Genomic DNA, 132,056 nt, shown 5'->3' on the forward strand with positions numbered 1-132,056 from the left:
CCTCTCCCTCCAGTGTGTTCGCTGGGAAAGCAGACCAGTTAGGTCAAGTCTATGCTTTTAACTTGGTGACAGGCTTTTTTTTTGCCGTTCCCTCCCATGTGAAGTGATCCACAACCACTATTACGCACTCAGTTTGCATCCACTGCATTGTCCAGTGTAATGTTGCCTCATCTTTTTCAGAATGAGCGTAAGCATTCCACTCAGACATCTCATGGCGCATTGCTCAGCTCCTGGTCTGCATGCGTTCAGCGATGTTGAGTGCTGTGCCCCGGTGGGATGCCTTCCTACCAGGCGGCCATGGAATCATGGCTCCACCACTATAATTCCCAGCATTCCTCTTGTTTGAGCCCATCATCTGGGTCGCGGGAGCCACAAGAAAATATTTTGCTTGTGGACGCAAGGCACTTTAAGGCAAAACATCTCAGGAGGTTGACCCACCACAAACTGAAGCGCAGACCAGCTCTTAGGTTCCTTCCCTGGTGGGCAGGCAGAAGGTATCGGGAATGCAGACCAGGTCGCGAGAGCCGGCTGTTTTCATGCAGCACGCCCCATTGGCATTCTGAACAAGACGGCCTGCTCATCCTTCCCTTCTCTTCCCCTCTGAGAATGAGATCGCTGCACCACACCGTGCTCCGGAGTCAGCTGCGCACTGTCTCGGCATCCTGTTGAGAAGCAGCCTGGCCGGCACATGAAAGGGAAACACGTCCTGGAAAGGAGGTGAGGAATTGCTCCCAGGAAGGGGGAATTTGCCCAGTGAGTCAGTCGTGTGTGCTTCCTTCCCAAAAGAAATCTCATCACGGAGAAGTGTCAGCTGAAGCTTTGCTGCACGGCTATTGGGACTGTGTCTATAGCAGTGCAGCTCTGGCCCCACCAGGGAGCCCAGATCCTTGGTGTAAAGGAAACGGTATGTCCCACAGCGCAGTCAGGAAGGGAGCCTTCTTTCATGGGCAGGCCTCGGGGCTGGAAGTCTGGAGAGCTGGGTTTTGTTCCTGGCTGTGCCACCGACCTGCTGTGTCTCTTGGACATTTCCCGTCCCTGTGTATTTAGACGGTAAGCTCTTCGGAACAGGGCCTGTCTCTCCCTGTGTGTCTGTGCAGTGCCCAGCCCAACAGGGCCCTGATCTCAGCTGGGGCCCCTCGGTGCAATCGTAATGCTACTAATGTATCATAGGACAGTGCACGGCGGATGGTAGACAAGCTCAATGTCTGTCTGACCTTTCTAGAGCAGCCACTCGAGCCGGGCCGCTATCAATGGCTGCACATGGGGCAGGTGGGTGGGGCCAGGGAAGCGGTCCAGCATTGAAAACAGATCTGCAGCCCTCCCTGCAGTTTTGACCTGTTAACTAGTGATAGGCTAAACCTTAGGAGGGTTGGAAAGCGCCTAAAACCCCGGCTTGTTCAGCTAACCCCGGTCCCCCGGGAGATCCTGCCGCTCTGTTTCAGCCTGGCTCTGCCTTAGCTCAGCAAACCCTCCGTTAGCCTAGCTTTACGTTAATAACCACTGGGTCAGTAACATTGGCACCACTTACCTAGATGTGGGGTGACTCTGTTACTCTGGGGCACCTTGGCCAGGGCCAGGTCTGTCCTAAGAACTCTGCTGGCGTAGCTGCGTCCGTCCCAGGGGGGTGATTTCTGGTGACGTTTCCATGGGGCCCCATGGCAGATGGCAGGAGGGGGAAAGGATCCATTCAGCTAGATGGGAACAAGGTTTGGCCGCTTCCGTATCTGAACAGCGGAAGCTGCCCTCTCCCCTTCCCAACCCCAACAGCCATTCAGTTAGGCGAGAGCCAGGAGTGCCGGCTGCACTGACGCTGGATGCTGTGAGCTAGGCTGCCAGTGCAGGGGAACCTGACAGCAATTCCCCCAGGGTGTCCTGCTGGGCTTGGCCCTCCAGGTTGGGCCAACAGACCCGCTGGAGGCACAAAGCCGTCTATACCGAGGTGCCCGTCTAAAGCCAGCCCCAGCCTGCGCTGAAAGCCGAGCGGCTGGTACCCGCCCCATCAGCCTTGCCGCCTTTCCACATGCGGCTCCTGCAGCGAGCCCCCAGTGGGGCTCTGGGAAGGGAGCAGCGGGTCCCCCCGCTGCCAGGCAGAGCAGTCGCAGGGTCCCTGAGAGGCAATCTGGCTCACTTCCTGTCCTAAACTGAACGGGGGCTAGTGACCAGGAAGTGGCTGTCCCCCAGTGCAGGGTGGTTCCCTGTCTACGTGCAGGCCGCGAAGCACTCCTGGGGATGAAAGGGACACTGGAGCTGCGTGTGGTTATTAGCAAGGCACCTGTCCAGCTCTGGCAGCCAGCGTGTGCCAGGCGTTGCTGCTTCCCAGAGAACCTGGAGCAGGACCACCACAGCATCAGCACAGAAGAAGTGCAAATAAAGTGCAGGGGGTGGCCTGAAATACACCTCGGTGTGCGAGAGAGGAATGAGCTGCGAGCTGTCTCCTACCGCGTCGCTCGGGCTGCTCTGGCCCAGAGCTGGGACAGTGCAGGCAGGACATCCTCTTGGGAGGAGCATCTGTGTGCCTTGCCCCAGAGAAAAATGCCGGAGCCTGCAGTAAGTCCTGGACAAATGGCAGGGGTGAGCCTGATAGCAGAGATGAAATGGGCATTGCACGACTGTGTCCCTACAGTCTGGGGTAGTGGTTTCATACTTAATGTGAAATGTGCCTGGCGACTTTCTGTCTGGGAGCAACCTCTTTCCGCAATCTGGTATATTTAAGGTGTTCCTTTTCTCCTGTAAATACCAGAGATGGCATCTCAGCTATGTCCCCAGAGGCTTGGCTGTGCTCCCAACGAGCCAGTGCCAGAGGAGCTCTTCCAAAGTGGCATGAGACACTAAATCCTCATTAGCAGATTAAACACGGACGCTTTGCAGCAAAGCCCCATTCAAACTCATCCCTGAATTCTCTGCTGGTGCAACTCCCCCGGCTTCCATGGAGAGAACTCAACCGGCCAACTCCACCCATCCATCCTCTCTCTGCCGGAAGGGGCCATGATAGAGGCATACCAGGGGCTTCTCTTGTGCGGGGTGCCCAGGAGAAAGGATGCTCATTGGGTGGCAGCTTTCTCATTCTGATCCCTCTCCCATCCCCGTACAGAGGGCCACAAGGAGAGGAGCTGGGCAGGGCTTTTTCAGCAAAGCATTTCCTCATCAGAAAATGCTGATTTTTTGAAGCCAAAACTTTGCACGGCAGGGACCGGTTTCAATGGCATTTGGACTGGGAAGGTATCTGAGGACCAGGGTCGTGTTTCTCATCCCACCCCCACGTAGCCCAAGGGGTAGGAAACTCTTCAGGGATGTGGGAGACCCAGCGTCAACTCGTAGCTGGCATTTGTCATCAGCTGATCTCAAAGCACTTTACAAAGTATCATGGTCTCCACTGGGCAGATGGGGAAACTGAGGCACAGGGACTTGGGGGAAGTGACTTGCCCAAGCTCACCCAGAAGGGCCGTGGCAGAGATAGGTCTCCTGTGTCCTAGTTCAGTGCTCTAACTGGGCCACAGTGCCCTTGGTTGCTAAAGTTAGGCTGCTTGTGTTTGAAGCTCCTGGCTGGGGGTTTAGTTGCCAGTGAGAACTGGGCCATCCTCCAGTGTTAATCAAAATCTAGCCTGGCCAGACGTGGTAGCGAGTTTGGCACATTTGAAATCTCAACCTGCTGGTGCGATTTCTGCTTCCAGTTCCCCTGGCACCATGATGTGTCCCGGAGAGTCGGTCTGTGTGCTGCCAGTGTCTGTCCTGCCCCACACGGGACCATCTGAAACCAGAAGGGAGGTGTTATTGCACTGGATGGTTCGTTTTTCACATGCAGCTTCCATTGGACCTGAGATTGTTCTTTAGTCCCTGCCTTTAAAGTGTTGCTGCACGCTGTTAAACAGTGGATGGGCTTCACCCCAGAGGAGGCTGCATTTCCATGGAAGGCAAAATGACCATGAGAGCTCTAGCTAGAATGGGAAGTGCATCCTTGGAGCTGCTGGGGGTGGGACACCTTGCCTGTTGCCCACTAGGAGATGACCCCTCTCCCTGGTCTCTTCCCCCTTTGGGTTTCCTGCAAGAGAAAGAGATTAGTCCTCATCTTTGCTTTTGGCCAGGGCATGCTTGTTAAGGAAGGTAAAAAGTGACCGAGTGACTTTTTGGTGTACCCACTCAGCAGGGATCTAGCATGGCTTCAGAGAGGACCCAGGACTGGAACCATCACCAGCAGCATATTGGCTTCCCTAAAAAATGAAAGCGGTAAGTCTCTCTGTTTCATGAGGACTTTCCGAGGAAGCTGCAAACCTGGCAAATCTTCCCTCAAAATGTTTTTCCCACAGTAAATTGCACTTTCTGCAAAATTGTACCCAAAAATTTTGATTTTGATTTTTTTTCCCCACTGGGGAAAATCTAAAGAAAATATTTTGGAGTGGTCAATTTGACGTTGATCTGTTTCTTCCTGAGCTGCTGTGGGTCCTTATGGGAGCTGTAGTTCTTGTATCTCATGCCTTCATTCTCCTCTGGGGGCCTGGCTGGACTATATCTCCCATGAGGCACTGTGGCAGCTCAGTGGGCATCAATTATTGCCAAAATATGCCGATCGGAAGTGCAGACAAACATTTCAAACTGAGCTTTTTCTTTGGAGCTTTCCATTGTGCAGAATTTTTTGATATTGCAATTTTTCATCCTGATTCAGGACAAAACAAACGTTAAAGTATAGGAATTTCCTTTAGCCCAGGATTTCTGGCCAGCTGTGATAACGCAGTGATGTACAAATGCCAGCGCTGTTTTGAAGCTGGCCCGGTATTTACAGCTGTTCCTTTCAGCTGTGCTGCTAGGGAGATATAGGCCCTGATTCAAGAGAGTATTTAAGCATGTGCTTAAAAGCAAACATTTGCTTGTCTTTATGTAAAATCAATGGTATTTAAGCATTTACCTAATACTGGGTCGCCAACCTGAAGCTTTCAAAAATCCTAAACCAGGCCCCAAAATAGCATGAGATTAGTTTTAAAAGATCTTGAGATTTTAAAAAAGTAATCCCTTTTAGGTCACATTTCCCAGCTTTTCTCTGCAACCGTGAGGGCTAGAAATACACTTTAAAAAATTAAATTCTTAAAGTTAAATTAAAAATAAATACATTTTAAAAATTCTGAAATTCTTGCCTTATCACAGGACTCCTGAAGTTGGAGCCTAAATATACAGCGAGGCTTGGCAATACCGAACCTGTGTGTCCACACTTTTCTGAATCAGGGCCTTACTTTCTGGATAATATTCCTGATACTTATTTCCCCAGTCAGACGGGCACTTATGTCTCACTTTAACTCCATTCAGTGATAGGTTATTGGCAGGACAAATTATAGAAGTGTTGCGCCAGTATGAGGAAAGAGACTGTCTCTGGATAACTGTATGCACAAGTAGACTGGCCTCTGGGGAAACAGGCTTCTTGGGAGTTACGTCTCTGCCTGCTGGGTGCAGTGGCTTGAGTGCCTTCAGCTCTGCCGGGCTGATCTGCTTCTGGGGCTGCTGCGCTATTTCATAAAGTGCCGGAGCTTGGGGCAGAAATCTGTCCTGGTGGCCATCACGGCATGTTGCTCCACTGAATGAGCCGGTTGTGTCTTGGGAGGCGGCATGTAAGTTTCCCCGGAGAGTCACAGGAAGAGGCTGACGTTCCCATGTGCTTTTCTGCAGGGGCCCTTTTTTCCCCCCGTAACCAAAGCCAGAGAAGCTGTGGAAGGCCCGGAACATGACCTCCACCCCCGACTACGATCACCTGGACATTCAGCAGCAGTACAGCCGGATCAATGCACGCTGGGAGGCCTCGGACGATGAGCTGGATAATGACAACAGCTCCGCTCGGCTCTACGAGAGGTCCCGGATCAAAGCTCTGGCAGGTACGGCGCTTCGCTCCTTTAGGGCGCCCTTCTCTTGAGGTCGCAGCACCTCCCGGATGGAGCCCTTCTGGGTCTCTGGTTTGCCTTACCTTCGGAGGCCCCAGTTCAGGAAAACGCTTGAGCCCGTGCTTCATTTTGAGCTGTCCAGTTGTCTTAAAACTGAGCAGCACATGCTTTGCTGGTGAGAGGATGCTTTGCTGAATCTGGCCCCAAAGAACACAAGCGGACTGGGGCAGGGCAGGGTGCAGTACAACACAGACCTCCCAAGCACCACGCAGGGGACCCTGGGAGAAACAGGGTTTCATTTGGGTAGATGAACTTTGCTGGGAGCCGGGGGAGTCCTTCCCTAGTGAAGTACATGACACCCCTGGGCTTGGCCCAGCCAGTGTGAACTAAACTCTGCCCTAGGGGTGATGATAATTTACCGGGGAGGCACTTCTGTCTCTCTGTCAGTGTGCCAAGCAGCACACACGCACCCTTGGGAAAATAAGGATCAAACAATCTACCTGGGGCTCAGACACATCCCCAAACGGGCACAAAACTGTCTGGAGAAGATCCCAGCTCGGGACTCGAACAGGCACCAGCCAAGCCAAAACCCTGCAAGGTTCTTCTGTCCTTTCTAGGCCCTCCCCCTCCTCTCCTCTGTGGGCAAAGCACTGCCACCTAGGTCCCCCTCCCAATATTATCCCCCACCACACAGCCTCTTTTTGCCTCTTCCTCACAGCGGCCTCTGCCCTCCAGCCATTTAACCCCTCCCAGACTTGGCAGGAAATGGGAGTTGTGGGTAAAGCTGGTGAGAAATGCGGGTTTTTTTTCTTTTTTCCCCCTCTGCTGCAAATTTCAAGCTTTCGTCAGAAACCCCCAAATTTTGGGCCAAAACCATTTTGGTTTTAGTGCTTCTAGTTTTTTGACAAATGCTGGCCATTTTCTGCAGGGATCGGATGCTTTTCTTAAAAAGTTCAGTCAAGAATCCAGTCATCTGTTGAAAACCGCTGTCAGTGGAAAAACAGTGACCACTCTTTGTTGTGATCTTCAGCTTTCTCTGGACACCTTGGCTGAGCTGCCCAGGGCTCCTGCATTGGGCAAACAATGCCGTGACTTGCAGGGGGGTCATTAATAGTGAACCTAGCTCTTATCTAGGGCTTCTCACCAGTAGTTCTCAAAGCATTTTACCAAGGAGGTTGGGATCATAATCCTTGCTTCTCAGGTGGGGAAACTGAGGCACAGAGCAGACAAGTGACTTGCCCAAGGTCACCCAGCAGGCCAGTAACAGAGCCAAGAATAGATCCCAGACCCACTGCTCTGTCCCCTAGGCCACGCTCTCCCCTCTCATTAAAGCCTCAGCATTTGCCAGAGTGCTGTGATTACAGCACAGTAACACAGTGTCTCCAGCCTGGAGATTTGAGTGGTGCTCATGGCACATTTACAACCAGCGCTCCTGGGGGAATTCTGGGCCAAAAAATTAAAAATTCCGCACAAAATATTTCAAAATTCTGCATCTTTTATTTGTCAAAACAACACAGTATAATCACGCCAGCTTCAATTATTTTGGTAACTTATTTCAAAATCCCTGTCAGCAACTATGTCTGTAGCAATACAGACAATGAAAAAGATTCAGGAAGTGTCTTTTGACAAATAGATTCCATACGAGGCATATTGATACAGAACTTTGGTGAATCATTCATTTAAACTACAAAACAGAAGCATATTTTCCTGCCCCCCTCAGGAAGCAGCACAAAGGCTTGGGGGAGTCGGGGGTAAAGGAGGATCTGAGGGAGGGGGAAGTAAGTGCTGGCCAGGACCTGGGTTGTTGGGTGTGGGTGGGAAAAGTATGGAACGGGTTTTTTTTGGGAGGGGAGGGGATAGTTAGGGAATTGGGGAGCCTCTCCCATGCAGACCCTGGCTGATCCTGGCCACCCCCCACTTCACGTGAAAGATGTGGCTGAGAGCCGAGGTGTCTCCCTCTGGAGATGGATTATATAAAGTGAGTCAGAAGCCGCCTGGCACCTGTATCCAGCTGCAGTTCACACGCGGCAAATGATCAGCGCACTGGTTTCCTGGCCCAGCCCGGAGGGAGCCTGACAACCCAGAAGCCCTGATGGTGGCTGATGAGAATCACTTCCTGAATGCTTCTCCCAGCTCCAGGCTCCCCCTACCCTTCGCACCAATTCATGAGGGAAATTCCTTAAACAAATTAATTATCATTTCTTTAATTTCATTCCTCCAATGTCTCAGACTCCCCCGTAACTACGCAGCCACCTTCCAAGCATGGCGTTGCAGGGCCCTGCCTCAATTTCCCCATTGGCTGTGGGGAGAGCTCCACATCACAGTCATGATCATTGAACTGGACCCCTGGAGGGGAATGTTTTCTAGTTAGCCCTCACACACACGGGCCCTCCAGGACCCAATCCCAGTTCAGTGTCTCTTTCCCTGAGTCAGGAGCCCCTAATCTCAGGCCAGGTCCAACTGTCTCTGTATTGCCTGCAGCAGTTAGCTCAGCCCAGCTGCAGCTCTCCAGCCCGGCACGCCCAGTAGGACCAGTACTGACTGGAACTGGAGCTCCTTGTAAGTGCCACCCCCTCTCCCTCCTGCAGTCAGGTGTGGTGGGGCAGGACTAACTGGCAGGACTGGCTGACTCTAGTCCCCATGGCCCTTAAAGGGGCAGGCCACACCGGCACAACCCTGGCGTGTCGCGCTTTCCCAGGAAACTCCATGCGTTTCATGCAGCAGAGCCGCCCTCTATGTGTGTGGCGGCCAGGCCAGGCGGTCAGGACCCTGCCAGCATTTTCGTTTTAATGTGTGGGGCCAAGTGGAGAAGAGGGGAAAAGAACCCCTCTCCCTGAGCAGCATTTTCTTGCCAGGGAAGAATGGAGTGAGCACGCCAGCGACGGTTGCCCACGTGTCTTTCAGTCTGTTAGTGCAGCTGCCAGTGGAGCGGAGGCTTGGTCCCCAGAGCCGCCTCAGGGCCCTGCACTAATCAAAATGGTAATGGAAGGAAATGCAGGCATCCTCACTGTGCTGATATTCCTTCCTCCCCAGTCCCAGCTTTGTGCTGCAACCCATCACTGTCACTAAGTGGCTGCCTGGAGGAGCTTTGAGTCTATCGAAGCCGGAAAGAGCGCTGCCAGCTGCATAAGGCGAAATGCGCTTCCCCCCGGGCAGCCAGAAAGTGCTCCCCGTGACCTGCACACCCAGAGCTGGGCGCAGTGCAAATGCAGAGGGGTGCATGGAGAGGAAAGGGGATAGAGACACAGGTACACAGTAGCTGTGGGATCAGGCTGGCTAAGTTGCAGCCTCAGTGGAGCATCAGAGAAACCATACCCAGCGCAAGAAAGCGCGGTGCAGTGCCCCTGGATGGGCTGTGGAAGGGCGGGGCATATTCTTCTTAACAGTGTTTATTAGTACTAATAATAACTTGTACTGGACTGCCACCCGCAGCCCACAGGCAGGATTGCAGCCTCATTGCACTGGGCACTCTACAAACACTGGGGCTGGTGGGAATTTTTCCAGTGAGAAACCCTTTTTTGATGGAAAGCTGTGTTTTTGACGAAAGATTTTTTTTTTTGAAAAAATGTTCTGCTTTCTAAGGTGAGCATCAATTTTTCATAAAAGAACCTGAATGCCCCCAAACTGAGATATTTCCATTCAGAAATGTTGCCATGGTGCCTCATAGGAGTTGTAGTTTGGGTGCTGCATGTCCCCATTCTCCTCTGTAGGCTGGGCTTCCACCTGGCCTACATCTCCCATGATGCACCATTGCCAGGGACTCTGATGATGCATTGCTTTCCTTCTCCAAGAGCGGGGACCATGGTGCATCCTGGGAGATGTAGTCTGAGGAGGTAGCTTGGCCTACAGAAGAGAATGGGCAGAGGAGGCACTCGAACAACTGTTCCCAGGAGGCAGCATGGCTGCATTTCCAAATTGAAATGTTTTGGTTTTCAGCCAACATTTTTTGGTATTTGAATTCCTACAGAAAAATCATATTTCCTGGGTAAGATTAAGGGGTGACTTGATAACTGCCTGTAAGTGACTAAATGAGGAACAAAGGAACAGGGCTCTTCAATCTACCAGACAAAGGTCTCACAAGATCCAATGGCTGGACATTGAAGCTAGACGAATTCAGACTGAAAATAAGGTGCAAATGTTTAACAATGAGAGTAATACCAAGGGTCGCAGTGGATTCTCCATCATTGGCAATTTTTAAACCAAGACTGGATGATTTGCTATTTTGGGGCAGGTCTCTGGCTTGTGTTACACAGGAGGTCAGACTAGATGATCACAATGGGCCCTTCTGGCCCTTGGAATCTGTGAATCTATGGAGTGTCTTGTACCATGGCCCTGGTTCAGGGAAGCATTGAAGCATGAGTGCCATGCATTGGATTTGAGCATGTTCTTCAAACTTGTTACCCAAATAACAAATATCACAGTATCTTTTTAGGGGATAAGGCAACAAGCCACGTTTATTGTGAATACAGAAATTTGGCAAATAGTATCAATAGAAAAAAAAGTATCAGCACTGTAATAACATCAATATTGTTCTTTACTTTAAATAGTATTAATAATGTAACCACTAGGAAAGCAGTATTAACACTGTATCAATACTACAATTATAGAGACATGTTTCAATTGATACGTTCATTTACACTCACACACACTGACAGGCATACACAGACAGGGAGAAAAACAAACATACGTAGGGGTCTTACAGATGTTATAGTTACCAGCCTCTTGTTGCTCGTGATAGTCACTGGCTAGATGACTAGAGCATGAGGATGAGGAGCAAGGTTCTGCCGATGCGCATCGGTACTCCTGGCTGGTGTGGTGATGTAGACCCGAACCTCCAGCCTTCATCTTCTTGTCCCATTTTATAGAGAAAAGACACCATGTAAGTCTATGGGTTTTGCACTGTCATGCTGCAACTGCATTTTTGGTGTGATTCTTAATCACCCACATTCTTGATCAGATTCTGTTCTTTGAAGTGGACTGGCTCCAAAGTTATCAGGGTGGACTCCTCTTCGGCCATTTGAATGGTAAAAGTTATTATCTTCGCTCCTTTCTTCTTGTCTGTTTCAATATCCCTTACTCAGACCAATTGTTCGATCACTCTCCCTGTTTACACCCACCTCAATTGCTCAGCCATTCACACTTCAATCACTCAGTGCCAACTCCTCGCTGAAGAATTCACATATTATTTTTAAAGCAGACATTATTTCATTTTGCCAGTATCTTTTACAATTAGGTAGGTATATTGAAAGTGGGTAAATAGTAAAATTAACAGATAAAATGGTCTTAAAACAGATAGACTTATAGAAAGTAAGTGAACATTTAAAAGGGTAAAACAATAAGAGTCAGTTGAGGTTTTAACTTTTGATTAAAGTTACAGTGTGTCAGGCTGAAGTGCCTTTTGGTAGGGGGTGGGGTGTTTGTGGCTCTGTTCTTTCATGTATTTTTCAAAAACAAAATTTTGGCCAACAAACTAAGTGCACTCCTATGTGCTCTCCTGAACGGGAGTGCATGCCTGACCCAGGGTCCAGGTGTGTGGTGCTTGTGGCAGTTGTTTCTCTGCTCCCTGTTCAGGGATGTTGCTGTGGGACTGTACAGCTGGAGTCTGGCCTTTCTCCCATTGCAGATGAGCGGGAAGCCGTGCAGAAAAAAACCTTCACCAAGTGGGTGAACTCACACCTCGCTCGTGTGACCTGCCGCATTTCCGATCTGTACATGGACCTCCGAGACGGGCAGATGCTGATCAAGCTCTTGGAAGTGCTTTCAGGAGAGTTCCTGGTGAGTTCCATTCCTCCTTCCCCTCTGTTGGGCCTGGGGCCCTGCTGAGTCTTTGCTCTGGTGTCGAAAGAGCTCCTGGAGCTAGCAGTCGGCAAAGCATCTGGGGCGTGTGTTGCTGATGAGAAGCTGCAGCTTTGAGTGGGTGCTGCTGAGACAGTGGTGAAATGTGACTGTCTCAGAGGGCGTGGCAGAGCTGGTCTTGAAACGCTTTTCTTTGCAGCAGAAAAGCAAAGGCAGAAATATTTTGATTCAGAAACACCACCGCAGTGCCACATGGGAGTTGTAGTCCAGGTGTCTCACGCTCCCGTTCTCCCCTATGGACCAGACTCTCTGGTGGGACTTCATCCCCCATGATGCACCTCTGTATTCCTTTTTGGGGTGGGTAGGCAGTGTATCATGGGAGTCCCTGCCTGTTGGAAGCTAGCCCAGGGCAGGAACATCCAGCAGCTCTGTCCATCAACGGCAGAGTGTTCCATGGCCTCCAGGAGACGGATGGGAGGATTCTCTGCTCAGGGTCCAGAAAAGCCACTCTCTAGCTGGCCCCTTGCTAACAACCTAAGCAGAGCAGCCATGGACTGACCAAGCAGGGGGTCTACACGTGCCAACATGCTCTGCTGCTGCCCAGCCTGTGCTAGCCTGCAGGTGCCCGCTGGGCTTGCTCACACTTGGGCGCCTGTCGCTGCCACCTCAAACTACTGGGTATTAAAACAAAGGACTCCAGAAAACACCCCTTCCTGGGCCGTGCGTTCCCCTGTGTAAGGAGCTGGTTGCCCAGCCCTGGCCTGGCCCAGCTGCAGCTTCCAGCTCCGGACTCGCTGCTTTAAACACGCTGGGCCGGAGTCTCTGTTGCAGCTGCAGAGGAAGGTGGTGGAGTGGCCCCTTGTGGTGCCCCACATACAGCTGTGGGCTAGTCTAGTCCCTGAAGGCGTCTCTGGACTGAGGCGAGGGGTGCTTTGCACCAGCAATGTGGCTGGGAGCATCGGCTCAGGCCAGGATCGGGACTACCATCCATAGGCAGAAGTCCCAATAGATCTGGGCTGAACCCTCTTTCTCTAAGTCTGAGGCACAGAGCAGCGGGGGGGGGAGGGGAGGCTCCAGGCGGCAGGGAAGGGGGTGAGTGAGACCAGCAGTGACGCGCGGGGGCTAGGCATTCTCCCAGCAGCCTGGGGAGGGCAAGATCTGATGGTAACAGGGCAGGAAGGGCGGCGCCAGCGTGTTTCCTCTGCCCCCAGGGTTAGTTTGTATTGTAGGCCCTGTATCGCAGTGGCATCTTTGCCCGCTCCTGCTGGCTGGGGGGCACCATTGTACCAGGCACTGAATCGACGTGCACCCTGGAGTGAGGTCCAGTCATTGTTTGATTGCATGAGGGCTGGGCTGGCAGGTGACTCCCCAGCAGCTCGGCATGTGCTAGCTGCAGGAGCGTGCGCCTTGGGTGACTGGCTCCTCTGTCGGCCCCCAGCCCAAACCCACTAAGGGGCGGATGCGTATCCACTGCCTGGAGAATGTGGACAAGGCACTGCAGTTCCTCAAGGAGAAGCATGTGCATCTGGAGAACATGGGCTCCCATGACATTGTGGATGGCAACCACCGGCTGGTGCTAGGCCTCATCTGGACCATCATCCTCCGCTTCCAGGTAGGCCTGGCTCTGAGCCCAGCCAGGCAGCTGAGCTGTGGGCACATGCTCGTCGATGGCCTTTGGCTGCCAGCCTGTGCTGTGTGTGGGGAGCCAAGAGCTTGGGGCACAGAATGAGGGGTGTTGGGTGCCCATTTGCTCTCTAGTGCCAGGTCCCCATTACAGAGAGGGAAGTGGCCTCTGCAGAGTTGCCTGTCCCTGCCCGTCCCATGTGGGTGGACAGGAGTGGCGGGGCATGGCAGCTGGGAGGGAAACAGGTCTTCCATCCTGTGACAACTTTTGAGATTTCAGGCATTTTTCCAATCCCAAACTGGGGCGAAAAGTCAAAATGTTGAAAATTTTCCCAAACCGAAAATCCAAAATAATGGACCTGAACCAAAAATGTTTGGTTTCCATTTCAACCATTTTCAGTTAAGCAGAAAGGGTTTCATGTGTTCTGATTAGCGTGGATTTCCAAACAAAACAACATTTTGAGCCAGAAATCTGAAATTGTCTCAAATGTTGAAACGGGACATTTCTGCTGTTTCCAGACTTGTTTTTCTTTAAAAAAAAATTTTTTTTGAGTCGAGAAATTCATCCCCATCCAGCCCTTCCCTGCAAGACATTTCAGTTTTGCTAAATAAGCATTTTTAAAAAAAAAAATTGTTTTGTTTTGTCAGGAAATTGCTTCCCAGGGCTGCCCCTGGACCAGCACAGCAGGGATGTGCCCTGCACCAGATATAGGGGCTGGTGCAGGGGGACAGCGGGAGACAGGCCATGACTCCGAGTCACTGTCTGCTTCCTGGGCTGCTCCTGGGCAGAGCCATGGTAGAACCCTTGAGGAGCAGGGACATGCCATGCAGAGGGGAGAGCTGGCTTCCCAGCCCAGGGGTGCTCGGGGCACAAAAATCTCCTGCCTCTGCTTCTTTGGAGCCAGGGCTCTCAGGGTTCCTTGCTGAATGTCAGGCTCCCAAAAGCAGCCCAGGGAGTCCCACGGGAGGCAGACCCAGTGGTAGGAAGTCTGGAGATCTAGGGCACCTGGCCGCTCCGTTTCGTTTCAGAAAAATCCAAACGTTTTGGTTCAGTTTTTCCACTTTTGGGCATTTCTGTCCTGCAGGAAATTTCTAAACTTCTCATTTTGGGTCTGATTTGGAAGGAAAATGTGGCTGAAGTGCTGGCCTTTCCTGACTATTGCAGATCCAAGGCGTTCCCGAGTAGCTGGGCATAGAACCAGGGGTTCTCAAACTGGGGGTTGGGACCCCTCAAGGGATCGCAAGGTTATTTGGGCGGGGGGTCGTGAGCTGTCAGCCCCCGCCTGTGCCGTGGCTGCGACTGTCAGCCCCATGCATGGCTGGCAGCCAGAGCCCTTCGGAGCTGGGTGGCTGGATAGCAGCGGCTGCTGACTGGGTGCTCTGAAGGCTGCGCCACCCCCAGCAGCAGTGCAGAAGTAAGGGTGGCATGGCATGGGGGGGTCCACACTGTGCCGGGGGCGGGTCATCACAGCCTGAAATACTTTCAAAGAGGGTCCCAGGAAAAAAAGTTTGAGACCCCCTGGCATAGACGAACCTAAGATGGCGAGATAACTTGTCCCCTGGGGGAAGCCCCTCCGCAGTGTCACTGGCCAGAGACTGGGTTTTATTCTGGAATGCTTTTTTCTGATCTCAGATCGAAGACATCATCGTGCAGACTCCGGGAGGCCGCGAGACGCGCTCTGCCAAGGAAGCGCTGCTGCTGTGGTGTCAGATGAAGACTGCGGGGTACGACCCAGCTAATGCTAGGAGCTCGTAACAGTCCCTTTTCCAGCATCGACAGAGAGGCAAATGTGGAGGGAGTCCAGACCGGCCACACGAGTCTGGCGTACGGTATCCAGCGTTTTCCAGCCCGGCAATGAATCAGAACAGCATCTTGAGTTCATATGATCTAATGTGCACACCAGTCCCATTTGCACCAGCAGGGGGGCATATGTGTCTCTAAGAAGTCGAGTGTCTTGCTGGACTGCTAGGTGCATCTGGTCTTCCAAGAAGGGCTACTAGGATGATCCGAGGAATGGAAAACCTGCCTTATGAGAGGAGACTCAAAGAGCTTGGCTTGTTTAGTCTAACCAAAAGAAGGTTGAGGGGAGATGTGATTGCTATGTATAAATACATCAGAGGAATAAATACCAGGGAGGGAGAGGAGTTATTGAAGTTCAGCGCCAGTGTGGACACAAGAACGAATGGATATAAACCGGCCATCAGGAAGTTTAGCCTTGAAATTAGACACAGGTTTCTAACCATCAGGGGAGTGAACTTCTGGAATAGCCTTCCAAGGGGAGCAGTGGGGGGAAAAAAACCTAGCTGGCTTCAAGACTGAGCTTGATAAGTTTATGGAGGGGCTGGTATGATGGGACAGCCTAGTTTGGCTATTGACTGATCTTTGACTACTAGCGGTAAATATGCCCAATGACCTGTGATGGGACATTAGATGTGGTGGGTTCTGAGTTACTACAGAGAATTCTTTCTTGGGTGGTGAGTCTTGCCCATGTGCTCAGGGTTTAGCTGATCGCTATATTTGGGGTTGGGAAGGAATTTTCCCCCAGGGCAGATTGGCAGAGGCCCTGGAGGGTTTTCGCCTTCCTCTGTAGTATGGGACACAGGGTCACTTGGTGGTGGATTCTCTGCACCTTGAAGTCTTTAAACCATGATTTGAAGACTTCAATAACTCAGTCATAGGTTAGGGGGTCTAATACAGGAGTGGGTGGGTGAGGTTCTGTGGCCTGCGTTGTGCAGGAGGTCAGACTAGATGATCATATTGGTCCCTTCCGACTTTAAAGTCTATGAGTCTAAGTTCCTGGCATTGTTAAAAGTACATGGTGTTTGTTTCTTGTGCTGAAAAACATGCACAAAAATGGTAAGGCTGAGATCTCCCAAGTGGCCTCCTCTGGGATTCTGGCTCCTTGTTCCCCTTTGGTTTCAGCAGGTTCCGCTGCATTCACATCCATGTATCAGAGAACGACCTGGCCCCTGCCTCCCAGAGCCAGCACCTCCAGACAGCCTAGTGGGCAGGCCAAATACCCGTCCAGAGCTGCCTTGCTAGGAACCCTGCCCAGCGCAGCGCTTGGGCCAGAGGGTGACGCCGCGTTTCTTCTTTGTCCCGCAGCTATCCCCACGTTAATGTGACCAACTTCACCTCCAGCTGGAAGGACGGCCTGGCGTTCAACGCCCTGATCCACAAGCACAGGTAAGAGCCGTGCGGGGAGCCGGCGCCCGCTGCAAATGTTACAGTGACAGAGCCAGCCTACCCATGGGACACTCTCCCCTATCACCACCCTAGCTAGCTGCGTGGCAGCACAGACACCTCTCCCCCTCCCACTAACCCCTAACCCCATCGTTACCACGGGCTCTGTGGCTAGGATGGCCCAGTGCCCTGGGACTTGGGAAACCTGGATTCCATTCCCTGCTCTGCCACAAATTGGCTGTGTGACCTTGAGCAAGTCACTTAGTCACCATGCCTCAGTTTCCCTTCTGTCCACTGGGGATAATAGCACTGCCCGGCTGCAGAGGAGACGTGTGTTAGTGACGGTGAGGTGCCCAGGTATCCCAGTGACAGGGGCTGCTAGGCTATCAGTTATAAAGTACCCTCGCCACGTGCCGTTTCATTCTGCGCCAGGGAGCGGAGCTCGCCTCGCGCAGATCTTAAAGTTCCTCTGAATTCTCAGGCCCGACTTGATCGACTTTAAGAACCTGGAGCATTCGAACGCCAGGCACAACTTGGAGCATGCGTTCAGCCTGGCAGAGCGGCAGCTGGGCATTACCCAGCTCCTTGACCCAGAAGGTAAGGGCTCCCCGGCTTCCCATTTATACCCCGCCCAAGGTTACTGCAACGCACTATGCATTGTCTCTCCCACAGCCCTAGTATGGGGCTGGAGCTACACAGCAGAGCTTAGTGCAAAATATTAAAGGCCACTTTAAAAGTGAAGCGGTGCCTTAGCTGTGTGTGCAAAGTGCGCTGTCCCCCATTTGCAATTTCCTATGACATAAGGGAAGAAGTGTGGCCTAGTGGTTAGAGCACAAGACTGGGCCTTTCGGTTCTATTCCTGTCTCCACCATTGGCCCACTGGGTGACCTGGGACAAGTCACGGCCCCACTGCACCTCAGTTTCCCCATTTGTAAAAAAATGGGGACAATGCTCCTGCCCGCCTTTGGCTGGCACTTTGGGATGTATAGATGACAAGTGCTAGATAGGAGCCAGGAGCCGTTATTCGTTTGTAATCTTCACGTGGAATGCTCTGCACAGGGTGCGTGAGTGCTTCTGTTAAAAGCGGCAGCCCGCTCGCACTCTGCCACGTTCCCGCTGGTGGGGAGAGTCGCGCGGGCCTTTTTAGAACAGCAAGTGTCGTGTGGAAAAAGGGCCTTTTTTTGAAAGCCCAGGACGTCATCACTGACGTCAGCGGGCTTTCCAAATCTGATTCTTTTGGGTGATATTTATAGGCAAATGATGACAGGTATTTCACAGTTTACCCAAAACCTGGGTTTCCGGTAAACGAGACCTTGCGACAAGGTTTTCAAGAGAGGTTTTGGTTTTAAAAATGGGGACCTTTCCGACTCAGTGCAGTGGAATTTTCAAAATCTTTTTTTAACTCGCTCAGCAGCTGCCATGGCGTGTGGGTGATTCCAGCCCAGAGGGAGGGTGTCGGGCTAAATGGGACGCACCGGCACACATTACCGGGGAGGACGGTTTAGGCTTAGGGTTCTGTACCAGTGCATCACAAGCTTATCATGATTTCAAGCCAGCATTTTTCTCCCAGAGTCCTTAACTGCCTTCTCTCCCACTTTGCTGTGCAGATGTCTTCACGGAGAACCCCGATGAGAAATCCATCATCACCTACGTGGTGGCATTTTACCACTATTTCTCCAAGATGAAGGTTCTGGCAGTGGAAGGAAAACGGGTTGGCAAGGTGCGCACGGAGTCATTGGCCCCTTGCCCGGTGCTTGTGCCTTCTCTGCCATGAGCTTCCATTTCTTCCTTTATGGCTTCATTGAGCAGGAAGCAATTATGCAAGTTCACAGGAATTAAAATAAAATATGTACAAGCCACAGAAACCAAGCAGACCCCACCAAAACATAGCCCTAGAGATCTGTACCACAGCACCTCCTCCGCAGGGATCTCCCTGGCCTCTCCCTTCATGTGCCTGCTCTGCTTTAGATCATGGTCAGTTCTTCAGTGTCGTCCTTAAGCTAAATCACCGGATCCCCAGCTGATGTGAATTGGTTCTACTTCCTTTGGAGTCAGTGGAGTTGCACCCATGCACATCAACTGCAGATCTAGTCCCAGACGTTAATACAAAGCAGTGTCTTCCAGCCAGCATGCCAAACCGTGACATGCCCAAGCTCTTGCATCTTCTCAGGATTGCACAACTAGGTACTTACAGGGCATGCATGAGCTGCCCCTTAACCTCCTCTTGGATTAGACAGCAGAGGGCTCTTTGATCGAGTGGACAAAAGCAGAATGCGATCCAGTGGCAGGATGCTGAATCTAGCTAAATCCAGGCAAGAAATAAAGTGCAAATTCTTAACAGGGAGCGGAGTTAACCAATGGACAAACAGACCCAGGGATGGGACGGGTTCTCCAGCACTGGGCATTTGTAAATCCAGACTGGATTGTCATTCTACAAGCCTGAGTTTGGGGCTGACCACCAGGATCATTGGAGGAGGCTCTTTGGCCTGGTCTGCAGAAGCTCAGAGTGGGTGGGCAGAATGGGCCCAGCTGACCTTTAAGTCCTGTGAATCTGTGAAACCAGCGTGTTCCTCTTTAAGGGCCACCCACCCTCTGCCAACAGCACTTTCCTTCCCCCTCGCCTCTTAGCTCCAAAGTCCCTAACTCAGTCCCTTCCACCAGCTTCTGAACCCGAGGGGGGAACCCAAGGTCAAGTCCCGGAGCTGCATGACTGAAAGGAGGGCCGTGAAGCTGCTGGCTCTCCCCCATCCCAAATGAATGCCCTGATCATTGGCTCTTCTGGGGTCTTTTTTTTCTGTACCATTGCTTTAGTGCTGACCTACCGTCAGCAACACCACTTAGGAGTGATTCAGAGAGGTAGCCGTGTCAGTTTGTTTTTAGCAAAACAGCGAGAGTTCTGTGGCACCTTAAAGACTAACAAATTTATTTGGGCATCAGCTTTCGTGGGCAGAAACACATGCAAGGGTGGGTGAGTTACATCACAGTGAGGATGAGGCGAGTGTTAACAAGGATAATACAATCAGGATGGATGAGGCTGTTCACAACAGTTGATGAGAAGGTGTGAATGTCAAGAGGGAACATTATTTTTTTTTGAAGTGGGCTAGCCACTCCCAGTCTCTAAAAGGGACGTGCTTCGTGACCGTGGCTTTTCGCGGAAAGGTCCGATGCATCCCGCTGCATCACCTCACCTCACTGGACACATGCACATGGAGGAGGGGAGCTGGGACGCCGTCAGTGGAAGCAGCTGGCCGTATTCATTGCTCTCTCCTTGTCTAAGGTGATGGACCACTTGATGGAGACAGAGAGGATGATTGAGAGGTACGGAGGGCTGGCCTCTGACCTGCTGACCTGGATCGAGCAAACCATCGCCGGTCTCAACAGCCGCAAGTTTGCCAACTCCCTGACCGGGGTGCAGCAGCAGCTGCAGTGTTTCAGTACCTACCGCACCGTGGAAAAGCCACCCAAGTAAGTGGCTCCTGGGTTAGGAAGCCAGCTCTGCTGAACGTGCCATTCCCGCTGTCTTTAAGGTGCTTTTTGTCCATTGAGCTCAGTGAGTTTCACGAAGGAGGTAGCATTATCTCCATGCTGCGGGTGGGGAAACTGAGGCACAGACTCACCCAAGGTTGCAGCACAGAGACTCAGACCAAGGCCTGCTTGGCTCCCACGCTGGTGTCCTGCCCACTAGACCACACTGCCTCTCTTAAGAATGATTCTTGAGTAAAACAAAGTCCGAAGCAGTGGTTCTCAATCTTTTGGGGCTCAGGACCCATTTGTAAATGTTTATGGCCTGTCACAACCCTGGAGGCCCTGGGGTGGTTTAGGTCGGATCCTGTCCCCCCGGGAGGTGTGGGTTCTGTCCGGCATTCACCACACAGTTGTGATTCCTGCAGCTCCTGTGCTGTGGGGCTGACTGGGCTTGACTCTGGGCATTTCAACCACTTCTCTGCACCTGGTCCAGTTTGAATGAATCTTTCTTGAGCCTGGATGACTAGAGCTGGTCAGACTATTCCAGATGAGGTCCTCCCCCCAGTGCCTTGTCCAGTCATGGTACATTAGCTATCCTCCTGTGGAAACACGTGTAAATTCACCCCATCACCACCCTGATTTTCTGCCACCTGGGTTGCCTTACCCTGAGCCCTGGTCAGCCCATCTGTTACTGATGCCGTAAGCGCCGTTGGGATCAAGATGACTCAGGCACCAGTTTGGAACGTGCTGTCCCTCGGTGATGGCGTGAAAGGGGCTGGCTCCGTCCGGCCCTCGTCCGTAATCTCTCCCTTTCACCGGGCAGGTTCCAGGAGAAGGGGAATCTCGAAGTTTTGCTCTTCACCATCCAGTCCCGGATGCGAGCCAACAATCAGAAAGCGTACACGCCTCACGAAGGGAGGCTGGTCTGTGACATCAACCGGGTAACCTGGCACTCCTGCTTCCCGGGTGGGGGGCGGCCATGGTCACTCTGGGACAGGCTGCACTGCAATCAGAGGGGTTCCCCAGTTCCTCCCCCAGCGCTGTGCGCACCTGACCGCACCCTTTTGCCCTGGGGCTGTACTCCACTTTGGATGCCAGTTTTGGTCTCCCGTGTCTGTGCCAGTTGCTGTCACATACCCCAGGGGAGGGGGCTGGGTGGCAGGGTTGCCAACCTTGCATTTTAGTTTTTACTGACATGAAGCTCGGAAGCTGATTTTTTTTTACTGACACGATAAACTTTTTAGTTTAGTAAAAATACTGTAAACAACACCATAATGTCCCACAAGTGTGTGCTCATGCATGATATTCTGTACACAGGAATTTGGAATTATGCAGCTGTTTTAGCTGTGGTTAATTGACCAATCATTGGGCATGTGCAATAATAGAAAACAGGAAATTGATAAAGTCATGATCAGTGTAGTTTTATGATACAAGAAGTGATTCTGAACGACGACAATCAATGTCCAAATACCATGTTTTATTGCTACCCAATTTTACGGACATTTTCATTTATTTACAGATTTAGTGACAGAGTTAAAATTGTACTTTTTTTTTTACAGACTATCAGTAAATTTATGGACGGTTGGCAACCCTGCCAGTGGGTGGAAAGGGGGCACATTTCAATACGGCTACAAAGGAGAGAAGATCTCTCCTGCTGGCCTGTTGCCAATGCAGCATGATGCCCGTGGGACTAAAGGGGGAGGCAGCCGGCAGGGTACCAGGTACTTGCTGGCGCCACAATGGGCCATCGGCTAGAGACTGCCATTAACCTTTTCCGGGCCTGCACCCTGGCTTAATATGCCCGCTGGAGCCTCATTCTTTCCTTTGATGCCTCCGACCAGGCCTGGGAATGGCTGGAGAAGGCGGAGCACGAGCGGGAGTTGGCCCTGAGAAATGAGCTCATTCGCCAGGAGAAACTGGAGCAGCTGGCCCGGCGCTTTGACCGCAAGGCGGCCATGCGGGAGACGTGGCTGAGCGAGAACCAGCGCCTGCTCGCACAGGTACGGGGAGCAGGCGGCCGGCAGCAGGGAGACAAAGCAGCCCAGGCCCTTGGCTGCGGGAAGCGGCGTTTTGCTGATTTGCACCAGGCGGAGGGTGCTGGGACCTGCAGTGACTGCCTGGCAGCAAGCAGACAGCTCCTGATGCCGTCTGTGCTTTACCCCACTTCTCTGCAAGCCCCCTCCTCCGCCCTTTATCCTGAGAGCATCCCGCAGCTGCACTAAGGGCTGGTTCCAGCTGCTGCTCCATGTGGAGGGTGGGGCCTGACCTGTGTCTGTGCATGTGTCACTCTGGTCACCTGTAGGATGACCAGATGTCCCGATTTTATAGGGACAGTCCTGATATTCAGAGCTTTTTCTTATATAGGCGCCTATTACCCTCCAGCCCCGGTCCCGATTTTTCACACTTGCTATCTGATCACCCTACTCCAAAGCGAATCGCAGGCGCTGTTACAGTGAGAGCTTAAGCTCTGTAACTGGGCTGGAACAGCTCATATCCTCAGTGGATCTGTCCCAGAGAGGGACTGGAAGTAGAGCCAGGCACAATTATTTTGTACAAAATCTTTGGGGGAGATTCAGCAAGGTGGAAATGTTTCCACCACTTCCTGGCGGTTTTGCCAAATTGTCAGCAACTTTTGTTTGTTTAAAATCTGAAAAAAAAAAAAAAAAAAAAAAAAATGGAAACTTTTGGGTTTTTCTGGTTCAAAACGCCCTTTCGTCTTCAAGTTGCCTTCCATTTTAGTTAAAAATCCATCAAAAATGTTTTAGAAAGAGTCAAAATTGAAATGAAACGTTTAGAAAACGTCATTTTAGGGGCAGCCTAAAACAATTCCCCTCTCTCCTCCCCCCGGCCAAGTTTTCAGAATTGCCGGCAAAGCGAAAAGTCCATTATCCAGCTGTCCAGGTGACACTCCTCCCTGGTGGGTTCCACGCAGACCCTTCTCCCCTTAGAGCACAGCAGCCTTGCTCTCTGTATTGCCCAATGCACACAGGCCATGTTGGGGCAAGGATGGGGCGTTTGGTGCTTCCTGCTGGATAGAACTGCTGGGCTGTTGCTCAGGGGATTTCCCTGCCCCCGGCTCACAGCCCCCAGTGGGGTTTGGAGACTCCAATCCCGTTAATGGCGTTGGGAAGCCCCCCCACACACTCTCATCCCGCTCTCTGCGGGACGGAGGTTGGGGGAGGTTGTGTCTGACCAGAGCTGCGTCTGCTCCGGGCAGGATAATTTTGGCTGCGACCTGCCGGCGGTGGAGGCAGCCAAGAAGAAGCACGAGGCCATCGAGACGGACACGGCGGCCTACGAGGAGCGGGTGCGGGCCATCGAGGAGGTGGCCCAGGAGCTGGAGGAGGAGAACTACCACGACATCAAGCGTGTCAAGGCCAGGAAGGACAACATCCTGCGGCTGTGGGGCTACCTGCTGGAGCTGCTCCGTGCCCGGCGCCAGCGGCTAGAGATGAGCCTGGCACTGCAGCAACTCTTCCAGGACATGCTGCACAGCATCAGCTGGATGGAAGAGCGGAAGGTGAGGCTGGGGAACTTCAAGAGCTGGGGTCTGCTCCCTGCGGGGCGTGTCCCTGTCATGCATCTTTTAGTCCTTGATTAGCCCCTAATGTTGTCTCTCTGGCAAACGGCAGCAGCTGTCAGAGCCATGGCAGGTTGGTTTCCCAATGGAGGAGAAATCACAGCTGTGGAGTCTGGGTTTTTTTTTAGTGCCCGTTGCTTATTTACCCTAGCTGTACACAAGTCCTGGAACAGAGGTGGCCACAAACAGCACACAGGCCAGTCCCCCCATCTAGGGTCTCAGCGCACACACCCAGTGCCAGGGTCCCAGGGAGAAGCCCTGTCCCAAGAACTGTCTCTAGGTAGAGAGAGGTCAAAGCAGAGAACAAACCCTTCTGCTGTTTGCAACAGCTCCCCGGCCGAAGACCGGGCATCCCAAAACTAACAACAATGCAGCGTTTCTTCAAAGCCCCTCCACTGCTTGCATGCTGAGAGAAGAACTTGTAAGACTGTGTAACATTGCCCCCTGCCTACTTCTGCAAGACCAGCGTAAGGCAGAGCCTGCACTTCTGTGCCAGGCCTCCCTTCTCCCTGCTGCAACACGTTTGTGGTCAGGGCTTTTGTCTTGCTCTGCAGCTTTTTGGTACAGACATTTAATTAATGAAGCTTCCAACCCCCTCGCACCTCATGAGCTATGGACAAGACTATTCCCCCCCCACAGGGGAAACTGAGGCACATGGGGCTTAAGTGCCTTCCCCAAGGGCACACAGCCAATCAGTGGAAGGACAGGGAGCAGAACTCGAGACTCTAGAGCAGGGATCTGGGAATCAAAACAGCCAAGCAGGCCCCATGGCGTGGGCCCAGCGTGCTGCAGGTGAGGGCCGCGGGGCAATAAACGTAGCTTGTCTTCCATGGTATCAGCTCCGGGGTAAATGGCTGGCCCTGCCGCAACGGGGCTGACTCTTGCCGCGTTCCGCGTAGGCGCGCCTCTCATCGCCTGAGGTCGGGAAGCACCTGCTGGAGGTGGAAGACCTGCTGCAGAAGCACAAGTTGATGGAAGCCGACATGGCCCTCCAGGCGGAGAAGGTGCGCGCCATGAGCACCGCGGCCCTCACGTTTGCCGACGGCGACGGTAGGTGGAAGCGGCGAGTGGTGCGTCTCATCCCAGGGCCAGCTGGGTGGGGTGAGGCGGGGAGAGCGCCCCTCGAAGGGGCCACGCTGCCTGCCCACCGTCAGGCTCTGACCTCTCCTCAGCCCTGCCCCACACCAGCCTTCCCGCCTCCTGCCGGCTCTGCTCTTCCCTGAAGGCCTCTGCTTTTGCCTGCATCTTTCTGGTGAGGAAGAGTAGGGCTGAGAATTGAAAGCCAGCGGTGTCCTTACTTCCCCAGGGCAGGCTAGCGCATTTAAAACTAGCCTGGCCAGAGGGTGCACAGCAAGAGGGAGATAGCCTAGAACTAAGGAGACCAGGTTCAGTTCCCAGCTGTGCCGCAGGCTGCGTGATTTTGGGCAAGTCACTTAGGGTGCAGTTACACTGTAGCTGGGAGGTGTGATTCCCAGATTGGGCAGCCGTCTGCTCACTGGTTCTGTGCGGGGCGGCTGTGGAAGCGCTGGGTGTGCAGGGGGCGGCCGTCGACGCGCTGGGTGTGCAGGGGGCAGCCGTCGACGCGCTGGGTGTGCAGGGGTGGCCGCTGGCACGCTGGCTCTGCAGGGGGTGGCTGCTGGCACACTAGCCTGGCTCAAGCTAGCGCCTAAAAATAGCAGTGTGTCTTTGGTGGCTTGGGCTGACCGCCTGGGTAGAATCCCACTCCACCCCCTGGCTATGTGCTCAGTGCATGTACATCTACCAGAGCTGGGAAAGACCCCTCCCAGCTGCCGCGCAGACCTAGCCTTAGTCTTCCTGGGCCACGCCTGTGACATGGGGATAACAATAATATCTTAAATCGAGAGTTCGGTTCCAGCCTGGTGGCGCAAGGGACAGGATAGCTGTTGAGAGCTAGAGAAGAGATATTTTATGCTTTAAAGCTGCCTGCCTTCTGTCGCCCCCCCACCCCCCACCGGCGCAGACTATCGGCCCTGCGACCCCAAGGTCATCCAGACCCGCGTCAACCACCTGGAGATGTGCCACCAGGAGCTGTTGGCGATGGCGGCTGAGAGGAAAGCCCACCTGGAGCAGTCCAAGCGCCTGTGGAAGTTCTTCTGGGAGCTGGACGAGGCGGAGAACTGGATCAAGGAGAAGGAGCAAATCTATTCCTCCTTGGATTACGGGAAAGACCTGACCAGCGTGGTCCTCCTGCAGCGGAAGCACAAGACCTTTGAGGACGAACTGCAGGGCCTGGGCACCCGCCTGCAGCAAACCCTCCAGGACGGGGAAGACATGGTTGCCCAGAAGCATTTTGGCTACCCCAAGATCCGAGGCAGGATGGAGGAGGTGAAGGCGCTGTGGGCGCAGCTCCAGGAGCTGGCATTGTTCCGCCGGAAGAACCTGCAGGATGCCGAGAGCTTCTTCCAGTTCCAGGTGGATGCGGATGAGCTGAAGGCCTGGCTGCAGGACGCCTGCCGCCTGGTGTCCAGCGACGAGGTGGGCCCCGACGAATCCTCCACCCAGGCCCTGGTCAAAAAGCACCAAGACCTAATGGACCAGGTGACGGACAACAAGAGAGCAATGGACCACCTGAGCCAGCAGGCCAAGAGCTTCCCGGCCGAGCTGCGGGGGGCCCCAGAGTACCAGAACCGGCTGCAGACCATCCAGGCACTCTACGCCGAGGTGGTGTCCCTGGCTGACCTGCGTCAGCAGAAGCTGCAGGATGCCCTGGACCTCTACTCTCTCTTCAGTGAGACGGATGCCTGCGAGCTCTGGATGAGCGAGAAAGAGAAGTGGCTGGAACAGATGGAGATCCCCGACACACTGGAGGACCTGGACGTAGTACAGCACAGGTACCTGGGCTCCCGCCATCCCCTCTCCTCACCCTCCTGACCCTAATCCCCGCCCTGCCCGAGCGAGACACATGTAGGGCCTGGGTGGTGCACAGCACAGGTGATCCGCTTCAGAGGCAGCCTCCCCGTGTTCCCACACCTCAGGCTTTGCCCCCTTCCTGCGAAGCCAGGCCCATGGGGAGTGCCCCCCCTGAAAGCTGGCTGTCCAGGATTTGGAAGTGTGTGTGGGGGAGAGTGGCTCCTAGCCCCCTTGGCTCCCTTCTCTCCTTGCTCGGTGTGCGATGGCTCCCGCCACATTCCTAGCGCACCCCAACTCCGCTCGCAAACACCATGTAGTCATCGTCAGCATCCTCTGCTGCTGCTCCATCCCCAGTCAGTGCTGGCGCAGGGCTCTGGGCGCTTTGCTTGGGGTGCATGCCAGCACCAGAGGGGAGGCAGGGGGCATGCCTTGTGCCCGGGTCCTGTGCCCACCTCAGCCAGGGAGGGGACCTTTGGTTGTGAGGTTCTGTGGTCCAGATCTGGAGGATAGGGTAGATTTCACCCCCATCAAGTTTGCAGATGACACTAAGCTAGGGGGAGTGGTAGATACCCTGGAAGGTAGGGATAGGATACAGAGTGACCTAGACAAATTGGAGGATTGGGCCAAAAGAAATCTGATGAGGTTCAACAAGGACAAGCGCAGAGTCCTCCACTTCAGACGGAAGAATCCCATGCAAAGCTACAGGCTGGGGACCGACAGGCTAGGCAGCAGTTCTGCAGAAAAGGACCTGGGGGTTACAGTGGACAAGAAGCTGGATATGAGTCAGCAGTGTGCTCTGGTTGCCAGGAAGGCTAATAGCATATTGGGCTGAATTAGTAGGAGCATTGCCAGCAGATCGAGGGAAGTGATTATTCCCCTCTATTTGGCACTGGTGAGGCTGCATTTGTAGTATTGTGTCCAGTTTTGGGGCCCCCACTACAAAAAGGATGTGGACAAGTTGGAGAGAGTCCAGCGGAGGGCAACAAAAATGATCAGGGGGTTGGAGCACAAGACTTACGAGGAGAGGCTGAGGGAACTAGGCTTGTTTAGTCTGCAGAAGAGAAGAATGAGGGGGGATTTGATAGCAGCCTTCAGTTAGCTGAAAGAGGGTTCCAGGGAGGATGGAGCTAGGCTGTTCTCAGTGGTAGTAGATGACAGAACAAGGAGCAATGGTCTCAAGTTGCATTTGGGGAGGTCTAGGTTGGATATTAGGAAAAAGTTTTTCATTAGGCTGGTGGTGAAGCACTGGAATGGGTTACCTAGGGAGGTGGTGGAATCTCCATCTGAAGAGGTTTTTAAGTTGCGGCTTGACAAAGCCCTGGCTGGGATGGTTTAGCTGAGGTTAGTCCTGCTGTAAGCAGGGGGTTGGACTAGATGACCTCCTGAGGTCCCTTCCAACCCTAATATTCTATGATTCTATGACCCTACCCTGCGAATTGCTGCGTGTGTGGTTGCAGGTTTGACATCCTGGAGCAGGAGATGAGCACGCTGGCCTCCCAGATCGATGGTGTCACCCGCACAGCGGCCGGCCTCATCGAGAGTGGGCATCCACGCAGCGGCCGCGTCAGGCAGTGCCAGGAGCATCTGAACACCAGGTACCGCCCCACAACTCTGCTGCCCAGAGCGCGGTACCACCAGCTGTGAGAGCTACGTGAGCAGTGTCCCTGGCCGGCCAGTCTGGGATGTCTCTGTCATCCAGACAGTGCTTTACAGGGATCCTCTCCCCAGGAGCTGCATGTTCAGCTTGTGCTCATGCTAAAACCACAGTGGGCGTCCCATCCCAATGCTGGCTGCATTAACCCTTTGCTAGGATCCCCAGAACCAAAAAAAAAAAAAATAGATTAGAATTGGAAAAGGTACAGAGAAGGGCAGCAAAAATGACTAGGGATATGGAACAGCTTCCATGTGAGGAGAGATTAAAAAGACTAGGGCTTTTGCTAAAGAAACAGCTAAGGGGGGGATCTATAAAATCATGAATGGTGCGGTGAAAGTGCATAGGGAAGTGTTATTTACCCCTTCACATAACACAAGAACCAGGGGTCACCCAATCAAATGAATAAGCAGCAGAATTAAAACAAACAAAAGGAAGTACTTCTTCACACAACGCACATTCAGCCTGTGGAACTCCTTGCCAGGGAATGTTGTGAAGGCCAGAAGTATAACTGGGTTCAAAAAAGAATGAGATAAGTTCATGGGGGTAGGTCCATCAATGGCTATTAGCCAAGATGGTCAGGGATGCAACCCCATGTTCTGGGTGTCCCTAGCCTTTGACTGCAAGACACTGGGACTGGACGACAGGGGATGGATCACTTGCTAATTGCCCTGGTCTGTTCGTTCCCTCTGAAGCACCTGGCATTGGCCACTGTCGGAAGAGAGGACACTGGGCTAGATGGACCATTGGTCTGACCCAGTATGCCTGTTCTAATGTACTTATGTGTTAACTTTATATGATGCTCTCAATGCCCAGCATCAGTGAGAGACAGTGCTAAGAGGCTGCTTTCCCGTGGCATTGCCAGAGTTTCTGATTTAAAATAATAATATCCCTTCCTGAGAATCCAAACATTTCCAGTGCCTGACAGAGCCGGCCCCAGGTGAGAGAGCAGTCAGGGAATGTTTTCAAAGCCCCGTTTGCAAAAGTGAACCTAGGAGCTTAAATCTCGCTGAAGTCATTGGGATTTAGGTATATCTATACTGCCGCGGCTGTGCCGGCACTGCAGGATTGATGCCACCGGATCGATTGAGCGTGCAGTGGAGACCCACTCAATCGATCCCAGAAGTGGTCTCTGGTCGACACCATAAATCCACCCCTGCGAAAAGTGTACGGCTGCCTCGACCGGAGGTGCATTTCCCGTCAGTGCAGTGCAGTGGGGACGCTGCGGTCAGGGAAAGTTAGTACGTCAATGGCAAATATGCAATCTACACTATGTAGCTCGCATATCTCCCTTTGATGGCCGCCGGCAGTGTAGACCAGGCCTCTGTCACCTTTGAAAATGGGATTCAGCTTCTGAAAGCTGACCTACGCTTCCTGAATTCTGACTGCCTAAGGGCCCACGATTCCTTGTCACCTGGTCAAACAGGGCCTGGATGCACAGCGTCCAGAGCCAGAAATGCATTAGATCATCTGCTCTGACCTCCTGCTCAGCCCAGGCTGGAGAATTTCATCCAGTCGCCCCTGCATTGACTCCAGTCTCTGGTGTTTGGCTCACCCATCTTCATGAAAGGCCTCCAGTCTGATACGAAGACATCAGAGATGGAGAACCCAACCCTCCCCTTGGGAGTTTGTTCCAGTGGGCAACCATCCTCCCTGTTGGACATCAGTGCCTTCTTTCTCACTTGAATCTGTCTGGCTTTAACTCCCAGCCATTGGTTCTTCTGTCCTTCTGCACTAGATGAAATACAGAATACTTTTGGTTTCACTCAGCAACGCCCGTGTTTACAACAGCTACGTGAGCTCAGACTTTGTGGCATTTTCCTGGGTGCTCACAAATTCTGAGCCGTGCAAATCGGTGAGGTCAGAACTAGGCCCGAGCACCGGCAAACCTGCTGTAGTGCAAACACCCCATCCTCAGGGGGCAGCTTCACCCACCAGGACCCGGCTAGTGCTAGCTCACATTGTGATTAGAGAGGCAACTCACTCATCCAGGATTAAACCGGACAGGCCACTTTTTGAGACGTTTGTCCCCTCTTTCGGTACTGGGACAAAACCGGCCCATGGTTTTGTCCAGTATCCGGCGGGAGATGCCGCTTTGTCCCCTCTGGCTCTTAGAAATGGCACCTCCCAGGTGGTGTGACCTCACACACACCATCTCGCCGGCAGGGGCGGGGCCACACCGTTCCCAGAGGTGCTGAAACGTCTGGCATCCTGGGAACACATGAGTGGCCACCCTTGGTCTCGCTATATGAACCATGTGCTTTGCAGTGGTTGAACATGGCGACGGACGCAGGCGAAGGGCCGCATGTGTAATAAATAACCCAGAGCTGATTTGGGGCGCCGTGATCCATCTGGATCTCACTGAGACCCTCTGCCATTTTCCTGCCAGTTAGTAGACAACCAACAGGCCAGAGTGTGGTGCCTCTGTTTTTGGGAGCCCAGACTGAGAAGGGACCGTAGGGATTTTACACAGGGCTGAGCTCTCTCCCCCTTCTGTAAATCAGCCCTTTTCGTGGTCCTGCATTCCAGCCCTCGGGATCACCAGGCACTGGCAAACACCCCAGTCCTGTTGCCTTTGATGTCTCTGCACGGCACCGTGGCTTGCTGAAGAGACAGTGCTGTTCTGTGCCATAAGGAGTTGACATCTCCTAGATCAGGCAAAGCGGACGTTTAGCCCAGCTCACTGAACAATGCCTGGTTCTGTGGAGGGTTCTGTGGGGAGGGGACATGGCCGTTTTCTGTCCTCCCCCTCCCTTCCACCGGGTCAGGACCCCAACTGCCTGAGAGTACGTGGGTGGCTTGGGGGCGGGTACCTCTGGAATCCGGGCCGTGTTTTCTTCCCAGCCAGCACTGCCCACTTTGGGGGCAACCCTGGCCCAGCAGAGTAGGGTTGTGGGTGCCTGGGGATGGTGCCATCCGTGTCAAGAATGCCAGCACAGACCCAGCACCAGTCAAGTTCCTCTGGGGTCTGGGATTGCAGACACTGACTGCTCCGGCCGGAGAGCATCCGGAACCCTTCTCTCCCTGTCTCTCTCTGGTCCTTGGTGCTCTCATACAGGGTGGGGCTCACTCTTGAACCAGAGGCTCTAGGATGCCTTGACAGAAGTCATCACGGAGGTGGGGCTTTTTGCCGTGTTCTCTGCAGGTGGCACGTCTTCCAGGAGAAGGTAGGGCAGCGGAGGGCAGCAGTGGAGCTGGCGCTGAGCCTGCACAATTACTGCGTGGACTGCGAAGAGACCCGCAAGTGGATCCTAGACAAAACCAAAGTGATCAGATCCACCCAGGAGATGAGCCGAGACCTGGCAGGCCTGATCGCCATCCAGAGGAAGCTGTACGGCATCGAGCGTGACCTGGCCACCATCCAGGCCAGGCTGGGGGAGCTCCAGCAGGAGGCCCAGCGGCTGGCCCAGGAACTCCCTGACCTGGCCTCTGACATCTACAGCCGGCTGGCAGTTGTCGACAGCCTCTGGCAGGACCTGCAGAGGACGCTGCAGAGTCAGGAGGCCTCTCTCGGGGAGGCCAGTAAGCTGCAGAAGTTTCTGCAGGACTTGGATGACTTCCAGGCCTGGCTTTTCAAGGCGCAGCAGGCCGTGGCGTTGGAAGAGGTGCCCAGCTCCCTGGCCGAGGTGGAGCAGTTCTGTCAGGAGCACTCCGCCATCAAGGAGGCCATGGACCGGCACGAGGGCGACTACCACAGCGTCAAGGAGACGGGGGAAAGGGTGACGCAGGGACAGACGGATCCGGAATACCTGCAGCTGCAGCAACGGCTGCAGGGCGTGGAGATGGGCTGGAGCGCTCTGTGGAAGATGTGGGACAGCCGGAGGAAGTTCCTCGCCCAGTGCCTGGGCTTCCAGGAGTTCCTCAAGGATGCCAAACAAGCGGACGCCGTCCTGAGCAATCAGGTAGGGAAGCCGCTGCGCTTGTCTGTGACGGTGATGATAATGTGCATCACCGTAGTGGGATCCCCGCCCCAGCGCGCTGGGAGCTGCCCGTCCTGCAGGGTTCACTGAATAGACAAAGGGGGAAAATGAGGCACAGAAAGGGGATGGTAGAGCCGGGAGTGGAACCCAAGTCCCCAGAGTCCCTAACCACTAGGCCATGCTGCTTTTGAATTACCCTTTGGGCTTCCTTGCGCTGGGCTACCAAGTGAGACCGTGTTTATAATGGTTCCCTCGTCTTCCATAGCCCACCGATCTCTGCAGAACAAACCCCACTTCCCCTCTGCTGCACCCCAAGGGAGCAACAGTCTCTGCATCAGCTGGTTTGCAGAGTTCGAGGCCAAAAGGACCCAGGAGATCATCTGCCCAGACCACCGATGGCCCAGCCCATTCAGTCACACCCCTGTGGAGCCCCACGAATTGCGTTTGGGCTAATCAGGATTCTGAGAAGCGTAGGCCCCTGCGAAGTGGGATGGCCCGGTGGTTAGGACGCTGGTCTGGGGCTTGGAGGCTCAGGTTCAATTCCTTGTTCTCTCACAGGTGGCCTGGGAAACGTCCTTTAGGCTTAGAGCTTTAAAGGTATTGTGCCCAGTGTCACAACGCTGAGCTGATTTAGGAGCCTAGGTCTCATCTTCCAAAGGGAATTAGGCACTTAAGAGTCTAAATTCAGTGCAGCGACACCTAAATACCTTTAAAAATCTGGGCCTCTCTGTGCCCCATTCCCAATAGCCCTAGGGCACAGGGGGGGGAGGGGTGCGGAGGATATACACATTAAAGACTGGGCGGGGCCAAGGTACAATGGTGATGTGGCACAGATGGAGACCCTAGATAGAATGCTGCGTCCCCTGTGACCGGATGTGATACAATCCTGTACTGATGCAAGAGCAGACAGCCCTTGATTTCACGGCCATTCCAATCACCTCCCCTGCAGAGATCCCAGCATGCCGTCAAGCAGTTGCGCTGTGATTCAGGCGTACTCTGCTCCACACAATGAGGTAACTCACTGAGCCTGCACCAGAGAGGATTTTGGCCCAGTGCCTCCTTCCCCAGCCCCCTTTGCCTGGCAGGAAATCTCTGTGGCAGAGGTTCCCATGCTTCTGGTCCGTTAGCATACATCAGGCAGGGCAAAGAACCCTGTGCCGTGCCCTGGAGAGTTATGTGTGGCTCAAGAGTCCCAGGAACACTCAACACATATGCTAGAGCTAGGAGTGTGCTGGAGATGGCACAGCACCCCTGGTGCTAAGCATGCTACTTTTATTCTTGGCAATTCAGTGGCCTTCCTGGAACACAGCTTGTCCTAGGTGTGGCTGGAGCAGTGTGTGTGGGGAGGGAGGAGGGGAAGAGGAGTGGTACAAGACCCTGCTAAATCACATACCCCCCCCGATCACCCTCCATTCCAGGAGTACACCCTGGCGCACATCGAGCCCTCGAACACCTTGGGAGCGTCGGAAGCCGCCCTCCGGAAATACGAGGATTTCCTGGCCACCATGGAAGCCAACAAGGAGAAAATATCGGGGCCGGTGGAGAGCGGAAAGAAGCTGGTGGCTGAGAGGAATATTTACTCCGACAAAGTGAATGAAAAGGTCCAGCTCATACAAGACAGGTAAATTCAACTGCATCCATCAGCCCCCTTCCCCACACTCAGCGAGTACAGTGAGGGGCACCCAATCCCACTGCTGGCAGACAGCTCTGTGGTTTTGATCTGGTAGCGGATGTCAAACAAGATAAGCTGCTGCAGCCGTGATCAGCATCGTTGGCCTCTCTCCTTTTCAGGTCCAGGACGAATGTGGCTAAATCGAAGGAAGCACTGGTTCTGCTGAAGGACAATCACCACCTGCAGAGCTTCCTGCAAAATTGCCAGGAGGTAAGCAGCTGGGCGAGCTGGCGCTGATGGCCAGGAAGGATGTTCTTCCATTCCATTACACCCCCTGCTTCCTTTGGGGGGGACAGTCGGAACTAGAGGTGGGCAGGAAAACTTTGAGGAAGCCTTTTTCCCCCTGTTTCAGTCCACATCGAAACGCTTCACAAAATCACGTTGCTTTTGCCAAAATTTTGTGTTGGAGAAAAAACAGGGCAGGGGAAGTTCCAAAATTGAGACATTTTTTTAGAAGGAAACGTTTCAATTTTGTTTAAATGACTTTTTGTTTTGAATTTTTGTTGTTGTGCATTAAAGTCTATGTTGCTGGAACCCTTCTGCCAGGTGGGATCAGCAGCAATACGGGCTGGGGTCAGTATTTAGGGATTCCTCTTTACATTATCAAGCAAAGGCATCTCTAGCCTCTAGCCAGAAATATGGGAAAGCTAACCACCACCTTGGGCACCTCTGAGAAGCAAGACTTCCCCGCTCACACGCACTGAGTCTGTGTAACAAAAGAAAACATTTTTTGAAGGAAAGGAAACACGGCAGTAATTTGGGAAAACATCGCGACACTGTGAAAAACATTCACTCCACAGCAGTGGTCCCCAAAATGTGGGGTGTGCCCCACAAAGGGGGCACGGAGGAACTTTCAGGGGGGAAGGAGGAGCGCAGTGGAGCTGGAGCTAACCCTCATGAGAGGGCGGGGAGGGAGCACCATGCTTCCAGCCCTGCTCCATCCACAGATCAGCTCTGCCCCCAGCCTCATTCCAGATTAGTGTCACACACTTCTATGCTTGCATTGTAATGCCTAGCAAAAGAATACGATAAATATTTTTCAGTACAGACACATTATTTATTTTTTAAACAAGTTCTTTCCACGCACTAGTGCGACATCCTCCAAGACTCTGTCAGTCATATTTGGCTGCGGGGCGACACAGTGAATTTCAGCCCAGAAAAAGCCCTTTCTATGCTGACTTGCATAGCACGAACAGCAATCACAATGTTAGCCAATTGATTATAGTTCAGGTCTCGTTATTTTTTGTTGCTCCTAGTAGCAAAGACTATTCCCACGTGTATTGAGATGAGGCTCATCGGTGAAAGAATCTGGGAAGGGACTAATATGCTTTTTGGCCTTGCTCTGATCAAAATTTGTCTCTTGCTTCTTGGACTTCTCACACGCTTTGAGGAGGAGCTCAAGATCGTCCTCTGTCTGTCAATCAGTCAGTTAATCATTTTGGACAGACTATAGTAATTCCCAGTTAGCCCACATTTAGTTAGATGAATTGTAGCTTTTTCCTTAGCCTCATCTGAGAGAAGCAATTTGTATTTGAGGTCCAGGTAAGTGCAGGATCAAAATGCATCGTTGTCCAACATTTTCTCACGGTTCTTCATTGAGGCCAACAGTGTTTCAGTAAAAGGTGAAGAGGATGCTTTTGTGTCAAGCTGGTATTTTAGCCAGGCTGTGTAAAAATCACCCAGAGTAAGTTGTTCTAACTGATGTGTCTTTGTTGTTCATTTATCAGGCATTAGTGCTGCTGTAATATTTTTTAACAGCATCCATTTCTCATCACTTATATAAAGGTCTTGGTATGAAGAAGCGGCCACCATATCATTGCAAAAATCCTTGAGCTCTAAGAGTCTTTCAAGCATATCACACATGGAATGCCATCTAGTTGGGCTATCTAGGACTGGCTTCTTTATATTAAGCTTTTTCTTAATCACCATAATTGTTGGGTTCCTAAGTCTTTTGCAGACCAAACGTTCTTTTCCAACTATATGGTTCACAGAGCATTCTTTCATAGCATCCTCAACAGCAAGTCGCAAGGTCAGAACTGAATAGGGAACTAACTCCCCGTAGAGTAACACCACTGCACTTGCCATGTTGAATTCTGCCTCTTCAATCATCTGAAGTTGGTCTTGCTGTGTAACATCTCCTGGAGTCCCTTTTCCTCCTCTTTTTCACTCTTATCATCAGTTTCATCTTCTTTTTCCTCTTCTTCCTGATCCTCAATCATACACTTGAGAGATTTGACCGTATTAGCTGCATCATCAGTGATAATGCGCCAGATCTGCTTCAGAGAAATTCCATAGCAGCTTCTGACTTCGAGTATCATTGCCTTCAGCTGTTCAGAAGTGTGACGCTCAGCTTCATAGCAAGAGTGCGGAGGATTTTTCCATCTGCACTATGCCGCATATTAACTCCTAATGCAGACCTGCCAAGATGAGCAGCACAGTCAACTTTCAAAAAAATAAGCTGGCCTTGACCTCCTGCTTAATTTTGTATCGTACTCGGCTTGCCAGGGCAGTAACTTAGTCTCAGCTATTTTCATCATTTATTGACAGTTTATTGCCAAAACTTTGATGAAGAGGGTTAAGGATTTTTCAGAAGCCAGAATCTTCCATCAACTTTAAAGGTCTGTCATTCACTGTTACTAATTTGAGGCAACCTTCAAGCACAGTAGATTCCTCAGTCTTCACTTTTATTGACTTGCTTGTCAACATGGAATCTAGAGAACATTGGTTTGAGGCCAGAATCTTTTCTTTTCTTTTCTTTTTGTCCGGCAGTTTAGGATTATCCTCATCGGTGTGTGATCTTGTCTCACTCGGGACTAGCTTCTCTTGAGTAAGGACAGGATACTCATCTGGGTGATGTCTTTGTAATAGCTTACCAGCAGCCAGTGGCAGAGGAGAGGTTTGAGGCAGGAGCTGACAGAGGCTAAGGGGCGGGTTTTCTGGCTGTTAGAGTGACTTAGAAGCAAGCCTAGGACAGGTTGCTGTGGGCTGCGTTGCGAACACTCTGTCCTGTGCTCTAAGCCCTCATGTGGGCCAAGCCTCTTGACACTGCAGGGAAGTCTGAGCAGCAAGACAGGCTCCCTGGGAGGGCATGGGGCTGCATACCTGTTAGTTCCTCCACGTCCCCCATTCCTCAGGCACACGCTCCAGCCAACGTGTCCCTGTGCATGCAGGGTCCGTGCCAACGTTGCTGATGGCTCTGCTGGTGTGGAGGAGGGGGCAGATGGAGATTTCAGGCTGGGATTTCCAGAGGAGCCCAGAGGTTGGGTGCCTGGATTCCACAGGCTCCTCAGAGAAGCCCAGCCTGCAGTGGCAGGGAGGGCACTGGGACTTGTGCTCCTTTTCCTGCCTTTTCAGCTCACTCTGTGGATCAACGAGAAGATGCTGACGGCTCAGGACACGTCCTATGACGAAGCCCGGAACCTACACAGCAAGTGGCAGAAGCACCAGGCCTTCATGGCTGAGCTGGCCTCCCACCGCGGGTGGCTGGAGGAGGTGGACAAGGTAGGCAACCTTCCGTGGGGGCTGGAGGGGAACCCTCCCACGCCTTGCCGCGCCTTGGGTACCTTGATGCTCAGCGCATGCCTGAAGGCCAGCGCTGGCCAGGCAGCTCCTGGGCTGAGGTAGGACCCCAGCTCCCATCCACATCAGCAGAGCCTTAAGCAGAGGCTTGACTTTAAGCATGTGCTAAAGAGCTGCCTGGGGGTTGGGCGAGGCTGGCGCAGGCGGCGGGACTGAGGCAGCAGTGGGGCAAGAGGGAGGGAGTGGGCCCTACCCTGCCCTCCGGCTGGGCCTTGCATTCATGGGATTTCATGACCACCCCACCCCAACCACCGCGGTACAGTCGACAGTCCCTGCTTTAACACGAGTGTCACAGGACATGGGAGGTGATTGTCATGCTCTGCGGGACGCTGGTGGGGTCTCAGGTGGACGCTGTGTCTGGTTTGGGGCATCACGCTTTAGGAAAGATGGGGACAAAGTGGAGAGAGTCCGGGGAAAGCAACAGAAAAGATCAGGGGTGTAGAAAACCTGGCCTACAAGGCATGGCTTTAAGGACTGGGCTTGTTTAGTCTAGAGAAGAGAAGGCAGAGGGGGGACCAGATAACAGTTACCCAATATGTAAAAGGTTGTCATAAGCAGGACGGTGAGTGGTTGGTCTTCATGTCCACGGATGGCAGGACAAGAAGGAATCAGCTTAGCTTGCAGCAAGGGGGATTTAGGTTGGAAGTTAGGAAAAACTTGGATCAGGGTCCCCGAGGAGGCTGTAGAATCCCCGTCGCTGGAGGTTTGTCAGAGCAGCTGGACAGATGCCTGTCAGGGGTGGGCTAGGTTTGCGTGGTCAGTGCCGGGGCTGGACTAGATGACCGCCCGGTCCCTTCCAGCCCGACATTGCTATGATTCTCTTTTCCCCCAACCTCTCTGCAGGAGGGGCAGCTGCTGGCCTGGGAGAAGCCCCAGTTCGGTGTGGTGGTCTCGCAGAGGCTGACGGAGCTGCACCGGCTCTGGGACGAGCTCCAGTCAACGACAGAGAAGAAGGCCCAGCAGCTCTTTGATGCCAACCGCTCGGACCTGTACGCGCAGAGCTTTGATGACCTGGACGGGTGGCTAGGAAAGACGGAGGCGCAGCTGCAATCGGACGAGCAGGCCACCGACCTGACAAGCGCCAACCGGCTGCTGAAGAAGCTGACGGTATGTGGTGAAAGCTGGTGGCAGCGTGTGGCTCCCGTGAGCACCGGGCGCTGCAGGGTTGTGGGGTGATCTGCCGCTGGGGGAGAGAGTGGGAGCGCATTTGAGACTGGCAGGGCTAGGGAAGGGATCGCTCCACAGTCATCCCTTCCCATCTCTTGCCCCTGTGGCGTGCAGGAGCTGGGGCTGCGGAGATAAAGCATTCGGCCTGTGGGGCAGGGCCCAAGCATAATTTTTTCGGGCCCAGTACAAACATGTATCACAGGCCCCCCCCCCCCCCCCCCCCCACACACACACACACACACACCACAATCTCTCATCCCATACATACAGTCTCATGAGCCATGAAAATTTTTTTCCTCATGGTAATGGGGGTTGCAGCCTGGGCCGGGCCCCCCAGGGCCTCCGGGCCCCGGTAAAATGTACCCTTCCCCCCCATGAGGGGGCCCTGCTGCCGAGCGGTGGGTTACAGTAAGGAAATAGGAAAAGAGGTACATGAGTAGGAAAAGGTGGGCTGTAGGGGAGAGGTCTGGCATTCTTTGAGCAGACCTCAACGTGTTTTATCCAATGGATTAGTCGGCGGCCATTGCCGGGGCCCCGTGGCCACCGTGCCGTCACCTGGCTGGCGGCCTCGAACCGCGAACCTTTGCTTTCAGAGACTCAACGAGCAAGTGAGCGGGCGGAAGGGAGAGATAGCAGAGCTGCTGTCCCAAGCCCCTCCTCCCGGAAGGGACGTGCAGGAGGCAGACAGCAAGCAGCAGAGCCTGGAGAGGAGATATCTGGATCTCCTGGGGTCTTTGGACGAGAGGAGGAAGGAGCTGGAGTCATCCGGAGCCAAGTACCAGCTCAACCGGGACCTGGCAGACGAAATGGTGAGCTCCCTGCAGAGCCACACGCACCATCGACGGCTCCCGATGCTCCTTGTCTTCCCATCAAGCTGTTCGCCCAAATGCCCCCAGCTCCTTGCGAGTGTCTGCTCCGATGCCCTGGGTGACACAGCAAGGTGCTGTCCGTCATTTATTATACATAGGTGTGTGTGTGACGGTAGTTCTTAGAAGCCCTGGCCATGGACCAGGCCCTCGGGGTGCTAGGCGCTGTACAGAGACAGAGCAAAAGGACAGTCCTTGCCTCACAGAGCTTCCGTTCTGTATCCTTTGGTTTGCTAGTGAACAGTACGAAGGAGGGTCCCAGACCAGCTCCTGGGAACAGCCCAAGTGCCAACGGGGGTTCAGTGGGCCTGGGGTGCCCGGGAGTCGCTGCTAGATCGAGCCCCTTTTGGGACAGAGTCAGGGGGTCACGGTGCAAGGGGCTGGCGCTGCAGCTGCCACTTGAGTGGAGCCTGTTGACTGGCCAGGCCGAGGGCGTGAGTGGGCAGGTTGCCACATGTGTCAGATTGCCAGTCCACTGTGCCCCATGCTATGCCACAGCCTCCCGCCGCCCGGCTTGCCCCTCGGCTGCCGCCTCTCCATTCTCCACTGCTTTCATCTTGCAGCTCTGGGTGCAGGAGAGGCTACCCCTGGCCACATCCACTGACCATGGCACCAACCTCCAGGCGGTGCAGCTTCTGATGAAGAAGAATCAGGTGAGTCTGTCCGTCCGTCGCTGGGTGCTCGTTCCAGCCTCGAGATCAAAGCCGGGCAACGAAAGGCTAAATGGGCACTTGGTAAATGGCACCAGCGTCCTGGCCTCTTTCCAGAGGCATCTGGGGTGCTGCAGGTACAGGACGCGGCCAGGAACTTGCCCCAGATGCATCCCCTAAGAGTCCGGTAATACTCACCTTGAAAAGCAACATAAACTGAGGCTTTCAGCCTAAGAGATTTGGACACTTGTTTTCCATTAAAACGAATGGCAGCTGGGCATCCAGACCCCTAGGCGGCATGGGAGGATCTCAGCTGCAGTGGAGCTGTGGAGGGCCACAAAACAATCCCAGAGCAGCCACGTGACGTGGCACGCTGTTGCATCCCCCTGGCCCGGTGCCACTGTATGGGGTTGTTACATCACGGAGCGACGTGGACACGTTGGGGTGGGAGGAGTTTCTCTCTCCTCTGCCCTGCTGCCCGTGCCGTGGGTCGCCAGCACAGGAGAGTCAGAGGGCACTGTACATCTCCTTCCTCCCCTGTGCGGGGGTACAGGCCGAGAGCCCACCACTTGTAAAGGCCCCTGAAGTCAGATGGTTATGGTGCCGATCCCATTGCTACAGACAATGGCCTCGGTGGAGCTAGAGGTCATCTGACTCACCTCTTCCCCTGCAGAGGTTGACCCCATCACGGGCCATATGCCAGCCACAGTACCAGCCTCCCTCTCCTGATCATTTACCCCTTCACACACCTAGGCCGGTATCATGCCCTCCCGCCCCTTTTATGGGCCTCTGTCTTTGTGGAGATTTTGATATTATTATTTATGAGATGTATTACCATCGTGCCTAGGACCAGGTCCCCACTGTGCTAGGTACTGTACAAACACAGAACAAAAAGATGAGAGTCAAACAAATATTTGTATCCAAATTTCCGGGTGCCTGGGTGCCAGCAGGACGGATTCATTGCCTGCACACCAGCCGGGCTGGAAAAAGCCTCTTTTGCCCCTGCCTTCAGGGTGGTTAGCTGGGAAGTCGCCCACGTGAATGCAGAACTTCTCAGGTATTTGGAGACCTTCGCGATGCCCGCCGGGGAGCCAGGGGTGTGTTTCTGGGCGGTAATGCCGGCTCTCTCCCCGCTAGACTCTGCAGAAAGAGATCGTGGGCCATTCCCCACGGGTGGAGGACGTCCTGCGCAGGGCAGAGCACACGGTGGCGGCCGCCGACGGGGACTGCAGGGCCGTGGAGGAGCAGCTGCATCTGCTGAAGGAGTCGTGGAGCGCTTTGCAAGAGGAGACAGGGAGAAGGCTGCGGCGGCTGCAGCAGGCGAACGAGGCGCAGCAGTATTACCTGGACGCCGGCGAGGCAGAGGCCTGGATCAGCGAGCAAGAGCTCTACATGGTGGCTGATGAGACGCCGCAGGTGAGAAAAGCCAGAGCTTAGCAATAAAACTGGCTTGCTGCAGCAGAGATACTTCATTTGCCGGGGTCCACGTAGAAAGCTGGCACCAGGCACGGTCCCGCCCCGGTCAGGGAGATGGGGTCTGGGTGATGGCCAGGGCTGGGTTTGGCCCCAGGTGTCTCTCAGGGTACATCTACACTGCAGTCAGGAGGAGTGGAGAGAACACATGTAGATGCACCTAGCTATAGCAAAGCCAGCAGCTCTCACAAGGGCACTGAGTCTTGTGTAAAAGGTGGAGGATTTACACGAGCTGGAAAGAAATCCGCATGCGGCAGCTATGTGAGTACGTACCACGGGCTCCCCGGCTAGGCTGGGCTGCCGCAGCCCCGCTGTTATTGTTCCCCTTGGGTTGCTTTCCGCTAGCTCTCGGGCTGCAATCGCAGGACAGACAGTCCCCATGAGCCTCTGTGGGGCAGCGGCTCCTGACCTTCCCAGCTGCGGGAAGGCCGTGTCATCGGTCATGCTGCTGCGGTGTTTATCCGTCTAACTGCCACGCAGTCCCCAGGCATTCCCCGACAAATGCTGGCACCAACCAGCAGCTCCCAGGTTGCACCGGTACCAGGAAGCTGCTGCTTCCTTCTGGAACTGAGTGTGCTCTGGCGCCAGAGGCTTCCATTGTGTTTGGCTGCAGAGACAAGGTGCTAACCTCTGCAAGGCTCCTTCTGGCCCCGGGCCCCGGCTGGCTGAGCCATGTCTGCGTTCCCCACAGCGTGCCTATGAATCTGCATGTGCATGTGCACCAGGGTTTACTCCTGCCTCCTGTGCGTAGCTTTCCGCTTTTCAGCAGCGGACACGTCTTGCTAGGGGTTGTAACCACAAGCAGCAGTGACACCTGTGCGGCCAGCTCCAATGCCTTCCGAGAAGCGAGGGCCCAGTTCCTGGCTTTGTCTCCCGCGTTCTGTCCCGGTGTGTGGCTGGCGCAGAGGAGCGCAGAATGGGAACCGGAAGGTTGACCCCCTCTGGCAGGCCCCCAGCGCTAACAGGAGCGGGACTGTCTGGTTGCAGGATGAAGAGAGCAGCATCGTGATGCTGAAGAGACATCTCCGCCAGCAGCGCACTGTGGAGGACTATGGCAGAAACATCAAGCAGCTGGCTGGCAGGGCACAGCAATTGCTCTCTGCAGGCCATCCGGAGGGGTGCGTATGATCCGGGCAGACACAGCATAGGGGAGCCCCTTCATACCAGAGCATCGACCCACCCAACTGGGGACACCGGGGGGAGGGGCGTCCTGCTGGCCAGCTCTCTCTAGCGACTTTGACTGCCGCTCCTTGGACCCATAAATGTGCCGGGACTAGCCCCTGCCCTGTGGGCTCTGCTGGGTGGGTTTAGGGTATGTCTGCTCTGCGCTGTAGCTGGGGGGTACCTTCCATCCAGCGCAGACACACATGCATTAGCCCCGTTTCAGATAGCAGTGTGGCGGGCGGCTAGTCACCTGTGTATGTACCTAGGGTCTCGGACGGGATAGCACGAGGGGCAGCTAGACCGTCCTGCTGCCCACGCTCCTGCAGCCAGGCCGATTTATTTAGCTCACTCTCTCGATCAAAGCTAGCATGGGCACACCTACCAGAGCTGGGAATGATACGGCCTCTACGTGGCAGTGTCCAGCTGCACAGGTGGACAGAGAGACAGACAGATGGCTGGTCTCCCGTTCCACTCAGAGATGCCCAAGCCAGGGTCTTTGGCTTCTGGCCTCTACTGTGTGGGCTAGGAGCAAATCCGTCCTCACTTTATATTAAGGTTCCATTTGTAAAGGGTGAATAGATGCTAGGGCCATGAATAGCGTGTGTGGCAGATGGCTATAAGCCAAAGGCAGAAGGTCTTATAGATGGGTATAAACCATGATTACGAACGGCCTACTGGATTCTGCAACCATCTGCGACAATGGCTGAACCATTCATTGAAACATCTCCACGTTGCTGACTAGCCTCCTAGGAACTGTTGATAAAGGGAACCTCCCTACGCCGAGTGACCCAGCAACTCCCCTTGGGAGCCGTGGGCCTTCCACTGCTAGAGAGGATGCAGAGGAACTAGCATGTACAGTAGCTCAGAAGCAGAGGTTTGGCCGGGATGTTGTGAGTTAATAAATGTTCTAGCAAGTTTCCCTTCAGTGATGCTGTTTGCTGGGATTGCCACATATTTTATTGTCGGCATTAGAGTAGCACATAGAGACCCCAGCTCAGATCAGGATCCTGTTGGGCCAGGCGCTGTCCAGACACATAGCGAGAGACTCCCTGTCTCAAAGATCTCACATTCTAAACAGACACTGGTTGGGACAGGAAATATAAACACTGACAGGGGAATGGACTTGCCCAAAGTCGCCCGGCAGGTCAGTGGCTGATCCAGAAATTTAACCCTCAAGAAATTCAATCTATTTAGTTTAACAAAGGGAAGGTTAAGGGGCGACTCGATCACAGTCAACACGTACTGACGTGGGGAACAAATATTTAATAATGGGCTCTTTGACCTAACAGAGACAGGCATAACGTGATCCAATGTCCGGAAGTTGAAGCTGGACTGGAAATAAGGTGTACAATTTTTAACAGTGAGGGTAATTAACCATTAGAACAAGGGTCGTGGTGGATTCTCTATCAAAATGCTTAGATTAAGACGGGATGTTGTTCTACCAGATCTGCTGTGGTTCAGCCAGGAATTAATACAGGGCAGCTCTCTGGCCTGTGTTATACGGGAGGTCAAACTAGAGGATCCCTTCTGGAGTTGGAATCTATGAACCCAGGTCTCCTGACTCTCCACCCCAATGCCCTGCCGCCTCAGCCACACTGGCTCTGACTGTCATGAATAGACCTGGCTCCTGAATACAGTTGGTCACAAATTTTCCAGCAGACAAGGTTTTCCCTCAGAAAATTATTATTAATTTGTACTGTGGTAGCACCTAGGAGCGCCTGTCGTGGCTCAGGCGCTGTGCAGTCACAGAAGGAAAAGAGAGAGCCAATGTGGCCCAGGGGGCACTACACTGCAAAGATTTGCTGGCATGGCTACGTCAGCTAAGAGAATGGAAAAAGTCTCATCCCCTCGCCAGCACAACTTCCAGTGTCGGTGCAGCTGTGCTGGGAGACGAGTACTTCTGTCCGCTTAGCTGATATCATCCAGAGCTGCTGGGAAGCTGTGCGGGCAGAACAGGTCCCGGCGGCTTATGCTGCGTCTCCACTAAGGGCTCTGCCGGCAGAGCCATCTCTGTCGTGTGGACAGAGCCGAAATGTTCTCTGCGAACGTGTCAATTTTTATGAAATTTCATTCTGAATAAGAATGGGGATCTCCCGTTTCGAGGCTATTGGAATGGGATGTCCCGATGGCTCGTTTTCTGTGGGATTAAGTTGTAAGTGTATTGTGTAAGAGACGTTCGTTTCAAAAAGTCGAAGTTGGGACAGCACTTTTTTTTTTAAAACATGTTGTTTTGTGGGAAATTTGGACATTGGTTTTGGTTTTGACTGGGAACACCAACATCTTCCAAACCATGGGGTTCCCACCTGCCGGGGCCCCTGACCTATCTGCTGTCTGTGCTTCCCAGGGAGCAGATCATCCGGCTCCAGGGGCAGGTGGATAAGCAGTATGCGGGGCTGAAGGACATGGCAGAGGATCGCCGACACAGACTGGAGAACATGTACCACCTGTTCCAGCTGAAGCGGGAGGTGGATGACCTGGAGCAGTGGATCGCAGAGCGTGATGTGGCTGCCTCCTCCCAGGAGATGGGGCAAGACTACGACCAAGTCACTGTGAGTCAGCATGCCGGCCAAGGGCTAGCAGGGCAGAGGGCACGGCTGAGGACACGGGGCCTCGCTGAGCGCTTGGCTGTCCTGGCCTGGGACACCGACTTGGCATTTGTGCGGCTGCAGTGTGTTGTGAGGCGGGGCCATTCTGCGACCCGGTGAGGTGCGGGGGCCTTTATGGAAACAGGACTGTATGATGGCCTGGCCATGCAGGCAAAGGGAGGAGAACTGCTCCCACTAGGTATGGGAGGGAGGTATGGAGGAGTGCTGTCATGGTGAGGTGGGGGGACAAGTGCACCCACAGTGGAGGGGTAGGGGGGTATGGTGAAATGGGGGACGGGGACGTATGGAGTAGCCTGCCCATGGTGAAGTGGGGGGTATGGAGGAGCATGCCCGCACTGAGGGCTTTTTCTCTGCCAGCTGCTGCGGGAGAAGTTCCGGGACTTTGCCCGGGAGACGGGCACCGTGGGGCAGGAGCGTGTGGACAATGTGAACCTGGTCATCGAGCAGCTGATTGACGCTGGCCACTCGGAGGCCGCCACCATGGCGGAGTGGAAGGACAGGGTGAACGAGAGCTGGGCCGACCTGCTGGAGCTCATTGACACGCGCGTGCAGCTGCTGACTGCCTCCCACGAGCTGTACAAGTATTTCTACGATGGCACCGAGATCCTGGCAGTCCTCCGGGAGAAGCAGCGGGAGCTGCCCGCCGAGCTGGGCCAGGACATCAACATGGCCGAGTCCTTCCACCGCATGCACACGGCCTTTGAGCACGACATCCACCTGCTGGAAGGGCAGGTAGGGCTCCCGCGCTCAGACCCATGCCTCCTCGAGCTTAGGGGGAAGCATTCGAGCGCCTGTGTCTGCTGCAATGCCCCGTGGGCTGCCTTATTGACAGCAGCTCCTTGGTTACGGTCGCCCCGTCATACCAGCACTGTGGCTCGCTGGAGAGCATTTTCTTTCCCTGGGGTGGGCAAACTGGGGGAAATGACTGGCATTGTGTGCCCTGATTTAGGTTTCACTAGGCAGTGCTCTGCTTTATGTGAGCGGGGGAATGGTCCCGCTATTGTGGGGAACTTTCCGGGCTCATCCACTACCCCGATGGAATCAGATAGCGAACGGACCTGAGTTTTCACTCCCACTCCCTTTACCCAGAGGCCTGCCCGACCCCGAGGGCTCCCCTCCCACTCTCCCATGTGGTGGGGTTCCTGTAACCCCGACAAGGCTGGGCCCAGAATTCCTGGGGGACTTGGCCACCAATCTTGTCGTGGTCATTTAGGGCAGGGGCTGGGGTGTCCCCACGCAGGGGTGCTCTCTCTGCACTGGGCACCTCCCTGACCCGCTGATCAGTGCGTATAGCTCAGAGCAAATGCAATGGATTAAACAGCAACCAATTAAAAAAATAAGAAAAAAATGGGAAAGGTTAAAGGAAAACACCTAAGGCCACCGCGTGGCACGGGGACCCCACACCCAGCGTCTCTGGGGCGTGAGGGACGTTCACAGTCTGCTCCTCACACACCCCAGGCCCTGGCTGCGCTGCAGGGATGCCACAGGTTGGACGCTTGCCCTGGCGGTGGCCGCACACCCCAGGCGCTAGGTGGCAGAACCCTTCTCCCCAGCACTGCCCCCCATCAGGATGACGATCCCCCTCCCAATCTGACCTGCGAGTCCTCTTAGCTGGTCCATCACTAGGAGCTCCAGGGGTACAGTCACATTAGTACAGGTCAAGGGGCTCGGAGGGGGGGAAACACACCCTTGGCTAGGGCACACCATTCGCACTGACGGATCCACGCTCCCCACTGTGGGCCAGTAGTAGTTTCCCCTCATCGCCTAATGGGGTCTCCTGTCTCCAAAATGCCCCCCATGGCCATGCCTGGCTTCCTAAACTTGCCGGCGTAGCTACATAAGGCGCTACTGACTGCCATTCTTCTTTGCCATCTCAGGGATGGCGTGTCACCCAGAACAGCCCCCGTGGTGTGATCTGAGTCATTCGCACTGTCTGGCCAGCCTCTTAGACTGGGGTTATCTGGCCTAAAATGTCCAGTCCAGCCTTCTTAGGTTGCCCATGATGGTTCATCTCCTAGATTCCTTCTCCTCAATCAGGCTGACCTGGAGTGTTGGCCTCTCGTCACTGGCCTGGGGGCTGTCCGTCTCCGGGTCCTGATTTCTCATTGGCCCTTTCCCTGTCCTTTGGTACTGGGAGGGGGCCAACCAAAAAACCCCACTCAGGGTGTGGCCACATCGATTCCCGCTCAATCGATCCAGAAGTCAACCGTGTTATTCCACCCCTGCAAAAAGAGTAATGCTGCGTCGACAGGAGGGCATTTCCCGTCGGCACAGCACAGTGGAGACGCTGCGGTAAGTAGAAGTTAGGAAGTTGCTGGGAGATACGCAAGCTATTCTATGTACCTTGTGTGTCTCCCGTTGACTGCCTCCGAAATTTGCCGGCAGTGTAGACCAAGCCTAAATTTCAGTAAGGGGCCAACCGTCCCCTGACACTTGCACACACAGGCCACTGGCTGCGGAACGTGGCTCGGAGGTGATTTGTGGATTATAGGGCCCATTCAAACCACCCAGTCTGAGCTCCTGTAAACAAGCCAGAGAGCCTCCCTGCAGCAATCCCTGCGTCCAGCCCAGAACCCCTGGCCGAGGCAAAGCAGAGCTTTGAGAGAGTCAATCCCGTCTGGATTTCCAGGCGCCATGTGACGGAGAACCTGCCCCATTCCGGGTGATCTGTTCCCTGCTAAACATCTGCGTCTCATTTCAAACTGGAATTTTGCTGACTTCAGCTCCCAGCCACTGGATCTCGCTAGGACGGTGTCAGTTAAATGGAAGAGCCTCCTGCTAACAGAAGTCTCCTCCCCAGCCTGGTAGGGCAGGACCGAGTCACCTCTGAGCCTTCTCCTGGATAAATTAGACAGATTGAGTTCCTTCAGTCTCTCACTGCAAGGCAGGTTTCCTCACCTCACCTCACCCCCATAGCTCTTTTCTGAGCCCTTCCCCATTTTTCAACATCCTTTGAGCAGGGCAGGCAGCAGAATTGGGCGCTGTTTCCAGGAATGGTGCCACTCATGCCATATACAGATGCAATATCACCTGCCTGCTCCTACTCATACATGATCATGTTCTTCCTCCTAGCTACAGCATCACACTGGCAGCTCACGTTCAGTTGCTTATTCAGCATGATCCCTAAGTCCTTTTTGGAGGCCCTGCTTTCCCAGATTCAGCCCCCCATTCTGTAGGTGGGGGCTGCAGGCCTTGTTCCTAGATACAGGACCTTGCATTTGGCCGTATTAAAATACATGTCGTTTGCTTGTGCTTAGCACACCAAGTGACCTTGGTCACTCCGTGACTGTGACCTATCCTTGGCGTTATTTATCGCTTCCCAGGCTCTGTGTCAACTGGTGCTTGGAGTCAGCCCTCTATTGCAGAAGAGAATCGTGAGGTTCCGACAGATTGGGGAGTACCTGGTCTAGAACTAAGGGCAGGTGCTAGAAATGGGGCCTAGGAGTCATGGAACCCCAATGCTTGGCTTCCTCCCCTGGGCCACGGTTCCTGATGCTCTCACCGGCAGGTCATAGAATCATAGAACCATAGAATATTAGAATTGGAAGGGACCTCAGGAGGTCATCTAGTCCAACCCCCGCTCAAAGCAGGACTAACCTCAGCTATATCATCCCAACCAGGGCTTTGTCAAGCCTCAGCTTAAAAACCTCTAAGGATGGAGATTCCACCACCTCCCTAGGCAACCCATTCCAGTGCTTCACCACCCTCCTAGTAAAAAACTTTTTCCTAATGTCCAACCTAGACCTCCCGCCCTGCAACTTGAGACCGTTGCTCCTTGTTCTGTCATCTGCCACCACCGAGAACAGCCTAGCCCCATCCTCCCTGGAACCCCTTTTCAGGTAGTTAAAGGCTGCTATCAAATCCCCCCTCACTCTTCTCTTTTGCAGACTAAACAAGCCCAGTTCCCTCAGCCTCTCCTCATAAGTCCTGTGCTCCAGCCCCCTAATCATTTTTGTTGCCCTCCGCTGTACTCTCTCCAACTTGTCCACATCCTTTTTGTAGTGGGGGGCCCAAAACTAGACACAATATTCTAAATGCGGCCTCACCAATGCCAGGTCCAGCAGTTCCGGGAGGTGGCAGCGCGCCTGCAGACGGCCTATGCAGGGGAAAAAGCCGACGTGATCCAGAGGCAAGAGCAGGAGGTGGTGAGGGCCTGGCAGGCCCTCCTGGATGCCTGCAGCGGGCGGCGGGCACAGCTGGTGGACACGGCAGAGAAATTCCGCTTCTTCAGCATGGTCCGGGACCTCCTGTCTTGGATGGAGAGCATCATCCGGCAGATCGAAACCCAGGAAAAGCCCAGGTAAATCACCCTGGAGGAGGAGTAGCCCTGGCCTGCCCTGACTCGCCCCCTCCCCACACGCAGACCCTGGATAAGCCCCTGGCAGGGTCTGATGTGGCACAGGGGCATGGCAGCTCTATTCCCAGCTTTCAAATCCTCACCTGACACTCCTCAGAGGTTGAGAAACAAGCCTGTACTTTGCAAGTCTCCCCTTCTGCAGAGATGTCTCGTCCGTGGAGCTGCTGATGAAATACCACCAGGAGATCAAGTCTGAGATCGAAACCCGGCAGAAGAGCTTTGCCAGCTGCGTCGACCTGGGGAAGAAGCTGCTGCAGCACAGACACCGAGCAGCCACCGAGGTGAGGATCATGGTGCCTCGTGCTCATGTTTGCCTCTATGAGCTGGACACCCCAGCCGGACTACATCTCCCAGGGTGCACTGTGGCCATGTCTCCCACTGTGGTCTGTCATGGGAGAGGTAGTCTGGCTGGGGAGCCCAGCCCGCCAAAGAGAACAGGAGCATGGGGCACCCGAACTACAGCTCCCATGAGGCACCGTGGCAGCAGCGCTAAATTGAAATATTTTGGTTTTCCTTCCCCCTCCCTCCCCCCCTCCACCAAAACTGCAACATTTTCCAATGGTAAATTTAGATTAAAAATGAATTCTTTGTTCCTGTCAAAACTTTCCCTTGTGAGCCCTTCTCCCCATTTTCCCACCCACTGTAGCCACATCTCACGGAGGAGGTATCATCCCTCCTTGAAAGCCTGGGAAGCCCCGAGCGTGTTCAGGGTGCATGGTAGAGCAGTAACTGATGGAGATTTCCCGCCCATGGCCCCTCCGGAGCAGCATGAGGCAGATCTGAGCTGGGTGAATTTCACCCCAGAGGGTAGAGCATCCCAGCACCGCCAATTACAGAGACGCCAGCTGGAGCCAGGAGCAGAAGACACCGTGTGCAGGGGGAATTACCTGATTCCTCTCCTCTCTCCCCTTCCAGATCAAGCAGAAGCTGCTGCAGCTGACAGATAAGAGGCAGGAGATGATGGAGACGTGGGACAGACGCTGGGACTGGCTCCGCCTGTGTGAGTGCTGCATGGTGTCGGGGAAGGGGGGGCTGCTGGGGCTTCACCCAGACCTCCAGGTGCCCAGCACCCAACCAGCCCCAACACACTGAGCGCTGGAGAATCCCACCCAGGGGTTGCAGCAACAAATCATCTACAGGGGGATCCTGGGGGCGTCGCTGATGTGTGGGTGCTGCAGCGCTGCCCCCTGCTGGCCGGACTGCTGCCTGGCACCTATCCTCACTGCTCCCGGAGCAGCTCCCACCTGGGGGCACCCTGGCAAAGCTGAGTGGTTCCCATGGGCTCCCCTTGCCTGGAGATCTCCTGGGTCCTTCCCTGGGGCTGGGGGATAGCCTTGTCTCACCGTTATCCCTTTTCAACCGGCCCAGCTCAGGCATTGGGGTCACCTTCCTGGCTGTGTGTGGCTGTTTTCCTGGGGGAAAGATTTGGCCCTTCCCCTTCCCCCCCCTTCATTCAACCCTTCTCTGGGCCAGCCAGAATTGCAGTCCCCGGGCTGTTCCTGCGATTCTCTCCCCCTCCCTGCTGCGGAGGCATCTCACAGGAGAGATGGCAGGAGAGGGGGGAGCCAGGGCCCAGCCCTGCCCCTGCGCCAGCCAGCAGATCTGCCTGTTCCCAGTAGGAGTGGGGGCGGGGAAGCACACTGAACCCCTGGGATGGGTGTCGCATGTTGGGCTCTCCCCAGTGCAACACGGGAGCCTGTGCTGCTCGTGTGTGCCAGGCCTGCTCACGGGGAGCCTGCGCTGGCCTGAGGGCTCAGGATCGGGGCTCGGGTTTCGGAGGAAATTTGCAAAGGTGTAAAGGGAGCCAGGGGCCCACCGGCTTCTGCTCAGAGTTGGTTTACACTTGGGGGAGGGGAGCGGGATGTTCTGAAGGCCCTTGACTCCCAGCTCCTGAAAGTTTCCCTCCGTAGGGCAGGCGGATCGGTCTGAACCACTCCGTGTCTCCCTTCTCCGCCATCCCCGAGGAGGCGGGGGGGATGCTCATGCCCTGATCTCTGCAAAGTGCTGTGCACTCCAGAGTATCAATGAGCAGGGAGACCAGCCCTGCTTCCCCCCCCACCACGGTAACACGCCCCTCCGCTCTCTCCCTGGCAGTGCTGGAAGTGTGTCAGTTCTCCAGGGATGCGTCGGTGGCCGAGGCCTGGCTGATCGCCCAGGAGCCGTACCTGGCCAGTGGCGACTATGGACGCACGGTGGATGGCGTTGAGAAGCTGCTGAAACGGCACAGCGCCTTTGAGAAATCCAGCACCACGTGGGAGGAGCGCTTCGCCGCGCTGCAGAGGCCGACGACGGTGAGCGGGCCCCCAGGCCTGGGCGGGGCGGCAGCAATGGGGGCTGGAACTGCGGACCTCAGCAGCTAAAAGCCCAAGCCTCCACTGCGTGAGCTGACTCCTGTGATCCACCCTGGGGTGGGGGTGGAGGGTAGAGAGCTACACCGTGACCAGAGGCTGCACAAGGAAGGCAGGGCTGATTCCTTGCCCAGCTGGTGCCGAGCTGGGCATGTTCCCTCGTGCTTTAGCCGGTCTCGTTATAAACGATCCAGAGAACAGAGCTTGCCTAGTTCCCTCCAGAGACCATCCCCCAGCCTGGGGGAATCTTCTCCACACCCTCTTGTACTGTGCTGTTGTGTCGTTGATGGTATCACTGCCTCCGGGCCTCCCCCGAACCTCTGCTCTCCTTTCCCGGCCTTCCCACCCTTCACCCACAGTTCTCGGCTCCCTGCCAAGCACTTGGACCGTCTGCCATTTGCAGATCTGTAGCCTTTAAACAGCTCCCCCACCACATCCTTTTCCAGCTGGAGTTGCTACGGGAACGGAAGATCCAAGAGGCATCCACACAGCACAAAGTAACCCGGACCGTCGACCCCCAGTATGACTTTGACCCAGAGACTTCGCAAGAGCCGGGGTAAGTGGCAAGCTCCTTCGTTTCACTGCACTGGGTTGGAGACACTCAGGCCTTCCCTTAGGGCAGGGGTGGGGAACGTCCAGCCCGCGGGCCGTGAAATGATTTGGTCCGGCCCGCAGCAGGCCGTATAAGGCCCGCGAAATCATTTGGTCTGGACCTGGCGGCGGGGGGGATTCGGCGGCGGCGTGGTTTCACGGGGCGGGGTTCGGTGGGGGGCGGACAGTGGCCGCCGCTGAAACCCTGCCGCCGTTTGCCTTCGGCAGCGGGGGGACTTCGGCGGTGGGCAGTGCCCCCCGCCTCCCACGGAACCCCGCCGCCGCCGTGAAACCACGCCGCCGCCAAATTCTCCCCCACCGCCGAATTCTCCCCCGCCGCCAGGGTCACCATCAGGCCCTTCACATAAAAAAGGTTCCCCACCCCTGCCTTAGGGCCTTTGGGGTGTGATTCTGCATCTGAGGCATCAACAGGAGTCACGCCAGGCCCGGGAAGTGTCACAGACTAAAGTGGAAGGGCTAGTGAGTTAGTTCAGCACCATTAAATAGCCAGCCACCAGTGTATGCTGCTACCCTGGAGCACAGTATTATCTGATCTAGCAATGGAAGCAAAGCCAGGGTTGAAACGCTGAAGACTGGTTTGCTTTGCTTTGGGAGCATTTGTAGCTGCCGGCAAGTGCTAGTTAAATCTAAGAGTCCCTTTTCAAAGGCTGATGCTCTGGATTGCAGCAAAAAGGGGCGTTTCCAGGCTGAACTGGATTGCTAGGTATATCTGGAGTGCTGCCCCTTGAGTTTCAGGATGCAGGTGCCGCTCAGGCAGAGGGAGATTTAGTGCCCAGGGAGAGGAGTGCGTCGCTTGGTAACTGGCTCTGGAAGTGTAGCCTGTCTGCCCCGCCGGCAGATCCCTGATTGCAGACCTGCAGCTGGGCCTTGTGGCTTTGGCTCATCCAAAGCATTCGGCGCCGGTCCCCCAGGGCCATGGTTTGTTCCTTCAGGGCACGTCTTGTGCTTGCCCTGAGCTGCAAATGCACAGCTCCGACATGAAGTTGTTCTGAGTGGCTTTGCTGCTCCCCATGTCACACGCTGGAGCCGCACTCCCCTCCTCCCCCGGCCCAATCCTGCTCCCACTCAGGGTCACGGGGAATTTTGCCCTTGATTTCTGTCCATCCATTAATGTTCAGCACATGCTTCAGAGCTTGTGCTGGATCGGGGCCAGAACATGTGGCGTCCAGCAGGGTCCAGTCACCTAACGGCACCTTTTTCTGTGCCCATTTCAGACATTAGGCTGCAGTCAGGCCCCGGCCTCCCTCAGGCGCCTCTGCTGATGCCAGCCCTGGTATCTGGGTGCTCTCTGTGTCAAAATGATGACAATAGCGGAGTCCCCAATGGACTCCATGGGGTTGCTAGCCCATCTCCCTACCCAGGGTGGGAACTCAGCTGGGGGGAGCGTGTGGGCCTCGGATGGGTGGGATGTTCTCCATTTCCTCAAGGATTCCCTTGCTTTGTTCCCAGGGGGGTTGTTGGTTGGTTCCTTGGGGGCAGGGGATAGAACGAGGGTCAGGGTGGGGTTTGGGCAGAGAAAGGGGATGCCAGCATTGCCATTTTGAGGCTGGGAGGGGGGGTCAGTGTTGGGAGTTTGAGAGTGGGAGGGGGTGAGCATTGGACTTTGGGGTAGAAGGGTTGGCCATGGGGTTTATTTGGTAGAGAGGGTTGGTGCTGGGTTTTGGAGGGCAGAAAGGGGGTTCGACGCTGAGGGCTGGGGGTCGACACGTGGGGTCAGGAGGGTGGGAGTGGGGGGTTGTCACCGCGGGTTTGCAGCCTCAATACCCTCGCTAAAACCCAGCCTAGGCAATTACAGCCTGCTGGCTCAGTTCTCTAGGCAGTGTCCAAGGCAGAAGAGATTCCCTTTTTTTTAAATAACTACTTAAACTGTTCTTGAGTTTTGCTGTGGACCACTGAACAAATGCCCTGTTCCACCCCAGAGGCAGCTGCATTTCAGTGGTGGGTGCAATAACTCATCTAGAATTTGTAAACTGAGTGAGAAGCTCTTGCTATGCCAGCGGCTGCATGGCTGGAGTGTTTGGGAGAATTTAGTGGATGCTTTGCCTTGTAGTTCCAGCATAATGCATGCAGCAGATGACCAGCCACTTGGCCATGCTGGCTACGCTTCTCGGTTAAGTTGTTTGTAAATCTACATGCCCCAGGAGAGAGCTGAAGAGTCCAGATCTGGAACAGCCATTTGCAACTCACTTCTCTTGAGAAAAGCACAGTCTCAGAATCATTGGATTGGGATTCAAAATAACGTGGGTCATTCTGGGCAAGCTATTTACGCAGCAAATTATGGGCCTCTTACTCTAAAGAAAATACCAAATAAAGTTATCTCTTTTAAAAGGGGATGTTGTTTGTTGTAGGTCTCAGGAAGAAGAGAAGAAAACGGGGGTAACTTCACAGGACCTCTCAGAAGAATCATCACTGGTCAGTTATCAATTTTAGTTTTCTCCTTCCTAGGAACCAACCCTGACACCATAGTTCCCTTAGATTTTTTACAAAGCTGTTTGCAAATCATTGCCTCTCCGCAGAAACATGTTAACAATGTGCCAATGTTTCCCTCTGACAAAAGCCTCCTGTTTTCTTGTTTGCTTTGTGTTTGCTGCTCCCCATGGTTCTTTCCTCCTCCACTCCCGATGAAGCAGGTGGAAGGATTTTTGTAGCACACATTTATCCTTGTTTCTTTAATTACTTTAATAAATGTTCACATCATTTCACATTACAAATAATTTACTGTTCACCACATATATATATATATATGTATATATATAAAATACACACAGACATTCTATTTTTCCACCCACAGAAAATGCTTTTTTTTTTTTTTAACCAAGCAGGAATTTCTCCAAAGAACAAAGGACGTAGTTTGCCACATTCATTCGTCTCGTGGTGGAGCTGTCCTATCTGATACGTCTGTCCCTCATTTGGTTAAGGAAAGGGTTCGCTTGTCTACCGTTGCCCTACTTGAGTGGAGGTTGCGTGTGTGCATGCTTAGGGTACGTCTGCGCTGCAAGAAAAGACTCCAGGCTGAAAGTCTCAGAACCCAGGTCAACTGACTCTGGCTTGCTGGGCTCGTGCTGTGGGGCTAAGAAGAGCAGCATAGGCATTCGGGCTTGGGCTAGAGCCTGGGTTCTGAGACCCGACCCCCCACCAGGGGTCTCTGAGACCCAACCTCTGGCCAGGGGCTCCAGCCCAAGCAAAAGTGCTATTTTTAGCCTGGTCGTGTGAGACCGAGTCAGCTGACTCACTGCTCTGGGTCTTGTTCTGCAGTGTAGACATAGCCTTAAATCCATTAGATATTAAGGGCAGACAGGAACTTCGGATCATCCTGTCTGACCTTCATAGCACCAGCCAGAGAATTTCACTCTGTTACCCCTGGACTGAATCAATCACTTGTGTTTGGCCAAAGCAGACCTTCCTGAAAGGCCTCCAGTCTTGGATTCTTCATCTCTTGAAGTCTTCAAATTCCTCCTTCCCTTGGTAGCTTGTCCTAATGATTAATCATCCGCAGGTTAAATATTGGTGCCTTGTGGAACCCGTCTGGCTTTGGCTTCCAACCATGGGTTCTTGTTCTGCCTTTCTCCACCCTCAGTACCTGGTATTTCCTCCCCGGGAAGGGCCACATGTGCGTAAGATGGTTTGAAAGAGCGCATGGCGGGACCCCTTGCTCGTCACGCTGCCAGCTGCATCAGCGCCCCGGGGAAGATGCCTGGTCTGCCAGATTCCATCTGTTCCAGGTGCCCCTGGGTGAGGAAGAGCAGGTCTGCAGAGTGGAGAAAAAAGCGCAGTGTGGGACAACTGCTCGTAGGGGAGGGTCATTTGTACAGTCTGCACCATTCACCTTGGAGTCAATCCAGAGCCAGTCTGGCAAGAAGGGACTGGGATTGCTGGGCATGGCGCATGCTTACTTGCAGTACGTGCGTAGGGGGAACCTCAGGGAGGGAGAAGAGCTATTGGAGCTAAGGACAGTGTTGGCATCAGAACAGACTGGGGATAGACTGCCCTGGGATGATCTGAGCCTGGGAATGAGAAGAAGGTTTCTACCTATCAGGGGAGGGAGGTCCAGGAACAGCCTCCCAAGAAGAGCCATGGGGGCAAAGAACCTGACTAGCCGGAAGAAGGAACTGGATGAGTTGATGAAGGAGATGACATGATTGGGTGATCTGCAATTGCAGGGCCTGGACACTGACACAAGGGGGCCCTTCCCGGCCATGTCCTGTGTTAGGATGGCAGGACCATGTGCTGAGCTCCAAGGCCAGTGTCTATTCATTGCTACACAGACCCCTGCTAGCGGGTTCTGTCTTCCCTGTAGGTGTGATCCTGACTCAGCTAGAACGCTTGCTATAGTCCAATGGTCCTTAGTCAGCCCTGCACCCTCCAGCCCTGGTCATTGTGCTGCACGTAGGTGCTTCTAGACACAGACAGGTGCAAGCTTGTTGGTATTCCCTGCTCACGTCTAGGCATGGCTCACTAGAGGTTCCCACTGCAAACCCTGGGGAGAACTGGAGTTACTCTGCCCTTTGGAAGATGGGGATTTTTGGCAGGGGTTATTTGATCTGCCTGCCTGAGTCTGAGCCCCTCTCTCCAGGCGTTTACACCACGCTTGCCACCGGAGGAGCTGAGCATAAAGAACACTCAGCTTCTCTCCACCTCTGTCTCTGGGAGGAGAATGCTGTGTGTGCATGCATGTGCATCCCCTGAGGTGAAAGGAAGAGTCTGGTGTTTTGTTCTGAAGGCCAGGGCTTTCCATGGTCATTCTGTGGCTGAGAAAGGGCCGGAGAGTTTATGCTAATGGTTAGGGACAGGGGGAAAGTCTGTTGGGAAACTGGCCAGGCAAAGAGAGGAGGTTAAAGCTACAGGAACACAGACAATAGCATTCAGCAGCTAGAGGAGGGGACCGTGAGCCCAGTCTCCTGAGTTCCGCTCCTGTGTGATCGTGGGCAGCTCATGAAAAAGCTCTATGCCTAAGGCTGGGAGAAGCAGATTTGCTGTCTTAGGCGATGTCTTCACTGGAAACGTTGCAGTGGCACCGCTGCCGCACTTCAGTGCAGACCCTCACTACAGCAGTAGGAGAGGTTCTCCTGTCACTGTAGTTAATCCAGCTAAGAGGGGGTAGCTGGGTTGATGGAAAAATTCTTCCGTTGACCTAGCGCTACCTGCACCGTGGGCTAGGTTGGTATAATGATGTCGCCCAGGGGGGTGGATTTTTCCCACCCCTGAGCGACAGAGCTGGCTCCACCTAACTTTTTAGTGTAGACCCGGGCTTAGTCATGTCAGTTACCAGGGGTGATTTTTTGGTGATGTTTCTCTACTGGCTAACACCCCAGTGCATGTGTGGTTATCCAGCGTAAGCATCCCGTTGCCGCTACAGTGTACTTTGCTCGGGGAACCAGTACAAATTATCCCAGTAAAAACACTTTCGTTGCCAGTGTAAGCTGGGTCTCCGCTAGGGGGTTTGCCAAGCCAGCTGTTCCCCATCTAGGCCTGGCCTATGGGTCTGAGCGCTCCCAGCAGAGCAGGGGGATCATTGCATGGGGCCAGGAGAGTTAATGTAATGTGAAAGTGTCGGTTTGGCATGATCAGGCGCCTGGGAGAGATGACGAGCAGGCTGGACAAGAGAAGTAAATAGAGAGGGATGAACAGGCTGGAAACCAGCCCCTCTGCCCCCTTTCCCACCCCCAGGCCAAGCTGCGTGACTCACATCCCAGCACCCGCGGGGCAGCAGGAGGAGCTGGGCTGAGGGGCAGCCCAGGGTCATTCTGGGGGGTGCGTGAAACACAAGGAGGACGTGACCACAAGTGGAGCTTGGACAGTGAAGGCGGGGGGAGACCCACATGGCCATCAGTTTCCTATGGATGTGCGGAGACTAAGGCCAGAAGAGAGCGCCATGCTTATCTAGTCCGACCTCCTAGTCACACCTGTTTGCAGCTGTGCTGCAGCAGCAGGAACACCCCATAGCAACGACAAGAGAAGAACCTCTTCCCAGCCCCTGGCCTTCCTCATCTCACACACACCCTGGGGGAATCATTCACCACCCCCCCCTCCACAAGAGCCTGGGTGGAAAGCTCTGTGGGATGCCTGGTTTCCCTGGCTGTAAGAAGCACTCCCTCCTAGCTGTTCTGCGCCGGTTCCTCCCCCTGCTCTGGGGATCTGGCGCTCTCTGGAGGAGGCCTGTTTCTGACGCTGGGCCTCCCCACAAATGGCAGACTCCCTCCTTAACGCGTGGGGCTGCGTGAGTCACCTTCACAGGAGGCTTCTTTGGCCAGACATCCTCCCAGTGTGGACAGGGGGCTGGCCTGCCTGGCAGTCCCACCACAGAGCCTCAGGTGTCTTCCTGGGGGCAAGCCAGGCCAGAAAGGACGGCCTGGGGAACAGGAAAAGGATGGGGGTTCAGGAGAACTGAGTCCAAGTCCTGGCTATGTTGCTGGCCTGCGGGGTGAACTTGGGCAAGTCAACCACCTGTCAGTGGGGAGGTAACATTTCCTACCCGCACTGAGGGTGTGCGGCTAAACCCAGCCACAGCTGTGAGATGATGAAGGCCTTCGAGCTACCTCAACAGTTTCTGAACTGGGCAGCTGGGGCTTGCAGGTCCCCTGCAGCTGCCTCCCCAGACGTATCACTCAGGTCCTGCCCCCTCCTTGGGCCATGGGCATTTAACTGTGCCTTAGCCGCTCGGGCCATAGCTCCACAGGGCAGACCGTGGTGCGAATTGTCCGTGGTGTCGAGGGAAGCGCTGCTCAGTCACACCAGCAGAAGATCTGGCCCTGTGCGTCTCGGCCACCCTCAGCACCAGAGTGTCACGCGAGCTCTGGGAGAATTCGTGACAAACTGGCCTGCCTTTCCCAGCATCTCCAGGGCCCACGTTTCTCCTCGAGGGGCTGAGACTCCAGCCTGCGTGGGGCTGCCCAGCCCTGCTGGAGCTGTGAGTCCTGGAGCCTGGAAATGTGACTCCCGAGCTGAGCCGCGCAGGGGTGACGGGACCTCACTGCCCATTCTGAGTCACGTCCCCTGACGCCACCTCCCCGGCTCTCCTAGCACAACCAACCATTTGGCTGGTGGGCCTGTTCCTGAGGAGCCAGCCAGGCAAAAGGCAGGAAGGCGCTTGACTGTAGGGCTGCACCAGCCAAGCAGAGACGAGGAACTCGGGGTAATCTGTCTCCCGACAGCTAGCGCGGAGGCCCGGGCAGCCTCCTTTCCCCCCAACACACAGTGTGCTTAGACTCCCACTTGTTCCCCTGCAGGAATTCGATCCGCTCAGCCTTGTTTCCTTTGGCAGAAGGATACCCCGTCCGAAGCAGGCCCGGGGAGACCCCCTAACCGTCGCTCCCCTCAACAACATGCCGGTGCAAGCCCCAGCGTTGGTGGGAGACACGGACGGCACATCGGAGGCTCAGCAACCTTCAGATCTGCTGACAAAGGCCCTTCACTCTGCTTGGCATCGGTGCTGCCCCCTGCACCCTCTCACACCTACTGGCTCTGCTCCTGCCTGTCCGCCCGCTCTTCCTCTCCCTGCATCTTCTTCCTTCTCTTGTGCAAGGCCCAGTTCTTAGCTCTCCTTGCCTACCTGCCTTCTCCTCCTCGGTCATCTTCTCTGCAGTTCTGGCCTTAGCTAACCCTCTTCTCCTGAGGCGCTGCCTGGTGGATAGCTCGCTGCACCTCAGGGTCTCCCCTGTCTGCCTTGCTTCCTCCAGCTAACCCTCTTACATAGGGCATTTCTTGGTCTGAGCAATCGGAGTCGGCTCCAACCCAACTCCATCTCCCTCGTCTGCTGTCTGCAGTCTCAGCAGCTTGCAGGTCTTTTCCTCTTCCTCCATCTCCAGAGCGATCCGCGTGTTGCAACTGTCCGCACCACATCACCCACATCTGTACCAGTTCCGCCGCCTCCGCTCCAGCCCTGCTAAAATCTTTATCCCTTGCCCAGCTCTGCCAGCTCCCGACTGCTACCCTGCCCTGAGATGTCGCCCCTGCTTCCCCATCTGCTTCAGGGTCTCGGGCACACTTGCTCTCCGGGACTTACAGCCTCCCATGACCTTTGTGCAGTCACGCAGGCCTTGTGTCGCGCCCCGGGTCCTGCTGAGTGTGGCTGGCAGGGCTGCTAGAGCCGTCGCTTTGTCTCCGGGGGCGGCGTGGGACCTCTCCTCCCGTGCTCTGCCTCCCCTTCCCCCCGCCTAGTGCTGGAGTCCTGGCCCGGGTCTAGCCAAGGCTGCAAATTTATCTGAAGGACGCCCCCCAGACAGCCCGTTTGCAGTGTCTCCACGCAGCCCGGGCCTGAACTAGCTGGTAATAACGGCCCCAGGCCGTGCTGTCGCTCCCCAGGCAGCGTGCCCGTATTTCCCGCCGACTCAGAGCCACCGCGCTGACTGGCAAGAGAGCGGGCCCAGTGGCAGGCGCAGTGACCCTCCGCCCTTTGTGGGGCCCCTGGAGCAGGGCCCCCCCCGAGGAACACTGACCCCCAAGCCCCACCCTGGAGCACAGATCCCCAAGGAACATTTCCCCCACCACCCCATCGCAGGGTCCCCCTGAGGAACGTTGCCCCTACCTCCCATCTTGGAGCAGGGCATCCCATGAGCGTCGCATGTCCTTTGAGCTAATTCTGTGTCAGTCACGTCCAGGGCGGCTCCCCCCTCGGCGTGACGGGCTCAGGCTCTCTGCAGACTCATGCAGTGTTGCTTCGTCGGCCACATTCAGTCCTGTCTGGAAACGCTCTTAACGGCACGGAGCACGACGGGGGTCCTTTCTTCCTTCTGTGAAAGCTGAGAGTCTGGCGAAGGCGACGCCAGGTGACGGACCAGCCCTGGGGCAACGGAGCCCTGATCCCCGCCAGGCCCAGCCATTAGCACACCAGCTGTCACTGAGCAGAGTCCCTGCAAAGTCCACTGAGTCCACTGCAAAGACCATCTCGGCCCAAAGCAGACGACTCCCCCTCTTTTGCCCACCCCAGAGCCCCATGGCCTCGCCTGCCCCCGGGAGGTGCCTTCCAAAGTAGGGGGTCGTAGCAGGGCTGGGGAGTTCCTGCCACTGGCCTCCTTCCACTGGCAGCTGGGGTACCTCAGCTCAGCACAAGCGCCTGCATGGCCTGTGAGCAGCCTTTGCCGAGGGCTGGTGGGTGATAACCCTCCTCTACTGCCCCCCAGGAGCCAGCAGCACAGATCCGGGCACATTAGCGCCCCACAAAGAGACCACGCTGACAGCCGGCCGCCGCTGTAGGCTGGAGCCCCACGCGGTGCGCACAGCCAGGATCCAAGATGTGCCACGAGGTGTGGGCTAAGCAGAAGTGACACAGTAGCCTCAGCCAGCCCAGATGCGGCTCAACACCCCTCCCCCCCCCAAGCCAAGAGCTCTTGGGATGGGAGGGATCCAGCCGCCGGATCCCATGTACATAAGCCTGAACTGAGCCCAGGATCTGCTCCAGGCTTGCATCCCTAGCCACATGCTCAGGGCACAGATACACGGTCTGGTACCCCCTCCCGAGAGGTGCAATTTCACCATCCAACTACCCAGACCCCGGGACCAGTGCTGACCCCTCAGCTTCCTCATCGCTTGAACACATCCTAGCTCAGCGCTCCAGCCATGCGGGCCCACTGGGTTCACAGGTTAACGCTCCAAGGGCACGCAATAAGTGTCTTACACACACACACACACACACACACACACACACACGCTGCTAAACCACTGTCACCCGTGGCTTAGCAAGGCCAGAAATGCCCAGCTCTAGACACAAACAATAACCCTGACACGTTTCCCTGCCTCAGTTTACCCACTCAGGTGGTGGATCCCACATTCACAGACACATTGAAGGACACAGCCGTTTCCCTAGTAACAACTTCACCGTGTTGGCCAGCGTTCGGCAGCTGTGCAGCCTGATTTCCCAATTCTCCTCCTCTCCCCATTTAGCCTTATGTCAGGGTGACAGCAACCCTGTGGCACCTCTTCGTGCCCCCTGGCCAGGAACCCCTGCCGCTCTGCAACCTGCAATCCCGCCCCCCCAACAAGCTGTGGGGGTGAACCCCCACCCCACTCTATCCCTCGGGTCCGTCAGTACAACCGCTTCCCCCGTTACTCCAACCCCGGCTTGGGAGCATTCTCTGAGCTGCATCTGGGGCCGGACCTACCCAGCTCACTGTCTTCCATCCCCCAGCTGTGTAAGGCCCTGGGAGGGGGTGGTCCCCCAAGTGCCCTGGCTGGCTGGGGCTGTGGGGGGAGTCTCCCTGAGCATCTCATGCACGTTGCACAGTGTGGGGTGGGGGGGTTGACCCGTTCCCTGCCAGGGCCAGTGTTCTGTGGCGGTGCACTGGCCTTGGCACGTTGCCCCGTTTGCTGTCCCGCCGCATCCAGCACAATGGGCAGCAGTGGTACCATGGGGAGGCAGAGTCACCTTTTTTACGCCAGGGGAGCCTTTGGCCCCGGGCAGCTTGCTGTTCCAGGGGAAGGGGACAACACGTGGTCAAACCCGGCCCTGCCTCGCTAGCCCCTGCGAATTAGATCCCAACCAGGCGGGACCCCTCCTGCAGCTGCGGCCCCTTGCGCATACAGTTGATCACGTCTTGCCCTTGTCAACGTGGCGCGTTTAGTTGTTTCTTCTCATACAATCTAAAATCGAATCAGCCGGCAGATAGGCGGCCTATCGTCCAGCCTGAGCCATTTGGAAAGCGCCGAGGCAAGTTTTTAACCACCAACTCAGTGCCGTGGCAGGTGTTGGGGACTCTGCCGTGTCCCCGGTCAGACGCACACCAATGGCAGCGTTTTACAAAGCAGCTGTCTTCAGGAAAGCGCACTTTGGCCTGGAAAGATGCAAGCTCTAGAGAGCCAGGCCCATTGCAGGCGGCCCAGGGGGGTGAGTTCCCTCCCATGCCGCGTGCCCCTCGCCGTGGAGAGCCAGTGTGCCTCTGCATGGTGTAGTTTTCAGATGGTGCCTCGTGGGGGAAACCCTTTGTCTTCTCGTTGAGTAAATAAAAAAATCAGTCACAGCTGACTTGCTTCGTGGGGCAGAGGTCCCACCTGGGCTTATCAACTGACCAGGCTGGCGCTGTTTATCTTGCCTCTGTTGGCAGCTAACCCTCCTCTAATGTGACTCACTTGAGTGCTGTAGGGTACGATTTTCAAACGCATCTAAATCCCATTTTCAAAAGGCACTTGGGCCCAGATTGTCCAAGGGTGTTAGGCACCTCGCCTGCTTAGGTGCTTTTGACCATCCTAGAAGGCACCTAGCTGCATCAGGAGGCACCAAAATCCTTTGGACTGTCTGGCCCTTAGGTGCCTAAACCCCACTGACATTCACTGAGTCTTGGGCTCCTTCGTGCCTCAGTCACTTTGGGGAAAATGGGACATTGGCGCCTAAAATCACTTAGGTGCTTTTGTGCCTTTCACCCACACATCTCGCTGGGGCGGGGCTCTTCTTTTCCCCATCTGTCGGTCTCACATGTGCCGTGTTTTCGCTAAGAGGCATAGAGGAGGGGGCCCGTTAACCCAGTTTTTTGCAACCACTAGCTGCCCCCTAGCACGTCCCAGCAGCCCCGAGTGCCCGACAGGCACCAGAACCACCCTGAGCAGCGGGGCCCTTTCCCTGGTGGCCTGAAAGGCGACTGCAGCCAAACTGCTGGAGGAAAGCGATCTGCCGTCCCCGCCCAGGTGTCTACTGGGTTTTAAGTTCATTCGGTGCTGGGGAAAAGTGCCCGGTTGGCACCCCCCACAGACCCGAGTGCTTTGCGGTGACCGAAAGCAGGTACGTCAGGGTGTAGCCAGGAGCTGCCCACTCCCACCCCGCGGGGCGCCTCCATCCCGGCACAAAGGCCACCAGCTCAGTGCTTCGTTCCCCAGTGCTGCGTCACACCCTGTGTTTCTCTGCTGTGTTGGTAGCCCCCCCTGTCCAGCCAGGGCAGAACCGAGACCCTCCCTTCCTTTCTTCCTGGCTGCCAGCTGGCGGCGTCTTCCATTGGGTACCATGCTGGCGGGGTTGAGCCCACGTGGAGGGCTTCCCAACCGCTCCCGACCCCCCAGGCCTCCCTGGGCTGCGTCTCTGGCCGGGTGTCGAGCCGCAGCGGGCAGGCTGTGTGAAGGGCAGTGAGTTTCCTCGCATCCGCTCGGCGTGGATGGCGCATCCCAACATGGCACAGCGCAGGGCGCCAGGCGTGCTCTCCAGCCAGCGTTGCAGGTTTGCCGAACAACCCCCCAGGGGAGCCGCTCTGCAAGCGGCCAAGCTCCCCCTCCTCACCCCTCTGTACCGTCTTCCCAGGGCTCACAACTACAGCAAGAACCCCGCTGCTCCCTAGGAACCTGCCTGAGCCCCACTGGCCACCATTTCCAGTGCGATGGCAGCCCCAGGGCAGACACGGGATCAGAGCAGCATCCCCCCCAGCCTGCCTCACACACACTATGCAGTGACAAGGGCGGGCAGGCCCTTGGCCCAGTCCACCCCAATACACTCCCAGCCACAGGCACCTCAGGAAGCCCAGGGCTCCAGCATCAACAGAGCCGGCTAATTCTAGGGGCCATCGACAGCACTGGCAGTTTGGCCATTCAAGGCCCTGACCCAGTGATGTGGGGTTTGGAGCTGGGCCAAAGACTGCATGCAAACCTCGTGCTTTGCTGGGGGTGTGCAGGTCACACCCTGGGATCAGGACCGTGCATTGTCCAAGGGGCATTGTGGAGGGGGGGGGGGGGTCTCCAAGGACCAGGTGCATTGTGGGAGGACTTTTCTTGTTTTAAAGTGTCAGGGATGGGCTGGCCTCAGGGACACGAGGCGGGACTTGATCCCAGGTAGCAAATCCTGTTCTTGTGAGGGGCAGGGGCTGTTTGCCTGGGGCCAGGGCCTCATGCAGGGAAATCCCAGGCACTCGGCACCTTCGGGGCAGAGGTTCAGCATCAGAGGTGTTAGTCCCATTTCCAAACTCAGGCGCTTGGGACCCAGGGCCATATTTACAAAGGGATTTAGGCACCCACAGCTGCAGATAGGTGCTTCATCAGTCCACAAAAGCACCTAAGTGAGTCAGGCACCTGATTTCATGGACTTTCCATAGGAATTAGGCGCCGAATCGGCATAGGTGCTTCCAGAAACCCCAGCTGAGGCGCTAGGCACCTAAACCTCTTTGCCAATCTGACCCAAACTTCCTGCGGCACTTTAGAAAATGGCCCCTAAGTCACATGGACCAGTTTGCAAGTGGCCCCCTCCAGCTCAGCTCTCTTTGCCTGTCGCAGCTAATTGCAAAGTGCCTTGCACAGCGACGGGGAAATGGTGTTACTCCGTAGGCCAGCCCTTCAGAGCTGAGAGCTGAAACTGGGGCCTGGTGGGGAGGAGGGGGCGTTTATATAAGGAATGGGCAGCTTGGGGTCAGGGCATCAGCTCTTTATTTCCAGGAATATACACAGAGCCCTGGTTCCCTGACCAGCAGTGGGAATATCCAGCACGTGCCTAGGTCAAAATCCCCAGCCAGACGCACCAGCCCTGTGCCCAAGAAACTGCCCTCTCTCAGCATCGGCTTCCGGCAAGGGTCACACACACAGTGCCTCCTTTCAGACCCACTGACCAAACTGTCTCCCAAGCCTCTCCAAGGCCATTTTTCTGGGTGTTTAACAGCCAGTTTTTCACCCCGCCCACCCCCTTCCCCCAGACCCTGAGAGCAGGTGCTTTGGAGCTGTGCTTTTGAAGCTCAATCCTCTTGCACCCCCCAAGGAAACTCATTCAAGGTTCTCTGCATGACTGGAAGAGCGAGTTAAACTCACACATCTCCTTAGCGAGGCCCTGAAGCTATTGCCTCAAGGGCCTCTAATGGCGACCTGTTGCAATGGCAGCAATAACCGCTCTGATGTCCTGGTTCAGCGCCCTCTTCCAGGCTGGAGGAGCCATGCAGTGGGAGGTGTTGGGTGCTTGGACAATCTGGATGCTTCCTTTAATTCTCTAAGTGGGCGTTGAGCTGGCTGGTTAATGTGGCCTGAATCTGTTAAGAATCCCCCATCGGCTCGCTAATAGCCATGGAGCCGGATCAGCTCCAGGAGTTAATTCATGACCGGAAAGAAAAACCACTAACCAAGCCCCCCGGTTGTCAAAGGAGGCTGCTTGGAGAGCCAGCACATGGGGTCAGAGGGGAGGCAGAAAGGGGGCGATGATGCTTTTCCAGGCTCCGCCCACGAGTCCCTGAAATGGGCCTGGCTCCCCCTCATGAGGTGTGAATGGACTCACCTGGACTCTTTCATGATTGGCGGGGGGAGGAAAATAAGTGCAGGCAGCTCCTGTCTGACACCCACTTGTGGCCCCAAAATGAGACGTCACACAGCAAATGGTGGCAGTGTGTGACACAGACCCACACGCACAACAGTTCCGCCCCCCCCCCCACCCCTCCCACCCTTGAATGAGGAATGGGGACGTTACAGTGGTGACGCCAAGGGCTGGGCTAGGCAGGAAAGGTTAATGGTTTACCAGTATCATTACACCTAGCACTGGCATGCCCCAGATGCACACTCTAGGCTGTAAGCAAAGTGGTTTTTTTATGGTTACCTTAATCTGCTTCCAAAGCCTCACAGGGGGCAGGAAGGAATTTTTCTGTGATGCACAGCTGGCTGGAAGTGTCAGAGATTAGACACAGCTGGAGACAAGCTGGGGGGGGAGCCAGGCTGGTTCAGAGAATCCTCTTTCTTAGCTGCCTGGTTCTTGCCCATGTGCTTGGTGGCCAGATGGGGGTTGGGCAGGCATATTCCCCAGGTCAGAGCAGCAGGGACTTTCGGAGTGTTTCTCCCTCCTCTGCAGCATGGTGCTTCCCAGTCTGTTGTGCCTGGCTCTCCTAATCCATTCCCTGCCATTGCAGGGGCTTCAGGCGTTGATGGCACTGTGACCCTGCCTGGTCCCTGCCTGGGGCTCACAACAGGTTAGACAAAAATGCGTCACGCTAAGGGCATCTAGGTGGAAATCAATGGCCTGGACTGTATAGGAGGGCAGACGGGCTGGTCTAATGATCCTCTCTGGCACTGAACTCTATAAGCCCCCTGATACCGGGATAAGCGTCCATTCCAGGAGTCAAAAGACAGGATGTGAATTTATGGTTATATTGGTATCACGCCCCTTTGTGGACGAACAGCTGAGCTAACCCCACCCTGAGATGAACAGCTGCACTCACAGCTCGGCGCACCCTCATTCAACACTGCACGGTTGACACCCGGCTCACGTTGTTGTGGTTTCCTTGGCTCGTCGCTTCCGGAAACTGCCGGAGTGTTTCGAACAAAAGCAGAGATGCTGGCGCATGAGCTAGCAGTTAGGTACGGCGCATGGGCGGCTGCCCTGGAGGGAGCATAACATAACCCATGGGCGGGCTGGAGGGTGGACAGATCTCAGCCATTCATTGCCAACGGCAGAGGAAATCCTCCTCTAACTCCAGGGGTAGGAGTCAGGGCTCTGGGAGCCGAAGAGCTGGGGTTTATTCCCACTGCAGTTGCAGGTCCCCTGGGGCTGTGCTTTGACACACGACGCCATCCGGGGTGTTGGAGATGGCCATGGGGTTGTTACCCTCTGAGGGCAGGGGAAGGATTGTAAGGCACTTATCTGCAGCTGAAGCTGAAAGCACAATGCCTCTTTGCCCTAACAATGCCAATGGGGGTCCTGGTGAGCTGGCATGTTCTCACCCCATCCCCACCCTCTGGCTCTGAGGAGTCACTCCAGGAGTAGGACGGGCTGGGGTTCCGGCCCCTCGGTCATGCCCACTGATCGCAGAGCTGGCGGAGTGCTAGGTGTGTTTTCTAGCATTCCTTCCCCATCCCTGCCACTGCTCTCGTGCTGCAACACAGCTCTGGCCCTGGAAGCAGCTCCTCAGTCGCTTAGACTCGCGTCTCAGAGCCCAGCTGGCTGTGGGCACCTGCACGTCTCCATTAGCCCTTTCAGGGTCAGTGTGGCAGGCTGGCGAGCAACACAGGGTGAGCCAAGGGATTTTCTGAACCAGACACTTCACTCTCCACAAAGCACTAGAGCTACAGAGCTTTGCAAAATAATAAACGGGCCGGAGCTCAGCCCTTCTGCAAGTCTGGAACTGGTTGGCATGTCCTGCCTTCTCTCCAGTTTGGTCTCTTAGCATGTGGCAGTGGACATCCCTCCTCCCCTTGCTCAGAGAAGCCCACTCTCTTACGTACAGCCTCTGTCCCTTTTTCATCCATGTACTCTGGCTGGGAAAATCCTTTCCAGCCCCTTCTGCCAGCCAGGCTTCTGTGTAGAGGCCATTTTCCCATGGCCATGGGCCCCAGCTGGGTATTGGAAATCAGAGCCGATGGCCCTAGATCAGGCTGTAATGGCTTCTCAGCCAGAGCCAAGCCACTAGTACAGCTAGGCCGAGATTGCATCCAAATGTGGAATTTTCCTCCCATGGGAAGTCCAAGGGTCTGAAAATTGTTTTCATTCTCAATCAGAATGAAAGCCAAACATTTTTTTGAAATTTCCTGCAAAACTAAATCTTAGGAAAAAAATATTGTTGTGGGTCCATCAAAGCATTGTGTCCCAATCCCGGCTTTTGTAGTTTCTCTCTATAGTGAGATTCCAAGAATGTAACTCGGGCTGTGTTTGCAGTTCTGTCGTATTCGGGTTAGTCCCAGGATGTTAGCAAGACAAGGTGGGTGAGGTGATATATTTTATGGAATCAACTTCTTCTCCTTCTGAAGAGCTCTGTGTAAGCTCAAAAGCGTGTCTTTCTTACCAATGGAAGTTGGTCCCCTAAAAGATATTCCTTCCCCCACTCTGTCTGGGTGTCACTCTGAAGCCTAGAATGGCTGTTGAGTCAACGTGAAGTGATGGAAACAGCTACAGGCGTGGCTGCGGGATCTTTTTGTTCAGAATACCATTGGGTTCAATCATCTCTGGGATTCACAGTCTGTTACCATCCAATTGTTACATTCTCAGCCTTTTTGAGCCTTTACGAGGTACCACCTATGTAGTGTACAGCTACAGGAAGGCATGTAGCTATGCCAAAGGACCGAAACTTTGTGATATCAGAAATAACTCAGCCATCACCAGCCTCACTGTACAGGTAATTTGTATGCAGCAATTTCATTGTCTGAGGGAGACTGCACAGATGGTGGATTACTGGGCCCAGCTGCCACCCCTGGGCACTGCATGGACTTTCAGTGACTAGCGTGGTATTATAATGTACAATATAGCATACATTTAGAGTTCAAAACTTGCTTAGAAATGAACTATCAAAAATCAGCAAGTGACGTTTCCACCTTATCAAAACACATTTTTTCTTCCTTAATGAAATTTCATACATTCCCGCCGGAAGTCTTGATTTAACCGAAACGGCATTTTCTGCTGGAAAAACAAACCATGGGAAAAGCTTCTAGTGACCCTCCAAGCGGAAGAGCCACAATCCAAGATGGGGGCTGCCCTACAAAACGGAGCTTGCAATGTGCAACAGACACATCCCACTCTGTCATACTAAGCGCTGCAGAGACTCAGAACAGAAATCCAATCCGGCGAAAGGGCTAATGCAATCCCGGGCTGCAGAAACAGGAAAACTCAGTTAGGAGCGCAGAGGTTATTTTACCTCTGTAATTGGCACTGGTGTGACTGCTACTGGGATACTGTGTCTGGTTCTGGGGCCCACAATTCAAGAAGAAGGCTGTTAAATTGGAGCGGGGTCAGAGAAGAACCACGAGATGAAATGATTAAAGGATTAGGAAAACCTGCCTTGTAGTGACAGACACAAGGAGTTCAAGCTATTTAACTTTCAGCAAGAGAAGGTTAAGGGGTGACTTGATCACAGTCCATAAGTATCCACATGGGAGCAAACAGTTAATAATGCGTTCTTCTGTCTAGCAGAGAAGGCCTAACATGATCCAATGGCTGGAAGTTGAAGCTAGAGAAATTCAGATGGGAAATGAGGTGTCAATTTTTAACAGTGAGCGTAATTAACCAATGGAACAATTTACCAAGGCTTGTGGTGGATTCCCCGTCACTGGCCATGTTGGATGTTTCTCTAAAAGCTCTGCTCTGGGAATTACGCTGGGGCAGGTCTCTGGTCTGTGCTATGCAGGAGGTCAGACGAGGTGATCACAATGGTCCCTGCTGGCCTTGGAATATAGGCATCTATGAAAATGTAACGAGTGGGTGATGGAGGCCATCACCGGCCTGTCAGAGGAGGGAGTCGACATCGTAATAGCATATGTGAGATGATAGGTAGTGTGGGGCTAAGCCAGCTAGTGCCTTCAAGTGAAGACAAGTAGACAGATCTCAGTGTGGTAGCACAGAGTCTGCATGTACTCTGGAAATTTCTGTGCACTGTCAGCCCAACTCTTCACGCTTACACAGATATCTAGCACCTTCCAGCCATGAATTTCCACAGGTCTTACACACATCCACTCATTCAGACTCGCAATCTCCAACCCGCATCTCCTGTGGGGTGCTATCCCCAGTCTACTTATGAGGGAAACTGAGGCACGGGGCCACATTTTCAAAAGCGATCCTCTCCTTTTCCAAAGGGCTCTGTGCACTTAGGAGCCAACGCCTCATTGAAAGTCAACAGGGTTTTGGCTCCTGTGCACCTGAGTCCCCTTTCAAAAATGGGCCTTGAACTCCAGCGTCACGTGGTGGCTATGAGAGCACACATGGGGCAAAGTTGACCGAGCTCCCACAGTGGCTGGGCTAGAACCAAATGACCAGGAGCACCCTGCTTTCACCACTAGCCTGTGCCTTAATGTGGCAGAGCAGTTCAAGATGGGTGAAGACTGGATTTTTTTGGTTCCCTAGCACTCTGGGAAATCAGAGAACACATTTGTTTTGGACTGAACTGAAATTTTTCGAAAATTTTTGTCAAATTGAAAAATGTAAAACAAGTCATTTCGGGTCATAGAAAACTTTCACCTAGATGAATTTGACGACTTTTTTAACAAAATCAAAGGGGCCGTCTGAAAGGCCCCGTCGTTTCTGAACAAAGCAATCAGAATGTTCTGTTTTGAAATGGTCAACGTGAAACAGTTCCAATTTTTTCGGAAGTTGGTCAAAGTTTGGGCGGTTTTCCCGTCCCCAAACCAACGACACCGACATGAATTCGGGAAACATTTCAGTGTGGCTGGGGTCGGCAATTTGTGTCGAATAAAAGATTCCTACCAAAAAAACGTCTTCCCACGCCCCTTAGTGGTGTCCGTTCTTGTAGAGCGGGCACAGGGCCGCGGGACCAGCAGCACTGATGATCCACCCTGCTGTCTGGTAACACGCCTGTGCTCCACCATCACAGCAGGTGCAAGAGGAGAAAGCAGACACAGCCCAGGCCCTGGCGGAGTTGGCGGAGGACAAGCAGCCCGAGCTGAAGATGAAAGTGGACGACAAGGAGCCCTCTGCCAAGGACCCGCTGTTCAAAGTCCTCCAGACACCCGTGAGCGAGATCGATGAGACCGCCACGCTCCCTGCACAGATGGACCGATCGCACAGCCTCCAGATGGAGGGCTACCTGGGCCGCAAACACGATTTGGAGGCTCCTCAGAAGAAGGCTTCAAACAGGTGCACGGGGAAGGCGGGCACTCGACCTGCAGGACGTTTCCTGTAGGGAATGGCTCTGGCTTGGCTGGGGCCAGCTGTGCCCAGCCCACAAAGGCATTGGCAGCTCCCCAGTGAGACCAGCTGGGGAGAGGTGGCAAGCATGCTGGGCAGGCTTGCGACCCCAAGGGAGGACTTCTTAGATCACCATCGAGGTTGCATGCATGGAAATACAGATTCTGTGGGTAGGACCCATGGGTGAAGGCTGGCAAGTCTGTGGGCTCACCCGCCACCCTCCTGAAAAGGGCGCTGCATGCCATGTTGCCCCGGAGCCGGCCTGGCCCATGAACCACACTTCAGCCTCCCACGGCTCCATCCTTCAATACAGAACTGCTATGGCGGCCTGACACTTGGTGGGGTGCCGTCAGCCACAGCCACTCTGGCAGGTTCTCCTGTCTTTAGCAGACTCGATCCAGCCCTGCTAGAAGTGGGGGCAGTTCCTTAGACTGCCGCAGCCTCTCCACATTGGAGAGAGTCGGAGAAGAGGCAGGAGAATGATTAAAGGATTAGAAAACCTGCTTTATAACGAGAGACTCACGGAGCTCCATGTATTTGGTTTAACAAAGAGAAGGTTAAGGGGTGACTTGATCACAGTCTAGAAGTTTCTACGCGGGAACAAATATTTAATAATGAGCTCTTCAGGCTAGCAGAGAAAGATCTAACACGATCCAATGGCTGGAAGTTGAAGCTAGACAAATTCAGACTGGAAATAAGGTGTCAGTTTTTAGCAGTCCGAGGAGTTAATCACTGGAACAATTTATCAAGGGTTGTGGTAGATTCACCATCCCTGGATGTTTTTCTACAAGCTCTGCTCTAGGGATTATTAGGGGGAAGCTCTCTGGTGGTCTGCATTACACAGGAGGTCATAGGAGATGATCACAATGGTCTCTTCTGGCCTTGGCCATTTCAGCCCAACTGCCTGAGACCCCTGTCATGTGGAAGGAATTGAACTAGACCAGAGAGCCCCACCCAGTGCATTAAGCCTGTCACTCCTGGCTGACCCAGAGCAGAGTTTTTACAATGAGAACCCAGGCTGGATTTACAGATTCCACGCAATGGAGAACCCGTCCCGCGGCTGGTTCAGCTGTTAGTTTCCCCTTCCTGTGAAAAAAACTGGGCCTTCCCTCTAGCCTGGATCTGTCGTGTGTCCGCTTCCAGTCACTGGAACTCTCAGATATTCACGGGCCCCCGGCTCTCAGAAATCTCCTCCCACGGAGGTCCCACCAGCCCACAAACGAGTCACTTCTGGGTGCTAGGAAAATCCCCGACGACAACAAGTAGCAGGCACCTGGGCTTGCCCGTTCCAAGCTCTGACAGTGTGAGGCACGTGTGAGTTGGTGCAGCCAACATAAGACGCGTGTCCTCACACCCTTCCTGCAGGTCCTGGAACACGCTGTACTGCGTGCTCAGGAGCAGCGAGCTGGCCTTCTACAAGGACGCCAAGAGCTTAGCCTTGGGAGTGCCTTACCATGGGGAAGAGCCCTTCCAGCTGAGGAACGCCCTCTGCGACATAGCCACCAACTACAAGAAGAAGAAGCACGTCTTCAGGCTGAGGTGAGGTGCAAACAGAGCCCCGGGGCCAGACGCTGCAGTCAGCCAACTGTGAGAGGCGAGCACCGAAGCCGCCCCACTGGGCCATGGGGAGCCCCAGGAGGGAGCAGAACCCGAGAGTGCCTGGTGCATCTGGCAGAGGGAGACACCGTTTTGGCAGGGAATGGGGATCGTTCCAGACCGCCCCCTGCGGGGGAAGCAGCCAAGTGGTGTCAGGGGCAGATGGTTTGTGCTATGCTGTTAAGACTGGGCAGGTGGGGGCAGGTGAGATCATGATAATTACCAGGCCAAGTCCTAAACCCAGCCTCCTCCCCCACTTTAACCCTTTCACACTCGTCCCTTTCCTGCCATCAGGATCATGGTTCTGAGTGCAGTGCCCTGCTCTGTGCCCCTCTCTGCTGTAGACTCTGCCCCCAGCCCAGTGGGCACCCGCTCTGCAACCGGCGAGACCTGCAGTTCCGGGCACTTCCCCCCGCAGCTTCTTGTCCTGGTGTTTGGCCGGTGACCTGCTGGCAGGGAACTCCCCTCTGGCTCCAGCTGCAGCAGAAACGAGCCCTTCAAAATTAACACTGGATTCTAAAAATACGTGCCAGGTCCGCCTGGCAAGGGACTGCCTGGTGCAGGGACTGATGGGGGCCCCCGGTGCATCATGGCTGGAGCCCAGAGAAGGGAGAGGCAACTAGACCTTGGCTTTAAATCCGTTCATTAAGGTGGTATTTAAGGGGGTGTCTGAATGACCAGGAATCTCCCCTCTGCTTTCCAGGCTCAGCAACGGCAGCGAGTGGCTCTTCCATGGCAAAGACGAGGTAGGTGCCTGCCTGGGCCGTCCAGGGCTGGAGGGGATGTGGGCAGCTGGAACGTCTCAGCGAGCAGTGGTCCAGGCCTGGCCCCTTAGACGGGGATGGAGTCCGTCACGAGAGCTCCCTCACCCTCCCTGGCCTGGGAGTGGCACTGTCAGGGGCCTGAGGGGCCCTAGCTACAAAAAAAGGGGAAGCCACTAGCTGAAGGAGGGCTCTAGAGACAGAGGGGTAGCTATGCTGGCTAGGATGAGGCAAAGCATGCTGGGATATAAGCCTGCCATGCCCTCAGCTGGCCTGAGGATAGGTCTTTCCAGAGAGCTAAGGGCAGTCAGGTTGTGAGTGGCATGGGGGGCAGAGGCCCCTGTATTGCCTTCTTGTTTCCAGACCTGGCTGCATGACTCTGCAGAGTTACTAGTTTGCTCCACCTGCCTTTCACTTGGAATCCAGCGGCACCTGGTTTCCCCGGCGCTTGCTTGAACAGCCACAGAGGCAGCAGTGGTGGAAGCTGCCTGCCTTCTCTCTCTGCCTCCTGCATGCCTCTCCATCCTTCCTCTGGGGGCCGTGTAGCTGCCAGCTGAGCCCAGCAGTCCATTGACCCCAGAACTAGCCCCGCCACTCCAGAGCCCATTAAAAGTTTTCCTCCAAATGTTTTTAGTCAGAAAATGCAGTTTGCGCAGCCTCGCTGTTTTCCATGGGGAATGTGTCAATTCTGCTGAAATGAGTCCTTCATCTGCGCTGGCTGAGCCACTGCAATGCCTTGTGGGAGCTGTAGTTCAGTTGCCTCTCACCCTCATTCTCCCCTATGAGACAGGCTCCCAGGCCAGACTACATCTCCCATGATGCACCGTGACCACTCAACCAGACAGAAGACCACAGTGCATCTTGGGATATATAGTCTGGCTTGGGAGCATAGTCCATAGGGGAGAATGTGTGCATGAGGTACCTGAACTACAACTCCCATGATGCACTGCAGCAACTCAGCCAGACACAGATCATCGTCCAATTGACTTGCCCATGGAACAGTTCAGAAATGTCTGAACTTTCCGTTCTATCAAGCTGGGCTGCTTCAGCTTTCTGCCCTTCACCTCCCCACATTGGACTTTGCCCCAGGACCGATAGTCTGATTTCTGATCAGCTCTGATCATTCCACCGCAGGGCGCCAGATCAGACCAGCAGTTCATCTCTCCACTGTGTTGGTCTTCTCACTGTCGGGGATTCTGGCCCCCTTATCGTAGCGATCTTCTGCCTCCCTAATTGCCCCCGCTGGGCTGCGGGTGCTGGAGCATACGACGTTTTCCTTCGCTCCCTGCTCCACTGGGCAGCGCTGAAGTTTGAGACACAGAGAGCCCCAAGTGAGGTCCGTTTCCTCAAAGGTCTATAGGTGCCTAACTCCGGTGGACATAGGTGCCTAAATACCTTTAAGAAGCAGGGCCTTAGAGGCTGGGAGTTTCAGAACAGTCCATGGGAATGAATGGCCCAAATTCCTTTTACATGCAATGGCAGTCAGGTGCCCAACTCCCTTTGGCACCTTAGCAGACTCCAGCTCTGCTGTTTATTGGTGCTTGGGTTTCAATGAACCTAGGCAAGACACTGAGCTGAATGAGGTGACGATGCCCGATGCCCCAATGGTGACATTGGCCACTCCTGGAAGAGGGAATACTAGGTGGGAGGGAAGCGCTTTGTCCCCCAGGGTTCCTTAGCCACAGGGGTGACTCCTGCACCCCGCAAGGTGTGGGACTCGCTGGCGGCTGGAGGCCACTGTCCCGGGGCAATGACTGAGGGGCGCGCTCTCTCTCTCTCTCGGTCGCTGTCCGACAGGAGGAGATGCACACGTGGCTGCAGGGGCTCAGCACAGCAATAACCGAATCCCAAAGCATTAAAGCCAAGGCTCTGAGCCTGCCTCTGCCCGCCAGCACCACCACGGACGTCAGCCTGGCCAAGAAAGACAAAGAGAAAAGATTTAGCTTCTTTCCCAAAAAGAAATAACCCAACAGGTGGCCGAGGGCAGCCCGCTCAGCTGCCTCAGAGTCATGCACATGGGAGCGTCTGTGGGCGCGCTAGGCCCAGCCACCCCACCCCTCCACGCACCGCAAGCAGCTGTCGCTGGTGCTCACAACACAGCCCCCCCGCCCCGCCCCATCCCTCTCTACTCGCCTGCCACACCAAGCCAGCACCGTGAGGCACGAGGAGCGGCATCTGCCAAAGGCCAGTGCTGGGCAGCGGTTCGGATGTGCCAGCACCGGGGCCCTTTCCCGCGGGACGTGCACTGCAGCACCCAAGGCTGGGGGGGCTTCACGCAGGCATCTGGCAGAGATGGCCCCAGCGCCAGGGACGCAGTGCCGGGGGCAGGATGGAGGCAGTGAGCTTCCCACCCTGCTGCGCTGAAAAGCAGCCATGCCCACCCAAGTGACAGGCATGCCTCCATGCGCCGCGGCTGCAGCAGGTCTGCTGTTCCTTGCCGCGGGGGGCAGGCTCGCTTATGCGTACTGGCTCACACACACACACACACAGACACGCGCCCCGAGCCACCATCCACAGCGTGCACAGTTGGCCTTTGTGTGCATGTCGGGAGAGTCACTATCCAAGGGAGGCCGCCCCAGGCGTAGCCAGGAACAAATGTTTGCCCTCAGTTAGGGAGGCAGAGACTTGTTATAATTTTGCATCTGTGCGTGTGTGTGTGTGTGTGTGTGGCTGCACAATGTGCATCTACGTGTATGCCCATGCACACGTCTGCGTGTGTGTGTGTGTGAGATCACAATTCCCACCTGTAGACAGTTTTGCACTGGCTAAGGCCTTACCTGGGATCACTCCGGTCTTGGCTTGTGTCCTTTTCCCCTCCCTGACCTTGTGTGGGCTGGGCCAGGCCCCCCACAAGCCAATGTCTCCCTAGCCCCCAGCCAGCCCTCCCAGCTGCACCCTTGCTGCTGCAGAGAGCTGCAACCCAGGGGCTGGGGAATGCCCTGTGTCCCAGCTAGCCAAGCCATGCCCTGAGGCTGACTGCCCGCTGGCACTCCCTCGGAGGCACCAGCCCGTGCCCGGAGGCGAGGAAGCTAGGGATGAGAGTAGGTGCTTTCTCCCCCCAGCTCCCTTAGACACGGGGGTGTGACTCTGGTGTCCCACGCCACACGGGCCCGGCCTGCTCCAGGCACACTGCCAGGCTGCAGCACATTCTCTCCCAGTGCACGCCTCTCCCCGGCCAAGACGTTCCAGGGGCATTCCTCTGCTTCCTGAACCCAGGCTTGTGGTGATGCTGGCGGCGGGCAGGGAAAGACGCCAACACATGCACTGCCAGGACCTGCTCTGGGGAGACGGGCCAGTGTCTGCAGCCGCGGGCACCGGGGCTCCTAATGACATGGCCCCCTTGGTGGAGGGGGTCCTGTTCTGAAAGTGTCTTCCCAGCAGTAATGGAAACAAACCCAATGTGCTGAGGCACCGGGCCCCGAAACCTCCTGGGCCGGTGACTCATGGGCCCCCAAACAGGACAGCAAGATCCCAAGTTTCCTTGCTGTGACGGATGCTGGCAATGGCCCCTGAGAAGCGCGAATTCCCTCTCCGTGCAGATCCAAGCAACAAGCTCTAGGGCAAACCCACCATCCCCGTTAGAGCTGCCGCGAGAGCCCCTGGGCCCCCCCCCCCGATTAACACTTTCAGCCCACAGTGAGCACGAGGGAGGAACCAAGCGCTCAGTCATCCAGAGACGCTCCTGGCCGCAAACCCCCGATCCCTGCCCTCCGCAGGGGCTGGCTGAGCCAGAGGGACTGTGGCATGCGTCGAGCGCAGCTTGGCACAGGTCAGCGGCTGGTAATTTAGCCCTGCCAATGTGACACAGCCTTCCCGCCCATGCCAAGCACAGAGCCCCCCAAGGGTGGGGGTCTAAGCCCCCTTCGGGCCCTCCAGACGGCTGGCGCGAGAGGCTGTGGGAGCCCAGCAGGCAGAGCCAAGTGCTGAGGAGAGCGGGCGTCACACCGAAGCAGCTGTGTAACCGCCCTGGTAGGCGGCCATGCCCAAGGTGAGGTTCTCCCCGTGTAGTGGGCCGTGGCACGACCGACCCCTCACACCAGCCCTGCTGTGAGCAGCGCTCGAGGACGGCACAAACCGCAGCCGGGGGCCGGCCGGCATCGAGCCTCCACTACAGCCAGCTGGGAAAGCCATCCCCAGGCCTGACAGAGCCCAGCTCCTCTCCACCAGCGCTGCACGGTTCCCATCAGCTCCTTCACACACCCCAGCCTGCCTGGGCTAAGCGCCGCGGCGCTGGAGCAGGGGGAGCTGGCTGGCACCGCAGCAGCCGGTGCGGCACGGCGTGGGCGTCAAACAGGAAAGGATCCCCAGCCGCCCACCCCACAGCAACGTAAGCCCTGTGTTTACTGGCACCCCCGAACGAGGCTGGTCAAGTCCCTTGGGCTGGGTTGACAAGGCAGGAGCCTGATCAACTGCTTTGTAAGGCAGCACGTGCGGCTCCTGTACTGAGCCGGGCCCCCTCCCTGCAGCTTTAGGAGGGAAAACTTTTCATTTAATCTCTAGGGCTATCCCACAGCAGCAAAGGGCAGGGCCCAAGCATAATTTTTTTGGGCCTAGTACAAAGTTGTAACACGGGGCCCCTCCCACACACATAATGGGGGTTGCAGCCTGGGCCGCACCCCACAGGGCCTCCAGGCCCCGGTAAGGTGTACCCTTCCCCCCCCCCCAGTGTGGCAAAGGGGCCCAAGCGATCCCGTGAGGCAGACTCGACTCTCCCATTTTGTAAGCCATGGAACACCTGATTGCAATTAGAGGCAGGCACTGGGGTATTTTCAGTGACATCCACAAAAACCAAAGAGCCTAGGTGAGCTGGACTGCAGGACATGGCATTAGAACAAATGCACGTGTGTATCTCAGGGGGAGTGTAGCTATATTTACACACAAACACGCACACACACACACTGGCCCCCTATCCCATGTGCACTCATTCCTGCTAGTGAAAAGGGCGTGTGAAATGCTTCCCCATCCCAAGGGTAGCGTTTGCACTTTGCGCTGGGGGCCAGAGCTGCCCAAGATGCCGTGGAATGGCGATCCGGCCCAGGTGCGTGCGAGACAGCACGAGGGTGTGGGGCTCTTGGGGCACCACGTCTGCTGCAATTCTCATTTCCAGTGATGGAAAACACGGTGTGGGCCTGACCGCCTCTCTGGAAATCACCCCGGGTGCAGGTGGGCATGGCAGCCAGTGCCATGGCGGGTGCTGGCTTTACATGCATTTTCTACCAGCCTATGTTTCCAAGCAGATTTCTGTCCCTTGCTGAGTGGTAACCCGGTGCGTTTCCTCCTGCCTGGGGAAGGGCTCTGCGTGGCAGGTCTAGGCCCCAGCCTTTTCCATATGTTGTTCATCAGACCCCCCCCCCCCCTCCGATCTCCCCCCACAAACATGCACTCGCCGATTACACCCAGGAGTGCTGACTTCGTGGGGAACTCGTGTGTTACCCAAGCGTGAGGCCATTTCTCTTCTGGTGGCTTCCAGAGCGTCCTGATCATTACTGCCCCCTCCTCCTAACATCATCTCGGTGGGACCGCTGCTCTGTAGGGCTGCTCTCCCAGCAGGTCCTGCGCCCCTGTGCAGATGAGGGCATAGTCTCAGGGGCGACACCCCCGGGGTGAGACCTGGAGCCCCGGTTGATTGGCGGAGGCGGCGTGTACTGCCAAAGCAGCTCTCCGTGGGCATGGCGGGGGGGGGGGGGGGGTCACGCCGCTAGAGTCTGTGCGTGGATTCCCACTGGCTAGGCACCGCGCTCGTCCTGCTGTAACGTACTTCCACTGTGCACAGAAAGAGCTGAAGCTCGAGCAAGTGCTTCGGCAGCATTTTAATAATGGTTTTTCTAATAAAGAAAGAAATAAGCCAACCCCCTCTCCGGCCGAGGCATCTTGTGTGGATTTGCGACAGCAGATTCCCTGTGAGGGTCAGAGCAGGCACTGGGGATGCCACAGCTGGAGTCCTGCGACCAGCGTGGGCCACCACGCTTAGAGAGACGGACAAAGTGAGAGAGACTGAAGGAGAGCAACAAAAATGAGCTGAGGTTTAGCGAACTCTGTGAGGGAAGGGGCTTTAAGAACTGGGGGCATTTAGCCTAGAGAAGGTGGAGGGGGGACTTGATAACAGTCTTCAAAGATGTCAAAGGTTGTCATAAAGAGGACAGGGCTCAACTGGTCTCCATGGCCACCGAGGGGCGGAGGAGGAGGAATCGGTTTAGTTTGCAGCACAGGAGCTTCCATTTAGATATTAGGAATAACTTTCTGACCCTGAGTTCAACCAGTTCTTCCAGGTCAGCCCTGGAACAGCTTCCCCGGGGAGGCTGGGGAATCCCCATCTTTGGAGGTTTTTAAGAACAGGTTGGACGGACGCCTCTCAGGGCTGGGCTAAGGCTCTGCCGCAGCGCCAGGGGCTGACCTAGATGACTCTTGTGGGTCCATCCAGCTGTACGTTTCTAGGGGTCCACGGAAGGCCATTTCTGTACCAAGCAGCCAGGAAGCCGGCCAACCCTGCAGGGAGCCCCGCAGCTGCGGAAATGCCACCGGCAATAACAACCCTCCTATGCGTTGTCTGCCATGAGGCCGTCAGCTGAAAGATGCTGGCTAAGCCAGCCGGGAACAACCCAGGGCTGGGAGATGGAGGTGGAAAAACCAGCAGAGCGAGGGGACGAATTTTCAAAGGCCAAAGAGTGACATTCCCCAAAGCAGCTAAGAGACTGGAAGCCCAAGTCTCTGACCAAGCCAAGGGGATTTAGGCTCTTGGGTCCAATTTATGAAGGGGTTTAGGCACCAACAGCTACAAATAAGGGCTTTTCCAAATCCCACTTGGCACCTAGGTGCAGCTCCTCATCCGTAGGCTCCAAAAGAGCTTTGGCAATGGCCCTGAGGCACCTCTGGAAATTTTCCCAGCGACTCGTGACTTTCCCAGTCACAGCTGGAGAGAGGGTCAGCGCTGGGGATCAGCCTACACCTGGCAGCTGGCACTAGACCGGGAATTGGCCTGGGCTGCAATCCCCCCTCCAGCTGCAGCAAAGCCATGCCCTGCGGTCCCACAGGGAGGCTGTAATGGGGGCAGGACTTGGGGCCACATCTCCTACACCCTCAGCTAGTGCCCTGGACCCCTCTGTGCTGATCCCCGGAGGATGTGCACCCGTTACAGCTGTTACCTCGGCTTTTTAGCTCACGCCAGGGCTGCTCAAGCTTTTAGTGCTGGAAATCCCTGGTTCAGGCTCCAGTGCGGTGGCTCAGGTCTGTCCATGGCTGGACATGGCCCGGCTGTTGTATTTCAGCCCTTCTGCCTGCAACAGGCACATTCATGCTTGTGGCTACCGTTGTATCTGGGTGCCTCACAGTCGTTAATGGGTGTCTCCCTTCTGCGCTGCAGGGCAGTGCTGTGCTGTGTTGAGACACGGGGAGGCATCAGGCGTGGCAATGCACATGAGAGGTGGGGGTGATTTCTAAAGCGTGCTGGCATTAACATGCACCGGGGGACGTTCAGCTCGTGATATACTGGGGGTGTTTGCACAGTGATATATACCAGGGGGCCATGGGGGGTTTGCAGAGCTCTATGGGGGGGGGGGGGGCATTTGCCCAGTGATCTATCAGGAAGGGTGGCATTTGCAGACCAGTATGATGTGGGGCGCACGGGGTGGTATATTGGGGACACGGGGTAGTTGCACAGTGCTCTATCAGGCGTTTGGCGTTTGTACAATGATCTATAGTGGAGGCATTTGCACAGTGATATATTGGGGACAGTGGCTGTTTGTACAGTGATCTATCAGGGCCTTTAGTACAGTGCTATGTCAGGTGCTGAGGTGTTCGTACAATACCGGGGGTCTGGGGTGTTTGCACAGTGAGATATTGACGGGGGGGCGGGGGCAGGAGCACGAGGGTCAGTTTGCATAGTGATACACCCAGGAAGCATGTAGCAGTTGTACAGTGATCTATCAGAGGGGCCATGGGGGCATTTGCAGTGTTATATTGGGTGGGGCATCTGTACAGTGATGTATCGGAAGCACGTGGTATTTGCACAGCAATATAGTGAGGAGGCGCGTGGAGTTTGCACCCTGATAAATCAGGGACATGGGGTATTTGCAGTGATACACTGGGAGGGGCGTGTGGCACTTGTACAGTGATATACCAGGGTGCCATGGGTGTTCGCACAGTGATGTATCAGGGGGCCCGTGGCATTTCCACAATGTGCTATCCGGGCATTTGCAGAATGAGAGATCAGGGGGGCATGTAGCGTTTGCACAGTGATCTATTAGAAGGGGCATTTCCACAGTGATATACCGGGGGCCATGCTGCAGTTGTACAGTGATATATTGGGGTCTGGGGTGTTTCCACAATGAGCTATCAGGGGGATGTGTGGCATTTGTACTGTGATATATTGGGGAGCGTTTGCTATGTGAGCTATTGGGGGGCTGGGGTGTTAATAGTGATCTATCAGGGCATTTGTACAGTGATATCGGGGGTGCTGTGTTTGTACAGTCTCGGGTGCATGACGATAGATCTAGTGGGTATTTGCACAGTGATGTATCAGGGACTGGGGTGTTTGCACAATGATCTATCAGGGCCATGTGGCATTTGTACATGAAGTTCTGGGGGTGCATTGCACAGTGCTATATCGGGGTGGGGGTGTTTGTGCAGTGAGATAGTGGGGCATATGGCATTCGCACAGTGATTCTTGGGGGGTGCATTTGTACAGTAATAGATTGGGACTTGGGTGTTTCCACTGTGATCTATGTGTGGGGCATTTCCACAATGATAAGGCAGGGGGCGCGTGGCATTTGCCCAGTGATCTGTCAGGTGACATGTGAGGTTTGCACAGTGCTGTAGCATGGTGGCTGGTCCACGATATGTTGGGGACATAGGGCATGTGAACCGGGGAGGGGGTGGCTGCTCAGCCATGTATTGGGGAAGAGTGGGGCATTTGGCCAGCGATATATTTGGGAGGGATGGAGGAGACAGTGGTTTTGAATCACTGAATTTTTCATCACGGGGTCGCATGGGCCGAGGCCCAGGGCTGCAGAGAACCACATGTCAAAGTATTTGCGGGCTAGGGACAGGCGCACCCCGGCAGGCAGCTCGGTTGGGGTGGCAGCTTGGTGGGGAGCCCCACCGGCCCACGTCGCCCTCGCTGCTTTAGCGCAGCTCAGAGGCTGGCCCTGCCCCACTTCACGGGCAGGAGCGGTCCCTTGCTGGGTCCAACCCAGCCAGCCAGCGCCCAGCCCTGCCCCAGGCCCTCAGGCCAGGCCGGCTTATGCTCATCATCACCCTTGCCCATACCCATGGCAGGGGGAGGGTTAGCAGCTGGGCGGGGAGGTGGGATCCTGGCTCCATGCGTCCCACCACCCACAGAATCTGGGGCTGCAGAGTGGGCCGAGGGTATTCCTTACTGTGCCCCTGGCCCGTCCAGGGCAGCGCCGGGCAAGCAGGTGGCACACGCCACAGGAGTAACTAAGGACAATGCTGAATTGCTGGGGACAGGGGACCACTAGTCCCTCTATGCCCCCCCCCCTTACACCCTCCTGCATACACACTTCTCCCCCTCCCCCATCCAGGAGAGGTGCAGCACCAGGCCCATGCTGGGCAACAGCACCACTGCCGGGGTGTGGGCCTGTAGCGCTCTGGGGAGAGGCAGCAGGAGGCCCCCGTGTGCTGCAGCCCACTGAGCTGCACTCCGCCAACCCACTGCAGGAGACCCAGCCTAGCAGGGCAGCCCCACCCCACAACCCCTACTGCCGCCCCCCCCCCATGAAAGCAGGGCTGGCATCGGCCAATGGCATAGCCATATTCAGCTGATGAAGGTGGCAAGCAGCCCTCAGGCTAAGGAGAGGCCGGGGGCACTCAGAGCCCTGCCGCGGGGGCCGTAAGGGGTAGCAATGCCCTGCTCAGGGCAGGAACCTGGCTGTGCACCCAGGGGGCAAAGGGATGCCAGGGGCACAGAATCAGGTCTCCCAGGACGAGCCCAGGCCCCCCGCCCCTCCCAGGCCCCATACAAAGAGTGATGGCCCTAGGGGAAGGGCGCTCACAGCACACGCAGCTGCCTGGGTCTCCCAGGAGGGGGATCCTGCAGTGAGTGTGTATGGGGGGAGGTGAACAGCCACCCCTTCTCCGCCCAGGGGTCAGCCGTGGGACACCGCCCCTTAGTGGGCTAGACGGACAGACGGACAGGCGCCCTAACACTCAGGCTGCGAGGGGGCAGGTGGGTGTGATGCCCGGTGCTGGGGCAGCACAGGAGGGAAGCCCCCCCTCCGCAGAGGGTCTGGGGAGTCAGGGCTGTGGGAGTCGGGGAGGTGCCGGAGCCTAGGGGGTGGCACTGGGCAGAGCCCTCAGTCCACCGCTCCCGTGCCAGGGTCGGGCACAAACCGCTCTGCCCGTAGTGCGGGTTCTTTGCCAGCCCGAGGCCTTTGGGGTAGGGGGTTCAGGGGTAGGGAGGCATCATGGAGTGGTAGCTAGGGGAGAGGGTCCTGTCCCCTGTCCAGAGACGAACGGAAGGACCCATGCGGAGCTGGGTGGGGAGGGGACTGCCCAGCAGCCTGGCGCCACAGCAAGGGCCGGGCCGTGTGCCCCACAGGTGCTGCCGTCACTCTGCCTTGGAAACACCAGCACAGGAGACTCGGCTCAGTGCTCACTGCAGAACTGGACCCCCCGCTGGGGGTACTCACTGCCTAGGTGAAGCTGCCCACCCTTTCCGTGCCAGGCAGCTAGGGGAGGGCAGAGCAGGGTGGGCCGCTGTTAGCCTGGGTTATCCCAGCTGCTGCCCTAGGGGTGGAGTGGGGCAGGACCCAGCCGCCCCTACTTCCTGCAGACCCCTGGCAAACAGGTGTGGTGGCTGGCAGTGCCCCACAGTGGCATTGAAGTCACCCTACTGCATGCCCACAGTGATCACGGCCTGGGTGACCCACCAGGTCTCTGCCATCAGAGTGCTCCGCGCACACGGGGGCGGTGACTGTACCACGGCCCCAGCCAAGCGCAGGGGCCCCCGGCAGCAGGTGCTGAGCCCCCTAGGCCAGGCTGCCTCCTCTCACTGAAGAGCAGAGGCTGCAAGAGACATGACAAGGCGGGAGGCGAGGGGCTTGGCCACAGCGTGATTATTGCACTGAAGTGTGTGTACAGCCAACACCCCCCCCCATACACAGTCACCCTGCGCAGGGTGCCTGAGGACACCACACTCCCTTCCATGCAGCACGGCGCCAGCTGGCAGCAGAGCTCTCGGGCCCACAGGGCGTTGGCAGGGCTGCCGAGGATCAGCCCCAGAGCGGCGGGCAGGGCCGGGCAGATGTCAGCACCAAGGGTCCTGATGGAGGGCACTGCCCGCTGCTCCCGCCAGCCCAGGATCTGCAAGTGCAGCAGAGCCCCCATCCCACGTTCCAGCACAGAGGAAAACAGGTCTCTGGGCATGGCCTGGCCTCGTCCCAGGCCTGGTTGGCATTGACTGGGGGAGGAGAGGAAGGCGCTTGCTGTGCACACGCGGGTCCGGTGTTCCCCTTGCGAGCTGGGCAGGCCAAGTGCCCGCTCAGCTGGCAGAGTTCAGGGTCTGGAACTTCTCCCGCAAGTCCCTCACGCGGCCCCGTTGGCTGGCGGCTGCCTCCTCCCGGCCTGTGGCCTGGCTGGGCTCCGGGGCTGGGCCCTCCTCCCGCCACCGGTACTCGTCCGACTCCTGGTAGGCTTTGCAGCGCTCCACCACGGCCTTGAGTGAGATCCGCTCCCGCGAAGTGGGTGAGCGGATTTGCACGTAGCTGGCGGCGTCCAGCAGCTCTTTGGGGGCGCCCGGCACCTTCTCCAGGATGAGGACCTGCTGGTTGTCCAGCAAGGCCTTGGCGGTGACGCACAGCACCCCAGTGCTATGGTTCCTCTGGCGTTTCCGGGTGCTGGGGTCCGGACTCCCCTCGGCAATGCAGCCCCTTTCGTGGCTCTGCTCCAGCCGGGATCTCTCCCCCTCTGGCCCGCTCCAGCCCTCCTTCGCCTGGAGGCCTCCTGGCAGCTCCTCCACCATCTTCTCTGGTGCTGACCGGCTCCTGTTGACTGGGGGAGGCCGGTGCAAGCGGGAGGCAGCTGTGCTGAAGGAGTACCTGGAGCGCAGCTCCCGCACGTCAGGCCAGCTGAACGTCTCCGCCACGATGGGGCTGAGCGGGCTGTGGGATGAGGGGCCCGGCGAGGCAGGGCGTGGGCTGGAGGAGGCGCAGCTGCCGGGCGAGGTGGGGCACGAGGGACTGAAGGAGAATCGCTTAGGCGACTTGTCCCGCGAGGAGGCGGCAGAGAGCGGTATGCGGGGGCTGTACTCCTGCAGCACCACCTGCTCGTAGCCCACGAGAGACGGCACCGGCTTCCACGGGCCTGGGGGAACCACACACACCGGTGAGCAGAGGGGTCGGAGCCGGAAGCACCCGCATTCCCGCCCAGCCTTGTGACCTTCCTTGCCCTCTGCCAGCGCTCGTGCACGGCCCCACGGAGCACCCACCTTCCCTGCCCTGTGCCAGCCCTCCTGCCCAGCCCCATGGCCCGGGGAGCACCCGCCTTCCCTGCCCTGTGCCAGCCCTCCTGCCCAGCCCCGCGGCCCGGGGAGCACCCACCTGTGCCTCTCTTCACCTCCTGCTGCCCATCATGCAGTGGGGGCTCCGCAAAACTCCTCACCTCCTCCAGCTTGGCGAGGCGCCTGGGCCCGGCGGGCTGGCGGTTCTTGATGCGCAGGCTATACTGGCGCGCCAGCTGGAACACCTTGTTCTTCAGGCGCTCGCTCAGCTCGGCCTCCGCTGCCTGCGTGAGTGGCAGGACCCCGGAGTGCGGCGTGGCGGGGAGGCCCCGCTGGCCCCTGCTCAGTTCTCGTGCCAGCCTGGGGGGCCCTGCCCGCTCCGTGGGGGACCGGCTCTCGGGCGACGGCACGGCGGACTCCTCCATGATGGCACTCAGCTCGTCGTCCTCTAGGATGAGCAGTGGCTCGTGCAGGTCCAAGCCGTTCTCCTGGCTCCTACCCAGGGGCCACTCGGTGGTGGCGGGGTCACCTGTGCCTCCCGCCTCCTCCCTGCCCCTCTCCGGGCAGGCCTTGCCGCCGCTCAGCTTCTCCATGCCCTCCCACACCTTGATCATCTCGGAGGGCGGGCGGAACTCCTCGTCAGCGACGGGGGTGCTCAGCTCAGCCCGGCCCAGGGGGGCAGCTCTGTGCCCCGTGGCAGTGGGGAGGCCTGACAGGACCCAGGCGGCTGTCCGACTGCCGCCTGCTCTCCGGCTGGCGTCCGGGTCGGGCAGTGGGTGTGGGAGGCTGTTGATGCGGCAGACCGAGCTCCTCACCAGCCCCTGGGGGATGTAGGACAGGCTCTCCCGGCGCCGGATGCTGAAGCCAGCGTCACGGTGCTCCGCGCACTCGTAGTAGCTCTTGATCTTGTCCAGAAGCAGCCGGTCCCGCTGGGAGAGCATGGACTCCTTCCGGCGGCAAGCGGTGCCCTCGGCCTCCGCTGGGCTGGGCGACCCAGCCCCGCTGCGGGAGGAGGAGCCGGGCCCCGGGCCCCCACCCTCACCCACTGCCTCCGGCGGCGAGACGCAGCCCCGGGAGCCCGTGGTGCTGCTGCGACCCTGTCCCTTCTCGCTGCCCTCCAGGCTCAGCACGCTGCTGCTCCGGCTGACGAGCCTGGGTGTCACGAAGCCCCCAGGCCGGCCCTCCTCCAGCGCCACGCTGCTGCGCCGCGAGAAGCTGCTAACGAACAGCTCCGCAATGACGCTGGCCTGGTTGAGCACGGATGGCGGCAGGATGCTCCTCGCCCCGGCGTCCTCATCTTCCTCCTCCTCGCTGCTCAGGGCTTTGAGGTCCTCTGCATTCTCCAGGGCAGCCAGGGAGGGGCTCCGCTCCTGCTCCACCTCCCCCCGCGGGGCCGGCTCAGGGGTGCTCGCAGCCTCGGGGGGCTCCTCCGGACGCTCTTCCTCGTGGAGGGCGCCGGGCTCCAGGGCGGCACCAGCCTGCAGGGCAGCAGAGAGAGAGTGAGCGGAGACGTGCGTGGGCGTAGGGAGTGCGTGCTTCTGCCAAGCGGGCCCAGCCCAGCGCCCAACAGACCGTGCCTGGGACACTGGCTCCCCTCCTCCGGGGTGGGAAGGAGTCAGAGCGTGGGATTCCTGCTTAATACAAGATGCAGGAGATGTGCCAGACTGGAGCCGCCCAACCCAGCATCCCTGTTCTGCTCTGGCCCGCGCCTGCCATGGTACCCCCACAGTAGCAGCTGGGGCATAACCTGCCCCCATGCAGACCTCCTGCCACCATGTTCGGAGCAGTCGCTGTTTTCTCACTCTGGATATTGCTCGCCATGGAACGTCCAATGCTTTTCTCTTATCATGCTCTGCACCTGGCCCTTCCCTCCCCTTCCAGTGGCGGGGAGTTCCACCGGCTGCTCGGCCATGGAGTGAAAAGGGGTTTAATTACCTTTGATTGGTTATAAAGTTACCGCTTTTGATTTCCTGGAATGCCCCCTCGAAGGAAGCCAAGAAGGGCTCTCTTCTTCAAAGGTGCAGGGGCAGGCTGGCTGGAGACAAATTCGGCCTCCCACCCAACAGCCAGGGAAAAAGAAGGGGATGGTGGCCAGTCGCAAAGGGTGCACTAGGTGTCAGGACTCCCGGGTTCTATCCCTGGCTCTGGCAGGGAAATGGAGTCTGGTGCTTAGAGCAGGGGGGGCTGGGAGCCCGGATTCCTGGGTTCTAGCCCCAGCTTTAGGGAAGCACTGTGAGAGCAGTGGTAAGAGCAGGGGACAAGAAGGTGACTGGGTCTGGGTGCTGCTGCTCTCTTGCGGCATCATCCTACCTCGCCGTGCCTCAGTTTCCCTATCTATAGAAGAGGGATAAGTGTTGGGAGAACAGACACTGGCAGAGGGCTGTGAAATTCACGGGCGGAAGGCGCTAGAGCGAAGGGCAACTGCTCATGGATCAGGAAGTTGCTGCTCCGGTGGTACGAAGGCGGCATGGGCCCGTGGGCAGGGCACTCAGCGAGCTGAGACTCGGGACACCTGAGATCTGTCCCAGCTCCCTGCTGGGAGACCTCTCCCTTCCCACCTGGGGTCTGCCTTTGGCTGTGAGCTCTTTGAGACCAGGACTGCGTCTGCGCAGCGCCCGGCCCGACAGCCCACGCCCCTTATCTGTTACGGATAATGGGAGGCGCAGCCCATTCGCCCCCTCAGGGCAGGTGAGCAGCGGGGCCACGGGCCGTCTCTCACCTCCAGGATGTCCGAGGTCGTCTCTGTGCTGTGGCGTTTCTCGTAGCTCCCTGGCTCCTGGCTGCTGGGCATCATGCAGCCCTTGTGCCCCTCAGCTGCTCGCTGCCCCTTGCCCTGAAACACAGCAAAGGGGACACGTCACCCCGCCAGGCCGTGGCTCCGACAGCCCCGGCTCGAGGTACCATCAGAGGCCCCAGCGGCTCCCCAGTCCCGACCCGGCTAAGCACCAGCAGCCTTGAGCGCAACGTCCTAGAGGTCTTGGGTTCTGGTACCAGAGCCGTGGAGCGAGATCCGATGGCGGGGCCCAGCGTTGGACCCAGACAGGGTCTGACATCAGTGCTCCCAGCGGAGACCCAGCACTGTTCAGATCGGCTGCACGTCGTCGTCGCGCTCCAAGGGAACCGGACCAGCTTCCCCGCAGGAGAGACGGGCCGGCTGAGGGGGCCGCCTCTGACACTCCAGCCTCTTCGGGACCCAGCGTGAGTGGGGTTAGATGGGGTGAGAGGGTGCGAAAGCATGCTAGGAGTCACAGTGGCCACTCCATCTCGGCCAGCCCGGTCAGTGAAGGGTTAATAGCAGAGACAGGCTCAAGCTCCAACCCGGCCAGGGGGTGCTGAGTGGGGATCAGTCCCGTGCCAGGCAGCAGGCGGGAGACAGAGAAGAGCAGGTGGGGGTGGGGCGGGCAGCCCCGAGCCATGCGCCAGGCCGGCATGCAAGAGGGGGTTGGAGAGACACCTCACCGTGCGGCCCCAAGAGAAAAGCAAAGCGTTGGCCCGACAGTGCCAGCCGTGCAGCGCCGCCAGCAGGGAGCTGGCAAAGTCCGCTACCTGCTCCTCGCCCGCCGGGCCCTCCTCCTCCTCCTCCAGCCCGGCTTCCTTCTCACTGCTGTCACTCACAGCCAGCTCCTCCAGCGAGCCCGTGCCCAGTGCCCGCTCTTCCTCCTTCCCCAGGGTTTCCTCCTCCACCTCCTCTGCGCCCCCCTGGGCCTCAGCCGGCTGCCACGTGCTGCCAGGGGGCAGCAAGGGCGCCCTGGCCTCCAGGAGGGTGCCGGTGCTGTCAGCATGCTGTTCGGGCGACAAACAAGGGCTCCTTTTAGCACCACCTTGTCCCGGGGTGCCAGAGCTGCTGGCGAGGCCCCAAAAGGGCCCGGCGGGGGGTGTCCTCCCCACCAGCCCCTGTCCTGACTCCACGCATCTGCCAGAAGCTGGGGGCCACTGGGCCGTGCGTGCCGGGGCACAAGCATGCAGTGTGAGTGAGCACGCGACTGGCGAGGGGGGGTTGCATGCGTGCGATGCACAGAAGGCGTTCAAGGGGCCCCAGGCTGCATAGGAGCCTTGTGGCCAGACCCCTCCCACTGCTCACTGCTACCCAGCTGGCGCCTTCAGCCCTCCCACTGTCCCCCAGGCCCAGACGGCTTCTGGATCTTTGACGGTCCCCCATGATATTCTGATAGGTAAGCTGGAGAAATGCCAGCTTGGCAGAAGTACCATTAAGTGGATACAAAATTGGTTAAACAACCGCAAACCAAGACTAACTATTAAAGGGATGATGCCAGATTGGAGGAAGGTCTCAAGTGGGGTTTTCCTGGGAACTGTTCTAGGGTCCAGTGTTGTGTAACATCCTTATTAATGACCTAGATGTAGGAAGAGGGAGCATACTGATTACGTATGCAGGTGACACAAAGCTAGAGGGGATGGCCACCACTGTGGAGGGTAGAGCTAAAATTCAGAGGGATCTTGATAAAGTGGAGAACTGGGTTAGAGACAACAAAATGAAATTCAACAAGGACAAATGTAAGGTGCTACAGTTAGGGGAGCAAAACCGACTGCACAAACGCAGAACGGGGGAGAACTGGCTCGGCAGCAGCACAGCTGAGAAGGATCTGGGAGCTGTGGTGGATCACAACCTCAGCATGAGCCAGCAAGGCGATGCTGTTGCAAAAAAAGCAAATGCAATTTTCGGTTGCGTTAACAGAGGCGCAGCATGCAAGTCACAGGGGTGACAGTACCGGTCTACTCAGCGCTGGTTAGGCCTCGGCTGGAGGACTGTGTCCAGTTTCAGTCACCAATGTACAGAAAGGATGCAGAGAAACTGGAAAGGATCCGGAGGCGAGCAACAAAGATGATGAAAGAGCTGGAACACAAGCCGTGTGAGCAAAGGCTGAAGCAACTGGATATGTTCAGCTTATAAAAGAGGAGACTTGAGGGGGGACATACTTGAAAGGCTGCCATAAAAAGAGATGGAGGAAAAGTTGCTCTCTCTTGCCGCAGAGGGCATGACCAGAGGCGATCAGTTCAGACTACAGCAGAGCAGATTTAGATTAAATCTCAGGAAAAAAAGCTTCCCAACGGTGAGAACAGCAGGACCGTGGACCAGGCCTGCCTAGGGAGATCATGGAAGCTCCTGCACTGGAGGTTTTCAAAGGGAGGCTGGATAGCTGTCTGTCTGGGATGGTTTAGCCATCACAGATCCTGCATCTTGGCAGCAGGTTAGATTAGATGACCCTGGCTGTCCCCTCTGGCCCTGCAGTCCTGTGATTCTATGGTCTTACCTTTAGTCCTGCTGCCACGTCCCCAGCACATGAAAGAGAGGAGACAGGCAATTAGCAAAGGGGTCGGTGTGCACCACAGCCACAGCAATGGGAGAGGAGCAGGTGAGCGGCGCATCCCCCCCAACGCTGCCCCTCCTGCCTGGCCCCCCGAGGCCGCCCGGCTCTTGGCAGAACTCCCCATCCCCACAGTCGCCAATCAAGGCCCACGAGCCGCAGGTGGCCGAGGGCAGCAGGGTTGGGCTGGCCACCAAGCAGCTGGATGGTGCTATTGGGAGCCGACACATCAACAGGGCAGGTTAGAGCAGCTGCCTAGGGAAAAGTGGGCGTGCCAAGGCCGCTCTAATGCGCTGGGGGGCCTGGGGCCTTCGTACCACTGAGGAGCAGAGTGGGGCAGAGCCTGGCGCCCGCATGGCCCTTGACACCAGGGCACAGCGGGGATCTCCTCTGCAGCTGGGCAGGAAGCCAGCGTGCTGGGATAAGGGCACTGAGTCCTGCTCCCCCAGGGCACAGCCTGCCAAGCGGGGAGGAGTCTGAGCTCTCCCCCGGCCTGTCTGCCCAGCACAGAGGGTCTGGGGGGCTGAAGGGCCATCTCGGGGGCTCACTCACCTCTCTCACCCAGCTGCTTGACGATCTGCTTGGTGGGCTCTGTGGGGAAAGCAGTGAGTGAGAGGCCTGCCATTCAACTCCCCCACCCTCCGAGACGCGATCAGCAGCGACCGGCCAGGCCCTGCCCCCCCAGGGTCACAGCCGGAGACGTCTGCTTTCTGCCCAGCTCCGGACCCCAACCCCAGCGCAGCCTCAGCCCACCAGGAATGCACCTCTCTGACGCCACGGCTCCACTGCCACCGCCTCCCACTCCTGGAAACCAGGGTCCCAGGGCAGCCCATCCACCAGCCCCTCCCTCCAATGGCATCCTGCTGCCTACGCCGGCCACGGGGAGCCGGAGAGGCCCGTTCACCAGGCCCCGTAGCTGCACCCCCATGATTAGCCCCAAGAGCACCACGTGCCACGGATCGCTTAGCCCAGAGCACCGCAGTCTCCGTCCCCCTGCCCGCGCTCGAGCCCCGTGCCCCAGGCTGAAGAGGGGAGCTCGCACCAGATTTCCTGCGAGCTGCGCACCCCGACCCCATGCCACCACACAGTCCGCCCTGGAGCTTCTCCACACGGTGCCGGCTGTGGAAGGGCTCTGAGGACAAGACAGACACACCCGTGAGGGCTGACACAGTTCTACTGACCGCCCCCGGCCCTGCAAGACACTACACAGCCGGCCTTGTGCTATGCCTGCCCACGGCTAGCCCCGAAGCAGCCCTGCTGACGTGGGGCTTCCCCTGCCAGGCGATGGTCAGTAGGGCCATGGTCCCGGCACCCAGCACTCCAAGGCTTCAGAAAGGTGGCCCCGGCTGGGAGCTGCGCAAGGCCGGCTGGATCTGTGATAACCCGGCGAGTGGGGCAGGGCCTGGGAGCCCAGCCCAGTGGCACCCCAGCTCTGAGGTGCCTGGCAGTGACTCCACAGCAGAGGAGTGAGACCCGAGAACAGGGGTATCCCTCGGCCTCTGCAGGGAAGGGGGGGGGCCCTCCACGCCCAGCGACCCCAGGGGCGCAGGTCTGTGCAGAGCCAGCAGAGATGTGGCTGGTGCCAGGTTCGACTCCGGAAAGTGGGGCACGTGGGGAGCCCTGAGCCCGGTTCCCTCCACTCCCTACAGCCGCACAGCTCCACGGCTGGCGGGCGGAGGCTGGGTTTGCTGTCATACATGCTGTTGTTTGCCTGTGGCTCTGACTGCTGGGAGCGGGCCTGGAGCTTTGCCCTCCTGGCCGGGCGGGCGACAGTCTGACTGCATGCAAACGGGGTTGGACGTGGGGCCAAACTTCAGTTTATCTGGGGTCAGCTTGGCTAGCTTCATCCCGGCAGGGAAATCCCTCCCGTGGGAACGGAGGCAACCATAGAGGGGACAAAGAGAAGAGGACACTAAGAGAGTTGGACACTCTCCCCTCCAGCACTGGGAAGGGAACCCAGGAGTCCTGAGTCTCACCAGTCTGCTGTCAGCAAATAGCTGTGAAACTCACTGGCCAAGGGTCTCTCCCTCATGCTGGGCCACACAAAGGATGACAACCTACTACTGCTGCAAGTTACTCTGTAAGCTCAAGTGGCAGAGGTTTGTGAGGCGGATCTAAAAGTCCCCACCCTGCCAATGACCACCGGGGGTGAGGGGGTGGATGTCAATATGATGCCACAGGATGGAACTGCTGCTTTTTCGGTTTTCTTTTTTGAAGACTAAGGAATTACACGCAAAATAGCTACATTAAAGGAATGTTACGGCTGCGGAGTCAAGTTAGGAAATGTGCGAACTAAGCTTGCCTGTACACCCTTAGCTCTGCCTCTTGTGCAGGTATGCCCTATAAGACAGTCTAATGATACTATGCTTTTCCACAAGATCCTGCCTCATCCATGCACGGGGTGGGCCCTGCTCTGGGGCTGGAGCAGGGCTTTGCAGCGCAGGAGGCTGCTGTCTGTAGGACCCTGCCTCATTGGTTGCAGAAGCTGGAAGAGGTGCAGAGAATGAGACAGGAGGGTCTCAAGGCAAGGGCAGTTGAATATTGCCCTGGAGAATTGTTCCCTATCTCTGCCTCTGCCACAGAGCTCCTGTGTGATGCTGGGCGAAATGCTTCAACCAGCCTTTTCCCAGGTGGCCCCTCATTGTGTGTTCCTGTGATGAGGTGGGAATTTTTTCATAATATTTTTGGATGAATAGTGTGTGTGCCTCAGTTTCCCCTATGTACTACACGGTTAACTAGGTGTGTGCAGGGGAAGGTTGTTTACTCTTTGCAGAGATCCAGGTGTGTCTGGCTGGGACACAAAGACCCCCATATCTCCGGTGCCCCCATGGGCACTGGCCTGGTCCAGCGCTCACCCTGCACACGGACAATCCAGCCCCGCCCCCCACAGAGCAATGGGGAGTGAGCCAGCCCAGCCCCCAGGCAGACAGCCTATTGGCCAGCTCCACCCCTCAGGACATGTCGAGGGAGCAGATTCAGCACTCAGCCTTGCCCGCCAGCCACCCTCCCCCTCACTGCATGGACACAGCCCAGCTTGCGGGCCCTCGCTCCAGCCAGGGTGACCCACACGCCATGCCTATCTGGGGCCCTTTCACCGTCGCTGATGAAAGGTTTTCCACATCAGAGAGAGATTCCCGGGCCAGAGGGTGGAGAGGGGCTGGTTCTCCGGAGGGGAGAAAGGAATCCTGCAGCGTGGAACTAGCATGCCGGGGTTTGTGCCAGGCACTGTGCCCCCTCTGTGGGCCATGGCAGGGAGGGTGGCGTGTGCATCCACTGGCCAGGCTGACCTAGGAGGGCGGATCTAACCCCCTACAAGGCTGCTTCACCAGCCGCAGAGGACAGATGCTCCTCCAAGCCATCAACGCCCACGGCTCCTCCGCCAGGCCCGTCTAGCTCAGGACCTGCCAGAGATGCCCTTGGCACACCCCTGCCAGAGACAGATCGGCGCTCTTACCCGACTGCCGGCGCCCCTGCCGGGCCCGGGCTGGCGCCTCGTCCATGGGCTGGCACGACTTCGCTTTCTTCAGCCTCTCTGGGCTGTATCTGTAGCGAGCGGGGTCTGAAAGGCCAATAGAGGAGGAATGCAGGAGAGTGCCTTGGCAGCGTGCCAGAGCGCGCGCGTGTGAGCCCCAGCCCCACAAGTTTGGCCCTTCCCCGGCAGGTGGCACTCAGGCTGGTGCAGTCCTAAGGCTGGCGGCTGCCCCACAGACAAGCTCAGGAGCCTACCGCAGCCTCCGTGCTAATGGAACCAACTCCCTTGGCTGGGGCACTAGGGACTGGTGCCCTTAGACCCAAAAGCCCCAGTTCGATCCCTGGCAGTGCCCCAGCCAGGATCGTTGGTCAGTGGGGAACCGGCCTGGCCCAGCAGTGCAGGAGACAGACACACACAGCCACGGGACCCACCCTGGCCAGAGACAGATAACATCCCCCCTCCTCCCGACGAGCCCCACTGACAGACAAACAGCTGGAAGGAGCACTTACGGGTTGGGTCCATTTCCAGGATGGCTTCTTTAGCCTAGAAGGGCAGAGATCTGGCGGTTAGCAAACAGGGAGGGCAGCGCACTGGTGCCACAGGGGGACGGCAAAGTGGGGATTTTTCATAACGTTTTGTATGGGTGTTGTGTGCGTGCCTCAGTTTCCCCTACGTGCTGCCTCATTAACTAGGTGGGCGGGGCGGCGGGGGAAGAGTTCCAGGCCCCCCAGGCAATGGCCACTCCAATTGCCCGGACATTTGGCACCTAACAACTGACGACCATGGATGGCACACCCGCCGCAGGAAGCCCAGCCAGACATCACCAGCTGGAGAGCAAAGGGCTAGGTGGAGACAAGATGACAGTGTTTGCCTGGGAACAAGGACAAAGGAGAGGCTGGGGGCTTAAGTGTGGGGCTGCTAGGAGGAGATGCTGCGGGGCACTGGAGGGGTCAGAGGGCTCTGGACTGACCCAGACGGACCGTGCTGTAACTTTCCGGTCTCTATGGTAACGAAGGACTTCCTAGCTGTGTTCAGACATCTAACAAACCCCCCAGCTGTTACGGCGCTGGCTGAGAGTCACTGCAGATCAAGGAAGGGGGGTGTCCTGCCCCCGTTGGGTGTGCGAGTCTCTCTCTGGGGTCCAATCTAGGGGGGCTCGCTGCAGGGAGCTCACGGCATGAAGCAGGGGTGCTGAAGGCTCTGAGGTCCGGTCCCAGGAAGCGGCGAAGCCGAGCGGCTTGCCCTAGTGAGAGTGGGACCTGGAAGGGGGCTGACACACTGACGGAGTCCCTCCCAGGGACTATCCCTGAGCAGCGCGAGAGCACCGGACCTGTGGATCCGTGACACACAGCCTCGCACGCACCATAGGGGCTGCATTCCCCTCTCAGCCCCTTCTGCCCCCAATCCCTCCATCACACACGGGGCGGCTGCTGTAGCTTGGCTCCAGGCTGAATCTGCATGGGCCCCAGAACCAAGCGCTCCACTCAAGGGCCGGGAGGGGGGCTCTGGCCATGGTGGCCGGGGGCATAAGGCCCATCACCTTCTGGGGGATGATGACGTGGTGGTTCTCCAGGATGAGCCTCTTGATATGGTGGGTCCAGACCCGCTTCTCCTCCACACTCTTGGCCTGAGGGGGAAGGACATGTGACGACACGGAGTTGGGCGCGACGCGTCACCCCTGGAGAACAGCCCTGAGCCTCCCCAGGCTCCCCTCCACCAGCCAGCCCACTCCCCACCACCACCACCACCACGTGCTGGTCCCGTGTCCAGCCCTCCTCCCGCAGTCCCCAACCAGCCCCTCACCTGGATGCTGTACTGCTGCTTGCTGTGTTTGTAGTGGGTGACGCTGAAGCACAGAGAGTCCCTGGTGCTCTCAATCAGCATCAAGGAGGAGCACTGGGGAGACAGCGGCATCAGCAACCCAAGCATGGCTCCCCTCCCAGGGGCTGGGCATGGGCCAACCAGCACCACCACTGCCAGTCCCCTGGGGGCCCCCCCTCCCTGCGCCAGCCCCGCCAGTGCCACTGGCCCCCCCGGGGGCTCCCTTCCCCCCGGGGCTCCTGGCCAGAGGACAGATGGGTGGGGGCAGGGGATGGGCAGGAGGATGGGTGGAGCGGTTAAGGGGGACTTAACGTGGAGCCACTGGGGGTGGCGCATTGGGTTACCGGGATGTGACTCTTGTAGACAAAGTGGTCGCCCCGTCTCTTGGTGATGAGCAGGGTGCGGTGGAAGAGGAAGAAGGCACGCTCGTTGCGCATGCGGTGCACCCGGAAGGTGCCCTCCAGCACCAGCTCCCCAAACGTCGTCAGGTCCGGCCCCTTCCAGTGCAGCAGCAGGGACTGGATCTCCTGCGGGCAAGGTGGGAGGCGGCCTCAGGTGGTGAATCTCTCGAACCAGCTGCCTCTCTCCTCCACACCCCCCCCACCCACCCCAGACCTGAGGGGGGCGTCTCAGCCCTGCTGCCCCCCCATCCTAGGGTGCGCCAAGACGTCCCCCGCTCAGGCCTCACCTGGGGCCAGAGCAAGGGGTCCCCGGACACGGCTGGGCCAGAGGCAGCGACGCTGGAGCTAAGTGGCGACCGCCTCGCAAAGGGACCTTCGGAAAATGCAGGAGGCCCTTGGATCCCAGCCAGTCCCACTGAGCAGGGCCTCCCCAGATCATGGTTCCAGGGACCCCTCCTGCCCCGCCCCACAATGGACGCCCCCCACACTCACCTGCAGCCGCACGGCGTGCTCATGTTTGCGCTTCATATCGTTGATGTACCAGGCCACGCTGGTCATGGTGTCGATGGCCTCCTCCACCACCTCGTAGCCGGCCTCCTCCAGGTCAAAGTGCTTCGCGATCTCCTGTGGGCACCACCCAGTGTGAGGGCTCGCGGCTCCCCGCCTACCCACCCACGCCCGGCTATCCGCTTACCAGCTATGCCCAGCCCCCCCCCCCCACCTCTGCCCCTGTTCCCACTGCCCAGCAGGAGTGGGGCGCAGTGCGGCAGCGGGGTGCAGTGTGGGGCTGGCCCAGGGCCCGGAGGCAGGGCTGGCCTGGAGGACACAGCTGGGGGCTGCTCAGAGGGGACCTGTAGGGTTCAGAGCGCAGCACTGCAGCTGGGAGGGAGCGCAGGACGGAAGGGGACTGCAGAGCCCTGTACAGGGGCCGGGCCCGTGACGCCAGAGCACTGGGGATGGAGGGAGGGGGCGGGAGGTGTCCTGCAGCGAGGGAGGGAGGCACCGCAATGCCCGTGCAGCGGGGCCGGGGCAGATGCCCCCCGTTTACCTGGAGCAGCAGGTGGTACTTGAGGATCCTCTGGACAGGCTTGAGCAAGTAGGAGCCCAGGGGCAGCGCGTGGCCAATCTGCTCCTGGCGCTCGCGGAAGAACTTAGCCTGGTGCTTGTTCCTCATGCACTCGGTCAGAGCCGCCACTGAGCTGCAGGGATCAGGCGCCGTGGTGAGGGGAGACACGCGGGGCAGGGGTCAGGCACCGCGGCGAGGGGAGATGCCCACTCACACAGGACAGGAGCCTGGCACGGCGCCCAGACACCACAGGGACGGATGCAAGGTACAAACACATGGCACATATGGGCCCAGGTGCAGACACCAACCCCGTTCGCTCCCGCATGCGGATCAGGGGGTGGGGAGTGTGACACTCGGCCCCCTTCTCCTCCCAGGGCACAGACTGAGGCACTTGCTCCAGGGCTCCCCCAAGCCAGCGACTGGGATACTGAGAGAAGCCACTGTACAAGGAGACGCTGGCCCCTCCCAGCTCTGGCAGTGCCCCCATCTCACCTTGCTCCTCCTCCCAGAATGGCAGCAATGTGGGGGTGCATAGCCCACACCCTCCCAAAAAAACCCCACGAGAGGGGTGATGGAGCCACACCTCAGATCCCACCATCTCCTGCAACCCCACCCCCCACAGGCAGGGATTCGCCCCCCGCAGGCACCAGTTCCCACAGCAGCCAGGTGCCCGTCCCACGCACACACTCACTTGGGGTAGTTGTTGCAGTACTGGGTGTAGATATCGAAATCCTGGCTCTGCAAGAGGGGCGGGGAGAGACACCACGAGTGAGGTCTATAGAAGGAGCCCCCGCCCCACCCCCCGCATCGCTCTGCCTGCACTCAGCAGCTGCACCCCTCCTTGTGCCCAGCCACAGCTGCCAGCGAGTGCTTACGCTGGGCACGGCCTTGCCAGTACTCCACCAGCCCGGGCTTCCGCACGCCGCAGCAGCCAACTGCCCCTGCAACAGTGCCCCAGTGCTGCGAGCTTCCCCAGCAGTGCCCCAGCCAGTCCTCCTCCCCCGCTGCCACCGTGAGCTTGCCACCATGGGCTGTCCCATGAAATCCAGCAGGGCCATGCGCTACGCCAGGCCTGGGAGGTGGGAGGAACTCACAGACGAGGGTGACAGGCGCTAGCACAAGCCCCGAATGCACCAGCTCGCCCAGCGCAGGGCAACGCCACGGGCCGTCCCTGGCAAGCGCTCACTGTAGCACGCCACCGCCAGAGCCCCCCTTACCCTGGTCACGAAGCACCTGGCCATGGCCACGGGGTCACTGTCACAGCTGTCCAGGTCTTGCAGCAGCTCACTGGGCGGAGAGAGAGAGAGACCGTCAGTCATGCCCGGTGCCCCGCGCAGAGCCCTACGGGCCAGGCACATGCTGCACACGTGCAAGGAACACTCCCCCTCCCCCCCCCACCAGCACACAACCCCCCCCCACCAAACAGAGGGCAGGCAGCGGATCATGCAGCGTGCCCGGCCGGGTACCCACCTGGGGGGCAGGGCCCCTTCTGGTGCTGGCAGGTTTGAAAACAAAGCAAGTGTTATGAGAGGGGAGACGCACTGGCAGCCCCCCTCTTCCCGGGGCCCTGTGTTGCAGTTGTGCAACGTGGGTCCAGACCAAAGACTAAGGGATGGTCCCTGCCCCAAAGAGCTTGAGTAGACAGGACAGCCCCACCCCGGCTGCGGGGAATCTGCCCGAGGGCTCTCAAGCCGAGGGAGAGGGATACAGCCTGGAGTCGCTCCTCCGCCCTCAGGCAGGCCAGGACCACTCAGGCGGCTGCAGCGGATGGCACCAGCCTTTCACCTCTGGAGACTGACAATGAGATCCCGGCTCCAAAGTCAGAAACCTGAGGGTCGGCACTGAGGGCCACCGGAAGAGCTGGGGGATGAGGGGAGACGAAGGCTGGGATAGCAGGGGCTGTGGGTGGGGATTGACAGGCACCAGCAGAGCTGGGGGGAACCCAAGGGAGTCCCTCAGTATCACAACCCCTTTCTGCTGAGCACTAAGACTGACTTCTCCAATTCTAGGGGGATGCCTGTCCCGGGACATTTCCTCCTTATCCCGTTTGGAGAGTGGAGCAGGCGAGGTGGGGGTGGTAATGAAATAGGCAGGGACAGATCAGAAGCGGGTTGGGGGTCGGGTGAGGATGGGGGGCAGGGCCAGGTGGGGTCACAATGGAGTGGGCTGGGGCCGGAGGGGCTTAGGATGGAGGAGGGGAGGTTCTAGGGGTCACAACGGAATGGGCAGGGAATAGGGCCAGAGGAGCAGGGGTTACTGGGGATGGGACAGAGGGGGCGGGAGGCAGGGCTGGAGGGGGATGGGAGAGGTTACAGGGGTCAGACCAGAATGGGTGGGGATAGGGTTATGGGGGACGGGATGGAGGGGGTGGGGATTGGAACGGAGCAGGAGGGTCTGCAGGGATCAGGACAGAGTGAGCTGGGGAGGAGGTTGGGCCAGAGTGGGCGGGGCAGGGCCAGAGTGGGCGGGGCACAGCTCACCTGTTGAGCTCATAGATATCCTCGATGTTGCCGAAGAGTGCGCTGACCTGCTCTGGCTCCAGCAGCAGCTCCTCAGTGTCTATGATCTTCCCCAGATAGTCCTGCCGGGCGCCCAGGGTGAGCCGCAGCATGGGCCAGTGAGCAGAGAGGCGCCATCAGCTCTTGTGGCCGGGCCGGCCCCCCACTCCTCCCGTCCTGGCAGGGCCATCCAGGGGGGTTTCCCCCGCATCAGGCTGGCACCGTTCAGCACCCAGCAGAACCTCCCCACTTGGGTCCCTGTCTCCTGGTCAACTTCCCTCTGCCCTGCTGCCCGTGGGCCGTGCCATTCCCCGCGTGAGCCCAGCCAGGGCAGAGCCAACGGGCTGAGGTCCATGGCGGAAGCTTTATCCCCACACACTCCTTTGACCCTCCCAGCACCCCTCATTTCAATCCCTCCCCAGCCCCGCTGCATGCTGGGAACTCATCCCACTTGTGGACCCCCTCCCCGGAGAAGCCAGACCAGCTGTTGGGGGTGAAAGAGGCCAACCCCCCAAGGTGTTTGGGGGACAGACCCAGCTGGCCTGGCACGGGGCCATGCACCTCCCAGCTGCTAGTACCAATAGGGCACACAGCGAGGGCCGTGTGGAGCCTCCCGCTGCAAGTAGGACACAACTATGCCACAGCAGAGATCCCCAGCTCCAGGAGCAATAGGAATGGGAGAGCCACACAGTGCCACGCAGTGGCAGCAGGAGGCGCTGTTGTGCGGTGAGGCACAGAGGAAGGCCAGCCTGTGGCTCATGCCTGGCATGCACCTGGCAGGGCCCGGGGGGGAGTGAGGGTCTCACCTCCACAATGCTGCGCAGGTCCTGCACATACTTGCGCTCCGTCTCCACGAGCTCCAGCACCACGCGCTCCAGGTAGCTCTGCTTGTGGTTGGCACCAGCCGGGGCCCGGGTGCCGAAGGGCGAGAGGGAGCGGGAGCCCTTGCGAGCCAGCCAGCCCCCCGGCGAAGCGTTGTTGTTGCTGTTGTGCAGCTGGTTGACCCGCAAGGCGTCCCCCTCCCAGGCCGGCGCGTGGCCGGCAGCCTTGTCCCGCCCCTCCATGTGCGTTTGGCTCACTGGGTGCTCCGGGGTCCGTGTGCCGGCCGCAGTGCGGACGGGCATCCTGTCATCACTGTCAGGGCAGGGTGCTGCCGGGAGCTGGGTGGATTCTGGTGGGGAGAGAGGCAGTGTGGTGAGAGGGGGCAGAGCCCCACACGCCAGACCCCACAGCCCTTCTTGCTCTGGACCCCATGTGCCACCATCGCCATGGGGTCCGGAGACACGGCCCGAGGAGTGGCCAGGCCCAGGTGGCTGGGGCAGGAGTAAACCCTCGGAGCCATGCTTGGACCCTACGCCCACCTGTTTCTGGTCCCAGCCCCCTGCAGCCGGGCAGTGACAGCGCAGGCCTGGGCCAGGCCGCCTCAGGGCACTGCCCAAGAGCTGACGTGATCATCGCCCCCCACCAGCTAGGCTGTCAGACACACGCCATCCCCACCTGCTGCCTGAGAAGCCACCCAGCAGTGCAGGCCCTGGACGTACTTCACTGGCCGCTGCCCATGGGCACGCGAGTTCGGGTCACGACTGCAGCCCCCCCCATGCCAGGCTGTGGCACTAAGGCCAGGATGGGGCACGGAGGGGATGGGGGCAGGGCTGTCAGTGCCAGGTGAGGCGTAGTGTGTGTCAGACAGCTGGCACAGCGCAGCAACTGAACCCCAGGGGCAGATAACAACGCCCAGGAGCCCCAAGGGCAGGGCTACAGGCACCCAATCCCTCCAGGCACCCAGCAGCTAGTGTGGTGTGAGGCCCCAGGTCCCTCCCATGGAGGGGAAGGCCTGGGTCACTGGTATCTCTGGAGGCTGGAACTGCCCAGATGCATTTGCCTAGGGACACAGGCCCTTTGTTCCACACACGCATGCCAGCTGCTAGACACGGACATGGCTCCCTGCCTCCCCAACGGCCGGGGCCAGGACACTCCATCCCTCACCAGTGCCTCCAGGCCCAGCCCCTGGCTCAGTGTTCCTCAGGCGTGGGGCAAACCCCTGGCCAAGGGAGGCACAACTGGCCTCCTCAGCTCTCTCTGGGGTCCCTGCTTTCACTGAAAGAAAAATCAAACCCACTCCAGCTGCTCTGGTTGTCAAGAGCACAGCAATGCTGTCTGAGAACACAGAGCATCTGAGCCCGCAGAGCGCCTGAGCCCATCGCTGGGTGGAGGGGGAGCTGCCCTGGGTGTGACCAACACAGCGTTGCTGCCTGAGTCTGCAGAGAGCCTGAGCCCATTGCTTGGCACAAGGGAAAGCTGCCCCAGGCCTGAGTCTCTCTGAGCTGTGAGCTGCCCCGTTCAGGTCACTGGGAGCCGACGGAGATGCCTTTGATGGAAGTTGACGCTCATACTGTGAGCGCTTTCATTTCACATCGCAGCGTGGCAGGAAAGGGGCAGGGAGGCTGCTGGGTTAGGAAGCGATAACCTATGTGGACACCTGACCACTGGACTCTGCTGCCATCCACTGCCCCCCTCCTGCCTGTGAGACGGCTCTCAGTTCCTGGACGATTTATTCCTTGCTGTTGGGGGACAAGGGCCACAGCCATCGAGGGGCAGCATTGCCTGGCTTCAGGGCACGGAAGTGGTTTAAATACCTCCTCTAGGGAAGGGTCTGCAGGTGAGATCTGCCCTCCCTGACCCCCCTGCAACCTCAGCAACCCCTGAGTACCTCACTGTCTGCCAAGAGGCGTGCACAGGGAACAACCCAGCCACCACAGGACACGGTGGGAATTCTGCACTAGCAGAATTTGAAACCACCCTCCCCTCTCAGCCGGACTGCCGGGGGGAGGCCAATGGGCCCGGGTGGGAGTGATCCCCATTTTCCATGTGGGGAGCTCTGGCACAGAGAGATTCAGGCCAAGGAAGAGTCATTAGTTCCCATGATACCCGGGCACAGCTAGGGCTGGACTGTTGGAGGTGCAGCGCCTGTGCCGTGCCCCGTGACTCCAGCTGGAGCAGTGGGTGCCCAGCCCTCCTGGAAAGCAGGGTCCCCGGTGCTGCCTGTCAGGCCCCCAGAAAACTGGGGTAACCAGATCCGCGTGAAGCCTCTGGTCAAAGTGACACCAAGGTCATGACTAGGGCCAGTGGCAGCCCCAGATGCAGATCTCCCAGGTCTCAGGACTTAAACACAAGGCCAGCCGACCTCAGGCACAGTCAGAGGGCGACACCCTGGGCGCCGTCCTCCCCCACCCAAGTGAATGCAGCAATTTCACCCCAGCAGTGGCTCCCCCCACCCCCAGGGCTGCATAGGAGGCCAGGCCAAGAGATCCCAACACCACTGCCAGCCTGAAAACAACAAACCCTTTGCCACGTGCAAAGCATCAAAGAATCCCAGCAATTTCTGACAGTGCAAAAAGCCCTTTCTCCTCCCCGAGACACAGGCAGGGTCTCATAGACATACACACACACACACAAGGCGACTGCTAAGTGCCTGTGTCTGACACATCCCGCGCAGCCAGCTGGATGGAAAGCTACCCAGCTGCCCCAGCAGAACACGGTGCCGCTGGCAGGCGGCGAAACACCAGCCCAAAGGCTCAGAAGCACCTGAGAACTGGGGCTCAGCACGGGAAACGCCTCCAAGCCTATCCCCAGAACATCAAGCCTGCAGCCCTCGAACAGACCAGCCAGTGCCCAGGACTAAATCCTGAGGTGCAGGGGAGGGGGAAGGAGGTCACCCCTCCCCCAACCAACCCCTAATCTGAAGGTCAGGGAAACCCATGGGGTGGATCTAACATTGCAGCCGGGGCCGGCTGAAGGGGACCCGCTGCTCTCAGGCCCCGTTCTGCCCAGCGCCCCCCTCCCCCAGCCATTCCCCCTTCCCTCCCGTCCCCAGCCGGACTCTGCATTCTTTGCAGCATGCGTAACCAGGAACACACCCTCCCCCCCCTCCCCCCAAACCCCACCCCACACACCGCAGGGCAGGCGTGTGGCTGCAGGTCTGTGACACTCAAGCTCCCTTTGTCAGCCTCTGCTATTCTCCTCCTCCCCCCCACACACACACACAACTTCCCTCCCCCCAGGCTCGGCCCTGGGTCCAGACGCAGGGGGCCTTGGCCTCACCCCCTTACCCCAGAGCTTGCAGATGCGGGCAGACAGCCAGGGCAGGCTGATCTTCTCCTCCCAGAGGAACATACCAGGTCCTTGCCTGCCGGGACGAGTGAGGGGACTGGCCGGGGGGGAGCCGGCGCTGCCTTCCTGGGAGCCACCCGAGAACGGGGCAGGGCGCAGAGGTTGCTGTCGTCAGGCCGCACCTGGAGCCACTCGGTCACCGCCCCCTCCGCGGGAAGGAGCGGCATGTGGGTGCCACACCCACAGGGAAACTCTTTGGCTCGGGCCACCAGGTGCGCTCAGCCGGGGCTGGGCCGGAGCCCATCAGCCTTGCCCACCTGCGCTCAGGCCACGAAGGGACCCAGCAAGCACATCCCTACAGCGCCTCTCTCCGCCGGCCCCAGACACAGCCTGGGCAGGCCTGAAATGCAGCCAGCTCTGGGGCAGAGGGTAGCTGCCAGGAGACCCAGAGGGGGTGGGAGGCGATTCCAGACCTGGCCACTGGGGCACAGCACGCGGGAAAGGCACCAGGAGATCTGGGGTGCCCACTCGGAGACCTTGGCTTGCAGGGCCTGCCCCGAAATGCCACACGGGAAGGGCGGCAGGGCACCCTTGGACCCCTCGGAGAGGGGAAAGGCTGCGCTGGCCCTGCAAGCGTACAGGGAAAAGGGGGGCGGGAGGGAAGGGGGGGCCTGTTTCTAATCCGTCTCCCAGTCCGAGCAACTTGTAGGGCAGCAGCTACAGAACAGTATTACAGTCACCCCTGCAAAACCAGCCAAGATTAACCCCTCTCCACCATCCCCATCATGGCGCAGACCCCCACCCCCCTCCCCACACGCCAGCCAGGCGGCTCACCTAGCTGGTGGGGGGAGGCCAACCTCCGCTCCTCCTGTGCAAAGTAAGGTGGCCTGCGGCCCGCACCCCCCCAAGGACCCAGCGCACAGCATGCCTATCACAGGGACCCCCTGACACGCGACCCCACCCCACTCAAATGGACCAAGGTCCAGGGGCTGCTGCACAGAGGGGACTCTTCCAGGTGAGCCGTGCCAATCCCTGGTGGCCCTCTGGAACTAAGGCAGGCGCCACTAGAACGGAGCTACCCACAGTACAGCACAGCTGCGGGGCTCCCCGTGTGTTCCAGACGCCTGGCACACTGCCAGGGAGAGGCAGAGATAACATCTAGCAAAGCCTTCCGCAGGCGAACTGTAGCCTTTCCCGGCACCGAGGGGGCAACGGTCACGGTCTCTTGGCACAAACAGCCACACTGTGGAACAACAACTTTTGAACATCTGCCAACTCCCACGAGTGTATCTCAAGCCTCCTGCTACGTGGCGCATTCCTTAAATCCCCAGCTCCTGGAGTCAGGGGGAGGCGGCGAGAACCTTGGCTTTCTATTAAAAATAATAATAATAATCCCTCCTGGAGGGGGAGAAAAACTGGAAAACCTGACCCTGAAAGCCCGAGACAGCAGAATGCAAAGAACAAGAATCCCACGTTTCTAAAAATCTCCTGATTTTCAAGCCGGTCTCCTGATTTCTGAATGACTGAGGCTGGTGATACTGGCGGGAGGGGGAATCATCTCAAATGTGGCAGTAAAATAATCTGCTATGTTTTTCAGCAGCTTCAAAAAGCTCTAATGCAGAAGGGAGAAAACCAGCAGGCCCCTTCGGACCATTCAGCCTGCCGCCCCGTAGAAGAAGCCAGAGAGCCTCCCCTAGCAATCCCTGCGGCCAGCCCAGAACTGGGGGCTGACTGGCCAGACCTCTTCAAGAGAGACAATCCAGGCTGGATTTACAGACGCCAGGTGACAGAGACTCGCCCTGGCCCTGGGTCAGCTGTTCCGATGGTTAATTTCCCCTCCCTGTTAAACACAGCCTCCTTATCTCCAGTGTGGAGCTGTCATTTCAGCTCCCAGCCGCAGGCTGCCGGATGGAAGAGCCCCTGGGGCTGGTGGAAATCGCCTCCCCTCCTAGGAACTGGGAGCCCACTAGCTAGACTCATCCCTCTGTGCTCACGGAGGGGTTTGAGCGGAACATAGCTAGGAAGCCCCAGATGCCAGCCAGGAAGGAAAGCAAGTGCCCCCCAAGCACAGCCCCTCAGCCTGGTGGGGGGGGGGGGTGAGAGATCAGGGCACTAGAGAGAGAGCCTAGATGGGGGTGTGGGCCCCTCTCTTGGGATCCCGGAGGGGCCCTGGGCATGGGAGCAAGCAGAGCTCTCCAGTGGGGAGGGAGATCCCTTTCCTGGGGCAAAGGAACTGGTCAGACCAGCTGCAGAATTATCCTCCGGCTCCAGGGTCACGGAGGGGCTGGTCGGAGCACCCCCAGGCCGGCCCGTTTCCCAGCCAGCTGCTGCAGGCAGCCTTAGCCCAGCCAGCACCAATCGCAGGCTCCCAACCCTCCTAAGCCGCTTTGCCCAGCAGGGAAGGGGATTTCTCAGCGCCCTGAATTCCGATTGGAAACAACCTGCGGGGTTAACCCCTTCCGCGCCAGAGAGACAGAAGGAGAAGCAGCTCCCCCAGGATAAGGATAACCTGCGCAAAGCACCGCCCATGATAGGAGTGCTCAGCATGGTCAGAGCAGCCCGGCCCAGCAGTTAGAGCCCTGCCCCAGGACACCTGGGTTCTGTTTCCTGGCTCTGCTGCGTAGCCTTGGACAAGCCCCCGCCCCGCTCTGTGCCTCAGTTTCCCCTCCCCACCCCTGGTCTAGACCACTGGTTCTCAAACAGGGGTCGTGACATGATTATGGGGGGTCAGGAGCTGTGAGCCCCGACCCCGGCCAGGTGTGGGGCTGTGACCCTCCCTGATTCCTCCTAGCAGACTGGGAACATGGGGGGTGGGGAGGAAGCGGTGATGCAGCTACTGCTCCCTCCTCCCGCCCCGCCCCCCGCAACATTCCTCCACTCCCTCCCCAGTGTGTTGTGGGGAGTGAGAAGCATCACCAGGGCTCCCTGCACCCAGCTCACTTTCCCCACCTGGGCTGTGCTGTGAGGGAGCCTCAGGACCTGCTGCTGCTCTCTGCCCTCGCCTTACGCAGCCCAGCTGGGGAAAGTGACCTGGATGCAGGGAGCCCTGACCTTGTTCCTCACCTCCCCCCCCCCCCCACAGTCCCCTGGGGGGGCCCAGAGGAGCAGCTTTCGAGGGAGCGTCTGACACGCACCTCCCCAGGCTCCACCCTCCATGCAGTTGCCAACCATAAGGGGTGGGGAGCAGCACGCATTCCCAGTCAGGACATCCAAGAGTAGACGAGCGTCCACCTTGCCACATACTATGGTGGGTAGATCCATTCCCACGGGGCAGGGTTCCACTGGGCACGCCGCCCAGCCCAGGAATCATCAGAGCCTGGGAGCCTCAACGGTCTGACCTCCACACAGCCAGCCAAGCCTGGCACTGTCTGTGCCAGGGCACCCCGTTTCTGCCCTGGAGCCAAAGTTCGCCTCGGCCGGCGGGGCCCCACATCGGAGCTGCGGCACGGACACAGGCGGAGAGAACTGAGGGATTCCAGGATTGGAGGGTACAGGAAGGAAATTAGGAAAAGGCACGTCCCCGGAATCAAACCAGCACAGACCCGAAATGTCACATCCCAAGGAGCCAGGGTATATCTGTGGACCTCAAATGCTGCCCTAATATCGCTTCTCATTCAAGCAAAGTAGCCGCCATGGGGAAGGAAGCAGCCTTGGAGAAGATCTGTCTTGGGGCTTGTCATCACCCGAGCACTGCCCCTAACACGAGTCCTGTCCACACACTGATCCCCTTCCCTCCAGTGCCTGGTGCGGTTAACCCAAGATGGCTGGCCCTTCCCAGGGACGAGGTAACACCCGAGAGCACAATGCGTCTGCTGGCAACATGCCCACGCTGCAATGCAAGCTGGTCTTCCAAAGCCGTCCCACAATTCCTCCCCACGTGCCTGGAAGGACAGGCAAATTCTCCCACAATTCACTGCGAAAGACTGCATACCCTAGGCTTGTGACAAGTGATGTGGGATCCTTAATGACCCTATTTACATCTCACCCTGGGCTCAGAATTCAGGCTGGTAGAACGTAATCGTCTGGACTCTGGAGCTTATGCCCTAGGCTTGTGACAAGTGATGTGGGATCCTTAATGACCCTATTTACATCTCATGGGCAGCACAGCACCTCCAGACATCATGGCTTGTACCCAGGGAGACACCCCCCACTCAGTTCACAGCCTCGCTGTACTGTGTGAAGAGCTAAATGGACAAAGGGTGGGAGGAGAAATTGAAGGCACAAGGCAACCCATAGACTTGCCCCAGGTGACTGATACAGCCAGGTCTGATTTCCAGCCCTGTGTTCCATCCATTTGAGCACACTGCCTCCCATGGTGCCAAGACACTGGGCCAGCAGGAAGAACAGCCCTTACAGGCAAACACTGGGAGGTCACCCATCGAAGCCACATGCTAACCTGACCTTACTTAGCATGCCTTACCAGGCTGGGTCCCAGCCTGAGGGGCCACAGCTGCCTGGTGCCATTTGGCAGGGAAGCGGTTAATGCAGCTAGCGTGCTAGTGACTACAAGGCAGCTTTGAAGCTAAAGAGCAGCACACGCCTCCCGCAGAAGAGGCTATGAAAGCATTATTCAGAAGTAAGTTCTGCTGGCCTGTCAGATTCTCTGCATTGCTCACCAATTGGCACCAGCCAGAACACAGGCCAGGGATTGCGAGGGGCCCTATTCTCCCACCCCTCAAAAAACAAGGCCCATTTAAGGGGTTCCCCCCACCCTCAAAAAATGGAGACAGCTGGGAACATGGGAATAACCAGACTGAGCCAAGGTGCATTCAGCTCAGTGTCCAGGCTTTGACCCTGCAGAGAGAGAAGTGGGACCCCCACAGTAGCCCCTGCGGGATAATCTGCTCCCCACACAGATCTCAGCCCGGTCTCAGCATCAGCGATCAGCTAAAGGCCTGAAGCAGGAGGTTAAATATCCCTTCCCCGCTCAGTTCGCAAAATCCCTATTGGACTCTGGGCTAGCCCCTTCCACCGGCCGGCAGTCAGGCTATTTCAGTAACTCCTTTGGGCATCACAAACAGAGGTTTCACACCTCAAGCAGCAGCGGAAGCCATGGCCCCCCCACGCACCCAGATCCTCTCCCCCGGGCCAACCCGCCTCCATGTGGAGAAAGAAGGGAGCAGGATGCAGACAGCATCCATCTGCCTGGATCGTCACCTCTGCTGGGGGACGCCCAGGAGCCCCCAGCTGGTGTTTGAGGGTCCAGTGAGATCCCGCTAGGGGCCGTTGCGGTGGGGTGGTGCTGCAGGCTACAGCGACAAGGGTCCCTCTGTTAGGAGGTAGGCAGGCTGGCAGTGTCCCGGGGTTCTGACAATCTTCCCAGTCGAGGCAGGGGTAAGAGGACCCCTTTGCCTCTGGAGCCGGGTGACATGGTCCCTCTCCCCTGCCCAGCAGTGCTGGGGAGTTACCAGGCACAGGGCACAGGACGTCACACGGCTCTGCGCAGGGAGGGGGCACAGTGCGCATCAGTGCCAGGGCGACACTCGTGCTCTCGCCAGCGCTACCCCCAGCCGGGCAGCGCCTGGCCAAGCGAGCTGGCAGGAGGCTTCCCAAAAGGCTCTAGCGAGGGCACGCTGCCCAGCAGCACCGGCCGGAGCGGGAGACCACAAACACAGGGAAGGAGCCGGCTCTGGAACGGGCACCGCGCTCGATCTTTGCAGATGCTACTGCTGCCGCTCACCCTCCCCCGACCAGCCCCGTGAGCCTCCACGTTTGTGCCAACGATCGCAAGCCCCCGCACACCCTCCAGCACCTCGCAGCTGCCGGCGCTGGAGAGGAAGTTCTGGCAGAAGCAGTATCTGTCCATCGCCGAGCGGGCCGAGTTCTCCAGCTCTCTCAACCTCACGGAGACCGAGGTCAAGATCTGGTTCCAGAAACTGCAGGGCCAAGGCCAAGAAGTTGCAGGAAGCAGAGCTGGAGCAGCTCAAGCTGACCACCAAGCCTCTGCTGCCCTCCTTCGCCCTGCCTTTCCCACTGGGGGTACACCTGGGCTCCCCCGCTCTGTATGGAGCCACCAGCATCTTCCCGAGCAGAGCAGCCCTGCAGCCCGTCCCAGGTCACTTCACTGTGCCAGTCACCCCACCCCATCATTGCCCTCCCCAGGCCCCCATTCCCACCCCCACGCATGGACTCACTTGCCGCGGAAGAAGACGGGACTGACCTGCCAGTCGACCATAAGGAACACTGGACTAATGAGAGTCATTTCACCCCACATGGACCTATATATTCTCTTTCCTGCTGGATCTTGCCCCCAATGACTTTACTATGCATTGCACTGAAATGTGCCCTCATGCCCACATATGTATCTCCTATCGCCTCTCCCCCGACCTCCACTCTCACCCCCACACACGGACCCACTTGCCTTCCCTGGCAAATGCCCCCCAGGGACCCTCCCTCCTCAACCTCCCAGGGATCCCCTCCACCATGGATAGCGTCCCCCAACCCACATATCCCCCCATACGCCACTATACTCCCCAGACCTCCACCCCCACGCATGGATTCACTCGCCTCCCCTGGCAATGCCTCCCAGAGACGCTCCCTCCACGCTGGATAGCGTTCCCCCCCCCCCCCCATACCCTCCTGCAACCCTCAAGCCCCACACCTCCAGCCCCTCCCACGGGCCACAGCTCATCCTCGAACACCCCCCATTCCCCCCCACTGCGTGTCATCCCCGGATGCTGTATTGCTATGCTTTTTGAACCTTGACTATTGCTTTATTGTTTTGTGCTTAAACATTTCCTAATAAAACGTTTTAATCTGTGCTAACCACCTGGCGCGGGGGCCAGGCTCTGCATGGAGTCCAGTGCCCCCAAGGCGTGCACTGCTGCACATGGGGCGAGCGGAGCAATTTGTGGGCCTTCAAGCCCGCTTCTCCACTGGCTGTGGATTAGCCCCCCTAGCCTAACCAGCATGCACTGAGTGGCTCATGGTTGCTGAGAGCCAGTCCCCGGCTGTGGAGCGGCAGCCGAAAACCCTCTGGGAATGGTGTCCGGAGTGAAGGATCGCTGCCTCCCAGAGTCTAGGCAAGAAAAGATTCCTTCCCCAGGGGCTCCTCACTGCAATGCCCCAGCGCAATGCACTCCCGGCCCAGGCCCCGCTGGCACAGGACCGAGCATAGCTCTGAACTGTGTCCGGTTCCTCTCTCCTGGTGAATCCAATCCCATCTACTGGCCTCTGAACAGGGGAGACCCGGTCACAGTCTGAACGGAAGATCTCATCTCTTCGTACTGGTCGCTAATTCAGCAGCCTTTCCTGTTAGTGCCTCCCTCTCCCACGCATTTCCTGCTCCAGGGGAGCTTTTGCCTGAGTGTTCACAACCACCACAAGTCACTGGGTTGCAGGGAGCAGGTCTGCGGCCTGTGCTGGTCCGGCTGGCTCAGCATGATGGTACCGTGTGGCCTGTGGATGTGACTGTGCTTGGCCTTGACACTGCACCGGTAAGTGAGACGCCTGGCGCTGCCCCTGGGCCCGGTGCTGCACAAGGCGTTGAAGGGCAGTGAGAGTAAAACAGCACAAAGCAGAGACTGCTTACCCCAGCCCCGCAGCAGACTCACATTCTTCCAGAACCAGACTGGGTTTGGTTAATCAGCCATCCCCAGTGCTCCTCAGTGACCAGCCCCCGACTGCTCCTCTACAAGCTCCCCTAGTCCAGTCACGACTTCAGGGTATGGAACCAATGGGCCTGACCCTGCAGCCATTACTCCCCTAAGCAGTCGGGCCCATGGAGTGACCCGGGATGGAGCTCTGCCAGGCCCATGCCACCTTCCCTGGGGCTGGCGGTGACTCTAGGCTGGGTCCCTTAGCGCTCCCTTGCTGTAAATATGGGACAGTCTGATTTTTGCATGGGTCACTAGGGGCTGTATTTGAGGTTACTAATCTGTTTATAGGCCTCTCGCCAGTGTCTGCAATGGTTTCTATGCTGTGTGCATCTCAGCCCCCGTGAAAGCCGCAGAGCTAGTTCTGTGGGCATAGTTTGAGTTTTGTACAGAGCCCTGAATGGGCTGGGACAGAAATCTCCCTGTTTTGTACAAAGCAGTCAGTCAATAAAGCCTCTAAGTTAATCAAGAAAGAAAAAAAGAAAAGCAGCCTGCTAATTCCACTTTCCTCTGGGACAGAGCCCAAACTGCTGTACTCACAGCTTGACTCTGTCCCTAAACCAGGTTGAACCAAACACCTGGATTTGGGGTGGGTATTGATCCCTCCGGGGTGGAGGTGATGGGATACGCTCCTTGAGAGATAGGAGGTTGGAACCTGGATTGAGACCCCGATCCCTAGTTTGGGATCCAAGCCCATCTCTTACAGCGAATCAAAGATTTGAACAAAATTCCTCCTGCAGTGAATGAACAGACAAGGCAGAGTTCTCCAAACAAAGCGCGGGCAAAAGCCAACTCTGCCATGCACCTCTCCCCCTCAGCCGTTAAATCAGACCCCAAGTGCATCTAACACTGCCTGCAAATCAGTGGGCTTTGCCTAGCTGATGCAGCAGGGGGATGGGTACAGGCAAACCGGAGCTGAAATTCACAGCATCTCTCCGTGGTTCAGTGACTAAAGCCCTGGGCTGAGACTTGGGTTCTAGTCCCAACTCTGCCTCTGGCCTACTGGGTGACCATGGGCAAGCTCCCCAGTGCCTCAGTTTCCCCATCTGTAAAATAGGGATAAAGATACTGACCTGCTTTTTGAAGTGCTTTGAGCTCAATGGCTGAAAAGCACTAGGGATTATCCTGACCGATCTGCTGACCATCACAGTGGGTCTGGGGCTGTTCCCATTTGAGGGGGGGGGGGTTGTGCTTTAGCCGCCTTCGCAGCTCACCCACAGCGTACTACGTCCACCCTGCCCCTGCTGTCCTTCCATGAGGCACTAATCTGCTCAACGCACCAGCCTGGGATTATGGTACTGCTGGGGGAACTCCACCACAGCCAACGGCAACTCAACAGAGGAGCCAGGCCTCTCCAGCTATATACGGCTCCATTTCCGCTCTCCCCGCTGCCATCCCTAAACACCTCTCCCTGTCATCGGGGAAGTGAGAGCCTTTATCCTCTGATTCTAACCCCCACCCCCAATCTTCCAGCAGGTCAGAGCCTGCAGATTTCTCCCTGCAACCTCCTCAGCCACCAGATTAGAGCTAACTTTACACCTAGGATGCGCCACTTTGAAACACAGTCTGGCCTGGAATGAGTCACAGAAATTGATGCTCAGACTAGCCTCCCTTCTCCTACCCAGAGAGAGTCAGAGGAATACACTCCACAGATCCTCCCAAGACAGCTCTCCCTCCCCAGCCTCAGACAGAACCAAGAACAGATGCTGGGCAATATAGCCACAGAGATCTCTGCTTCCTCTCACCACATCCAGGGGAATGCCCTTTAGTCTGGGGCGTGTGTCATTCCAGGCACGAGGTAATGATAGAAAGGTAAGGGAGGGATCATGTGATTCATTAAAAAAAAAAAATCCACAGAACCATCATTTCAGTGTTGTTGCCATCTGCGGCATGGCAGAGGGGTGGGATGGGACTCGCTGCCCCTTCCCGCAGCTCCAGGTCCTCCGGTTGGTGGAAATGTTGATAACACAGTGTCATCGGAAATGGGTTGAGTCAGGGATCATTCGAAAGTCCTTTCTCCCACAAGCCCAACGGCATCAAACCTGACAAACCTAGAACAATGAGGTAGATCTATATTCGAGAAAACGGTTAAAAATCTTTTAAAAATCAGACTCTCTTATAAATCTTATCTAATGCCTATCTTATAAAATCAGATCGGCACGTCAAACATGCGGCCCTCACAAAGCTAAATTGTGGCCCTTGACTGACAGTGCTGGGTGATCAGTTAATGCTCAGAACGTGATACCCAGTTAATTTTTTTAATGTTACAGAGCACTACAAATGAACGAGGTGCTTCAGGCTGATTTGCTGTCATTGGTGATATTGATTATCAGCTTTGTTTATTATGCCAAAAGAACTGTAATGAGGCACAGATTAAGACATCAGCATCCAGCCAGAAATTACCAGACTCCTTCCACAGACGGTATGCCCACAGTTACAGAACACGCATTATTAACTAACACAATTAATTACAATCCCAAAGCAACGTATTACAAAATGCTTGTTTTTACTTTGGTCCTGATCATTTTTAGTTACCAATGGGGAGACAAAGAGCACCAACTAGTAGCTGAACCTGTGCAGAATATCACCATGGAGGACCTGGTTACCCACAACACTCAGGGACACCTTACATGCTATAAGAAGTGCCCTTTTCCTAAGCAGCTGGAATGTGTGAACAAATACACCTGTGGAAATGGAATCAAAATGCGTTGTGACATTAGACATGGGCCTTTACAGGCCGGTTCAACAGCTAATAATACACCCAATGATCTTTGTTGACAGTGGATTCTATGTCCTGGTGAACTTTACATATTCATCACAGCAATACGTGCAATTGGGTCCTTGGTTGATGGCAGTGGTAGTCCTGAGATCTGAGGAATTTTGTACAGTGACAGTACCGTGAACCAAATTCTTGCAGGGACAAAGTTGTGACATGCCATAGAAGCACGCACCTGAACACTCGTTACCCTTCAAAAATGCTACCTAGATGTCTTCTCTGAAAAGCCATCTGTATTTGAAGTCATTCCCCAAAGGGTACAAGACTTGCAAGACCAGTTCCACACATCCAGTATGCGTTCTGCTTTCAATGACTTATTGCATGCAATGGAAAGCTGCAATTGCAGAGAACAGAACAAGCAATTCCAGGAGGCTGAATCGGTGACAAAGCCAACTTTCAGGATGGTGCAGACACACATGAAGATGGTTGCGTCTTCGCTGCTCGTTATTCAACCTGTTAGGACTGCGAATTGCAGTTTGCATCTCGGAGCACTAGAAGACTGTGAAATACTTTTTCGCTTAGATTTAACCAACTGTTCTGCACTGGTTGCCTGGTACCTTGCTGAGATCAGAGGTATGGAAAAGCCTGACATGGGGAGGAATTCCAACAAGGGAAACTGGACTGTTAAAAGGTCACCAGATCCCTTCTGTGCACTTGGTTCAGATGAAACCCTAGAATATAAAAACAGAGCAATGAAAGTCATTGGGGAGGGGGAGAGGTTGGAGGGCATAACGCAGCATCCAAATGATCTTTCCCGATTTTTCCTGACAGCCCCAGAACTCCATCGAATTTGGAACAAAACATTAAGCATGGCTGGGATGGCAGAAGAAATCAAGTGCCACCTAGCCTCACAAGATGCTATTAAACGCCAAGAAGCAGCAATTTTAAAGATACAAGATGAATTTACGTGCACTGGCAACCCATTCATGTATGACGGACTGTAGCATGTTAACATCACAATGAAAGCAGTCTTCAGCGATGAGGTAGCTAAAGATGTCAACGTGGATATTTTGGGTCATGACCTTCATGATCCTTTCAAAACCCAAAGAATTATCCAAGTCTCTGTCAGTCTATTGGCTCCTATCAAGAAGAACAGCCTAAAACTGTGTTCAAATGCAAAGAAGGAAATCAAAGTGAAGGTGGCAGGGACTGTTACACAGCTAACCGCAGACAGGTCACTGTTTGTTTGTCTCCTAGTCATGTCCGGATCTCAGTGTGACGCTGACCTACGTGAGACTTTGGGAAAGTGTGAGTTCTCCATAGTGCCATGATCAATGTTTGAATGCAAGGGAACCATGCATCTGTGCCAGGCAAAAAGCAAACTAATGCACATCTTGCATAGTCTTCCTAAGTTAGCACTGACTGACAACACAAGGGGTACCTTGTGCCAGCAGAGGACTTCCAGCGTAGCAATCACAGACGGCATGGCTGAGGTCCTCTTCATTACGAGGCTACAGGGAAAATACCGGGCCTATGACAAAGTCCGCCTCACATTTGACACACATGCAGAGGAATCAATTAAAAATATTACTAGAAGAGACTCCATCGTATTGCACCTGTCCAATATAAAAATCACTGCCTCCACAAACATCTCCAATGTTTTCCTACTGTGTCATACGTGCACACCTTGAAGAGAAAGCGCTCCAACATACGAAGAACTGCCAGAAGAATTTCGCCATCGCATGGTGTAATAAAGCTTCATAGTTCTCACGAGGAGGCTGATACTCAAAATTATTTTGCCTGTCGTCAGTTCCAGAGAGAGAGGTGCCACTAAACTCCAGATTTCTGCAAAAAGACACAGATATTCCAGTTCTCTCAATGAGATGCTGCCCAAGACTTCTGCAAGATTCTGCTCTTGTACCTGCTGCCATGGAACAGAACCGCTGCATATCCCTCCGAGATGTGTTCCTGTCACTCGGACATCACATGCCGCCCACTGCCAGATTTCCACGCCCTTTCAGGATGTGGAAGGCTGCCTGGAAAGACCAAATTATCCTACTGGAAGGCATTTGATTCCACCTCCGAAGACTCTCTCCTCGTTCTGAATGGCTGAGAAAGACTGATGAGATCATAAGTGCACTGGAGGGGTTCATATGCCAAGAGCAGTTGAAGGCCAACATTGTGACACTCGCAAAGTTATTGGTGGATGTTCACCAAGAAGCAGACAAATGCACCCACAAGGGGTGCATTTATACCTGCTATTAAGAGGGCAAATTATCAAGCAGTGGAATAGCTACGGGATGACCAGCACATCCAAAACGACCCTCTTGGGCATGGATAGGATTTGGAAGGTGGACTGATCACACCAGTTGTGTGTGATATACCATGCGCTCCCAAATCAATCCTTTAGCTAATCAAATGCTCAGTGCAAAGACCAGATGCCCACCGCCCAGCAGATGCTTGGGTGCGGCCAAGATTAGTGTGACAAGCCGTCTAGCAGCGATGCCCTGGAAAGAGACGACACTGATGATGACTCTGATGAATAAACAATTGCAGTCCTACATGTCAAGGCTCACTTCCTGAGGATGACCAAACAGCAACGCCTTTTTTATGTAAGATCAAGGCACCTCTGAGTTCAAGTACAGTTAAAAACCAACATTGATCATTAAACATTTTCTCGCCTATAGATCTACCTAACTGTTACGGATGTGCCAGGCTTGGTACCATGTGTCCGTGGGAGAGAGGGTTTTCGAACGAAGCCCAACTCAACCCATTTCTGATGACACTGTATCATCAAATTTTCCACCGGACAGAGGACCTGGAGCTGGAAGCCAGAGGGGATGGAGGTGGGGGGGTGGAGTGACAAAGAGTCCCCCTGCTATGCCGCAGACAGTGACACCATAGAAACTATGGTTCTGTAGATTTTTACGAATCGGTTGACCCCTCCCCCCACCTTTCTAGCACTAACTCACCCTGGAATGAGATTTTACTCTGGTACACTCCCAGACCACCGGGAGTGAAGAGGAATTGGGCAGTACCCCTTTAAATACTTTGGGAATCCTCTAGCTGTGTTCCCCGGGCACTGTGTTATAGAACCCAGCAAGGTGCAGATGCAGCTCGACCCGGCACGTTCAGTAAACACAAAACACAGCTGTCCACCCATGTGTCTCCTTTGGGCTGGGCAAAAGCCACCTCACCAGCCCAGGGGGTCTAGTAAGCAGGGAGGGTAGCAGACTGACATGCAGGATGTCTGGGTTCGATTCCCAGCCCTGCCACCAACCTGGGGTGAGTCACTTCACCTGCCTGGTGCCTCGGCTCTGCAAACGGGGGCTAGCCCCTCCCTCACCGGCGAGGGCCAGGACCCAGCGAGGTGGTTGACGCTGCAGGCCTAGGGAAGTCCAAGGGAGCAAGGAGGCTCCGCCAGCTCTCTGCTGCAAGACCCCCAGTCACCATGGGAACAACCCTGCGGGTCCATCACAGGGGCAAGAGAGCCCTGCTGGAACTGGACAGCCTGAGCTCACCCCAAAGCCAGAGTCCAGGCAGAAAGACAGGGAGGGGGGTTGGCTGCCCAGCTCCCCAAAGCCCCTCGCACCAGCCCAATGCACATGGGGGGGTAGGGTCAGCTGGCACAGAGCCCAGCCTTCCCCGATGGCATCCTGCCACTCATGCCAGCTCTCCAATCGCAGCCGGGTGTGGTGCCACCACTGGGCCAGGGCTCATGTTAACCCCAGGACGTGCGTTTGCCCCCCAGCCCAGGGCTGGCCGTGGCAGGCCAGACCCTCAGAGAGCAGGCTGAGATCCAGGCCTCAGCAGTGGGGCAGAATCCCACACAGGGGCAGAGCACAGCTAGGAGCACTCGGCTCTAGCCGAAGTCCTGTGCCAAGCGTCCTGCTGAGATGCCCTCGCCATGGCACCAGGCGCGTGGCCGGAGCTGGAAGCTGAGGACCCGCTATAGGGAACAAGTGCCAGGCATGGCACAGCAAGGCAGCAGGAGCCCAGGGGTGCAAGAGGGAAACCAGCCGGGATCTGCAGCCATCCGCCTGGCAGCACCCACGGCAGAGCCCTCAGCCCAGCCTCTCCCACTTCCTGTGCTCGCTGTGGGAAAACATTACCAGAGAAACCTGGCACCTGGTGAAGGACTTAAAGGGACGTGCTCAGATATTATACAGCCACACACCAAAGCTCCCTGCCCTTTGAGCTAAGCCCAGTTAAAGGCAGCAATCGCCCCTCCCACGATACTCGGCTCCAAGCCCCAGCACGCAGCACCCTGACGTCAGCTCAGCAACACTAGGTGCCTTCATCAGTGCCCTGAGCATCGCAGCGCATGGCCCCTGCCTTCTGGCTCCTCCGGAATGGGGGCGCAACAGCCGGGCTGGTCACAGGGGCCTCAGGGAGCCCAGTGAAATTTCATCGCCCATTGAGCTGGGTCCCCGACTCCCTATGGCCCTGTGAAATTTCAGCCAATAATCTTTACAGTCATAATTAGTAGTAGTTACCTGTGTTAACACCGGGAAACCCCAGCTGAGATCAGGGCCTCATTGTGCCAGGCACTGCAGTGAGAGAGTCCCTCTGCCCCTGCTGAGATCAGGGCCCCATGGGGGGAGGTGCTGCCCAGACACACAGCGACAGTCCCTGCCCTGAACAGCTAGACAGACGAAAGGCGGGAGGGGAAACAGCTTGCCAAGGTCACCCCGCAAGCCAGTGGCAGGGCCAGGAACAGAACCCAGCTCAGAGCTCTCCCTACCAGGCGCTGGCCAGGGAGCATATGCCCCCCGGCACCAGAACCCGACATCCCAACTGGTTGAACACAAGCACCCTGAATGCAGAGCTGTCCTGGCCATCCGGCACTGAGCCAACCCAGCCCGCCCAGGCGCCGTTCAGGACACGGCACCAAGCCGGCTCAGCTAAAGTGGGACAGGTGCGAGGGCCGTGCACGTTGGCCACGGGGAGCCCACAGCTCTTGGGCCTAGCGTGCCCCGAGCTGCAGCACGTCGGGGGATGGCAGCGAGTTAACCCGCTGGGACTGGCACTGTGGTGAGGGCTGCTCCCACAGAGGGCACAGCTGGTATTTTCATGCAGCAGCAACTGGCTGGAGTGGGATGAGCTCATGGGGAGTCACCCCATGCCCAGGAGCCTGCTGGCTCTGCAAGGGGCTGGCTCCGGCAGCTGGGGCCCTGCCTGCACGTCTCCCAGCTGCAGAGCTGGCCGGGGGCTGATTGGTCGCTGCTCAGCCAGAGGAAGAGAGGAGAGGCCACAGATGGAGAATGGGACGATGTGCCCAAGCACCACGCGCCAGGGGATCAGAGAGCCCCAGCCCCTGCCAGGCCCCTTGCTGCTGGGAGTCTGCTGCCCTACTGGCTTCAGAGCCAGGGTCCAATCTAGCCTTCGCCAGGAGCAGTGCTTCCCCAGTATGGCAACTTCCCCTGGGGGAGGGCGCGCTGGGGAGAACAGTGGCTGCCTGTCGGCTAGAAATAGTGGGATCCACCCTGGGATTCATTCCCACGCTGGAGGTGCAGGCAGGAACACCTGGGAGTAGCTGGCCTGTGTGCCGTGGGGAAGGCTGGGGCGTGGGGTAGGGAGGGGAACGGGGTCCAGGGCAGGCGGGGAGCAGAGCCAAGAGGGAGCGGGCCCAGCCCTCCGCTCTCTGGCCTGCAGGAAGGAGCCTCTCCCGCCAGCCCATCAAACATTCCTGCACAGGAAACTCTAAGCAAGGCGCTGCCCGCCCAAGGTGCTTTCCCATGCCGTGGGGGAGGGGAGGCCGGTATTTGGGAAAGCAGCTGCCCGGAGCCCAGCAAGGGAGCAGAAAGTCTGTGACTGGAAAAGGAGAGGCTGCCGCTCAGCGCAGCAGCTCCCCTGCTCCTAGGATTCCAGCCCTGCCAGCTCCCGGCCCATGAGCGAGCAGCAGGAGAGCCGGAGCCTGCGTGGGTCCAGCGATTAGAGGCACAAACCCAGCACAGGGGGAAGAAAATGCGAGAGCTCGAAGCCATATAAGGGAAAACGCTACATCCTCCACTGCTCCGAGGGGCCAGAAGACTCTGTGCCAAGGGCAGACCTGAGCCAGGAGGGCACGGGAGGGAGCCCGTCTACACCACTGTTACACCCAGTCAGCTCTGCTCCAGAAGGGGGCTCTGGGTTAGCATCTCCCAGTGACCCCAGTTCCAGTGGGCTCCGTTCACAAGCAAAACAACAGAGTTTTTCCTAGCTGCCAGTCCTGTTGGCTCCTCACCCATCAGCCCCACCAGCACAGCCTGCAGAGCATTGTGCCAGACTGAGCCAAATTTACAAACCAGCCCCACACCGGCAGCTCCTGCTAGCACCTCGACGGCCAGGTTCCCGGGCGGGCTGAGAGCCCGGGCGCCAAACCCATCTGCGGATCTGGCCCGTTGGTGCACACTGAGCCCCTGTGGAAACGCCAGCTGTGGCAACCGCTCTGCAACGCCACTGCCACCCCTCTCTGCCGACAGGCACCATCACAAGCCAGACCGGGACGGACCTTCAAAGATGACTGAAGGGCGTCCTGTCCGGCTGCCTCTCCCACAACCATGGCTGCTCTGTGGGACCGACAGGGCAAAGTTGGGGCGGTTAGATGAGTCCCTGAGGTCAGGAGGTGAGCAGAACGTGCAGGTGGAGCTGACTGGGGGAGAAGTCCCCTCACTCTCTATTTTCTGCCCTTATGGACACCATCAAAACGGAGGGGATGCCAGGCGGGCTCTCCAACCCACCAAAGCTCAGAACTCACAGCCGAGCACGACGGGGCATGCATCAGTTGCGCAACTACACATCCAAGCTGCCCTGGGTCCACCTCAGAGCAAGGGCCTGGCCCTAAGACTGAGTTTGGAGCCTGCTAGTGGCATTGCATTGACAGAGAGAGGATGGCAAGGAAGCAGACCTCCGGTCCTCGGTCTCAGTGGTTCCCTGTCGGATAAGAGCTGGCTGGCTGCTCCTCACAGGCCTCCTGCAGGGGAAAAGTCTCTCTTCCAGGGGTCCTCAGGACCACGGGTTAGTTTCACCTGCCACACAAACCCTCCAGGCCTGGTTCTCCAGCTCCAGGGCCTCCTTGTCTCAGGAATCATGGCCGCAGCCACCCTCCTCACCTCATTCGCTGCCCAGCCCCTGGGTTGCTTCCAGGCCAAGAGACCCGGGGCAGCCGTGGGATTTTCTCCCAGCCCCCTCTGCTTACAGATCTCACGGACAGCTGTCCGGCGCTGGGCTCTGAGCAGCCACGAGACATGAGTGCAAAAGAGCCGTGTGGGAGGGAATCATTCCCAAAAGCACAGCCCCAGCCCACCCCCTTCCACATTTCCAGAACCCCCAGACAGAGACAGGGCACCGAGCGCCAGCACCTCAGGCCTCACTGCCAAGTGGCATGGCGCCCAGCCAGAGCCCCCAGCCGATGCGCAGGCTGGCAAGAACCGGACCAGCGCCAGGTGACCCAGGGACGGCGGGGTTTGGAGGGGGGAAGGGGCTGCACGAATGCACATTCCTCGGCCGGGTCTGTTTCTGAAGTTCATCCTCTGGGTTTCCCAGAATCCCCCCAGCCTGTCACAAAGGTGTGGGGGAGGGGCTCTGCTCTCCTGACACCACCACATTCCTGAGCAGCAGGGGTTGGAGTCACTGCAGCCACCCCTTCCCCCCTCCACTCCCTGTGCCCCTATGCCCACAGGTAGGCGGTTGTCCAGGCCCAGCCCCGTGTGCTGCCACCCTGAAGCCCCCCGAACTGCTGCCCAGCCCCACCGTCTGTGCCATCCACGGGGCCAGAGCTAGCAAGCAGGAGTCATAGCACTTCTTGGGACGGTCCTGGGCTTCTCTCCCAGAACAAAAGCCCAGAAGAGGCAATGCTCCCAGCACTCTCCCAGGGAGGGGGAGCTAACAGCTGGCTGCAACCCTTCCCAGACCTGAGTGGGGGCAAGGGCAGAGGCTCATAGACGGGGCCCACTCCCCGGCGGGGGTAGGGGGAAGCTGGCCCGAGAGATGGGCTCCTGGCTGGTGCAGGGGGAAGCCGGCTGTGCCACCCAGGAAGCACAGCGTCATATATAAGTGCACAAGCCAATCCCGCGTGGGCCGAGAAAGCCTCTTATGTCCCCGGGAGGAGAAGGCAGGCGAGGCAGCGTCCCACACGCCCTGGGCAGCAGCAGAGGTGGCCCTGGCTTCCCCAACCCCTGCACCGAGGGCCCCAGAGAGTCCGCGTCTGTCTGCTATGGAGTCACTGGCTCAAAAGGCAACAGGAAGGAGGAGAGGGTCCATCTGCCCCTGACCCTTTCCACCCCCTTCCGCCCAAGGCAGGGAGCCCTGCTGGGCACGGCTGAGACCCACCAGCTGGCCGCACACGGGTCTTCTCTCGGCTGGGTCACAGCTTCACGCCGCAGCCCGCCCGTGCGCCCCAGTTGCACCAACACCCACCCACAGCCTGCTGGTGCGCCCCAGAGTGTCACCGACCCCCAGCAGCACGCCCGTGCGCCTCAGAGCGGCAGCACCACCACCACCACACACACACCCATTGCCTGCTGGTGCGCCCCAGAGCGGCCCCGACCCCGACACTCACCAGAACCCCGTTACGAGCGGGCTCCCCGCGCCAGAGCCCGAGAGCCGGGCGGCAGGCGATCCCGTGCCCCAGACCCGCAGGAAGTGCAGCCCAGGGCCAGCCCGCGCGGACTCGGAGGGAGCCGGGGCTCGGGAGGGCGGAGAGAGAGAGAGAGCAGCCCCGGCCCCACCCCAGCCCGGAGAGGCTGCCCGCCCGCCGGAGGCTACTAGTGATTAACGCGCAGCTGCGCCGCCGCGCCCAGAAAACCTCGGCCAGCCTGCTGCTTGCTCCTCTGCCGGGAGGAGGGCAGGGCCCTTTGGTATGGGAATTACGGTACAGTGCCCCATCGTGCCAGGGGGAGACCCTCCCTGCCGTGCCACGAGATTCCAAACACGCACGGGGGAGGAGGGGAAACTGAGGCAAAGGGGTGGGGGAACCTGCCCACAGTCACGAAGCGGGACAGCAGCTAGAACCCAGGTGTCCTGACCCTGCCGGCTAGCTCAGCTGCTTCTCATCCTGCTGCTTGGGCTAGGCTTGGCTTGGGATGCTCCCAGCCAAGGATTGCCACAGCCTGTCCTGGAACATCTACCCATGCACCCCACCACCGCCAGGGCCTCTTGTCCCAGGGCGGTGCCCACTGGGTGCTGTTGTGCCCCGGACGAGTACAGCAATGCTGCTCCAGGAGGCGGAGACTGCAGGAGAGAAGACTTTTTACTCCAGGGTTTGGAGACCCATATAAGAAGAAATGGAACTGGAAATAAAATGCACATTTTTAATAGCCAGAGGGATTAGTGCACCCCCACACCCCAGGTGGGGGGGGATTTGCCATCACGCAGAGTCTTTACATCATCAAAGTCTCTTTTCAGCTGGCTGCAGGGCAGGCATCGCTGAGTCTAGCCAGAGTCCCACATAGCACAGTCTGGAGCTGATCAGAAAGGCCCCTTTTGGCCTCGACAGCTATGAATTTAAGGAGTGGCTCTGAAAAAGATTTGGGGGTTGTGGTGCATAATCGGGTGCACGTGAGCTCTCGGTGAGACATTGGGGCAAAAGAGTGAAAACAGTCCTGGGGTGCATAAACGGGAATCTCCAGTAGGAGTAGAGAGGTTGTTTTATTTGGCATTGGTGCGACCACTGCAGGAATACTGGATCCACTTCTGGTGTTCAAAGCTCAAGAGAGATGTTGATAAACTGATGAGGGTTCAGAGGAGGGCCACAAGAATGATTAAAAGCTTAGAAAGCCTGCCATAGACTCAGAGCTCAATCTATTTAGGTCGAGGGGTGACTTGATCACAGTCTGCAAGTTCCCACATGGGGAGCAAATATTTAATATGGGCTCCGCAAGCTAGCAGAGAAAGATCTAATATGATCCAATGGCTGGAAGTTGAAGCTAGACAAATTCAGACGGGAAACAAGGCGTACATTTTTAACAGTGAGAGTCATTAACCCTTGGAACAGTTCACTACGAGTCGTGGTGGATTCTCCATCACTGGCCATGTTTAAATCAAGACTGGATGTTTCTCTCAAAGCTCTGCTGTAGGGATTATTTGGGGGCAAGTCTCTGGCCTGTGCTATGCAGGAGATCAGGCAAGATGATTACAATGGGCCCTTCTGGCCTTGGAGTCAATGAATCTCTGCAAAGGGGTCTGTGCTCTGGATTTTGCTCTTTTATGATGGATGAAGGGGCCTGACAGGTTTTATAAGGTTTTTTTCAATGCTTGTTTTTTATCTCAGAAATTCCAGGCATGGCAGGTCTGTTCTTCTCTCAGGACTCTGAGAGGCAGACTCGGAATAGTTCTGCATTCAAACAGTGAGGGCAGTTGAATATTTCAGAAGAGCTTTTTTATCCCAAGAGTGTCTCTGGCATGTGAGTTATATAAGTGGTAACACCCCACCCCCACACACAATGAATGAAGATCACCTTCCCCCCTCCAGTAACCAGCTTTCACTCACCTTGTGTCTGTGCTATCACAGCTCTCCAGTCAGCCAGAAAACCACACTAGCCAAGACCTGAATTTCTAGTGTGAAAAAGGTAGAAACACACCCTTATGTTTAACAAACAAAGCTCCAGGCCTTCTGTATGCATCACAAAGCAAGGCAAACAGATGTTTTCCCTTTGCAGGTCGCCTTTAAATGATTGCCCAAGATCACCCAGTGAGTCTGGAACCACTAGAAAGAGGGAGGGCGCAGATTTACAGAGGGGGTCTGCACCTTTATCTGCTGCTGAGCCCAATGGAGAAACCTGCTCCATTGAACACCACGGGACCGCACTTCTGAAAGCATCCTGCTCGCTAACCAAGAAGGGCTCAGGAAGCCTGGCTTTCAAGGTCCTTACTCCAACCACTAGGCCCTGCTGCCTTTCTGTGTCATGAGTTGCTCCCAGCAATGGAGCTGAACTCATGGCCTGTTCCCACCAGGGCAGCCACTTCCAGCCTTCCCAACAGCGTGTGATACCTTGTGATTACCCCCCACCTAACCCCCCCATTCACACACCCTGATCCTTGTCTTCCTCACAGCAAGCACAAGGGGCTCCTTCACCAGGAGAAAGAGCCGGGGCAGGAGAGGGGTGAGGGGCAGGATGGTAAGAGACGTCCGTCAATGATACAGCAATGGTCCCCAAACCCAGCAACCATCCCAACTGGGTCTGCATCAGTCATTTCCTCCCGGCATCATGGGGCAGCTGTTCCAGCTCCTGTTCCCCCAACAGTGGGCTCATTCTCAGCCCCTTTACCCCCCTCTGATTGCTTAAAGGAATTTAAGCCCCCTGGAATTTCATTATTTCCAATTCCCCCAATTTTTGTGTTGTCTGGAAACTTTACCAGTGATACAGTAAAAGTTCTGTGGCACCTTAAAGACTAACACATTTATTTGGGCATAAGCTTTCGTGGGCAGAAACCCACTTCGTCAGATACCCAAATAAATGTGTTAGTCTTAAGGTGCCACAGAACTCTCGCTGTTTTGCTAAAAACAGACTAACATGGCTACCCCTCTGGAATTTACCAGTGATGATTTTACGTTTTTGTCCAGGTCATCAATGCAAATGTTAAAGAGGGTAGGGCCAAGAACTGACCCTTGCAGGACCCCCAATGGAAACGCACCCATTCAACGACGATTCCCCATTTACAATTACATTTTGCCACCTATCAATGAGCCATTTTTAATCTGTTTAGTGTGTGCCATGTTGTTCATTTTATATCCTTCTAGGTTTTTTTAATCAAACTGTTGTGAGGCACCAAGTCAGGCACCTTACAGAAGTCTAAGTAGATTATGTCAATACTATTCCTTTCATCAGCCAAACTTGTAATCTTACCAAAAAACAATATCAAGTTAGTTTGACGGGATCCATTGTCCATAAACCATGTAGACTGGCATTAATTACATTACCCTCTTTTAATTCTTTATTAATCGACTCTCATATCAGTCACTCCCTAGGACTGATGTCAGGCTGACAGGCCTGTTGTTTCCTGGATCATCCCATTTACCTTTTTAAAACACTGGCTCAGCATTAGCTTTCTTCCAGTCCTCTGTTCCCAGTGTTCCAAGATGAACATTATGCTACAGGCTTTAAGATATGCTCACGTGCTAGTTTCCACAGGAGCCAGCCTCATTCAGTGAATGGACGGCTGTTCAATATTTCTTTTTACCTTCCTCATTAAGTGACTGTGCCATCCAAAACCCTCACCCAGTGCAGACCTGTCTATTTCATCCTGGGCGTTCCTAGGGCGCTCTCAGTGCAGTATATAAGAGCTTCCTAAACATTCATTCATTACCTTTGCAGCACCCTGTTGAAGTGTGGGGGGGTTGGGTGCTGTGATCCCCATTACGCACCCAGGGAACTGGGGCACAGAGTCACTGTTGCCAAGTGCCCACTAATTTTGGGTGCCCAATTTGAGACACTAAGGGCCTGATCTTCCCTCGTTCTTAGCACTTGACATGTTCAAAGCTCCAGTTCCCATCGGCTGCAATCACACCTGGGAGTGCTGAGCAGACACCCAGAAAATGAGGAGCACACAATGAGGGACTGCTTGGGAAAAGGCTGGTTTTCAAGCAATTTGCCCAGCATCACCCAGGAACTCTGTGGCAGGAATAGAGGATAATTCTCAAGGGCAGTGCTCAGTTGCCCTCACCGTGAGCCCCTCCTGTCTCTTACTGCAGTCCCCTGCCTCATTCAATGCACACCTTCCAGCTTCTGCAACACATGAGGCCTCCTGCGCTGCATAGCCCCGCTCCAGCCCCAGAGCAGGACCCATCCTGTGCCCTGATGAGGCAAGGGAAAAAAATAGCCTGTGATAATGTAGTTACAGAGTGTATCATAATACAGATGCACAAGGGAACAGCAGGACTGAGGGTGCGTGGGCCTCTCTCACCCCTCTGCGTTCCAGGCAGACAATTTTCCCCCTTCTTTCCATGCCGCCCAGGTGGGGGCACTAAGAGCACAGAGAAACAGGCTCCCTGCTCTCAGTTCTGGTGCCACAGCTATCCCTGGTATCCAGGACCAGCAATTGCAATGGTTGTCCCCATGGCGCCCCCCATCTGTGGGGATGGACACGCACAGTCTGGCCAGCACTAGGCGCTGTGGCGGGCTGGAGCATGCTCACGGAGGACAGAATCCTTGGAGAGTTGGGCAGCCCAATGCTAACAAGCCGCTCCTGAGTAGGTGCAAACTGAGCTATTCGGAGGCTCGTAACTTGGCCATATTTGGGGGTGGGAACAGCACAAGGCACATCCCTGATTCCCAGGCGACCCTGCTGCCAAGTGTCCCGTTCCTGCGCTGGATCATAGGGGTGCTGGAGCTCCTCAGTGAAAACAAGTGTAAGAATATGTTTAATGTGGCAAAACAACGTACTTTCCCCCTTATCTCAGCCTGGATTCCTTCCCCCAAACTCGGCTGGAAGCAGACACCAGGCCTGGGAAGGTCCACCCTGAACAGTGACCGTTTGGCAAAGTCAGAAGCACACAAAAACTGGATCTTATCCTGAGAAGTGTCTGACAACCTTCCGGGGACGCCGCCGGTGGGGGGATGCAGGCCTGTGCACTGCCACAGCCTGTGCTGTGTTTGAGCCAGGAACCTGTCCCTGCCCAGGCCCTGCCAGCTGGCGCCCCAGCCCCTCTCCCCACAGAGCAGCCAGACTGCAGCAAGTGCCCTGCCCAGCACCCTCCCACGGACACCCTAGAGAGGGGGCAGGGGCCTGCCCAGTGCTGCGGCCTGCCCAGGGCTGGGCCCATGGTAGTGGGTTTAGCAGCTGGTAAGAAGGGATTGGCCCATGAAAGGGCCCCTTTCTACAGGGGTCCTGGCCAGAGAGGGGGTTAAGGTAGGACCCTCTCAGAGCCCCAGCCCCTTTCACATGCGGGAGAGCAGCTCTGGGCCCTGGGGACAGCATGGAGCCTTGGCAGGGAGAGGCCAAGGACTGCACTGAACAGATGCCAGGGCCATGCTGGGCACTACTTGCTACCAGGCTCATGCCCATGGGAGCATGGCACAATGGGGTGGTCAGAGGTGCCATGTGGTGCCCAAGGTGGTGTGTGTGGCGCAGGGGTGCCCTTGGTGCCCCAGGCAGCGGGGGTGAACCTGCATGGACTTGGGGGAAGGAGCAGGGCAGGGCAGCCAAGGGGGGGCAGCGAGGGAGTGGCAGGTGGGCCATAGGGAAGGAGGGGCTGGGGTCCATGCGGAGTGGAGGTGGGAGTATGATGGGAGGGGGCAGAGAGGGAGGCTCATTGGGAGGGGTAGAAGGGAAATAGCGGGTGACCTGGGGGAGGCTGTGAGGTGGGGGAAAGGGGAGAGTTTGGTCCAGGGGATGCAGCAGGGTGGGGGCTGATGGGCTGGGGAATGGAGGAGTGGGGAAGGGGTCTAGGAGGAGGAGAGGTGGGCATGGAGCAGCCCAGGGGTGAGGAGAGAAGGCTGGAGTGGGGGTTGGCATCCAGAGCCCCCTGCATCATGTGCTGGCCCGCTGTGCCCTGGCGCTCGGTGGCCTGCCGGGCTGCACCTGGGTACACTAGAATGGCCCATTCTGCAGGCACAGAGTGCTGCAGGCTCAAAGGGATGATTGTTCAGGGCCTGCAGCCTGCCACCCACCCCCGGACGGATTCCAGCACATCCCCTGCCCCCAGCCGCTGTGGGAGCCCAGCCATGGCTTGGGGGCACAAGCACAGACTCCCGGGGGGTGGGGGGCAGCCTGTTTGTGGCAGAGGACCCTGGGGGGCGGGACAGCTCCTGCCAGTAAGGTGTACTGGGGGTGGAGGCTAGACAACAGGGCTGCGGGGTGCTGCGTGGACACAGGGGCTGGCACAGCACCCCCTGCCAAGGGTTGTGGCACAGTGATCAGGGTGTACGGCCTAGGGACTGGGGCACATGGCTGCCGGGGGGCAGGGCTGTGAATGGCATCCATTGGTCCTATGCTCGGCAGCAGCTGAGGGTGACCCAGGCGAGGGAAGGGAGCGCACTGGACATGTGTTGGCAATGGGGATCAGTGGGGCAGGAATCCGGGCTGGGGGAGGGAGAGCGCTGGACACGTGTTGGCAATGGGGATCAGTGGGGCAGGGACCCAGGATGAGCAAAGCAGGGACCGGAGGAAGCTAGCCAAAGTCAGTGTGTGAGGACAAGCAGCCTTGGGAGAGCGAAGGGGCAGCGCCGAGGAGACCTGCTGGGTTTGGGATAGAGGCAGGAGGAGACGTAGCGGGGTGCTAGGATCCCCAGCTGTGCCCCCTACCCACCCATGGCCAACATAGTACCAGGGAGTGTTACAAACACTTGGAAAAACTGGTCCCCGTCACCTCCTCCTGTTGCACAGATAGGCCCCCCTTTGGCATAACTAGCCCTGTGGGAGGAGAGCCACCGCAGCAGAAAGAGCACTGGGCTGCGAGCCAGGAGACCGGGGTTCTGCTCACACCTCTTCCCCAAATGCTGGTGGCATTTCTGGGCTACCCCCAGTGCAGGCTCCCAGCCCAGGGCTCAGCCCTCTGCCCTCATGTTACAGCAGAGGTCCAGAGAACTGACAGCCCAGGTTTCTAACATGACAGCACCAAGCCTCATGCACTTGCCTATCCTGACGACGGTGCCAAAGCTACATGCTTGGTTAATCCATTTGTCACCTCTGTTCTAACCCCTAGACCCCACTGCCCTCCCAGAGCCAGGGATAGAACCCAGGAATCCAGGCTCCCAACTGCCCCACTCTAACCACTAGACTCTACTGCCCTCCAAGAGCTAGGGATAGAAGTCAGGAATCTGGGCTCCCAGCTTTCCAACGCAGTTACAACTTGTAGCTCAGTGTCTGATGTTGCCTCTAGACACTGTCCCTCCACCCAGGATAATAACCAGCTACTGCTACCAGTTTGGCTCAAATGAACATCCCTCTCCCACCTAGAGCTGCATGAAGCTCGGCCCCCTGCAGGTCCGGTGGGCACTGCCCAGCTCCTAACTGGGGGAGCAGGCTTGGGGGTGGCAGGGAGGGGAGCTGGCACAGGCCCTGAATGATCCCTGAACGGGGCTGTATATGTCACACATTCTCCACCCTGCCCCCTGGGGGTGCTGCAAAGCCACCCTGTCCCAGGGACCCAGCCCCACCTCCCTGCTTTTACCAGGAGGAACAATCCCAAGCTCTGCAGCCCAGCCACAAACAGGTGGTGGGTGCAAGGCAGCCAAGCCACTGTCTGGACCAGACCACCTGGGCCTCACAGCCAGGTGTTAGGGCAGGGAGCTCAGATTGGTGGGAAAAGCTGACCAATCAGCAAGGCTCACTGAGAGCCAATCAAAATCAAGACTCTTGACCAATCAGGAACAA

The 132,056-nt window shown here is 56.8% G+C and overlaps 2 protein-coding genes across 3 annotated transcripts; one reads left to right on the forward strand and one right to left on the reverse strand.

Annotated features, from left to right (window-relative positions):
* Positions 1-4,025: 4,025 nt before the first annotated feature.
* On the forward strand, positions 4,026-81,787 carry SPTB (spectrin beta, erythrocytic). Of its 2 annotated transcripts, XM_067550653.1 has the most exons (36): positions 4,026-4,224; positions 5,653-5,855; positions 11,485-11,636; positions 13,096-13,269; positions 14,914-15,005; positions 16,387-16,467; positions 16,946-17,061; positions 18,072-18,184; positions 19,742-19,929; positions 20,753-20,870; positions 21,771-21,929; positions 23,147-23,449; positions 24,409-24,559; positions 25,491-26,361; positions 27,838-27,975; positions 31,177-31,933; positions 33,370-33,572; positions 33,743-33,833; positions 36,978-37,124; positions 38,046-38,309; positions 38,963-39,178; positions 39,799-39,888; positions 41,023-41,301; positions 42,346-42,476; positions 44,867-45,071; positions 45,486-45,860; positions 49,184-49,428; positions 49,628-49,766; positions 50,401-50,485; positions 51,580-51,776; positions 52,280-52,389; positions 54,794-54,857; positions 71,633-71,895; positions 73,312-73,485; positions 74,246-74,288; positions 76,101-81,787. In XM_067550653.1, the coding sequence occupies exons 2-36, from the start codon at positions 5,708-5,710 to the stop codon at positions 76,266-76,268; spliced, it is 7,050 nt and encodes a 2,349-aa protein (XP_067406754.1). In that variant the 5' UTR covers positions 4,026-4,224; positions 5,653-5,707; the 3' UTR covers positions 76,269-81,787. The 2 variants fall into 2 exon arrangements, with proteins under 2 accessions (XP_067406754.1, XP_067406752.1); XM_067550651.1 differs by lacking the exon at positions 76,101-81,787 and having other exon boundaries at positions 74,246-75,085.
* A 3,564-nt stretch (positions 81,788-85,351) lies between these two features.
* On the reverse strand, positions 85,352-111,651 carry PLEKHG3 (pleckstrin homology and RhoGEF domain containing G3). Its single transcript, XM_067550704.1, has 21 exons — positions 111,584-111,651; positions 111,141-111,325; positions 102,146-102,510; positions 101,322-101,422; positions 100,059-100,128; positions 99,533-99,579; positions 98,824-98,974; positions 98,268-98,399; positions 97,719-97,901; positions 97,357-97,449; positions 97,094-97,180; positions 96,063-96,096; positions 95,536-95,640; positions 93,124-93,213; positions 92,634-92,672; positions 92,028-92,038; positions 90,066-90,540; positions 89,749-90,020; positions 89,477-89,590; positions 86,858-88,235; positions 85,352-86,621 (listed from the first exon to the last, which is right to left on the reverse strand). The coding sequence occupies exons 1-21, from the start codon at positions 111,649-111,651 to the stop codon at positions 85,801-85,803; spliced, it is 4,821 nt and encodes a 1,606-aa protein (XP_067406805.1). The 3' UTR covers positions 85,352-85,800.
* Positions 111,652-132,056: the final 20,405 nt, after the last annotated feature.

This window comes from Emydura macquarii, unplaced genomic scaffold (genome assembly GCF_026122565.2).
Source record: "Emydura macquarii macquarii isolate MOO-44397 ecotype Brisbane River unplaced genomic scaffold, CSIRO-AGI_Emac_v2 contig_1305, whole genome shotgun sequence".
NCBI lineage: Eukaryota > Metazoa > Chordata > Testudines > Chelidae > Emydura > Emydura macquarii.

What these genes read in the sequence shown, in the direction of transcription:
- SPTB (XM_067550651.1), top strand. Translation starts at nt 5,708, where the DNA reads ATGACCTCCACCCCCGACTACGATCACCTGGACATTCAGCAGCAGTAC. An exon ending in CCAGCTCCTTGACCCAGAAG is followed by an intron (nt 17,062 to 18,071) that starts GTAAGGGCTCCC and finishes TTTGCTGTGCAG; the next exon opens with ATGTCTTCACGGAGAACCCC. An exon ending in GAAACCCAGGAAAAGCCCAG is followed by an intron (nt 49,429 to 49,627) that starts GTAAATCACCCT and finishes CCCCTTCTGCAG; the next exon opens with AGATGTCTCGTCCGTGGAGC.
- PLEKHG3 (XM_067550704.1), bottom strand. Translation starts at nt 111,651, where the DNA reads ATGACTCTCATTAGTCCAGTGTTCCTTATGGTCGACTGGCAGGTCAGT. An exon ending in ACCTGCGCAGCATTGTGGAG is followed by an intron (nt 101,423 to 102,145) that starts GTGAGACCCTCA and finishes GGCGCCCGGCAG; the next exon opens with GACTATCTGGGGAAGATCAT. An exon ending in ACGTCATCATCCCCCAGAAG is followed by an intron (nt 96,097 to 97,093) that starts GTGATGGGCCTT and finishes CTGCCCTTCTAG; the next exon opens with GCTAAAGAAGCCATCCTGGA.